The sequence below is a fragment of the Bufo bufo genome, chromosome 3 (assembly GCF_905171765.1).
Source record: "Bufo bufo chromosome 3, aBufBuf1.1, whole genome shotgun sequence".
In the NCBI taxonomy this organism is placed as follows: Eukaryota; Metazoa; Chordata; class Amphibia; order Anura; family Bufonidae; genus Bufo; species Bufo bufo.
Window position 1 is genome coordinate 569,861,942 of NC_053391.1, and position 116,318 is coordinate 569,978,259.

Genomic DNA, 116,318 nt, shown 5'->3' on the forward strand with positions numbered 1-116,318 from the left:
TTGCGCAGAAAGATAGTGGAGCAATATCAGAAAGGTGTTACCCAGCGAAAAATTGCAAAGACTTTGCATCTATCATCATCAACTGTGCATAACATCATCCGAAGATTCAGAGAATCTGGAACAATCTCTGTGCGTAAGGGTCAAGGCCGTAAAACCATACTGGATGCCCGTGATCTCCGGGCCCTTAAACGACACTGCACCACAAACAGGAATGCTACTGTGAAGGAAATCACAGAATGGGCTCAGGAATACTTCCAGAAACCATTGTCAGTGAACACAATCCACCGTGCCATCCGCCGTTGCCAGCTGAAACTCTACAGTGCAAAGAAGAAGCCATTTCTAAGCAAGATCCACAAGCTCAGGCGTTTTCACTGGGCCAGGGATCATTTAAAATGGAGTGTGGCAAAATGGAAGACTGTTCTGTGGTCAGACGAGTCACGATTCGAAGTTCTTTTTGGAAATCTGGGACGCCATGTCATCCGGACCAAAGAGGACAAGGACAACCCAAGCTGTTATCAACGCTCAGTTCAGAAGCCTGCATCTCTGATGGTATGGGGTTGCATGAGTGCGTGTGGCATGGGCAGCTTGCATGTCTGGAAAGGCACCATCAATGCAGAAAAATATATTCAGGTTCTAGAACAACATATGCTCCCATCCAGACGTCATCTCTTTCAGGGAAGACCCTGCATTTTTCAACAAGATAATGCCAGACCACATTCTGCATCAATCACAACATCATGGCTGCTTAGGAGAAGGATCCGGGTACTTAAATGGCCAGTCTGCAGTCCAGATCTTTCACCTATAGAGAACATTTGGCGCATCATAAAGAGGAAGGTGCAACAAAGAAGGCCCAAGACGATTGAACAGTTAGAGGCCTGTATTAGACAAGAATGGGAAAGCATTACTATTTCTAAACTTGAGAAACTGGTCTCCTCGGTCCCCAGACGTCTGTTGAGTGTTGTAAGAAGAAGGGGAGATGCCACACAGTGGTGAAAATGGCCTTGTCCCAACTTTTTGGGGATTTGTTGACACCATGAAATTCTGATTCAACATATTTTTCCCTTAAAATGGTACATTTTCTCAGTTTAAACTTTTGTTCCGTGATTTATGTTCTATTCTGAATAAAATATTAGAAGTTGGCACCTCCACATCATTGCATTCAGTTTTTATTCACGATTTGTATAGTGTCCCAACTTTTTTGGAATCCGGTTTGTACATATTTATATCTATAGATACGTCCACCTGACTTCCCTCTACATCGATTGTGTGAAGAACAGATGAGAGCAGAACAGAGGAGGAGGTCCTGTGAGGATCTGAGATTACATGTGGGGATGTACCGAGAATGCAGGTCAGAGATGTAAGAAGGGGACAGGTTGTGGATGGCTTTATAAGTAGTTGTAAGTATTTTAAACTGAATTCGCTGGAGTAAGGGGAGCCAGTGAAAGAATTGACAGAGGTGGAAGGCAGAGGAGAAACGAGGGTGTTGTGGTAGTCCAGGCGGGAGATGACAAGGGCATGTACTAGTATTTTAGTTGACTCGGGTGAGCGTGAGGAAGATGCGAATACGAGAGAATTGAAAATGGCAGGTGGAGGTGAGAGTTTGGATGTGTGGCTTAAAGGACCAATGTTACCCCCAGGAAGCGGGCCTGCAAGACTGGAGAATGCGTTGTGCTATTAACTGTAATGGACAGGTCAGGTAGGGGGGTTCAGTGACATGGGGTAAAGACAATGAAGTCAGTTTTCTCCATGTTGAATTTTAGGAAATGGGAGGAGAAACATGGTGGCATTCTGGATAGGAGGGAAGCAACTGTCACGACCGCTACCCCAGCAGCAGTCGTGTCGCACCAGACGGAGGGGAAGGGGGACCCTTATCTACGGATAGGAATAGTATGGCCACCCCTGACTAACCCTAAGCTGGCACCTGTCTGCCCTGATACCCTAGACAAGGTGTGAACCCGTGCGGCGAGCAGGATGCCTAAACCCTCAGTCACCCTAAAGCCTAGAGTGGGGAAAGGCCGATGGGAGCACTAGTCACCATCACTCATGTCTAGGAGAACAGCAGGGGAAGACAGCAACAAACAAACTATATCAGAGATAGACTTATCCAGTCACGAGCAGAGAAGGCGATCCCAATCACGACAGTCCACGCCGGACAAGAGCTCCACAGCAACACCATCAAATGATCTCCTTCAAAGGTCAGAATAGAACTGGAAGTAAGGACTATATCTGGCAATGACTGCAAGTGAAAGTGAAACTAATATAGTAGCTGGGAGTGGCAGACAGGACTCACCTGAGAAGGATGCCTACAAACTCCCAGTCAGGACAAAAAGGTTCACAAGGCAAAACCCAGATGACATACCCTGAACCACGGAGCAAACTCACAAGCTATCGCGAGTAGCAAGTCACTGCGACCTTCTCCTCCCAGACCTGTCTGGATCAGTCACAGTCGTGACAGTACCCCCCTTTCTACGAGGGGCCCCTGGACCCTCAAGACCAGGCCTCTCCGGATGGGAGCTATGAAAAGCCCGAATGAGTCTGTCCGCTTTTATCTCTGATGCTGGAACCCACATTCTCTCTTCGGAACCATAACCTTTCCAGTGCACCAGGTACTGAAGAGAGCGGCGAACATATCGTGAATCAACAATCTTTTCTACCTGAAACTCAAGACTGCCATCAACAACCACCGGTGGAGGCGGTAGTGGCAATGGTTCAGGAGGTTCTACATATCTCTTAAGCAGAGATCTGTGGAAGACATTATGGATCCTTAGAGTCTGAGGTAGCTCCAGACGAAAAGCCACCGGGTTAATGATCTTAATTACCCTATAAGGACCAATAAATCTCGGACCTAATTTCCACGAGGGAACCTTCAACTTGATATTTCTGGTAGACAACCGCACCAAGTCATTCACCCCAAGGTCCGGACCTTCAGAGCTCTTCCTATCAGCCGCACGTTTGTATCTACCACCAATTCTCTTCAAACTTTCTTGCACACTCTGCCACACTGAAGAAAGTGAAGACGCAAATCGTTCCTCCTCGGGAATCCCAGACGGCCCCCCCTCACTAAACGTACAAAACTGAGGATGGAAACCATACGCACCAAAAAATGGTGACTTATCGGTGGATTCTTGCCGCCGATTATTAAGGGCAAACTCGGCTAACGGTAAATAAGATGACCATTCCTCCTGATTTTCGGAAACAAAGCATCTCAAATATGTCTCTAGGTTTTGATTGGTACGTTCAGTCTGACCGTTGGACTGTGGATGGAAAGATGAAGAAAACGACAGATGAACCCCTAAACGAGAACAAAAAGCTTTCCAAAATTTAGAAACAAATTGGGTACCACGATCCGAAACAATATCGGAAGGGACCCCGTGAAGCTTCACGATGTGGTCAATAAAAACCTGAGCCAGTGTGTTAGCATTAGGCAATGCGGCAAGAGCAATAAAGTGCACCATTTTACTGAATCTGTCAACAACTACAAGGATAACAGTCTTCCCCGCTGATACTGGTAGATCCGTAATGAAATCCATTGACAGGTGCGTCCAAGGCCTGTTGGGGATGGCCAGAGGTAAAAGACGCCCTGCCGGACGAGTATGATCTACCTTAGAACGAGCACAGGTAGCACATGCAGACACAAAATTCAACACCTCCTGGCGCCATTTAGGCCACCAGAACCGACGAGACACTAAATAAGAGGTTGCCCTACTACCTGGGTGTCCTGCCAGTGTGGAGTTATGGTGTTCTTTTAGTATCTCCAGTCGTAAATTTTCTGGCACAAACAGTTTACCCGAGGGGCAGGAGGCCGGGGCGTCCCCCTGAGCTTCCAACACCCTCCCCTCCAAACCTGAGTGTAATGCAGAGACCACCACCCCCTTTTGCAAAATGGGCTCTGGTACCTCAACATCACCCCCTCCAGGAAAACTTCAAGACAATGCATCCGCCTTAGTATTTTTTGCCCCCGGGTGATAGGTTATTACAAAATTAAACCTAGTAAAAAATAACGACCACCGAGCCTGTCTAGGGGTGAGACGTTTAGCAGACTCCAGATATAATAAGTTTTTGTGATCAATAATCACCGTGACGGGATGAACCGCCCCCTCCAAAAAATGACGCCACTCCTCAAAAGCCAACTTAATAGCCAAAAGTTCCCTGTTGCCAATATCATAGTTCCTTTCTGCAGTAGACAATTTCTTCGAAAAGAAAGCACACGGACGCCATTAACCAGGGGACGGGCCCTGAGATAGTACCGCTCCCACCCCCACCTCTGATGTGTCAACCTCTACAATAAAAGGAAACGAGACATCTGGCTGTACGAGAATAGGGGCCGAGGTGAATCTATCCTTCAGAGATGCAAAGGCAGTTTTGGCTGCATGTGACCATTTGGAAAAATCGTGTCCGTCAGTGGTTTGACCACCAAGGAATAGTTTTTTATAAACTTTCTATAAAAATTGGCAAACCCCAGGAAGCGTTGCAATGCCTTCAGGTTCTCAGGCAGATCCCAGTCTATAATCGCCCGGACTTTCTCTGGATCCATGCGGAAACCTGAATCTGACAACACATACCCCAGAAATGGCAGTTCTTTTACGGCGAACACACATTTTTCTAACTTAGCAAACAATTTGTTGGCCCTTAATATCTGCAGCACTTGTCTCACATGGATCTTATGTGTATCCAGATCCGGGGAATAGACCAGGATGTCATCAAGATATATCACAACAAATCTCCCGATAAGGTGACTAAAAATATCGTTGACAAAATGTTGGAATACCGCAGGCGCATTAGTAAGACCAAATGGCATGACCAGATTTTCATAATGCCCTTCCGGAGTATTAAAAGCCGTCTTCCACTCATCCCCCTCTTTGATGCGAACCAGGTTATAGGCTCCTCTGAGATCCATTTTGGAGAACCATTTAGCACCAGCAACCTGATTAAAGAGGTCGGGAATGAGAGGAAGAGGATAGGGATCTCGGATAGTTATCCGGTTTAATTCCCGGAAATCCAGGCAAGGACGTAGGCCCCCATCTTTCTTTTTAACGAAAAACAACCCTGCAGCCACAGGTGAAGAAGAGGGTCTGATGTGTCCCTTAGCCAAACTCTCCGAAATATAATCTTTCATAGCCTTCCTCTCCGGGCCGGAAAGATTGTATAACCGGGTTTTAGGTAGTTTGGCCCCAGGTAGTAGATTAATCGGGCAATCATATGGACGATGAGGTGGTAACCCCTAACAACCCTTCTCAGAGAACACCCATAAAATCTGACAGAAAGGCAGGTAAAGATGTTACAGAGAGTGTAGAGCACCTACTACTCAAGCAGTTGTCCTTACAATGTTCACTCCACTCCACAATCTCCCCGGCCTGCCAATCCACCACTGGATTGTGAGTCACCAGCCAGGGAAGCCCCAATACCATAGGAGCCGGAAGACCGTCCAGGACATAACACAAGATATGCTCTTTATGGAGGTCCCCTACCTGCAGATGGATATTATGAATGATCTGAGTTAACTCTTTCTGAGTAAGAGGGGAGGAGTCGATGGCAAAAACAGGAATAGTTCTGCGTATCGGTTCTGGAGTAAAACCCAGAGCCTGAGCAAACCGTGAATCCACCAAGTTGACCCCCGCCCCACTGTCCAAAAAGACGGAACAGATCTCAGTCTTATTGCCCGCCTCAACGGTAGCGGACAACAAAAACTGAGACATGCGTATGGAGGAAACGAATACGCCCAGACTGTTATCCTCCGCACAATCTGGGGACTCTAGTTTTCCCGGCGGCTCCTTTGTTTGTGGTCTCTTGGGTTCTGAGGGACAAACCTTTACAAAATGACCCCCCCCCTCACAACGAAAATAAACCTCTGACCTACAGCGGAACTTAGGAGGATTCACCCGTCTAGTGGCGCCCCCTATTTGCATTGGTTCGACTGGATCATAACAAACCGATCCCTGCCCTATAGAGGCCTCCGTAAAATTTAATAGTCTCTCCCTGAGTCGTCTGTCGATTCTTATGGACAGAGACATAGCAGCCTCCAGAGACCCAGGGACCTCGTATACCGCCAGCGCGTCTTTTAATTTTTCAGACAACCCCTGGCAGAATTGACTCCTAAGGGCCGAGTTGTTCCATAACGTATCAGTAGCCTACCTACGGAATTCGGAACAATATAGTTCAGCAGACCGGTTCTCCTGCCGAAGTCCACGTAGCTTAGACTCAGCCAGTGAGACCCTGTCCGGGTCATCATATACGAGACCCAGGGCTTCAAAAAACTCCTCCACTGATCATAAGGCCAGAGAGTCTGATGGTAGGGAGAAAGCCCAAGCCTGCGGATCTCCTTGCAGGAGAGAAATTACAATACCCACCCGTTGTTCCTCACCGCCGGAGGATCTAGGGCGTAACATGAAGAACAATTTGCAAGCTTCTCTGAAGGTTACAAATTGGTCTCTCCCTCCTGAGAACCTATCAGGTAAAGCCACTTTTGGCTCAGGAGTACCTTGGTTTCCCGTAGCAACGGTGGAACCCAAGGATGGCTGCTGCTGCTGCAGCACTGTTGCTTTTAATCCTGCCACTTCAAGGGATAATCCCTGTAATTGTTTCGCCAAAACCGTAACCGGATCCATAGTGGAACAGAAAAATACAAAGCAAAACAGCAAGCAAAAAAAAAAAAAAGGAAATGTCACATTTTTTATTTTTTTTAAAAGGCCAGATATACTGTCACGACCGCTACCCCAGCAGCAGTCGTGTCGCACCAGACGGAGGGGAAGGGGGACCCTTATCTAAGGATAGGAATAGTATGGCCACCCCTGACTAACCCTAAGCTGGCACCTGTCTGCCCTGATACCCTAGACGAGGTGTGAACCCGTGCGGCGAGCAGGATGCCTAAACCCTCAGTCACCCTAAAGCCTAGAGTGGGGAAAGGCCGATGGGAGCACTAGTCACCATCACTCATGTCTAGGAGAACAGCAGGGGAAGACAGCAACAAACAAACTATATCAGAGATAGACTTATCCAGTCACGAGCAGAGAAGGCGATCCCAATCACGACAGTCCACGCCGGACAAGAGCTCCACAGCAACACCATCAAATGATCTCCTTCAAAGGTCAGAATAGAACTGGAAGTAAGGACTATATCTGGCAATGACTGCAAGTGAAAGTGAAACTAATATAGTAGCTGGGAGTGGCAGACAGGACTCACCTGAGAAGGATGCCTACAAACTCCCAGTCAGGACAAAAAGGTTCACAAGGCAAAACCCAGATGACATACCCTGAACCACGGAGCAAACTCACAAGCTATCGCGAGTAGCAAGTCGCTGCGACCTTCTCCTCCCAGACCTGTCTGGATCAGTCACAGTCATGACAGCAACATTTTGGGCCGGAGAGGTAGATTTGAGTGTCATCAGCATACAGGTGCTATTGGAAGCCATGGGACTCTACGAGCCATCCTAGGCCAAATGTATAAATTGAGAAAAGTAGGGAACCCAGGACAGAACCTTGAGGGACACCAACAGAGAGGGGACGTGACGAAGAGGTAGTATGTGAATGGGAAACGCTGAAGGTTCTGTTGGTGAGGTGCGAAGAGATCCAGGAGAGGGCTAGGTCTTTGATGCAGAGAGAAGAGAGGATTTGTAGGAGGAGAGAGTGGTCAACAGTGTCAAAGGCAGAGGAAAGGTCAAGGAGGAGGAGCACAGAGTAGTAACGTTTAGCTTTGGCAGCTTGCAGATCGTTGGTGACTTTGGTTAGGGCAGTTTCAATGCAGTGATTAGGTCTGAAGCCAGATTGCATCAGATCAAAAAGTGAGTGCGATGAAAGGTGAGAGGACAGTTCGAGGTGGACATGTTGTTCTAGGAGTTTGAATGCAAATGGGAGCAGTGAAATGGGACAATAGCTGGATAAAGAGGATGGGGCCAGGGAAAGCTTCTTGTATGGGTGTGACCGTCTCTCGTCTACATTCTTGCACCCTTTTAGATTAATTACCTTAGATTAGAGATGAGCGAATCGAAGTTGACGAAGTGGAATTCTCTCCGAATCTCAGGAAAAATTTGATTTGCATCGAATCCAAATTTCCTCATGCTTCGTGGTAACGAATCGCATTTTTTTCCTAAAATGGCTACTGCACGTGTGAGGACATGGAGCAAGGAACTCTGGGAATGTGGGATCATCCATACTGCCATGCATGCAGCCAATCAGCAGTCAGCCATCCCTGTGATGTCACAGCCCTATAAATAGCCTCAGACATCTTGGATTCTGCCATTTTCCAGTGTACTTAGTGCAGGGAGAGACGTCAGCATGCGCTAGGGACAGTGCTAGGAAAGACTTCATTGTGCTAAAAAAATCATATACAAGTTCAGGGAAAGATTATTCAAGGTGTAGGGAAAGGATAGGGAGGAATCATTCCACAGCATTTATGTAGAACAGGGTTCAGTAGGGGAGGTTACAGCCTGGGTAATAGGAATAATCCTATTACACCTTGCTGCACTGACTGGGGACCCAAATTGCAATTATACAGCTCTGTAATTCCAGCAAACCGTTCTTGTTATTGGGGTGCAAGTGCTGTCTGATACAGCCATTAACAGGGTTTATTACAATGAAATATTTCTATGTCTTATTTGCCCTTGTGCGGTGCAGTTATATGCCCTAAAGTATTTTTTGGCTTTTATTAGTGGGGAAAAAAGGGGCTTATTAGCGGTTGTGTGGTGAAGTGTGAAAATTACAGCCCTTTTTGGTGTGTATTAGTGGCACAAATTTTTTTTTATTTGCCGTTCAGCGGTGCACTTATATATTCTAAAGCCTATTGTGGAGTGTATAAGTGGAAAAAAGAAAAACATATTAGCCGTTCAGCTGTGCAGTTATATGTTCTAAAGCCTTTTGTGGAGTGTATAAGTGGAAAAAAATAAGGGCCTATTTGCCGTTCATCGGTGCAGTTATATGTTCTAAAGCCCTTTTTTGCGTGTACAGTATTAGTGTCACAAAAAAGTATTTGCCGTTGTGTGGTGAAGTGAGAAAATGACAGACTTTTTTGGGGTGTTTTAGTTTCCTATTTATTTATTTGATCTAACAGTATGTCAGACACAGAAGTGCCAGGCCCTGCACAGGGGAGAGGCAGAGGCCTAAATGTTTCTGACGCAGGCACAGGTCACAACAGAGTAAGGGGGCGTGGCAGCAGGAGTCGCAGCGAGAGGCCTGAGCTCCCGGTGTCATCTAGCGGTCGTGTCTTGACCAGCAACCCAGAGGTTCTTGAATGGTTGACTCGGTCATCCACTTTCTCCCAAGTGACATCAGACACCCCCAGCCAAGAGTCGGTGGGTTCGTCAGACACAACCCTTAGTTTGCATGGGCCAGGAGCAGGCCCTGCGCCCTCACTTGTCCTCAACCTGCCTCTGTCCTTTTCTGTTCTCTCAGCCAGAAAAGTATTATATGCTGTTGGCTCAGTCCCACTATACAGCAAGGATAAGCTACTAGAGGACAGTCAGCAGCTACTGGCCAGCCAATATGTGGAGGAGACATCCGCCGCTTCCTCCACTTGGCGGGCAAGTAGTGTTGAGAAGAGTGGTGTGGGCACTGGTGTTGGGAGCAGGGAGGCTCCTGAGCCAGAGACCATTGAGGAGGACATCAGTGACATGCAGACAGTACTCGATGATGATGATGTAGCTGATCGCACTTGGGAGCCGGGTGTCATGGTCTCTCCCGTGATAGGGGTCAGAAGAGACTGGCTGCTCGTGATGTGATCTGACAGCCTCTTTGGTTTCACTTGTTTCTTTGTTGTTGCTGTTTATAACCACACCTCTTGTCTCAAATGTAGCTTAAGTGGTCATTCCCACTCCTCTATTTAGTCTGGCCTTACCCATCATGCTATGCGGTTGATAGCTCCTTCTGGTTGTGGACGTGCTGGTGTTTGCTTCTCCTCTGAGTTCCTGCTTGTCCGCGTACTTCGGAGTTAAGTGTCTTTTCCCTATTTCTTGTTTGTTGTATTCCCCTATCTTTTTGTTTTAGCCCTGAGGGACTCTCCTTTTCCTTCAGCTGGGAAGGAACAGCTCGTATTTTGTCCTGACACTATTTTCAGGGTACTTTGGGCTCTAGGTTCCTGCATATGAAAATTCCTACCATCGAGGTCTGTTCATACTGATAGTATTCAGGGCTTAATTTAGGGATTTACTAGGTGGTGACCTTTCCCTTTTCCCTAGATTACAGGCCTAGTATCTCTTCCCTTTCCTCCTGTGTTCGGTGTGCAGTTTACCCCCCACACCGCGCTGTGACACCGGTTGAATTAAGGGCTTCATCATCATCGAGAGAAGAGGGTGGCAGCTTGCCCGTGAGGCAGTGGCGGAGCCAGCAAGTCGCTAGCGTGGACGGGAGTCAGCAGGGTGGCAGCAGCGGGAGGTCGGCAGCCAAACGTGACCGGGATAGACCACCCGTTTCGCTGGAGCCTACCTGCCCAGAAAGTAGTGGTGCACAGGTTCACAGAAGCAGCGGCAGTAGCAGTCAGTCAGTGCATAGTGTTGGGGGTAAAATCACCTACTCGGCGGTGTTGCAGTTTTTTTGTTAAGCCGCCGGAGGAGGTAAACATGGCCATATGTAGAATCTGTGGGCAGAAGGTTAAGCGTGGCCAGGGTGCCAATGTTGGAACCATGGCCCTGTGTCAACATATGCAGCATCACCATAAAGTGGCATGGGACAATTGTGGCTCCGATGTGGTGGTCCAGTCTGCCACAGCAACTGCTGCATTACCCAGTGGCATGCACACGGTTTCAGGCAGTGAAGGCTCCACCACCTCAGCCTAAGGGAGCTGTCTGCGTAACACCCCAGAGTTGTGTTATGACATGCCTCTACCCCGCTACTATCTCCTAAGAGCCTTTACCTTGTCATCTGATATGATTTTGCTCATGTCTTCACAATTGTGCATCTAAACCTATGTTAAATGTAATTGTTTCTTGTAATTTTACAGGTTTACCAGCAGGTGGCAGCAATGCATTGGTAAGGAACTAGTTTCAGTTTAGTATATCTAGGCTGGAATGGTTCATTCTAGCTTAGCTCCCCCTCTGTGGAAGTGTGGACTGTTCCCACATCCTGCAGCTTGGGTGGAGAAGAAAGTTACAGTCAGTGTAACCCACCCCCCACTAGGGGTAGGGAGTGTGTGTAGGAGATCCCCTGCATAGGGAAGACAGCAAGGATCTTGTCTCGGCTGAGACCTGATCACATACCCAAACTGAGCACCTGCAGAAGCAGAGAACCACAGACTATCTCCAGAGTTCCGAGAAGAAAGCATTCCCTGAGAATATATCTGTGAGTCAAGTCCAGAGACCTAGGAGAAGCCATTCCTCCTCAGCTAGTCTATCCCCACAAAGCAAAAGGTACAGTTCAAAGCAGAAGATTAGTTCCTGCCTCAGTTACAGAGCTAGCAAGCAGACAAATTATCCTTCAAGCTCACATTAAAGCAGAAGCATTTATTTGTACCAATGATTGCCAAAACCTGCTGGGACCAAAGACCAAAGCTGTATACTGTTTGGATACAAGTTATCTTCAGTAAAGAAAAGTTTGAGTTGCATCTAAAGGTCTGGACATCATTTCTGCTACAAAATTCCTCTATTACTACTACTATAAATTGATTGCAAATGAGCCAGGAGCCAGGAGTCCAGCCGTACCCAGGTAGGAGACACCGTTGACACAATTATCACCACCTATTGAGACATTATAGGCCATTACACCACTCTGGTATTCCTAACCTGGGACGTGCATTATAACACCTTGGGAGGGCCCTGTGATAGTACCCTGCGCATGCTGAAATTGGCGTCACGAACAAACTATAGACTATTAACCACCCATATCCTGAACCACTGCATAAGTGGCGTCAGCGTACCCATTCCTGGTCACTGCATCTGTCCTTCCCATCATATGCTGGTCCTGATGCTCCTGCTCGTCCTCCCCCTCCTCTTCGTCAGTAATTCCGTCGGCAATCAATCACCGGAGCGCTTGCTAAGAGACCACAGTATGCGTCCACTCATCCAACGGCGCAGAAGCTGAATGTGCTCCTGTCCAAGTTGCTGGTGCTGCAGTTCCTCCCTTTCCAAGTGGTGGACTCTGCACCTTTCAGAGAACTGATGTCTTGTGCCGAGCTGAGGTGGAGAGTCCCAAGCCGTCATTTCTTTGCCAAAAAGGCAGTACCAGCCCTGCACACACACATGTAGAACAGAAGGTGGGCCAGTCTTTGAGCCTGTCGGTGTCTGCCAAAGTGCATGGCAGCGCCGACATGTGGAGCTGTAACTACGGTCAGGGACAATATATGTCCTTTACGGCCCACTGTGTGAATGTGGTTCCTGCACAACCACACCAGCAACTTGGCCAGGTGATGCCGCTTCTGCCTCCATATTCTCACGCCGTTGGTCCTGCGACAATGTCCGTCTCTGCCACCTCATCCTCCACTTTGTCCTCAGCCTCCACTGCAGGGACAATTCACAGTGCCCCTCCAGTATACCACATGTGCAGGGCACGGCGGTGTCACGCTGTTCTGCACCTTGTTTGTCTGGGCGAACTGAGTCACACAGGGGAGGAACTGCTCCATGTCCTTCATCAAAAAATCGAATCCTGGCTTTCTCCGTGACAACTCAAAATCGGAACCATGGTGACCGACAACGGGAAGAACTCGGTGTCGGCGCTGCATCTGTTCAATCTGGTTGTCAAGCTGTTCCTGAATTCTTCTGAAAATGGTCAGGAAACTTTGCATGCACTTTAGAAAACTCGTACACCGCAAACCACGCCCTCCTTGATCTGGAGAGGCAGAACGGCATCTCCCAACATAGGCTACATGCACACAAACGTTGTTTGTTTCTGTGTCTGTTCCATTTTTTTTGCGGATAGGATGCGGACCCATTCATTTCAATGGGTCCGCAAAAAATGCGGACAGCACACTGTGTTCGGTCCGCATAATTATGTCCGTTCCGTAGCCCCGCAAAAAAAAATAGAACATGTCCTATTCTTGTCCGTTTTAGGCATTGTTACAATGGATCCGCAAAAAAAAAAAACGGATGGCATACGGATATCATCCTTTTTTTTTGCGGATCCACAATTTGAAGACCGCAAAACACATATGGTCGTATGTATGTAGCCATAGGCTGATATGCGACGTTTCCACCCGTTGGAATTGCACCCTCTATATGTTAGCCCGAAAATACGAACAGAGAAAGGCCATAAACGATTTCTTGATGATCCAAGCGGATAGGAGTACTCCTCTGTGTAACTTCAATGTCAGCCAGTGGCAGCTCATGCATGACACCTGCCGTTTGATCAGGCCCTTTGAGGAGGCCATGTTATTTGTCAGTCGCCAGGACTCCGAGATGAACAACACCATTCCACTGTCCTGGAACAGATGCTGGTAAATCTGGCTGGTCAGGGGACTGGAGACGTGGTGCCTAGATCTCACGGCCACATGAGCCCTGTGGGGGCTGAACTGCAGGAGGAGGGAGGACAAACTGAACTACTATAGAGACATTCTATGTAATGAGTTGGCCGCTGCCTATCTGCGCCATTGTCCATTCTCTTGCAGGTCTGACCGGGCCCTCTGCGCTCACGTTCCTCTGCCATGGCTGCTGTGGCAGGGTGGGGGATGGGGTAGGAGCAGCTCCAGCTTCATCAGCAGCAACTTGAGTCTAGAGTCGCTAATGTGCAGCTTTCTTCACCTGCCTAGTGAAGAAACTACTCACCAGCAGCAACAGCTAGACCTGGAGCAGGACCCGAACCAGCAGGTGGTGGCATACTTGGACAGTACCCTGCCACCCCATATTGAAGATCCGCTGGACTACTGGGCAGCCAAACTAGATTTGTGGCCGCAACTAGCAGAGTTTGCCCTTGAAAAGCTGTCCTGCCCGGCCAGTAGTGTGGCACCAGAGTGGATGTTTAGTGCGGCGGGGGCCATAGTTGCCCCAAGAAAAACTCGCCTGTCCGCCAAAAATGTGGAGAGACTGACCTTTGTCAAGATAAATCAGGCGTGGATCAACCAGGATTTCCACCCACCAATGACTGATGCATCAGACTAGATCATCCATGGTGCCACACCAACACTTTGACAAAAGAGACCGGTTTCTTCTGGCTACCTGCCTCAGCTACTATTCTGATGCTGCCATCCGCCTGATGCCACACATCTGATGCCAAGTGCTCCTTCTTTCACCCACCATCTTCAGCTGGTACTTGTATTGCCACCCACCTCCCCACTCTGTCGCCGGGTCACTCTGTGTTCTCCTGATGCTGCTGCCACCTCCACACTGTCACCTTGCCACTCTGTTGTCTCCTGATGCTGCTGCCACCTCCACACTATGTCACCTTGCAATTCTGTGGTCTTCTGATGCTGCTGCCACCTCCCCACCCTGTTACCGGTTCACTCTGTGGTCTCCTGATTCTGCTGTCATCCCCACACTATGTCATCTTGCCACTCATTGGTCTCCTGATACTGCTGCTGCCACCTCCACACTGTCATTGTGCCACTCTGTGGCCTCATCCTGATGCTGCTGCCGCCACCTCCACACTCTGTCATTGGGCCACTCTATGGTCTCCTCGTGCTACTTCCACCTCACCACTACGTTATAGGGCCACTGTGGATTTATTAAAAGGAAAATACCCTAGAATCCCTGAGATGGTGAAAAGGGGAATAGGGTCAGCCTGCTTCCTCAGAACCTGGAGAGGACAGATGACACACAAACAACCTAGACAGCAAACAACAAAAACAGAAACCAAACTTATCTTATCTGAGCTGGAACAGACAATCCTTCCTTCCTTGCTTCCAAGGCCAGACTGATTTCTATAACCCGCACAGAACACTGGGATTGAGTGAGATTTAAACCAATGACCCCACCCAGTGCACCTGAAGGGAGGCGGATCCAGCACGACTCCAAAACAAAACAAGAAACTAAACACATGCTGCTATTCTGGCCGACCTCCGCACATAGTCAGAGCAGGGCATGACATTTATACACTGGGCAGAAGGCAGATCTCCCTTCCCTGATCTGCGCTGCTTCAACTCTGTATTCTCCAGCTCTGCTGAGTGAGGGAGCGTCTACCAAGCGCAGGGACAGGGAGAAGTGCACACAGCCCAGGCACTGTTATCAGCTTCTGGGGAGGACCTGGCTTTAATCATTTACTTACAGTCCCTGGCTGTCAGTAATGTGACCCTGCACGCTGCGTGCTTCGTCTATCAACAGATAGACGGACCATGCCTAGCAACCCTATTTTAAGCACAGGTAAAAATAGGCAGTACAGGGAACAAAAATGTGGAATTAAGGGGTAATTGAATACACATTGAAAAGTTGAAATAGGGCCACCAAGGTGATATTAATCACCACAATCCAATACTCCAAAAAATATATAAAAATTACAACAGTTATCCTTTAAGTAAAGACAAAGTTGACCAAAAAGACTTTGCTTAGGCTAATTTCCGAGCAAAGGGCAGGGCATCCCCAAAGTTTTGGAGGAACTTTGGGGTTACTAATAAAAAAACAAGTCTTCCACAGAATTCTTCACTATCCTACAAAAAAAGACCCTGAAAAAACAGGATTTTTTTTATGCCAGGCTTACGCACTCTGCAGTTAGGGTAAAATTATCAAACTTTCTTGTTGGTTAACTTTTTTAGACTGTCTTGAGTAATTTTTTTCAGTTTCTGTCTAAATACAGATTCAGATCCAGTAATCATACAGTTGCTGCAAAAGTTCATACAGAAGGGAGCTCTGGAACCTTGTTCCTCATCACCAAAAAGGGCAAGGCATATATTCACAAATGTTTCCAGTCCGCAAACCTGGAGGGAAGTGACATTTGGTCATAGACTTAAAGGGGTTGGACAGCCAGTATATATTGATGATCTATCCCCTGATGGAGTACAGTATATTAATTAGAGGTTATACACACATTCATTGGAGGAACATACAGATTATTTTTCATATGTTTTGCAACTATTTTGTCAGATGTATTTCAGAACTAAGAGTCCCTGTACTTTCACACAATTTCATTTTATTTAATACAAAATTATGTAAATAGCAAAAGATATGCCTGCATCCTCCTGAAAAAGCTGCAAAGTCATGGCCACTAGGGGTCTCACTTCCTCAATAATTTGCAGTCCACTTCCTGTTTTCAGGCAAGATCCGTCCTTAGTAACAGAGATGACAGGAAGTGAGGGCATGACAGAGCTAGCTGAGATTCTGAGCTTGATAAAAGAACTACTTCTACACAGTCTGCTTCTGAATTCACAGGAGCCTCCTACCTTTCTGTAAGTGTGATTTCACCCACTTTATCTGTTCTGTGAGTTCTAGAGCTGGAAACAAACATAGTGGGAAGTAAGGGCAATTACATCACAGCGGTACAATACTGGCAGATTTCACAGAAGTGAGACACCCCCTGAATTTTAGAGAAATGCATCTAGCTGTGCAATTGAAGAGGCAAATAATTAGGCTGAAAAAGACATTAACCACTTCCAGACCGGGCCATTTACCCCCATCCTGACCAGGCCTAATTTTGCAAATCTGACATGTCACTTTATGTGGTAATAACTTTGTTTTCTCGTGACACATTGTACTTCATGTTAAATGGTAAATTTGAGTCAATATGTTTTACCTTTATGTATTAAAGAAAAATCCAAAAGTTAACGAAAATGTGAAAAAAATTCACTGTTTTCTAAATTTGAATCTCTCTGCTTTTAAGACAAATATTGATACCGCATAAAATATTCATTAATTAACATTCCCCATATGTCTACTATATGTTGGCATTTTTGGTAATGTAATTTTATATTTTTAGGACGCTAGAAGGTTTAGAATTTTACAAGCTATTTTTGTAATTTTTAAGAAAATTTCCAAAGTCAGCTTTAGGACCAATTCAATTCTGAAGCCAGTTTGTGTGGCTTACATAATATACCCAAGACATAAATGATCCCATTTTAGAAACTACACCCTTCAAACTATACAAAAATGGTTTTAGAAAGGTTGTTAACCCTTCAGGTATTCAACAGGAATTAAAGCAAAATAGAGGTAAAATTTTACTTTCTTTTGCAGATTTTCAATTTTATATGTTTCTTACATTTCATAAATCTGCATAATCTGTAAAAATTGTACAATGCACACAAGTATTAAAAATTCTATGAAACACCTGTTGAGTGAAGTGCTCGCTACACCCCTTAAATGATAAAGTAACAACAGTACATAGATATAACTACCACAAACACATAAAATTCTGATTCTATACTGAGACATAATATGGTACAATTAGGGTGTGACGGGCTAGGTCCAGAACACGTCAATGAGTTGGAAACAGCTTGACATTGGCATAACTGTGGATCCTAGCCATTCACACCTAGATAATAAAACCATAGATTTCAAAATCTGCATTCAGACTTGCAGGAACCAAGGACCCAAATTCAAAAATGTTCCTGGATTCTGCTCTGGAAACTCTTGACTTCAAGGTATTCTTGGGGAATTAAAAAATAGAACAACTAAAAATGCTTAAATATTACTTTATGATAACTTTTTTCCCAATTACCTTTTATTAGTTATAATGGCTCTTTATGTTTAGGGAGCAAACATTAGGAGAAATAAAATGGCAACCATCCTATTACTACACACAAAACCTGTCCTAATCACAAGGCAGGGCAATTTACTTCCCAATACTGAGCTAAAGAGCCACCTCAGCCTCCTCGCTGCTCTGTTGTCCAGGATTATAATCCTGAATACAGATGAAAGGATCTTCAGCTGAATCTCTGTAGGAATGGAGTTCAGGAGGAGACATGAAGTACAGACTGTGGTAATGTGGGGATGCGGTGTGCCACTGTAGCCAATGATTGTCCTTGGTGGGGACATTTCCCCAGGCAACACATGACCCAGCAGTGATGTTAGTATCATTTTTAGGTACAGCATGTTACTTGGACTAGTTAAAAAAAGCCAAAAGACCAGGCATCCCCTTTAAGGCCCATTAACACAGGCTGATGAATAGGTGAACGTTCCTTTCTTGCCTGATTTAATCTTTCATGCAGAGATTAAATTATTGTTGGTCAACAGCGCATAGACCTGTGTAAACAGGGATGTGCTGCCAACAATAATGAAACTGTATGAGCAAATGATCGCATTAACGACTGTTTAATCTCCTAAACTAAAGGTGATTGCTGCATGTAAATTAAGCAAAATGAGCGCCATTCAAATTGCCATATAGTTAATTGATACCCCATAGATTTTTATCAAAACCAATTACAAACCAATGTTATACAATATATCAAAATTTATGGCAGAGCATCGTTAAGGTAAAAATAGCCAGATTGGACTCTATATTACCTTAATGAAGATTAACATTTCAGTACTCAGCATATTCTTATATATGTTTATGCCACAACATGTGCTGGTTTGGGTAATGATCGACACATCAGATAATCAGATAAGACAGTAGGTAAGTAAGACACAGGCAGGTAATAAAGTTTGGTGTCCAGGCCAGCGGAATATCTTGTCCATGGGTGAACAGCAGTCAGGGCATGCTCCATGCAGTCTGTGACTAGGTTGAGTTTAGGGCTGCCGGTGCCAGTTAGAGAAGTCAAGTCCTTGGCGCCTGGATACAGAAGAAAAAAAAGTAATTAAAAAAATGAAATAATCTACAGGTTATTACACATAACACTTTAAGAGCTGCAAGAAGGAATTGTTTTCCCTAAAAAGAACATGTTGACTTACATTGATAATAGTACTGTTCTCCAAAGTAAGCTTTTAATTGTGTAGGAAGATTTGACCACAGGCGTTCTAGATTCTTCAAGTGAGGTTCTGCTGTTCCCAATGCTGTGCTAAAGGCACCCGGTTCAATTATAGAAACCGTCACTCCAAAATCTCGAAGCTCCCTTCTGCATAGAAAACAGAAAACAGAATAGTCATTTTCATTAAGATGAGGAAGATATTTAACCAATTCTTGAGAATTGTTAAGTGGATAATGTATCGTCGGAGAATAATATTAAATCTATGTTTTTATGTTATTCATTGGAGATATTTTTGTTATGCTTCTTATGTTTTTTTTATTTTATCAAAATGAAAAAATTCTTGAAATCTTGCAGTTTTCACACCAACCACAGAGGTCGCATTAGGCCAGTGCTTCTCAAATAGTGGGGCGCGCCCCCCAGGGGGGGAGCCAGGCTCCGTAAAGGGGGGCTCGTTCAGGGCCGGCCTTTGGGGTGTGCGAATTTCTTCTGTATAATGCCGGCAGGCAGGCCGGGCGGCCGGCGCGTCCCTCAGTGATGTCACGTGCCTGCGCCGCCTGCTTTATGAATGAAGCAGGCGGCGCAGACAAGTGACGTCACTGAGGGACACGCCGGCCGCCCGGCCCGCCTGCCGGCATTATACAGAAAAAATTCGGATATACGGTACTATTAGGAGTGAGGGGGGCATGTTTAATAACTTTAAACGGCGGCGGCGGGCACACGGAATCTGTGGATGGCACAGTTAAGGGGTGGGGGTCTGTGGATGGCACTGTTATGGGCTGGGGGGGCACTGTGGATGGCACTGTTATGGAGTGGGGGGTCTGTGGATGGCACATATATAACAGTGCCAGCCACAGATCCCCCTGTAACAGTGCCAGCCACAGATCCCCCCCATAAGTGTCCGTCATCCACAGATCCCCCCCATAAGTGTCCGTCATCCACAGATCCCCCCATAAGTGTCCGTCATCCACAGATCCCCCCATAAGTGTCCGTCATCCACAGATCCCCCCATAAGTGTCCGTCATCCACAGATCCCCCCATAAGTGTCCGTCATCCACAGATCCCCCCATAAGTGTCCGTCATCCACAGATCCCCCCCATAAGTGTCCGTCATCCACAGATCCCCCCATAAGTGTCCGTCATCCACAGATCCCCCCATAAGTGTCCGTCATCCACAGATCCCCCCATAAGTGTCCGTCATCCACAGATCCCCCCATAAGTGTCCGTCATCCACAGATCCCCCCATAAGTGTCCGTCATCCACAGATCCCCCCCATAAGTGTCCGTCATCCACAGATCCCCCCATAAGTGTCCGTCATCCACAGATCCCCCCATAAGTGTCCGTCATCCACAGATCCCCCCATAAGTGTCCGTCATCCACAGATCCCCCCATAAGTGTCCGTCATCCACAGATCCCCCATAAGTGTCCGTCATCCACAGATCCCCCCATAAGTGTCCGTCATCCACAGATCCCCCCATAAGTGTCCGTCATCCACAGATCCCCCCATAAGTGTCCGTAATCCACAGATCCCCCCCATAAGTGTCTGTCATCCACAGATCCCCCCCATAAGTGTCCGTCATCCACACATCCCCCCATAAGTGTCCGTCATCCACAGATCCCCCATAAGTGTCCGTCATCCACAGATCCCCCCATAAGTGTCCGTCATCCACAGATCCCCCCCATAAGTGTCCGTCATCCACAGATCCCCCCATAAGTGTCCGTCATCCACACATCCCCCCATAAGTGTCCGTCATCCACAGATCCCCCCATAAGTGTCCGTCATCCACAGATCCCCCGATAAGTGTCCGTCATCCACAGATCCCCCCCATAAGTGTCCGTCATCCACAGATCCCCCCATAAGTGTCCGTCATCCACAGATCCCCCCATAAGTGTCCGTCATCCACAGATCCCCCCATAAGTGTCCGTCATCCACAGATTCCCCCATAAGTGTGTGTCCGATCCACATTTCTTTCTTTTTTTATTCTCTTATACGTTAATAAGGATACAGTGTTATGCAGAGGTGTACTTATAGCAATTTTATAGACAAATGATACTATTTACAGTCGCGCGGGGGGGCGCGAAATGTTTTCTTCTTCCAAGGGGGGGCATGACAGAAAATAATTGAGAAGCACTGCATTAGGCTGACATTGCCTGTTCTGTAGAGCTGATCTCTCAATAGTCATCACGTGCTAGTAAGGCTACATCTGCGTTAGGCCTCATGCACACGACCATATGTATTTGGTAATCCGCAACAAACAGATCCGCAAAAATACAGATGATGTCTGTGTGCATTCCATATTTTGCAGAACGGAACAGCTGGCCCCTAATAGAACAGTACTATCCTTGTCTGTAATGCGGACAATAATAGGACATGTTCTATTTTTTTGAGGAACGGAAATGAATAGTTCTGCATAATGTCTGCAAAAAAATGGAATGGACACGGAAAGAAAATACGTTTGTGTGCATGAGGCCTTAGAAGCTCTGATCAGGGTTTCCATCAGAGTTAATAAAAAATAGCAAGGAGAAAAGTCATGTATGCAGGAGTTTTTTTCCCATAAAAAATGTTTCTCCCAAATGGCTGCCTAACAGATCATATCAATTCCTGTCAATTATGTGCCGAATCCAGTACTTCTATTATTTTCGTCTTATAACAGAGCAGAAGGGAAATAATAGTGCTAATGTGAAAGCAGCCTAATATTTCTATTATAAAGCTAAATGTAGATATCACAAGATTCACCTCCCCCTTTCTATGCACAGTGACCTCTGCAGGCCATATGATCACTATACAAATGAGCATATTAATATCTGTATAAATTGCTTATATAAATACTGTGTAAAGCAAGGTTTAATTGATTCTTTCCCGATACCTGGCAGCATTTCTACAGTACGCAGTAACTGTGTATGCGTACTAACCTTTAAGTGGGGCTAGGAGGGGCCAGGAGAGTAGAAAACACAGTTTTAGAACAGAGAGCTTAGCTCTATTGAAGACATCATCAGGGTAAGATGTCTTGCTAACATCGCCTCTCTTTTTCTCATATGGGAGTCGGCCGAGTTCCATGTTGGGCACTGGTCGATGGAGCCGGCCCATTTGTTGACGACTCTCGGTGACTGTTACTTTACTTAATCTTTGTCTTTATATATAATCTTTTATCATAGTTTAGTAGACTCTCTGCACCTTAGTTGTGTTAAGTATATGTTTTCCTGAACTTCTGATCCTACCATAATAGATATTTACCACTGTTATGTAATCGCCTTTAGAAATAAGTAGGACATGCAAGAGCTCTGAGGACACTATCACCTTAAAGCGCATCTGTCAGCATATTTGTACCTATGAAACTGGCTGACTTGTTGCATGTGCGCTTGGCAGCTGAAGGCATTTGTGTTGGTCTTGTGTTCATACGATGTGCCCGCATTGCTGAGAAAAATGAAGTTTTAATGTATACAAATGGGACTCTAGGGCCATAGCCGTTACACCTATAGGCTTTACTCTGCACCCTCTGCATTTTGATTCACAGGGCCTCGCAGTATAAACGTGATTACGCATGCCTGGCCCTGACAATCAAAATGGAGAGGGCGCTGCAGTTGCAGACAGAGCATAGCCTCTAGGTGTAATGGCATCGCCCCCATTTGCATATATTAAAGCATCATTTTTTCAGCAATGTAGGCACATCATATGAACATGGGACCAACACAGATGCCTTTAGCTGCCAAGTGTACATGCAACAAGTCAGCTAGGTTCATAGGTACAAATCTGCCCTTTAAAGAATTCTTAATTTAATCAGTCATATTGTATATTAGTGATGATCCTGCTGATTAAAACAATATTGTATGACAAAATTCCATTGCGCCATTCTGCAGAAAACAGAGTGCTGAGAGCCCCTGAGTTGCCAGTACAGATAATGGAAGTGGTAGTGACTAGGGTTGAGCGAACCCGAACTGTAAAGTTCGGGTTCGTACCGAACTTTAGGATTTTCGGACCCCGGACCCGAACCCGAACTTTTCAGTAAAAGTTCGGGTTCGGTCTTCGGCGAGTTAATGGCGCTTTTGGAAAGGCTGCAGAGCAGCCAATCAACAAGCGTTTAACTCTTGTGCCCTTAGAAGCCATCACAGCCATGCATACTAATGGCATGGCTGTACTTGGCCAGTGCAGCATGTGACCCAGCCTCTATATAAGCTGGAGTCACGTAGCGCTGCACGTCATTCTGCTCTTATTAGTGTAGGGAGAGGATGCTGCTGCTGTGAGGGAGAGAATAGGAAAGAATCAGTTATCAGAAGTGCTTGTTAACTCAGCGATCTACAGCGATTTTGTTTTGTGGGTGCAGTGCACAATTTTTTTACCCTGCTCTTAGCCCAGTGACACAGAAAAATGACTTTTATCCGTCTGTTAGATAGGTGGGCGTCGGCGGCCATTTTATGCAAGTTCAGTGCACCAGCACAGCATATGTGCATTTGTGGCAGTCAAATACAAGGTTTAAATACTGCAGTTATATTCAGGGTTTAAAAAAAACACCCTTTTTTTTGCAAGAAAATACATTTTGGGTCCTTTGCTGAATTTTTGACAGTTAAATACAAACTTTAAATACTGCAGTTATATTCTGGGTTTAAAAAAACTATATATTTTTTTTGCAATACCCTACATCTGGTGCCTATGCTGCATATGTCACAGTGAAATACAAGCTTGAAATACTGCAATTATATTCTGGGTTTTAAAAAAACACCCATTTTTTGCAAGACCCTACATCTGCGGCCTTTGCTGCATTTGTCACAGTGAAATACAAGCGTTAGATAGTGCTGGTATATTCTGGTATTTAAAAAAACACCCATTTTGGTCAAGATAATACATTCGCGGCCTTTGCTGCATTTCTGTCAGTCCAATACAAGCATTATATACCGCTGTTATATTCTGGTATTAAAAAAACACCCATTTTGGGCAAGATAATACATTTGGGACCTTTGTTGCATTTGTGACAGTCAAATGCAAAGTTTAAATACTGCAGTTATATTCTTGGTTTAAAAAAAAACACATTTTTTGCAAGACCCTACATCTGGGGACCTTGCTGCATTTGTCACAGTGAAATACAACCAGTCAATACTGCAGTTAAATTGTTGGTTGACAAATTAACATTTTTTGTGACCGTAAAGAAATTGTAAAAAATTAACAAAAGTTGTGTGAACCCAAGAAATGTTTTCTCTTTATAAAACCGACACTGCATTACTCTCAGTGAACTTAATTGTTGACTATTGGCGGTTATATTGTTGCCTGACATAAACCATCTATTAGTTTGTTGGGTGAACGCAAAGAATGAGGAGAGCGTCAAATAAGGGACGTGGCCCCGGTCGTGGTGCTGCTGGTGGAGCTCCTGTTGCAGGGAGAGGACGTAGTCGATCTGTGCCAGCTACACGCACAAGTGAAACACCTTCCTCAGGTGCGAGTAGGTGATAGAACCTTCAGCGTTATATGGTAGTGCCGAATGTGGCTCTACGAATGGTGAGGCCAGAACAAGTACAGGTGATAGTAGATTGGGTGGCTGACAGTGCCTCCAGTTCCTTCACATTGTCTCCCACCCAGTCTCCTGCTGAAAGATCAGAGTTGGCACCTGCAGCCCATGTCCATCAGTCCTTCTCCTCACCCCCTTGCAAATCAGCCAAGCAGTCTGAGCCCCAAGTCATGGAGCAGTCTCTTCCGCTTTTTGATGACTCTGCTAGCAGGGTTTCCCAGGGCCTTCCACATAGCCCTGCCCCAGAAGTGGAAGAGATTGAGTGCACCGATGCCCAACCACTTATGTTTCAGGATGGGAGGACTACCGCAGCACATCTCGGATGATGACAAAACACAGGTACCAACTGCTGTGGCTTTCTGCAGTGTGCAGACCGACAAGGAGGGAAGTGGGAAGACTGGGCGGAAGATGATGTGGAGGACGATGAGGTCCTCGACTCCACATGGAATCAAGGTCATGCGAGTGACCTGTGTAGTTCGGAGGAAGAGGCGGTGGTCGCACAGAGGCACAAGCACAGCAGAAGAGGGAGCAGGGTGCAAAAGCGGAGCGGCCGTCCCCTAGACAGTACGCCTGCTAGTGCCCACCGCACCAAGGCATCGAGCACACCAAAGCCAGCTCCAAGAAGTTCCCTGGCCTGGCAGTTCTTCAGACAATGTGCTGACGACAGGACACGAGTGGTTTGCACGCTGTGCAATCAGAGCCTGAAGCGAGGCATAAACGTTCTCAAACTGAGCACAACCTGCATGACCAGGCATCTAAGTGCAAAGTACGAGCTGCAATGGAGTAGACACCTCAAAAACCAAGAAAGGTCTCTGGCTCCTCCTGCTTCCTCTTCTGCTGCTGTCTCAGCCTCTTCATCCACCTCTAGAGTGACAGTGGCACCTGCCACCCCGCAAACAGAGGATGTGCCAGCAACGCCACCACCTGGGTCACCAAGCATCTCCACAATGTCCCAGGGAAGCGTTCAACTCTCTATCTCCCAAAAACTGGAGCAAAAGAGGAAGTACCCCCCTACCCACCAGCGATCCCTGGCCCTGAATGCCAGCATTTTAAAATTACTGGCCTTTGAAATGCTGTCATTCCGTCTTGTGGAGACGGAAAGTTTTTAAAGCCTTACGGCGGTGGCTGTCCCACAGTATGTCGTGCCCAGCCGCCACTACTTTTCCAGGCGAGCCATCCGTTCCCTGCACAACCAAGTGGGGGACAAAATCAGGTGTGCACTGCGCAACGTCATCTGTGGCAAGGTCCACCTAATTACGGATACGTGGACCAGTAAGCAGGGTCAGGGACGTTATATCTCCCTAACAGCACACTGGGTAAATGCAGTGGCAGCTGGGCCTGAGGCGGATAGCAGTTTGGTGCATGTCCTTCCACCACCGAGGATTGCAGGGCGCTTCTCTTTGCCTCCTGTTGCTTCCTCCTCCTACTCCACTTCCTCATCCTCTACCGCCTCCTCATCCGGTCAGCATAAAACCTTCACCACCAACTTCAGCACAGCCAGGGGTAAACGACAGCAGGCAGTTTTAAAACTTATCTGTTTGGGGGACAAACTCCACACCGCGCAGGAGCTGTGGACGGGCGTGGAACAACAGACCAATGAGTGGTTGGTGCAAGTGAGCCTCAAGCCCAGCCTGGTGGTGTGCGATAATGGGCAAAATCTCGTAGCAGCTCTAGCTGCCTGGCGCATGTGCTGAATTTGGTGGTGCAGAGGGTCCTTAAAAATTACCCCGATATGTCAGAGCTGCTGCAGAAAGTGCGGGCCATCTGTGCGTGCTTTCGGAGTTCTCACCCTGCTGCTGCTCGCCTGTCAGTGCTGCAGCGTAACTTCGACCTTCCCGCTCACCGCCTCATATGTGACGTGCCCACAAGGTGGAACTCCACCTTGCACATGCTGGCCAGACTGTGCGAGCAGCAGCAGACGATTGTGGAGTTTCAGCTGAAGCACGCATGGGTGAGTCGCTCTGCGGAACAGCACAACTTCACCACCAATGAGTGGGCCTTCATGGGAGACCTGTGTGACTTGTTGCGCTGTTTCGAGTACTCCACCAACATGGCCAGTGCAAATGACGCCGTTCTCAGCGTTACTATCCCACTTCTATGCCGCCTTGAAAAAACACTTTGATGATGGAAGAGGATGTGGCACAGGAGGAGGAAGAGGGATCATTTCATAGGGTTTCAGGCCAGTCATTCACAAGTGGCCCTGAGGGTGGGTTCCTGCACCCACAAACGTCAGGTACACAATGGTCCAGCCAGGGCACAGTTCTGCAGGATAATGAGGTGGAGGATGAGGAGGAGGAGATGGAGGAGGAGGAACCGTGTTCACAGCAGGGTGGCATCCAAACCAGCTCATGGCCATCACTGGTGCGTGGCTGGGGGATTACAGAGGACACAGACGACACACCTACCTCAGAGGACAGCTTGTCGTTGCCTCTGGGCAGCCTGGCACACATGAGCGATTACATGCTGCAGTGTCTCCGCAATGACCGCCGAGTTGCCCACATGCTAACTTGTGCTGATTACTGGGTGGCCACGCTGCTGGATCCCTGTTACAAGGACAACGTACCGTCCTTAATTCCGTCACTGGAGTATGATTGTAAAATGCGCGAGTACAAGCGCACGCTGGTAGATGAGCTGCTGATGGCATTCTTGCCTGACAGCGGGGGGCATAGTGGAAGCACAAGGCAAAGGCAGAGGAGGAGGAAGAGGTCGCCAACGCAGCTGGGGCACCACCAGCACCTCAGTAGGCAGGGTTAGCATGGCCGAAATGTGGAAAAGCTATGTCAGCACGCCACAACAACCAGCACCACCAGCTGATATGGAGCGTCTTAGCAGGATGCAGCATTTCAGCAACATGGTGGAGCAGTATGTGTGCACACGCCTACACGTACTGACTGATGGGTTTGCCCCCTTCAACTTCTGGGTCTCCAAATTGGGCACATGGCCTGAGCTTGCCCTTAATGCCTTGGAGGTGCTGGCCTGCCCTGCAGCCAGTGTATTGTCTGAACATGTGTTTAGCACGGCAGGGGGCCTTATCACAGACAAGCACATCCGCCTGTCCACAGCCAATGTGGACAAGCTCATGTTCATTAAAATGAACCAGGCATGGATCTTACAGGACTTGTCCGTACCTTGTGCAGAATAGACATTTATACCGGCCTTACCCAGCCATTGTTATAGTACAGCGCAATTGCTCATTGTTGTATTTTTGATATTTCCCACTCTTTGGGGGTGTACCCTAATTTAAACAAAAAAATAAAAATTGAAAAAAATAAAATAGAAACCAAAAACCAGTGTTGGCTAACTCGTCCTCCTCCACCGCCGCTTCCACCTACACCGCCTCCTCAACCTCCTACTCCATATGGACCTCCACCTCATAGATCAAGATTTTTTATTTTTTTTTTTATGTATTTTATTTTAAGTCATTTCACTAATTTGTCTGATACATTGTTGGGTTACATATTCCAAATTTTGGGCTGTGATATACCCATGCTCTACCTAGTGGACAGGTTAATACATTTCACTAATTTGTCTGTTACATTGTCGGGTGAAATTCACCAATTTTTGGCTGTGATATACCCCTGCCCTAACTAGTGGACAAGATAATACATTTCACTAATTTGTCTGTTACATTGTTGGGTGACAAATGCTCATCTTTTGTGCTAGAAAGTACATTTGGGGCCTACACTGCATTTAGCACAGTACGAATCAGGTGAGGCCAGAACAAGTACAGACTATAGTAGATTGGGGGGCTGACAGTGCCCACACTTGCTTCACACTGTCTCTCACCCAGTACCCTGCTGAAAGAACAGAGTTGGCACCTACAGCCCATGGCCATCTGTCTTTTAACTCACCCCATTGCAAATCAGGAAAGCAGTCTGAGCCCCAAGTTATGCAGCAGTCTGTTATGCTTTTTCATGACTCTGCTGGCAGGGTTTCCATGGACCATCCACATAGCCCTGCACCAGAAGTGGAAGAGATTGAGTGCACTGATGCCCAACCACTTATGTTTCAGGATGAGGACATTGGAAGACCACCGCAGCACGTCTCTGATGATGACAAAACACAGGTGCCAACTGCTGCGGCTTTCTACAGTAGGCAGACCGACAAGGAGGGCAGGGGTAAAGAGTGGGTGGAAAATGATGTGGAGGATGATGAGATACTAGACCCCACATGAAATCAAGGTCAGTGACTTGTCTAGTTCGGAGGAAGAGGCGGTGGTCGCACGGAGGCACCAGCACAGCAAAAGAGGGAGCAGGGTGCAAAACCTTCTGTTACATTCTTGGGTGACATTTTACCATTTTTGCCGTGAATAAACCCCTGCTCTGCATAGGTGACAGGGACATAAATTTCAAAAAATCGTCTTGTTACATTGTCAGGTGACATTTTACCAATTTTGCCGTATACAAACCCCTGCTCTGCATAGGTGACAGGGACCTAATTTTTGTAAAATCGTCTGTTCAATTGGTGGGTGATATGAACACAGTTTTGCCGTGAATAAACCCCTGCTCTGCATAGTTGACAGGGCCCGAAATTTTTAAAAATAGTCTGTTCCATTGGTGGGTGACATTAACCCATTTTTGCTGATTAAAAACCCCTGTTCTGCATAGGTGACAGGGACTTAAAAGGTTTCTACCACCTCATTTTGACCTAATTAGCTCTCAGACACTAGCGATCTGCTAGTGTCTGATCTACCTAACAATGCTATTCTCAGACCTGTGTGTGTATCCGTTTCACTAAAAAACGAACTTTTATTAATATGCTAATGAGCCTCTAGGTGCTATGGGGGCGTCTTTTCAGCACCTAGAGGCTCGGTCTACTCACATTGTATGCCGCTCCGCTCGTCCGTTAAGCCCGCCCATCTCCTCTTGAATGCCATCCTCCATCTGAGCCAGTGGACGAATTCTCGCGCCTGCGCCGTGCGCGTCTATATTCGGCGCAGGCGCAGTGAATGTCTGACCGCTGCCTGCACAGACATCTCGGTCATCGGTCATCGCCTGCGCCGAATACAGACGCGAACGGCGCAGGCGCGAGAATTCGTCCACTGGCTCAGATGGAGGATGGCATTCAAGAGGAGATGGGCGGGCTGAACGGACGAGCGGGGCGGCATACAATGTGAGTAGACCGAGCCTCTAGGTGCTGAAAAGACGCCCCCATAGCACCTAGAGGCTCATTAGCATATTAATAAAAGTTTGTTTTTTAGTGAAACGGATCCACACACAGGTCTGAGAATAGCATTGTTAGGTAGATCAGACACTAGCAGATCGCTAGTGTCTGAGAGCTAATTAGGTCAAAATGAGGTGGTAGAAACTCTTTAAATTTCTAAAATTCATCTTTAATTGACGCGCGCCACCTCCTTTCATTCGATCCTTCGCTTTAACAATTTGTCCCATATTTCCGCTCAATCACATTTCAGCCATCCCTTGGATGTGGTATCTCTTTCTCACGCTCCCTCTCCGGCGTAGAACCCTGATTCGCCGCTAACCGTGATCAACATGGTATGCTCAGAAAAGAACATCGAAAGTTGATAGAGAAGATATCCAATTGAATCGTGGACGTCACAGGGACGTGCGATCAGGCAGAAGTTATCTAGAGTCAACAAAGCCGCAGCAGGGCCTCTCCTGTCTAACGTTTCCAAATCCAAAATACCCCAGTGACACCCCTATAATTTTTGATTAATCATTTCAATAACAGGGCATCTTAAGAGTCCTGTATTGTTATTTATCGTCACTACCTCCCCAAGTCGGGAGTGGGAAATTGCAGCGCGTCCCCTCCTTTACTTTGAAGATTCGGCTTCAATAATTTGTCCCCACATTTTCACTCGATCACATTTAATTTCGTACATTGACCTCCTTTGGATGTGGTATCCCATTCTCACGCTCCCTCTCCGGCATGGAACCCTGATTCGCCGCTAACCGTGATCAACATGGTAGGCGCAGAAAAGAACATTGAAAGTTGATAGAGCAGATATCCAATTGTATCGTGGACATCACGGGGACGTGCTACATGGTGGAGCAGTATGTGTACAAACGTCGACACGTACTGACTGATGGGTCTTCCCCCTTCAAATTCTGGGTCTCCAAATTGGGCACATGGCCTGAGCTTGCCCTTTACGCCTTGGAGGTGCTGGCCTGCCCTGCAGCCAGTGTATTGCCTAAATGTTTGTTTAGCACAGCTGGAGGGGGTTATTACAGGTTATATTTCCCAATGTTTTGGGGTTTACCCCAATTTAAACAAAAAAATAAATTAAAATTAAAACCAAAAACCAGTGTTGGCTACCTCCTCCTCCTCCACGTCTGCTTCCACCTACACCGCCACCTCAACCTCCTACTTCATATGGACCTCATCCTCCTAGATCAAGATTATTATTTTTTATTTTTAGGTATTTTATGTTATTTAAGTAATTTCCCTATCCACATTTGTTTGCAGAGCACTTGCCATGCTCTTAACCACATTTTGATGCTATTGCAGTCCTCTAGCCGTTTCCATGACTTTTTTAGAGCCATTTTAGTGCTCCAAAGTTCGGGTCCTCATTGACTTCAATGGGGTTCGGGTTTGGGGTCAAGTTCAGGTCCCGAACTCAAACTTTTTTGTAAAGTTCAGCTGAACCCGTTAAAACCGCACATCCAGGTGTCCGCTCAACTCTAGTAGTGACCCTGATGAGGTTTTGTGCTAATGTGTACCCCCTCATGCATTGCTCCCTGGAGATCAGTGCAGTTGGAATGTAATGTATAACCATTTATTTTTACTTGTACAGTATATAACTTGTGGTGCATCCAGCAGCAGCAAATCTAAAGTGCAGTTTCTGGCACCAGTCAAAGAGGTATGATGGCAGGTTGGAGGACTGTATATTGGAACTTGTGGGTATAGGTGTCCACTGTAAAGTTCAGACTTGAGCTTTATTTAGCCTAGCACTGGTATTGGTGATGGGTGTCTGAGCCATAGTCCCTCACCTTGCAGTGGGATCTGTAATGCAGGATTTAGTTGATCACTCTGCTGTCTTTTTCCTCAAGTGCTTTCTTGAAGAAGAAAAGTGTTAGTCTCTCTGTGGAATCTTATATTGTGCCCAAGAGCAGGAGCTCTGGAGTGTGCATCTTCTCCTTTAAGTAGCTAAACTGGAACTCCTCTCCTGGCAGGATGCAGGACCAGCCTACTTCTACCAAGAGGGAGGAACAGGTGGTTAGCCTTGTTCCTGACAACCTTTGCCAATCAAACCTCTTCTGGCTGGTTCATATGGCCAAGAAAATTAAATACATAACAATACATAGCAATAAAACAATTGCAGATACCTCCAGGTCTGGGGTACTGCAAGAGTTTCATTAAATATACAAATTAGGGCTTCAGTGCACTGATGGTTGGAGAGGGGCCATAGCAAATTTAGGAAAGCAGAACAGCTGAGGTGCACAGAGGAGCTTGGTGCACTGAAGCCCAAATTTACATATAGAATTAAACTGTCAACTTTGGAATGGCGCAGTAGCTCTGGAATTAGCAGCATCAACCTTAATCAACAGTGTTGCTAGTTTACTGTGGTGGATATTGCTGACAAGCTCCTTTTAACACATAGGGAATCATTATCCAGATGTTGTTGGATGTTCTGGATTTTGGTGGCTAAATATGTGACTTTTTCCTGCTCACATAACTTTTCTCAGGTGATGAGAAAAAAGGGAGGGGGTTCGGCAGGCTGGCAGGCCCAGCTCATTTATTATTTTTCCACGCCAGTTTTTTTCATTGAAAATGTTGTATATCTACACCAGCAAGGGAGCTGTTATATATTTTTTTATTGCTAGTTAATAAAGCTAGGCATGGTATACCAGAGTTAGTCTGTCAATGATTAGTAACATAGTAACAAGCTTATAAGGCCGAAAAAAAGACATCTATCCATCCAGTTCAGCAAGTTGATCCAGAGGAAGGAAAAAAAATAACTGTGAGGTAGAAGCCAATTTTCCCCACTTAAGGGGAAAAAAATTCCTTCCCAACTCCAATCAGGGAATCAGAATAACTCCAAGGATCAACGACCCCTCTCTAGTAGCTATATCCTGTAATATTATTACACTCCATAAATACATCGAGGCCCCTCTTGAACTCTTTTAGTGAACTCACCATTACCACCTCCTCAGGCAGAGAGTGCCATAGTCTCACTGCTCTTACCATAAAGAATCCTCTTCTATGTTTGTGTACAAACCTTCTTTCCTCCAGACGTAGAGGATGTCCTCTGTACTGACTCCTGATATATTTATACATAGTTATTAGATCTCCCCTCAGTCGTCTTTTTTTCTAAAGTGAATAACCCTAATTAGACACGTTATTTGTAAAGTGGCAGGACTATGTTCTCATCAAGGGCATATATGCCTCTTTTGATACAACCCGTTATCTTATTATCCTTGGCAGCAGCTGACTGACACTGGTTTCTATAGCTTAGTTTGCTGTTCACTAAAATTCCTAGGTCTTTTTCCATGTCAGTGTTACCCAGTGTTTTACCATTTAGTATGTACGGGTGACTTGCATTATTACATTACCTTCCCATTTGCATAACCTTACATTTGTCAGTGTTAAACACCATCTGCCACTTATCTGCCTTAAACCTCCAATCTATCCAGAACCCTCTGTAACAGTATACTGTCCTCTTCCGTGTTAATTACTTTAAACAGTTTAGTGTCATGTGCAAAAAAAATTATTTTACTGTGCAAGCCTTCTACAAGATCATTAATAAATATATTGAAGAGAATAGGGCCCAATACTGACCACTGAGGTACTCCACTAGTAACAGTGACCAAATCTGAGTGTGTACTATTAATAACCACCCTCTGTTTTCTATTACTGAGCCAGTTACTTACCCACATACAGACATTTTCTCCTAGTCCAAGCATTCTTATTTTAGATACTAACCTTTTATGCGGTACAGTGTCAAATGCTTTGGAGAAGTCCAGATATACGACATCCATTGATTCGCCGCTGTCAAGTCTAGCACTTACCTCCTCACAGAAACTGATTAAATTAGTTTGACATGACCGATCCCTCATGAAGCCATGCTGATATGGCGTTATTTGCTTATTTTCATTGAGGTACTCCAAGATGGCATCTCTTAGAAAACCTTCAAACAGTTTACCCACGACAGATGTTAAACTTACCGGCCTATAGTTTCCGGGCTCTGTTTTTGGACCCTTTTTGAATATTGGCACCACATTTGCTATGCAACAATTCTGTGGAACACTCCCTGTCCGTATAGAGTCCTTAAATATCAGAAATAAGGGTCTGGCTATGACATTACTTAATTCTCCTAGGAAATGGGGGTGTATGCCATCTGGTCCTAACGATTTGTCTATTTTAATATTTTTAAGATGCCGCTGTACTTCTTCCTGGGTCAGACAGGACACTTTTATTGTCGAATTTACTTTTACATTCTGCATTTCATCTGACAGTTTGTTTTCCTCAGTGAATACAGTCGTGGCCAAAAGTTTTGAGAATGACACAAATATTAGTTTTCACAAAGTTTGCTGCTAAACTGCTTTTAGATCTTTGTTTCAGTTGTTTCTGTGATGTAGTGAAATATAATTACACGCACTTCATACGTTTCAAAGGCTTTTATCGACAATTACATGACATTTATGCCAAAGAGTCAGTATTTGCAGTGTTGGCCCTTCTTTTTCAGGACTCTAAAATTCGCCTGGGCATGCTCTCAATCAACTTCTGGGCCAATTCCTGACTGATAGCAACCCATTCTTTCATAATCATTCTTGGAGTTTGTCAGAATTAGTGGGTTTTTGTTTGTCCACCCGCCTCTTGAGGATTGACCACAAGTTCTCAATGGGATTAAGATCTGGGAGTTTCCAGGCCATGGACCCAAAATGTCAACGTTTTTGGTCCCCGAGCCACTTAGTTATCACTTTTGCCTTATGGCATGGTGCTCCATCGTGCCTGGAAAATGCATTGTTCTTCACGAAACTGTTGTTGGATTGTTGGAAGAAGTTGCTGTTGGAGGGTGTTTGGTACCATTCTTTATTCATGGCTGTGTTTTTGGGCAAAATTGTGAGTGAGCCCACTCCCTTGGATGAGAAGCAACCCCACACATGAAGGGTCTCAGGATGCTTTACTGTTGGCATGACACAGGACTGATGGTATAGCGCTCACCTTTTCTTCTCCGGACAAGCCTTTTTCCAGATGCCCCAAACAATCGGAAAGAGGCTTCATCGGAGAATATGACTTTGCCCCAGTCCTCAGCAGTCCATTCACCATACTTTCTGCAGAAGATCAATCTGTCCCTGATGTTTTTTTTAGAGAGAAGTGGCTTCTTTACTGCCCTTCTTGACACCAGGCCATCTTCCAAAAGCCTTCGCCTCACTGTGCATGCAGATGCGCTCACACCTGCCTGCTGCCATTCCTGAGCAAGCTCTGCACTGGTGGCACACCGATCCCGCAGCTGAATCCTCCTTAGAGACAATCCTGGCGCTTGCTGGACTTTCTTGGACGCCATGAGCCTTCTTAACAAGAATTAAACCTCTTTCCTTGAAGTTCTTGATGATCCTATAAATTGTTGCTTGAAGTGCAATCTTAGTAGCCACAATATCCTTGCCTGTGAAGCCATTTTTATGCAACGCAATGATGACTGCACGCGTTTCTTTGCAGGTCACCATGGTTAACAATGGAAGAACAATGATTTCAAGCATCACCCTCCTTTTAACATGTCAAGTCTGCCATTTTAACCCAATCAGCCTGACATAATGATCTCCAGCCTTGTGCTCGTCAACATTCTCACCTGAGTTAACAAGACGATTACTGAAATGATCTCAGCAGGTCCTTTAATGACAGCAATGAAATGCAGTGGAAAGTTTTTTTTGGGATTAAGTTAATTTTCATGGCAAAGAAGGACTATGCAATTCATCTGTTCACGCTTCATAACATTCTGGAGTATATGCAAATTGCTAATATAAAAACGTAAGCAGCAACTTTTCCAATTTCCAATATTTATGTAATTCTCAAAACCTTTGGCCACGACTGTACAGTGGACAAAAAAATATTTAATAGCTTTGCTTTCTCCTCATCACTCTCTGGAACTTCCCCCTCATTACTCTGTAGTGGGCCGACACCTTCAGATTTATACTTTTTACCATTTATATAATTGAAGAACATTTTAGGGTTAGTTTTGCTCTCTTTGGTAATTACTCTCTCGGTCTCTAGTTTAGCTGCTTTTATTTGTTTTTTACATATTTTATTTTTTTCCTTATAGTTTTTCAGTGCTTCCTCACTACCCTCCTGTTTTAGTGATTTAAATGCTTTCTTTTTGTAATTTATGGCTTTCTTTACAGTTCTATTTATCCACATTGTTTTTTTCTTGTTCCTTAACCTTTTTTTTAGGACTCGAACCTGTGGCCAGTCATGTCCCAGGTGGTAGCTCGACCCCTAGGCTACCGTCCTCTCCTTGGACTGTTCTCTAGCTAACTTCTAACTACCTCTCTTGTCCTTGCCTTGACCTACTGATTATTCTAATCTCTTGCACCTGCTACTTCCCTATAAAACCCAGCCCTTGAACCCAGCCCTTTGCTGGTTATTGTGCCTCCAAGCCTGTAGCAAGCTTCCTCTCTGCTCCTCCACCGCTATTGCTGATTTACCATCGTTGCCAACCCAGACCGTTTTGACCTGCATTGACTTACTGCTTACCCCGACCACGCCTCCGTCTACTCCTGCTGTTATCTCGCTGCCATCTCTGCTGCGACCCGGACTGATTGACCACGCTACTGCCTCCTGCTTCTGTGGGCCTCTGCCACTGGACTCCATACTTCCAGCTCGAGTGTCCTCAGACTCAGGTGAGCCTCGATTGACACTACTCCGTAAAAACTTTTATTCCCATAAGGTATATACCTCTCAGAATTAGATTTTAGGATGCTTTTAAAAATATCCCATTTTGTGGCTGTATTTTTAATTTTGGGACTTTGTCCAGTTAGGCCTATGGCCTCTCTAAGTTGGCTAAATGTTGCTTTTTTGAAGTTTTGTATTTTTGTTCCTCCCTGAAGAAACACTCTTGAATGACAATTGGAAAGATTATTACTTTATGGTCACCACTTGCACATCTGTTGTTCTGTCGGTCTATTGGTTAATGCTAAGTCCAGTATGGCTGTCCCTCTAGTCTGGTCCTGAACCAGTTGGGAAAGGTAATTGTCTTTGGTTATCGCCAAGAACCTGTTTCCTTATGAGATATACAGGTTTCAGTTTCCCAGTCTATATCTGGGTAGTTGAAGTCCCACTAATTAACGACCTCATTATAGATCTGCTGCCTCGTCTATTTAGTTTAGTAGCAGATTTTCTGTGGACTCCTGGGTATATTAGGTGGGTTATAATCAACTCCTATTAGTATTTTATTATTGTTTTTGCCTCCATGTATTTCTACCCACAGTGACTCCACATGTTCATGTCCCTCACTTATATCTTCTCGGACTGTGTGCTTTAGACAGGACTTTACATAAAAGGCAGACCCTTCCCCCTCTCCATTTTTGCGAACCTTTCTAAACAGACAGTAACCCTGTACATTAACTGCCTTGTCATAGCTATCATCCAGCATGTCTCAGTTATTCCCACTATGTCATAGTCTCCTCACATATCACTATTCCAGTTCACCAGTTTTATTAGTCAGGCTTCTGGCATAGTATACATAGAATTAAGAGGTTTATGTATATTTTTTACCTTCCACCTTTCCTTCTGAACTGTTCTAGTCCCTCTTCCATTCCTCCTCCAGTTTCATTACCTTGCCCCAGTCTCTATCTGCACTATCTTCCCATCCTATAACGTAATTACCCTCCCCAGTACCAAGTTTAAACACTCCTCCAACCTTCTAGCCATCTTCTCCCCAACACAGCCGCCCCTTCCCCATTGAGGTGCAGCCCGTCCCTACGATAGAGCCTTAGCCAACAGAGCATTCGGCCCAGTTCTCCAGGAACCAAAAACCCCTCCTTCCACCAGTTCTTGATCCACTTGTTAACCTCTAATCTCCAGCTGCCTTTCTTGTGTGGCTCCGTGGTACAGGTAGTATTTCGAAAACACTACCTTTACGGTCCTTGCCCTAAGCTTGTGACCTAAATCCTAAAATCGTTTTTAAGGACACTCAACTACCTCTAACTTTGTCATTGGTTCCGATATGGACCATGCTGCTGGATCTTCTCCAGCCCCTCCTAGTAATCTGTGAACCGATGCGCGATGTGTAGAACTCGAGCGCCAGAAAGACAACACACCGTTCGACGATCCCGGTCTTTGTGACAGATCGCCCTATCTGATATCCCCTAATAATTGAGTCTCGCACTACCAGCACCTGTCTGGTCTGCCCTGCTCTCCTGGTACCCTGATTACTGGAGCTGACATTCCCCTGACTGGCAGAGGACGGGTCCAGCTGCAGCAGTGCTCTCCCTGAACTGACATACCCCTCATCTCTCAACCTTGAAACTTGTTGGGGTGTGTCAGATCAGGGCTAACCTCCTCTGGCACTCTTCCCTCTACCCGATTTCTAACTGTTATCCAGCTAGCTACCTCACTTTCCTGAGCCAACATCTACCCCATAGAGTGCTTGCTCAGTAAGCAGCAAACTCTTTTCCAATATTGTCAACGCTTCTCTAACTTACTGTAGTCCCTCCTAAAGTCCTGATCTCACGTCAAGTAATCTAAAGTTACACACTTAATGCAAATACACTCTGGAACTCAAACACGTGAACACTCACAAACTCGCATTGATTGTCTGCTTGTATAAGTTCAGCTCTCAAACCCGGACTTCTTTTTTTCCTCTGGATTCAAGGGAAGATTGTCAAAAGATCTGTAATTACCTTATAATAACATCTTTCATTAATGTCCCTTTCCGCTGCTCCTTAAAAGACAGTTTGCTATGGCTTGACTGCCTCTGGCTAAGAAGACAGACAGAGGGTGGTCCTTCACACTGCATGCCTGCATTAGGCTTCAGAGTGGAGGAGGCATGTCCCTCAGTAATCCAATCTGATTGGCTGGCGGGAGCTGCTGGCTACAGCAAGTGTGTATGTAAAGTGAGTGACAGCAGTTTTGGCCTCAGAGAAACTGGCAGATGAAGCCATCTTGAGAAGGTTCTCATATTGTAAATGTTTAAACAGCCATAACTAAGGGAAAAACTCAAGGAAAACAGTGGTATGTGAAGAAACTAAAGATTGCTTAATGCATAATGCTGCTGCAGCAGAAACATATGCCAAAATTGAATTTTTTTATGAAAACATGACGGTTACACTTTAAGTCAGTTGCACAGTCTGCTAGAGGAAGCGTCAAACTTATGTAGAGGTCTGCGCCTCTACATAACCTTGATGCTTCCTCTAGCAGTGCAAAGGGACTTAAAGGGTTGTCCGGGCTTTTGGTATTTATAATCTATCTCAGGATATGTAAAAATAAAACGTATTGGCCTCACAACCCCTGTAATAGCAAAGTAATTTTTGCAGTTCTTAGAGAGACAGTAGTGTTATTTCTGTGCTCTCTTATTTCCTGTGTCAGTACATTAGATAGTTAGTTTATATATATAATACAGATAGTTAGTGGGAGATAGTCAGTGTAGGTTTGATAGTGATATAGTGTAGCTGATTCTGCTGTCCATACATACATGCTACATACATAGAGCTGTAATGTCACAAGTTCACAACAATGCATCAATCACTAATAAGTAGCCAGACCTGTTAAAATGTGAAGTTGCACGTATTGCGCCTAAATATTTGCTTCATTAGTGTCGATTTCACAATCACGAATATATTGAAGCACTCTATCTGCATATAAAGCTATTGTAATGTTCTGCAGTGCCAACCATTTTCTACAGTCTCAGTAAACTTCTAGCAGCTTGAAAAATGTAGCTATAGTGACCCATGCCTGTACATTGCCGATTTTTGGCGATCAAGAAAATAATCTCGAATTTGCGAATATATGACGAATATTCTACCAAATATTCGTGAAATATCGCAAATTTGAATATTGCCCCTGCCGCTCATCACTACCTACCGCCAAGTCTGTCAGTGGGTGCACAGTTTGTGGGACAGGTTAATCTCTCTATAAGGGTCCATTCACACATCCGTGTGTGTTTTGTGGATCCGCAAAACACGGAAACCGGCAATGTGCGTTCCACATTTTGCGGACCGCACATCGCCGGCACTAATAGAATATGCCTATTCTTGTCCGCTATTGCGGACAAGAATAGGACATGTTCTATTTTTTTCAGGATCGGAATTGCGGACCCAGAATTAGAAATGAATGGGTCCGCAATTCCATTCCGCAAAATGCTGAACGGAATTGCGGATGTGTGAATGGAGCCTTACTGTTTGCCATTTAATATTTTATTTATGCACTGCCTACACTTTTGGACAAGAAAATACATAATGGTTACCTGAGACTATCAGATAAAGCTTCAACGCCAAATTTGGATGGACAGTATCCTCCCCCAACGACAGGTAGTCTTCCACCACAGCTGGAGACATTGACAATTCTCCCCCTTGCCTTTATGATGAGAGGCAACAAGTTCACTGTCACATCAAAAAGTCCCACTAAATTTATGTTCAGCACCTTCTCAAAATCTGCTCTTGTTTGCCATGCATTAGGCCCAAACGCAAATCCAAAGCCAGCATTGTTCACAAGACCCCATAAACCTGGAAAACATTGGAGATAAATGGTTATGAATTTGCTTAATAAAACTGTTTAAAGGGGTTGTCTGGGTTCAGAGCTGAACTCAGACATATCCCCGTTTTCACCCGGGCAGGCCTTCTGATATGATGCACTCCCTTGCCCTGGCACTGTATCGCGCAGGGCAAAGCCTTTTTTGTTAAAATTTTTCACTGCTAGGCGGAGGCTTCCTCTAAGCAGTGTTCCCGGTGACATCACCGACGCTGATGGTCTGGCTTTAATGCTGCCCTAGCTGTTTTATAGGCTAGGGCATCGCTAAAGCTGGTCCATTAGTGTCGGTGACGTCACCGGGCCCACTGCTTGGAGGAAGCCTTCACCTAGCTTACCCATGGAGAGCCTGGTACGTCATCGGATCTCCAGAAAAAACCCTGGTCCTGTGCGATTCAGCGCAGGGCAAATTAGAGCATCGGAGCATAAAATGCTTTGATGCTCATGTCAGGGGGCTGCCTGGGTGAAGGAGATATGTCCGGGTTCAGAGCTGAACCCGGACAATCCCTATATAAGCCATTGACAGTTTACTGACATTCATCAGGTACATAGGACACATACAGTATATAGACAAATAATAAAAACAGCAGTGAATTCAGTATATATTACAGAAGGATATAAGGCACCGGGGCTTAAGTCCTCTGGTGTGTCCATCCACCTATATCAAAATCAGAAGAAATGGCAGACACACATTATAAATCTAATTTTAAAAATGATGACCAAACTAAAATTATTGATTAAAGGTTGAAATTTGCCACAAAGTGCACTTTTAAATAAATTCGATGTCTACATAGGCATAGGAAAATATATAAAGAAATTATGCTGTAAAAAATACTTCAGAAAAAATCCAATTATGCCACACAATCCAAGTGCATCCACTTACCAACATGTGGATGCAAAATTAAAATCCAAAATGTACCCAAAACAGGAAATCGGGAAGGAGGTATTAGCCTTTAAAGGGGCAGTGGATGCTGAGATAAGAAAATTGAAAGTTCAAGGGAGAAAAAATTGTAATCTAACTAATGAATAAATTCAAGCTTTTCAAGATCTCCAGCAGAACCAACAAATAACTATTTGCCCCGCCGATAAGGGCGGAGCTATAGTTATTCTTGATACTGCAAAATATGAGAAGGAATGTCTGAGAAAATTGGCAGATAAGAATTCTTATCAAAAATTAGAAGGATACCCATTGGAAACCTATGACACACAATTGAAACATATGTGTGATGATGCAAAATATAAATATATCATGAATAAAAATGAGTATGATTATTTAATGGGTACCCAAAAAAAGTTACCTGTTTTTTACTGCATTCCCAAGGTGCACAAAGACCCCATAGATTTGCAGGTCGACCAATAGTTTCTGGCATCGGTTTGTTAACATGTCATTTATCTCATTATTTGGATCAAGTTTTGCAACCCTATGTTAAAGAAATTCCATCCTATTTAAAAAAAGTCACAACTATGGTGGTTAACATTTTTGAAGATCTAACATACCAACCAGAGTGGATTATGGCTACATTTGATGTAAGTGCCTTGTACACATGTATAGACCATAATCTTGGATTGCGAGCGATATCGAAGATCTTGACCCAAAAGAATGATTTAAAAATAAAACAGATACAATTTACTAGATAGTATACAGTATGTTTTGACTCATAGCTATTTTTATTTTAAATCCAATTATTATTTTCAAACAACCGGTACGGCTATGGGCACCAGATTCACCACCAGTTACGCTGACCTGATTATGGCGGCGTGAGAGCAGGAAGCAATAACACCGAAGCTGGGGTTGAGTCTGGTGCTCTGGCGACGATACATTGACGATGTCGTCTTAATATGAAAGGATATACAAGAGGAACTGATTAAGTTCATTGAGGATTTGAACAGAAATTAAGTAAATTTAAAATTTACATCAAATATAACACAACCAATTGAAAAAGACACACATATACAATTATAACACAAATATTTTATTGAATAATAAATATAACAACAGACCATAGACAATGATAAAATGAGTAGCAGCAGTGCAGACAAGCGCTGCGATAAGCAGTTCAGCCGCCTGACTCTGGGTAAATGAGTCCAAAAACCCAAAAGAGCAATAGGGAAACAGTGTATGCTGCACTAAGCAGGCAATATAAACCCTACCCCCAATACACGTACAAGCCTCCAACCCCCACAGATAAACATACAACAACTGCAAAATAGGAGCCAGAAACAAGGGTGAAGTAACAGCACCTATAGCTAGCCCATAAGCAGTATGGAGGGACAACAATAGTAGTAATAAACGTGGAATAAGAAAAAATTATACTATAACATATTACCTAGAGTTGATAGGAGGCACAGATGGAACAAACCCAGGTCTGGCAGAGAGCGCACCCCGACGCACGTTTCACTCCTCCGCTTATTCAGGGGGCGTATACATTAGCACCTGCTACCACCCTACATATAGCCTGGATGATTGATAATCAGGTGTAATGCACCTGACAAATAGCCAATAATACTGCAGCACAGAGAACTGACATGAAACAAACCAATCGTTGCTGACTGCATCATCAAACAGAGACAGCGCAGTGTCAGCATCACCGGTCACATGACCAGCCATAGTAAGACCAGGAAGTGGGAGAGAAAAAAAAAAAAAAAACTTTATACGAATGATCGAAATTAAGAACAAACGCATGCGGATGTTACCCAGTCACGCGAGAAGTCTGCAGCCGAGCTCAGCCACACGTCACCGCCTCAAGTCAGATGCAGAAAAACTCATGCAAGACCGGAACCATAGAAATCTAAATTTTATCGCGATCACATGATCGCATATAACTTCCTGTCGCACCATGGCAACTGTATGCAAATTTTATCGCGATCACATGATCGCATACCACTTCCTGTCGCACCATGGCAACTGGATGCAAATGCAAAAGCCATCTCGCATGAACAGAGCCACCGGAACTTAGGTAAAAAGCGATCACATGATCGCATCTTACTCACTGTGTTACCGGTAAGCCTGCGCTCACCCAGGACAAAAAAGCCTGTTTATACAGATCAAGTCCTGTGCTGCACTAAATATTTAAAACATGGAGCAGCTTTAGACAGACATGGCATTTCAGCAACAGACCACCCCAATAAAATAAGGGACTCCTGCACATAGTGTCATCATACAAAACTTATCAGGAGGCACCTCCAAAAGAAGTTATACCTATAGGGCGAATATAGGATGTCTGCAAAGCAAAAAATAGTACACTGCTCAAAAAAATAAAGGGAACACTTAAACAACACAATGTAACTCCAAGTCAATCACACTTCTGTGAAATCAAACTGTCCACTTAGGAAGCAACACTGAGTGACAATCAATTTCACATGCTGTTGTGCAAATGGGATAGACAACAGGTGGAAATTATAGGCAATTAGCAAGACACCCCCAATAAAGGAGTGGTTCTGCAGGTGGTGACAACAGACCACTTCTCAGTTCCTATGCTTCCTGGCTGATGTTTTGGTCACTTTTGAATGCTGGCGGTGCTTTCACTCTAGTGGTAGCATGAGACTGAGTCTACAACCCACACAAGTGGCTCAGGTAGTGCAGCTTATCCAGGATGGCCCATCAATGCGAGCTGTGGCAAGAAGGCTTGCTGTGTCTGTCAGCGTAGTGTCCAGAGCATGGAGGCACTACCAGGAGACAGGCCAGTACATCAGGAGACGTGGAGGAGGCCAACAACCCAGCAGCAGGACCGCTACCTCCGCCTTTGTGCAAGGAGGAACAGGAGGAGCACTGACAGAGCCCTGCAAAATGACATCCAGCAGGCCACAAATGTGCATGTGTCTGCTCAAATGGTCAGAAACAGACTCCATGAGGGTCATATGAGGGCCCGACGTCCACAGGTGGGGGTTGTGCTTACAGTCCAACACCGTGCAGGACGTTTGGCATTTGCCAGAGAACACCAAGATTGGCAAATTCGCCACTGGCGCCCTGTACTCTTCACAGATGAAAGCAGGTTCACACTGAGCACATGTGACAGACGTGACAGAGTCTGGAGACGCCGTGGAGAACGTTCTGCTACCTCAACATCCTCCAGCATGACCGGTTTGGCATTGGGTCAGTAATGGTGTGGGGTGGCATTTCTTTGGAGGGCCGCACAGCCCTCCATGTGCTCACCAGAGGTAGCCTGACTGCCATTAGGTACCGAGATGAGATCCTCAGACCCCTTGTGAGACTGGTGCGGTTGGCCCTGGGTTCCTCCTAATGCAAGACAATGCTAAACCTCATGTGGCTGGAGTGTGTCAGCAGTTCCTGCAAGACGAAGGCATTGGTTCTATGGACTGGCCCGCCCATTCCCCAGACCTGAATCCAATTGAGCATATCTGGGACATCATGTCTCGCTCTATCCACCAACGTCACGTTGCACCAAAGACTGTCCAGGAGTTGGCAGATGCTTTAGTCCAGGTCTGGGAGGAGATCCCTCAGGAGACCGTCCGCCACCTCATCAGGAGCATGCACAGGCGTTGTAGGGAGGTCATACAGGCACGTGGAGGCCACACACACTACTGAGCCTCATTTTGACTTGTTTTAAGGACATTACATCAAAGTTGGATCAGCCTGTAGTGTGTTTTTCCACTTTAATTTTGAGTGTGACTCCAAATCCAGACCTCCATGGGTTGAAAAATTTGATTTCCATTTTTTTATTTTTGTGTGATTTTGTTGTCAGTACATTCAACTATGTAAATAACTAAGTATTTCAGAAGAATATTTAATTAATTCAGATCTAGGATGTGTTATTTTTGTGTTCCCTTTATTTTTTAGCAGTGTATATAAAATCTATGCAAAATGTGCTAAATAGATGCCTACAAACTATATATACATATAATTAAATATAAAATGTGACATGAGTACTGATTACAGTCGTGCTATGCAAGCTCACACCATACATAGCAGGACCAAATCCTCTATAATAGTAATGAAACAAGTGTATAAAATGATGTATAAATATAAATAAGGTGCAACATTATGCGCTATACTCATTCCACATCCATAGAGGGTACCAAGCATGGCCCTCCATAGTATTTCTAGTAAAACACAATACATGTGAGCATATATTAAAGAACAAGTAGAAGAAAGTACTTACTATATTCATAAAAGTACTTATATAATGCATGTAATAACAAGTGCTGCGTGGTGCCAAAAAAGAAAAAACAATACACAATAGACGAAATTGTGATGGTGCGGTGCAGTGCGGTGCAGTGCAGTGCAAGTGAAACATGCAAGTGACATGCAGTGATTTAAAATTTCTAAACTTAAATGACTATATGATGGATAATACAGAACATCCTAAGTTTCACCCATATAACAATTCAATAAAATATAAGCTTAGTGCATACGCCGGACTACATATCCAAAGGCTACCCCCCAAAATGAATAAAACCATCAATCAAATATAAAAATATATCAGATGGCACTCTCTTCTTTGTGTTCGCATGATTGTCAACCCGATCCAGATTTTAAATATAGAATGGCCAAATGATCCAAGGCACATGTAAGATCCGCAGGTACCAAATCCCATATTTGTAATCCTATTAAAAATACAGAAACAACAATGTTAGCATAAAATGACAGTTAAAAACACATAGCGTGTGACTGGTTTGGAGCCCGGGCCATAGGCAACAATGTGATATCAGTGCACCGACGGCAACAGAGAAGGAACACACTCCACAACAAGACAGATATTAAAGGAATGGGGCAAAACGGTTGCCCTCATTCAAACCAAAAGGTGCCACTTCGTGTATCTATGAGAACCCGGTCGATACCTCTGACCCGTAATAGAGACCCATCTGATTCATGTTTTTCCTTGAAGTGTCTTGCCAAGGTCTTCAACTGTGTCTCATCTTCCTCATCTTTAGCTGCTATAATGGATAGCACATGTTCTCTGACTCTTCTCCTCAGTTGTCGGGATGTCATCCCCACATAAATCAAATTACATGGGCAAATGGCCCAGTATATAACCCCCATTGTCATGCAATTAATGGAATGTGTAATCCTGAAGGTTTTGTTATTAGCAGAATTGTGGAACTGTGTTGCTCTCTCCATGTTAGCACAGGCAACACACTTACCACAAGGCTTGCTCTCCCACGGGGTCCCCTTTGTCCCAAAGAGGCCCACCTCTTTGCGGGTATAGTGGCTGCGGACCAGCCGGTCACGCAAATTTTTAGCCCTCCTAAAAGTGATCGAAGGGTATGGGGTAATGGCCCCCTGTAGTTGTGGGTCCTGTAATAGAATATCCCAATATTTTGTTAGGGCATTATTTACCTCCTTCCACTTGTTGTTATATCCTGTGATGAATCTCAGTTGTTGTGAGTCTTCCCGCGTACTTTTCTTGTGTAAGAGATCTCTTCTCCTTGATGATCTGGCCCTCCAATAGGCCTTTTCAATACAACGCCTGCCATAGCCTCTCTGCTCAAACCTTTCCCTCGGGTCCCTTGCCTGGACCTCGAACATCTCATCGGAGGAACAAACCCTGCGAACTCGCAGGAATTGTCCGACTGGAATACTTTTAATTAGGTTGCTTGGGTGTGACGAATCTGCATGCAGGAGAGCATTTACTGATGTTTCTTTTCTAAACAGATTGGTCGTGATCCATCCACCCGCATCCACCTGAAACAGCACATCCAGAAACTCAACATTTGTACGAGCAATCTTGTAGGTAAGCTTGATATTTCTGTCATTATCATTGAGCAAACCAATGAAATGTACGTGTATTGGGGGTAGGGTTTATATTGCCTGCTTAGTGCAGCATACACTGTTTCCCTATTCCTCTTTTGGATTTTTGGACTCATTTACCCAGAGTCAGGCGGCTGAACTGCTTATCGCAGCGCTTGTCTGCACTGCTGCTACTCATTTTATCATTGTCTATGGTCTGTTATATTCATTACTCAATAAAATATTTGTGTTATAATTGTATATGTGTGTCTTTTTCAATTGGTTGTGTTATAACATTTCGGCACACATAATCTCATCCTTTGGATGATTTAATAGGTGGTACTTACATCAAATATAAGTAAAGATGCTATACAATTCCTAGACCTCAATATAGAGGTCAGGGATTCAAAATTTGTGTGCAGTACTCATTAGTGGTGAGCGTCAGGAGCTATATTCGAATTTGCGATATTTCACAAATATTTTGTAAAAAATTCGTCATATATTGGAGAATTCAAGATTATTTTTCTGAATGCGAAAAATCGGCAATGTAAAAATCGTGTAATGCGAATTTGTAATGCAAAATACAGGCGTGGGTCACTTTGGCTACTTTTTTCAAGCTGCTAGAAGTTTCATGAGTTTCTCCTGAGACTGGAGAAAATGGTTGGCATGGCAGAACATTACAATAGCTTTATATGCAGATAGAGTCAAGTGCTCCAATATATTCGCAATTGTGCTAATCGGCGGTAATTAGAATATTTTTTCGCACTACGTGCAACTTCACATTTTAGCAGGTCTGACTACCGATTACTGATTGGTGCACTAAGTATTGTTGTGAACTTGACATTGCTTCCTTCTCATTGGCCCACAAGCAAGAAGCAGAGAGGAATTTTGTGTTCACATGGAAAAAAATGCAGAATATTCAATATAACGAATATTAAACACTATATTCAAAATATTCGCGAATTCTCGAAGTGGCGATATCCACGATAAAAATTCACTATTCGAATATTCCCGCTCAACACTAGTACTCATCACAAAGAGGTTGCAAAACACAGTTTCATACTCAGAACTAGTTGCCATCTGCCCCGTTGGCTCCTTAATGTACTCTTCAGCCAATTTAGAAGGTTAAAAAGAAATTGTACCGAAAAAGATCAGTTTGAAAAGAGGCGGAGTCCATGAAAAAACTGTTTTTGGAGAAAGAATATCCATTAGAACTAATTGATAGTTCGTTAAATCAGGTGAGGAACCTGGATAGATGGGCATTCTTTCAAACGAGAGAGAAAAGCAATAAAGAGAATTCATCTAAACTAGTACTACCATTCAATAGAGAACATAAAAAAAAAATTCTATGATTCTAAATAAACACTGGCATTTGTTGCTAGAAAGAAAACTATTGGCACCTACCCTCCCAAAAAGACCTCCAATAACATATACAAGAGCGCCCAATTTGGGTATACAAGTAGCTCCTACAATAAAAAGATAAAGATAAATCTATAGCCACACCTTGGGAAGAACTCAAGGGTTTTTACAGGTGTGGTTCTTGCAATAACTGCAAACAAACTATATTGATAGAAAAACGACTATTATAAAATCAAAAGTAAATACATTTAAATGGGAAATAAAATAAACTTTACTAGTAATACGGTGGCGGTAATCTATATAGTGTAATATGAATATATATATAGTGGAAAGTCCGTGCTCCAAACAGTACATTGGACGTACAGGGAGAAAGTTAAAAGCTAGAATATCAGAACACATAAATAATATTAAGAAAGGATATGAAAAACATTCATTGTCATATCACTTTTAACTGTATCACAATAGTAATCCCATAGGTTTGAGATAAGCAGCACTTCAGACAGTCAAAAAGGATTGGAGAGGAGGAGATTTTACAGCCAAAATGTCAAGAAATGAATCTAAGATGATTTAGAGTTTGGATCAATGGCACCTTGGGGATTGAAATCTAAAATGGAAATATTTGTTTTTCTATAAGGGACCGGTGGTAGTTTTTCATGACATGTCAGCATTTGGTTTGATATCAATACGTCGGCATGTCCTGCATTTTCCACCAGCCCCAAGAGATCATCCATTATCCCCCCTTTTTCGATACATTGTGCACATAGATATTGATTTATACATATGGTTTTATTTTGTAGTATTTATTTTTTATTTTTTTGCATTATTGCATTTTTATATTTGTGTGTTTTTTTTAGACATCATATTGTATAGTGCGCGCTTAAAGAAGCGGTAGTATGTATTATTATATGGAATAAGATAGATATAATATATTGAATAAGTGCAATAACAGACTCTATTATCATGTAGAAAACGCAGAGTCTGAATTCTTACATGAAATTATCAACAAAGTCCAGTCCCGGTTTGAAATAAAGATACCGGTATAGTATAATTCAGTCTATGTTTTTTTAATGAACATGATGGTATAAAAATTGACTATGTCCCTCATTTACATTATATACCACTGAGGAAGTGACCATGTAGGTCTCGAAAACGCGTCTGGTTAGACAGAAAAAACTTCGTTCCACAAGCAACTTCCATAAGACTGAACAGAAACGGGTCTGAACAGTGGGGTATCTAATTGGAAGATCAACGCACACAGCCACGAGTCTTACTCGGCGTTCCTGGATCCTTATCCCGCATGTGCTGAAAATCAATGTGCCCGCACCAGCGCAGGGATACAGATGCCAGCAGCTGTAAAAGTCACAACAGCACGTACTGTATGTATAAACTACCCAGCCAACAACTAACAACTACAGCATAACTAGACTTGGGTAATCAGCAATTGTACAGTCGTGGCCAAAAGTTTTGAGAATGACACAAATATTAGTTTTCACAAAGTTTGCTGCTAAACTGCTTTTAGATCTTTGTTTCAGTTGTTTCTGTGATGTAGTGAAATATAATTACACGCACTTCATACGTTTCAAAGGCTTTTATCGACAATTACATGACATTTATGCAGAGTCAGTATTTGCAGTGTTGGCCCTTCTTTTTCAGGACCTCTGCAATTCGACTGGGCATGATCTCAATCAACTTCTGGGCCAATTCCTGACTGATAGCAACCCATTCTTTCATAATCACTTCTTGGAGTTTGTCAGAATTAGTGGGTTTTTGTTTGTCCACCCGCCTCTTGAGGATTTACCACAAGTTCTCAATGGGATTAAGATCTGGGGAGTTTCCAGGCCATGGACCCAAAATGTCAACGTTTTGGTCCCCGAGCCACTTAGTTATCACTTTTGCCTTATGGCACGGTGCTCCATCGTGCTGGAAAATGCATTGTTCTTCACCAAACTGTTGTTGGATTGTTGGAAGAAGTTGCTGTTGGAGGGTATTTTGGTACCATTTTTTATTCATGGCTGTGTTTTGGGGCAAAATTGTGAGTGAGCCCACTCCCTTGGATGAGAAGCAACCCCACACATGAATGGTCTCAGGATGCTTTACTGTTGGCATGACACAGGACTGATGGTAGCGCTCACCTTTTCTTCTCCGGACAAGGCTTTTTCCAGATGCCCCAAACAATCGGAAAGAGGCTTCATCGGAGAATATGACTTTGCCCCAGTCCTCAGCATTCCATTCACCATACTTTCTGCAGAAGATCAATCTGTCCCTGATGTTTTTTTTGGAGAGAAGTGGCTTCTTTGCTGCCCTTCTTGACACCAGGCCATCTTCCAAAAGTCTTCGCCTCACTGTGCGTGCAGATGCGCTCACACCTGCCTGCTGCCATTCCTGAGCAAGCTCTGCACTGGTGGCACTCCGATCCCACAGCTGAATCCTCTTTAGGAGACGATCCTGGCGCTTGCTGGACTTTCTTTGACGCCCTGAAGCCTTCTTAACAAGAATTGAACCTCTTTCCTTGAAGTTCTTGATGATCCTATAAATTGTTGATTGAGGTGCAATCTTAGTAGCTACAATATCCTTGCCTGTGAAGCCATTTTTATGCAATGCAATGATGGCTGCACGCGTTTCTTTGCAGGTCACCATGGTTAACAATGGAAGAACAATGATTTCAAGCATCACCCTCCTTTTAACATGTCAAGTCTGCCATTTTAACCCAATCAGCCTGAAATAATGATCTCCAGCCATGTGCTCGTCAACATTCTCACCTAAGTTAAAAAGACGATTACTGAAATGATCTCAGCAGGTCCTTTAATGACAGCAATGAAATGTAGTGGAAAGTTTTTTTTGGGATTAAGTTAATTTTCATGGCAAAGAAGGACTATGCAATTCATCTGATCACTCTTCATAACATTCTGGAGTATATGCAAATTGCTATTATAAAAACTTAAGCAGCAACTTTTCCAATTTCCAATATTTATGTATTTCTGAAAACTTTTCGCCACGACTGTACATACTATTATATCAGCGGTGCGTTATATACAATCATTGGAGCCCTGTTCACACTAATTTGTCCAACTGACATTGATCAGATAAAAGGACAGTACGGAACATTGTATTTTATACAATAATGCAACAGCTCCGCACTATTAAGGATAGAGGGACTGGACAGTGATTTATTAATTGGGTTATATTTTATTTATCCCTGTGGTTTATTTTTATTAAAGTAATGTTTTTAAAGAAGCATATTAAGCTAAAGTGGTTTAGCACGCCAAGCAATACGTTGGAGAGCGCTCTCATTTATTGCGTATTAAAATTATAAGAATGGCCTGCACTAGATATATAAAAAGGTGCATATGTTTATCATTCAGGCAGGATAAGGGCTTGTTCACAGGACCATATGTATTTTGCGGTCCGCAAAAAACGTATCCGCAAAAAATACGGGTGACGTCCATGTGCATTCCGTATTTTGCGGAATGGAACAGCTGGCCCCTAATTGAACAATACTATCCTAGTACTATAAAAAATTTTTGCGGAACAAAAATACGGACATACGGAAATGGAATGCACACGGAGTACCTTCCCTTTTTTTGGCGTGAATGAATGGTTCCGTATACGGTTCGCCAAAAAAACTGAACGACATTGAAAGAAAATACGTTCGTGAGCATGAACCCTATGTCTTAAAGAGGTTAGCCCACTAGCAACATTGTATGATTTATGGGACACCCACTAGAGATGAGCAAACCTATTGAGGTTCAGTTCAGGATCACGGAATTTTCCAAAAAGTTCAGGTCACACCGAATAGATTCAGATAGCCCTGATAATTGGTATATAGCCCTCTCTAGTATCCTAGGAATCAGAATTCTTTGGAAAAAATGTTCTCTTTTTGTTCATTTTTTTCATTTTTTTCATGAATTTTTGCTTTTTCTACTCCCCTCCCCAAGTTCTTAAACACAATGACAGCAATAGTACAAATGATGTCTGAGTGACACTGACATACATAGCTGTGGGTAAACACATGTTCGATGGTGTTAGCAAACAGCATGTTTACAAAGATACCATGCAGTCACATGTGTTATGCTTTTTCATATTCCAAAGCTTCCAAAAATTGTCCATTATCAGAGGCAGATGGTGTTTAACCCCTTATGGACCGGACTTATTTTCACCTTAAGGACCAGGCCATTTTTTTGCAAATCTGACCAGTGTCACTTTATGTGTTAATAACTTTAAAATCCTTTTACTTATCCGGGCCATTCTGAGATAGTTTTTTTCGACACATATTGTACTTCATGACACTGGTAAAATGGAGTAAAAAAAATATATTTTTTATTTATAAAGAAAAAAATACCAAATTTACCAAAAATTGGGAAAAATTTGCAAATTTCCAAGTTTTAATTTCTCTACTTCTATAATACATAGTAATACCTCCAAAAATAGTTATTACTTTACATTCCCCATATGTCTACTTCATGTTTGTATTATTTTGGGAATGCCAGTTTATTTTTTGGGGATGTTACAAGGCTTAGAAGTTTAGAAGCAAATCTTGAAATGTTTCCGAAATTTTCAAAAAAACAATTTTTAAGGACCTGTTCAGGTCTGTAATCACTTTGTGAGGCTTACATAATAGAAACCACCCAAAAATGACCCAATTCTAGAAACTACACCCCTCAAGGTATTCAAAACTGATTTTACGTTGTCGTTAACCCTTTAGGTGTTCCACAAGAGTTAATGGAAATGGAGATAAAATTTCAGAATTTCGATTTTTTGGGGGGAAAATTTTCCATTTTAATCCATTTTTTCCAGTAACAAAGCAAGGGTTAACAGCCAAAGAAAACTCAATATTTATTGCCCTGATTCTGTCGTTTGCAGAAACACCCCATATGTGGTCGTAAACTACTGTACGGGCACACGGTAGGGCATAGAGGGAAAGGAGCGCCGTGTGATTTCTGGAAGGCAGATTTTGCTGGACTGGTTTATTTATACAATGTCCCATTTGAAGCCCCCCTGATGCACCCCTAGAGTAGAAACTCCATAAAAGCGACCCCATTTGGAAACTATGGGATAAGGTGGCAGTTTTGTTGGGACTATTTTTAGGGTACATTTGATTTTTTGCTCTATATTACATTTTTGTGAGGCAAGGTTACCAAAAATAGAAATTCTGAAATGTCATCTCCATTTGCCATAAACTGTTGAGGAACACCTAAAGGGTTAATAAAGTTTGTAAAATCTGTTTTGAATACCTTGAGGGGTGTAGTTTCTTAGATGTGGTCACTTTTATGGAGTTTCTACTCTAGGGGTGCATCAGGGGTTCTTCAAAAAAAAAAAAAAAAGCCATCAAAACCTGCCTTCCAGAAACCATACGGCATTCCTTTCTTCTGCGCCATGCCGTCTGGTCATACAGCAGTTTACAACCACATATGGGGTGTTTCTGTAAACTGCAGAATCAGGGTAATAAATATTAGGTTTTGTTTGGCTGTTAATCCTTGCTTTGTTACTGGAAAAAACTGATAAAAATGGAAAATTTGCCAAAAATAGCTGTTTTGGCACAGTTTTTATTTTATTTTTTTGACCGTGTTCATCTGAGGGGTTAGGTCATGGGGTATATTTATAGAGCAGATTCTTACGGACGCGGCGATACCTAATATGTCTACTTTTTTATTTATTTTAGTTTTACAAAATAATATTTAAAAAAAATTAAAAAATTATTAGTTTTAGTGTCAAGTCTGAGAACCATAGTTTTTTTTCGATTGTCAGTGGCTAAATGGAATTAAAATTGGGGAAGGGGATTATAAATTTAGTACTCCATGGAAGTGTGGTTCTCCCTGAAGCAACCCTCAATGCAGAGGCCCAGATCGGGGCACGTGTCACACTGAGTGGTGGTGTCCTTCCGTATCACCCTCCTGTGACACACTCTGCACTTTTTTGGGGACCGTCCCTTCTTTCCAGTATGGTGGACCACACCTGGAAAGTGTTGGCCAGGGACGATCCGGGACGCCTCCAGTTCCCGAGGTACTCCGGCCTTCTCTTTCCCGGTCAGAAAAGATCAGGGCCTTGAGGACTGCCTCATAGAACTGGAGGAATTTCCCTGTGTTACCAGCGCTCCGGGACAGAAACATACATAGAAACATAGAATGTATCGGCAGATAAGAACCATTTGGCCCATCTAGTCTGCCCAATATACTTAATACTATGAATAGCCCCTGGCCCTATCTCCAGCAGCCTCCAGCAGTGAACACCTCATCCAGGAAGTAGTATAAACCACAAAGTGAGGTAGTATGGGAGGGAATATAAAGGGAGACAATTAGTCTAAATAGGTGACACCTGGGAGAAGGAAAGGAGATGACAAAGTGAAACCAAAACAAAGAACGTCATGCAAGAGGTAGAGAAAAACGTCTGCCAGACCTTCTCACAGAACTGGCGGTGACAGGAGCCCTCTCGCACCTATATAAAATAAAGAAATAAAGAAATAAAACCATCAACATAGCACTGATGGGATCTACATCTAGGACTTGTTTATTAGTAGCTACACAATAGAAACGCCCCTGCTGTGTTACACACCTAATCCAAAATTCTTTCCCCCCCTCTCCTTACTCCCCCCCCACAGTTGTTTTGGCGCCAAAGACACTACCTGACAAGCATATACAGTTGGAAGAAAAAGTATGTGAACCCTTAGGAATTATATGGATTTCTGCACAAATTGGTCATAAAATGTGATCTGATCTTCATCTAAGTCACAACAATAGACAATCACAGTCTGCTTAAACTAATAACACACAAAGAATTAAATGTTACCATGTTTTTATTGAACACACCATGTAAACATTCACAGTGCAGGTGGAAAAAGTATGTGAACCCTTGGATTTAATAACTGGTTGAACCTCCTTTGGCAGCAATAACTTTAACCAAACATTTCCTGTAGTTGCAGATCAGACGTGTACAACGGTCATGAGTAATTCTTGACAATTCCTCTTTACAGAACTGTTTCAGTTCAGCAATATTGTTGGGATGTCTGGTGTGAATCGCTTTCTTGAGGTCATGCCACAGCATCTCAATCGGGTTGAGGTCAGGACTCTGACTGGGCCACTCCAGAAGGCGTATATTTTCTTCTGTTTAAGCCATTCTGTTGTTGATTTACTTCTATGCTTTGGGCCGTTGTCTTGTTGCAACATCCATCTTCTGTTGAACTTCAGCTGATGGATAAATGGCCTTAAAGGGCTTCTGTCACCCCACTAAAGTCATATTTTTTTTTGGGCTAGTTAAATTCCTTATACTGCGATATATGAATATATAATGCTCTTACTCACTTTCCTTCAGCAGTTTCTTCAAAAAACAGACTTTTATAATATGTAAATGAGCTCTCTACCAGCAAGTAGGGCGGCTACTTGCTGGTAGCAGCCGCATCCTCCTTTCATAAATGACGCCCCCTCCTCATGTTGATTGACAGGGCCAGCGAACGTGCTCGCAGCCCTGTCTGCGTTCAAAATCTGGCGCCTGCGCCGTACCTGTCTTCAGTCGGCGTAGGTGCACTGAGAGGAGGACGCTCGCTCGGCCGCTCCTTCCTCAGTGCGCCTGCGCCAGGTGTAGATGTGACGTCAATGGCGCAGGCGCATTGAGGATGGAGCGGCCGAGCTAGCGTCCTCCTCTCAGTGCGCCTTTGCCGACTGAAGACAGGTACGGCGCAGGCACCAGATTCTGAACGCAGACAGGGCCAGCCAGAGGACGAGCACGTTCGCTGGCCCTGTCAATCAACATGAGGAGGGGGCGTCATTATGAAAGGAGGATGCGGCTGCTACCAGCAAGTAGCCTCCCTACTTGCTGGTAGAGAGCTCATTTACATATTATAAAAGTCTGTTTTTTGAAGAAACTGCTGAAGGAAAGTGAGTAAGAGCATTATAAGGAATTTAACTAGCCAAAAAAAGTCTTGATAAACTTGGGAATTCATTTTTTCTTCGATAATAGCAATCCATCCAGGCCCTGACGCAGCAAAGCAGCCCCAAACCATGATGAGCACACCACCATACTTCACAGTTGGGATGAGATTTTGATGTTGGTGTGCTGTACTTCTTTTTCTCCACACATAGTGTTGTGTGTTTCTTCCAAACAACTCAACTTTGGTTTCATCTGTCGACAGAATAGTACTGCTGTGGAACAGCCAGGTGCTCTTGTGCAAACTGTAAACGTGCAGCAATGTTTTTTTGGACAGCAGTGGCTTCCTCTGTGGTATCCTCCCATGAAATCCATTCTTGTTTAGTGTTTTACATATCGTAGATTCGCTAACAGGGATGTTAGCATATGCCAGAGACTTTTGTAAGTGTTTAGCTGACACTCTAGGATTCTTCTTCACCTCATTGAGCAGTCAGCGCTGTGCTCTTGCAGTCATCTTTACAGGATGGCCACTCCTATAGAGAGTAGCAGCAGTGCTGAACTTTCTCCATTTATAGACAATTTGTCTTATCGTGGACTGATGAACAGCAAGGCTTTTGGAGATACTTTTATAACCCTTTCCAGCTTTATGCAAGTCAACAATTCTTAATTGTAGGTCTTCTGAGAGCTCTTTTGTGCGAGGCATCATTCACATCAGGCAATGCTTCTTGTGAAAAGCAAACCCAGAACTGGTGTGTGTTTTTTTATAGGGCAGGGCAGCTGTAACCAACACCTCCACTCTCATCTCATTGATTGGACTCCAGTTGGCTGACACCTCTCTCCAATTAGCTCTTGGAGATGTCATTAGTCTAGGGGTTCACATACTTTTTCCACCTGCACTGTGAATGTTTACATGGTGTGTTCAATAAAAACATGGTAACATTTATTTCTTTGTGTGTTATTAGTTTAAGCAGACTGTGGATTGTCTATTGTTGTGACTTAGATGAAGATCAGATCACATTTTATGACCAATTTGTGCAGAAATCCATATAATTCCAAAGGGCTCACATACTTTTTCTTGCAACTGTATATATGTTCTTTTTGTTTTAAACTTGTTTTATTGTCCTGATGAAGCGGGTAATTCATCCCTGAAACGCGTAGACATATTAAAGCCATTTTAACTACACGCTTCATCTATATGGTATCCTTGGCAGCGCCTGTAGAAAAGGTTCATCTGTTTTTATCCGGCACAAGTTTTACTTCCACTCCAGCACCCGTACGTATTTGGGAGCAGGCAGGAACCCAGGCTGCAGCCAAGCACCTGTTCGCTGGTCGGGATATACACCAGCAAGAGCCTATACAGCTGTTGTGACTATCTCACAACAACCTCTGGTAAGCGAATTTTATACTCCTATGCATCAATATTGTCAGCAGTACCACACATGAGGCGCTGTCCTCTCTCTCTTTTTTTGATGTTTTAACACTGACAGAGGACAACTTGGTCTGTTTTGGTGTCACCATGCCACTTTTAGCATTGAAAACCCTCTCCAAGATTACACTGGAGGCTGGGCAAGAAGGAAGACTTTGAAGAAGACATACTGTGTCAGTTTGGGCCACTTCTCCAGTATTCATGCCCAGAAATCGATGGGTTCAGGGAGCAGAGTGTGCACTAGAGACAGGCCAGAGTGTAGGTAGACCTGAACCTTGGCACTGAGACAAAAGCTCTTGGCCTTCTGATTGGCCTCAGCCTGTCATGGCACATGAAAAAACGGCACCATCATGTTGAGGAGACTGAACTGGCTGCTGCTGCTGTGGCTTTTGCTGCTTGTGGCGGCAGGAGGGGAGTTGACTCTATGGGCGGTGGAGAGGGCCTCCCTTTTAGACACAGGCAGGTGTCTGCATGCCAAAATCTGCGGCAGGCTGAGTACACAGTGTTTCCTTGTTATAACGTAATTTGTCCTCCAATTTTTCTTTGATAGTGAAGGACTAAAAGCATGGCTATCCAGTAATCATCAGACTACTTGATGTCAACAATGCACCTGTCAATGGGTAAGAACGTGAGTCTACAGGTCGCCATTCTGGCCAGTGTGCCCAAGGAGCCAGTTCTTTCCAACTCCATCCCCCCACTGAGACAATTGGGTGTCGTGGCTAGTGTCAATGTCATCACCTCTTCTTCCTCCAGTGGCAGCACTTCCTCTTCCATGTGAGTTTCTCATTGTAGGTCCCCAACAGCTACAGGGCGGACAGCAAAGTGTGTTAACAGTTTTTCTTTCTCCTCCGTTGCCACCTGCATGAGCTTCTCCTCTAAAATACATATGAGGAGGATGAGGGACAGCTGCAGCATGAACAGAATGAGCTGCTCCCTACTGAGGTGGTCTGGTGCACTAAACAATCTGAAAGGGACAGTTTCCTGGAAATTGTGAGCACCTAGCTCACAGGCTAGTGTAGTTTAAAAAAAAAAAAAAACATTCAGGGAGCAGGTTTAGGGCAGCCAGGATGTTGTGGCTGTTGTCGCTGACCACGTTGCTCAGTTGGAATCAGCGGGGTGACAGCCAGTGGGATGTTTGCTGCTTGATATACTTTAGAAGCTACTTGTGACTGTGCTGTGTGACCACTTTCGCCCAGGCCGATCAACTCTAACACTGCATGACAAAGCTTGACTTAACACGTGCTAGCAAGAGGGGAAGCAATTCTGTGCTCTGATGCTGTTGGGGATGGTAGAGTGTCCACAGAGGAGGAGGCAGATAAGTATCTGCTGTGGAAGCCAGACCAATGAAATCGGGGAGATAAGGGGGGGCTGAAAGGACTTGGCCATGTTGCTGACCCAATGTTGTTGTTCATTGACCCAGTGGGTGTGCCCACCTTGTGGTTAAAAAATGCCATATGGGAGTTGCTTGCACAGAGATAAAAGCAGCCGAGCCTGGCTTTGCTCTGGCACGTTTTTTGCCTAACCCACCCACAGTGTGGTTGGCACCAACAGATCCCGAAGTACCAGACAAGAAAAAAAAAAAGCAGTACAGTCACAAAGATGTAATGGGTGCAATACCTCAGAGCAACAGGCACATGATCCACTTTAAGATCCAAAATTAAAAGAATAAGGCAGCACTCCAATTAACAGTGAATAGGGTGTAGGACCTGGTTTATTCCTCAGCAACATTTCAGCCCAGAACAATGAGGCCTTTGTCAAATCCCAAAGCAGACATGGCTCTGGTTGTTCTTTTGAAGGTATGTCACCTCTGGGCTTTTTTGCTGCCACCACCAGACTTTTCCACTGATGTTGTTTCTTCCACAGTACCCCTATCTGGCTTTCAGGTCCTGTCCAGCACACAATCATCATCAGAGGCCTCACCCTCCCTTTTATCAGACTGTGAGATATCATGGTGGGCTACTTGGCCCCCCTCCCCTTCTCTACATTTGACCCAACTGCCACTGTCGCTGCCCCCACCACCAATGTGATGGCTACGGGTGCCACTATTACCACCATCATCAACATAGCTATGCATGGAGTCCTCAGCCCAAACAGTGACTGCTCTTACACAAGTCATCAACAAGGAGACTCTCTTGACTATCTGCATTGCTATGCTACTTTCAATGCAGGGAGGCAGAGGGAAGCTATTCTAATGTACAGTATATAGGGACAGTTATAGCATATTACTGTCTGTATATATGGTTGAACAGCTTCCCCCTGTCTCCCTGCATTGCCAGTAGCGAGCACTTACTACTCACTCAGGCATCACTCCTGGTGGCTGGTTCATTACACAGCGTGCCCGGAGTACAGGAGAAAAGCTCACTGACAGCGTTGGCCATGCTGATCAGTAACCTGGACCTAAATGTATAAATATATATTTCATTTATAGTTATGACTGTACTGTCCCCAGTGAGGAAGCAGTGAGGACAGACGCCCAGCACCTCCCATACCAGTCTATCTTCCTAGCCAGCACAGGACTATGCTGTCAGGAAGATGGGTGTGCCTGAGCAAAGCTCAATTGAGAGAAAGCTGCTAAGAGACACTTCTGCCAAAGTTTCCTACTATAAATAACTGATTTACCCAAGTAAAGTATATTAGAAAAATGGCACCCCTACACATTACCCCCTTTCAAAAAAAAAAAAAAAAAAAATGGCAGTTACACTTTTAAACTATGTATACTGAGGGCACAGGGGGCCATTATTCATGCTAGGGACACCAAGTGGGACATTCTTTATACTTAGCCGGTACAAAGGAGGCCATTTTTATACTGGGGAGCACTATGGGGGGACATTATGTATACTTAGGGCTCTACAGGGGTTAAGATTAAAAGAAAGCCAATTAGATGCATCCTTTTAAATGGCAGTTTTTAATGGCCATTTAAAACATATGCAAAATGTCCATTAAAAATAAACAGACAGACAGAAAATGGATGCACATGGATGCAAAATGGCCATGTGAATGTAGTCTAATACAGCACTTGGTAGAGCTCTCCGCATTTTTTTTCCGGTTCATATTGATTCTGACAAAGAAACCTCCACATTTCTATATGAAATTAGTGGCATTCTAATATAAAGTATATTTATTCAAATATTTTTCTTTTTTGCTACTCACCGTGATTTCCGACAATACTAGCAATCCACTTGGCAGCTGAGCTGACACTCTCACTGTCTGCAACATCTAGAATTACTGTTTGTAGTCGACTTGATGCCTCTTTCTTCAGGTTCTCAGCCCCTTTCTCTGTTAGACATGACGCCAGCACTTTCATCCCACGTTTGTCCAGTTGCTTCGCCAGCACATTTCCAAATCCAGTGTCGCATCCAGTGATGAAGACATATTTATCTGTGAGATTTTCTAGGATCTGACTCTGTCTGTACCATCTATACAGGAGAATAAGAGCTAACACCACCAGCAGGGGGAGCCACATGACAGGACCTTACCTCAGCCTAGGAAAAAATGCAAGTAAGATGACTAATAATATCATAAATATTATTTTACATATCGATGTGTCAGCCATTACAAATGTATACTTCTTTCCAGATACAAGGTTACAGTGGAAACATGTAGTCTTACAAGAAAGATACTAACATTTAAAAATAACCATTATTTGAATAGGTGCTGTTAAAGGAGTTTTCCATGCCCTTTACAGATTCTAGGTAATACGTACTTTGCATTATTCTCTGGAAGAAAAATTGTTTAGTATTTACCTGTCCCTCGCTTCGCCCATGCTGCCATCTCAGCTACACCCTGACAGGCTGTGGGCTTTCTGTTATGCAGCTGAACAGGAAGAAAAGGGCACACATCCAGTCAGAGTGAAGTAGAAATGGTGGCATCAGCAGTGCAGAGGATGGGTAAGGGCAGCATCCTGTATAGAAATCTCATTATACTGCAAAAGAAAGTGCAAACAATACATTTTTGTGTAATGTATACTTATGTCGTATTTTCTGTATGTATATAGTAATCACAGGCCATCATCTTAGCCACCACTAGATGTGGATCTATAAAAGAGAAGGAAGAACATTCTAGAGCCAGTCTATTCCAATGAGAGAGTCTGTTATAGTCTAGCCTAGCGTAGTGCTAGGAGAAGGAAGCACAAAAACAGTGAGGAACAAAAGTATTTGAACACCCTGCGGTTTTGCAAGTTCTCCCACGTAGAAATCATGGAGGGGTTTGAAATTCACATTGTAGGTGCATTCCCACTCTGAGAGACAGAATAAAAAAAAAAATATCAAGAAATCACATTCTATGATTTTTAAAGAATTTATTTGTCTTGCACTGCTGAACATAAGTATTTGAACACCTGAGAAACAGCAAGAATTCTGGCTCTCAAAGACCTGTTACTGTGCCTTTAAAAGGTCCTCTACTCCACTTATTAATCTAACTTAGTAGCACCTGTCTGAGCTCTTTAAAGACCCCTGTCCACCCCAAAGTCAGTCAGATGCCAACTACTACCATGTGCAAGACAAAAAAGAGCTGTCAAAAGACACCAGAGACAAAATTGTGGACCTCCACAAGGCTGGAAAGGGCTATGGGGCAATTGCCAAGCAACTTGGTGAAAATACAGTGCTGCCCATAATTATTCATACCCCTGACAAATTTTGACTTGGTTACTTTTATTCAACCAGCAAGTAATTTTTTGACGGGAAATGACATAAGAGTCTCCCAAAAGATAAGAAGACGATGTACAAGAGGCATTATTGTGGAAAAAAAAACATTTCTCAGCTGTTATTTACATTTGAGCAAAAAGTGCCCAGTCCAAAATTATTCATACCCTTCTCAATAATCAATAGAAAAGCCTTTATTGGCTATTACAGCAATCAAACGCTTCCTATAATTGCAGACCAGCTTTTTGCATGTATCCACAGGTATTTTTGCCCATTCATCTTTAGCAATGAGCTCCAAATCTTTCAGGTTGGAGGATCGTCTTGCCATCACCCTGATCTTTAGCTCCCTCCACAGATTCTCAATTGGATTCAAGTCTGGACTTTGGCTGGGCCACTCCAAAACGTTAATGTTGTTGTCTGCTAACCATTTCTTCACCACTTTTGCTGTGTGTTTTGGGTCATTGTCATGCTGAAATGTCCACTGGTGCCAAGGCCAAGTTTCTCGGCAGACTGCCTGATGTTGTCGTTGAGAATCCTCATGTATTGCTTTTTTTTCATGGTGCCGTTTACTGTGATTAGGTTCCCTGGTTCATTGGCTGAAAAACACCCCCAAAGCATTAGGTTCCCACCACCATGTTTGACAGTGGGGATGGTGTTTTTTGGTTTGAAGGTTTCTCTTTTTTACGCCAAATGAAGGAAACATCATTGTGACCAAACAATTCGATTTTTGTTTCATCTGATCATAACACAGAAGACCAGAAGTTTTCTTCTTTGTCCAGATGAGCTTTTGCAAAGGCCAAGCGAGCTTTTGTGTGTCTTATCTGGAGAAGTGGAACCCAGCAGTGTGCAGTGTCCGTTGGATTGTCTGCCTTGAGACATTGCCACCAGCAGAGCCCAGATTCACCAGGATGGCCTTGGTGGTGATCCTTGGATCCTTTTCACCTCTCTATTTATCCTCCTGGCCAGCACAGGTGTCACTTTTGGCTTCCAACCACATCCTCTGAGATTTCCCACAGTGCAGAACATCTTTTATTTTTTGCTCAAATGTAAATAAAAGCTGAGAAATATTTTTTTCCACAATAATGCCTCTTGTACATCGTCTTATTATCTTTTGGGAGACACCTATGTCATTTCCCGTCAAAAAATTACTTGCTGATTGAATTAAAGTAACTAAGTCAAAATTTGCCAGGGGTATGAATAATTATGGGCAGCACTGTAGATAAACTGTTGGAGCAATTGTTAGAAAATAGAAGAGGCTAAAGACGACTGTCAGTCTCTCTCGGACTGAGGCTCCATGCAAGATCTCACCTCGTGGGGTATCACTGATGATAAGAAAGGTGAGGAATCAGCCCAGAACTACAAGGGAGGAGCTGGTCAATGACATGAAGAAAGCTGGGACCACAGTTTCAAAGGTCACTGTCGGTAGAACACTACGCTGTCATGGTTTCAAATCATGCATTGCACGGAAGGTTCCCCTGCTCAAGTCATCACATGTCCAGGCCCGTCTGAAGTTTGCCAATGAGCATATGGATGATCCAGAGGAGGCATGGGAGAAAGTCATGTGGTCAGATGAGACCAAAGTAGAACTTCTTGGTCTAAACTTCACTCGTCATGTTTGGAGGAAAAAGAAGGATGAGTTGCATCCCAAGAACATCATCGCTACTGTGAAGCATGGGGGTGGTAACATCATGCTTTGGAGGTGCTTTTCTGTGAAGGGGACAGAGACTGCACTGTATTATGGAGAGGATGAATGGGGCCATTTATTGTGAGATTTTGAGCAACAACCTCCTTCCCTCAGTCAGAGCATTGAAGATGGGTCATGGCTGGGTCTTCCAATATGACAACGACCCGAAGCACACAGCCAGGATAACCAAGGAGTGGCTCCGTAAGAAGCATATCAAGGTTCTGGAGTGGCCTAGCCAGTCTCCAGAACTAAATCCAATAGAACACCTTTGGAGGGAGCTGAAACTCTGTGTTGATCAGCAATAACCCCGAAACCTGACAGATCTAGAGGAGATCTGTGTAGAGGAGTGGGCCAAAATCCCTGTATCAGTGTGTGCAAACCTGGTCAAGAACTACAGGAAACGTTTGACCTCTGTAATTGCAAACAAAGGCTTCTGTACCAAATATTAACACTGATTTTCTCAGGTGTTCAAATACTTATGTTCAGCAGTGCAAGACAAATAAATTCTTTAAAAATCATACAATGTGATCTCCTGAATTATATATATATTTTTTTGTTCTGGCTCTCAGAGTGGGAATGCACCTACAATGTGAATTTCAGACCCCTCCATGATTTCTAAAGTGGGCAAAATTGCAGGCTGTTCAAATACTTCTGTTCCTCACTGTATGTAGCTGACAGGCCAGGTCAAAATGTTCTGGCTCTATCCTGGATAGTATCAGGTCCAAGATGACAAAAAAAGAGAAAAGTGTAGCAGCACAACAAAAATTGTATATTGTTCCTTACTGTGGTGGTGCCCGCTGTGTCAGAAGCCAGTCTTAAGCTTCCCCAACTCCAGATGCAATTGTAAAAGAAACTGCAGCACTCTCCAGCCTTGGTCTTTCAAACTTTATTCACCAATTCAATGTGACGTTTCGATCTGTGTGATCTTTCTCAAGCAATTTAACAATGTGAAATAAAACTGGATACATATACCCTACTAAACGGGTCACATGACCCAATCAATTATGTTAATAAACAATTTACAAAAAAGTGTGTGCCACCCCTTTCAGGGTTCGCCCTATTATAGGTTTAGCTTAGCATGTATTATCAATCATCACATATTGTGCATAAAAAATAAAGAATATATGACTCTATCAACTCACTGCGGTGCATAATGTAGACCAGGGGAAAGCATCACTCAGGTGGACCAAACTCTATCGGCATGTATAGCCGATTGCCTTGCTTCCCTCGGCGTTCCTCTATGTCAAATGCGCCTGCGCACCTCTTCCATGACGTCAGCCATGTGCGTCTGCATAGTATGCTCCACCGGTGCCATGGAAACCAAACGCCTTCCATCCACACCACCACTAGCGTACAGTGCGCGTTTGCGCCCAACGCACGTAGTGATAGGATCCGGCGTCGGGCCTCCCGTCATCGTGCAGCGCCCTTACAGCTGGCGTCATTGTAACCATGTACACAGTCCTCTTCTGAACAAAACCTATATACGGTAAAGGCTCCTATATATTCATATATATCCTGCCCACCGTCAGGAGCAAATCAGTCTGTAATCATTGGTACAAGGGGTTGTTGGAACATCGATGTTCAAGAATAAAAATTTAAAATGAATTGAAAATGAACGCCAATTGCTAAACATACTAGGTGTCCACTACTCGTCCACATCTTAAGGTTAGAGTACCTAGTCGGATTAAATTGAGTTTAACCTCATGATAAATTATTTGGGGCTCATACACTCATGTTTATAGGGCGGCACTTTCCAACTCAGATCATAAGGGATAAATATCACCTCTGTTCTAGAGTGGACCAGTACCATCTCCAATCAAGCAATTGTGATGATCACAATGGTGACAAGTCTCCCTCCATTATGATATCGGGTCGACGTGCACACCCTTGGACCACCCCATTAAATTCTAGGAGGGTGTACCTTCCAACCAAGAGGGACGCCCTTCCTTAGTGACAAACACTTCATTCCTGTTCTGTCAGGTGGTAAGTATCTCCGTCTCCGGGTATACCTCTATGTCCCAACATTCCCAGGTCATCTCATTCAATACAACCCCCTCCTCTATGAACACATAGACCATATAGCTGCTCAATACCGGCTGTGTAGCTCAATTACCCATATGTGGAGCAAGCAATGGAAACCATATATTATAATCCAATGTTTCATGAACAGACCCAAGACTTGCTCCCCCCGTGGGATGAACATACAAAATAGGCCCAAAACGTTATTTTACAGAATAGGCTACCATTCAATTGTTTATGTTCAGTCTCCTCAGTCCGCTTCCCCAGGTCTCATCTGCATACGCAGTTATCTGTAAAAGGTGAAAAAAATAATAATAAAAAATGCTTATAAATAATCTCAGCCTATCAGGTTGGGTACAATCTTAATAATAAAAAAAAACAATACTTAGAGTATAGTATTAATTAAACAAGTGAGGTGAAGACTAAACTTCGTACTGTCAATAGAGTGACCCAATCTTAAACTCCCTGTTGAGGCCCTTAGGTTCGAGTGTTTGTAACTCGTAGATCCACCTCAACTTCATCCTTTTTAATAATTTTTCCCTGTCACCCCCTCTTCTTTGGGGTGGAACTCCATCTATAATTCGGAAGCGTAGTTGCGAGATGTTGTGCTTAAATTTTAGGAAATGTTCTGGAACTGGTAGTTCAGTCTTGGAACTGTCGGCCTCCCTTACACCTGAAAGTAGTTTACGTATATCATATCGGTGTTGGTTCACTCTCTTTCTAAACTCTTGGGTTGTTTCTCCCACATAAAAGAGCCCACATGGACACTGGAGCACATAAATCACGTACTCCGATCTACATGTGTAGTAGTTCCTGATCTGGTAGGTTTTCCCTATCCTGGGATATGCAAAGGAGCTTCCCTTTAAAATCCCATTACAGTTGCAACAACCCAAGCAGGGAAAACAACCCTTTCTCTGTATTTTTGATGAACTGAGCTGTTTGGTATCCACATTCACTAGCTTATCACCTACATTACGTGGCCATCTGTATGACATAAGGGGAGTGGTACGAAATGCCTCAATGTCAGGGAATGACTCAGTGAGAATGTGCCAACTGTTCTTGAGGACATGTGATATCTGTTTATTGAGTATTGTGTGAGTCGACACAAAAGGAACCCTCTTGTTCTCCTCTCGTTGTTCCTTATACTTCAAAAGATCTTCCCTTTTAAATTGATTAACCCTCCGCTTATGCCTCTGTACCATGGGCCTTGGGTAACCTCTCTCATAGAACCTGTTGCACATCTCACTGAGCCTCACCTCCAGTCTCTCTTCATCTGTTACTATTCTTTTTACCCTAAGTAGTTGGCTATAGGGCAGTGACTCTTTCATAAATCCTGGATGGTCACTCTGGAATAGCAGCATGTTGTTCCTGTCTGTGGGTTTTACAAACAAATCAGTTTGAAGTTTACCTCCTATACAGTATACTGTCGTGTCCAGGAACTGCAGGCTAGTTTGGGAGTACACGGCCGTAAACTGTAATTCTGCATGTACTGAATCTATATACCCCTGGAACTCCAGTAAACTTTCAAGAGTTCCAGTCCAGACAAAAAATATGTCTATATACCTCATCCAGCCCTTTACAGAAGTAAAGTGGCTGGATGGGTATATAGAACACTCCTCAAATTTGTTCATATAAAGATTTGCATAAGTTGGGGCCACATTGGACCCCATTGCGGTCCCCCGCTGCTGTACATAGTAGGTGTCCTCAAAGAGGAAATAGTTACACGTGAGGACGATCTCCAACAAGGAAAGAACAAACCTAGCAATCTCCGGTCTGATCTCACCGTTGGAGAGAGTCCATTCAACTGAATCCAATCCTTTGATGTGGTCAATACTCGTATAGAGACTGACCACATCAAAGGAAACAAGATATTGCCTTTCCTCTACCTGCAATGTTTGCAATTTCTTGAGGAAGTCAGTTGTGTCTTTTACATAGGACCTAGTTGACATGGCATAGTCTCTGAGATATCTATCGAAAAAAATAGCTGCTGGTGAAAAAATTGATCCAATCCCAGAGACTATGAGACGCCCAGGTGGATCAAGCAAATTTTTATGAATTTTAGGCAATGAGTACAGTAATGGTGTCACCGGTTTATCTACCAATAGATATTCATGTAGCTTATCGTCAATTAAATGAGACGCATAAGCATCATCTATTAGTAATTTCAATCTAATAGCGAATTTGGGGTCCACATCCAATGCTCGATATACTGCACTATCCCCCAATTGCCGTTGTATCTCCGCTATGTATTTGTCGGTGTCCATAATTACCGTAGCTCCTTCTTTATCAGCTTTTTTTATTGTGATCTCTTTTCTACTACTAAGCTCTCTCAGTGCTCTTTTTTCTCCCTGACTCAAATTATTGTTGTTACCATGTCTATTGCTGTTGGTCTATGTATGTGTTCACTGCATCTTTTATGACAGGTGGTTTAAAATCACTATGCAAGTGTAAACCCGTCTCCTTTAAACACAACATATCAGTATTTGCAATATCCTGTTTAGCCATCATAGTGGTCGTCTTAGGGGTTTCTTTAAAGAAAACCTGTAATTTAATGCGCCTATAAAACTTTTGCAGATCTATCTCATAATTGAACCAGTCTATATCTGAATAAGGACAAAATGATAACCCCTTTTCCAACAGTGAAATTTCCTCATTAGATAAAACATGATGAAATTTCACTGTTGAAAAAGGGGTTATCATTTTGTCCTTATTCAGATATAGACTGGTTCAATTATGAGATAGATCTGCAAAAGTTTTATAGGCGCATTAAATTACAGATTTTCTTTAAATTGATTAACTCTCTCCAAAGGTGAGATCAGACCGGAGATTGATAGGTTTGTTCTTTCCTTGTTGGAGATTGTCCTCACGTGTAACTATTTCCTCTTTGAGGACACCTACTATGTACAGCAGCGGGGGACCGCAATGGGGTCCAATGTGGCCCCAACTTATGCAAATCTTTATATGAACAAATTTGAGGAGTGTTCTATATACCCATCCAGCCACTTTACTTCTGTGAAGGGCTGGATGAGGTATATAGACATATTTTTTGTCTGGACTGGAACACTTGAAAGTTTACTGGAGTTCCAGGGGTATATAAATTCAGTACATGCGGAATTACAGTTTACGGCCGTGTACTCCCAAACTAGCCTGCAGTTCCTGGACATGACAGTATACTGTATAGGAGGTAAACTTCAAACTGATTTGTTTGTAAAACCCACAGACAGGAACAACATGCTGCTATTCCAGAGTGACCATCCAGGATTTATGAAAGAGTCACTGCCCTATAGCCAACTACTTAGGGTAAAAAGAATAGTAACAGATGAAGAGAGACTGGAGGTGAGGCTCAGTGAGATGTGCAACAGGTTCTATGAGAGAGGTTACCCAAGGCCCATGGTACAGAGGCATAAGCGGAGGGTTAATCAATTTAAAAGGGAAGATCTTTTGAAGTATAAGGAACAACGAGAGGAGAACAAGAGCGTTCCTTTTGTGTCGACTCACACAATACTCAGTAAACAGATATCACATGTCCTCAAGAACAGTTGGCACATTCTCACTGAGTCATTCCAATGATATTGAGGCATTTCGTACCACTCCCCTTATGTCATACAGATGGCCACGTAATGTAGGTGATAAGCTAGTGAATGCGGATCCCAAACAGCTCAGTTCACCAAAAATACAGAGAAAGGGTTGTTTTCCCTGCTTGGGTTGTTGCAACTGTAATGGGATTTTAAAGGGAAGCTCCTTTGCATATCCCAGGACAGGGAAAACCTACCAGATCAGGAACTACTACACATGTAGATCGGAGTACGTGATTTATGTGCTCCAGTGTCCATGTGGACTCTTTTATGTGGGAGAAACAACCCAAGAGTTTAGAAAGAGAGTGAACCAACACCGATATGATATACGTAAACTACTTTCAGGTGTAAGGGAGGCCAACAGTTCCAAGACTGAACTACCAGTTCCAGAACATTTCCTAAAATTTAAGCACAACATCTCGCAACTACGCTTCCGAATTATAGATGGAGTTCCACCCCAAAGAAGAGGGGGTGACAGGGAAAAATTATTAAAAAGGATGTTGAGTTGAGGTGGATCTACGAGTTACAAACACTCAAACCTAAAGGCCTCAACAGGGAGTTTAAGATTGGGTCACTCTATTGACTGTACGAAGTTTAGTCTTCACCTCACTTGTTTAATTAATACTATACTATAAGTATTGGATTTTTTTAAATTAAGGTTGTACCCAACCTGATAGGCTGAGATTATTTATAAGCATTTTTAATTATTATTTTTTTTCACATTTTCTCTGTCTGCTTTTACAGATATCTGCATATGCAGATGAGACCTGGGGAAGCGGACTGAGGAGACTGAACATAAACAATTGAATGGTAGCCTATTCTGTAAAATAACGTTTTGGGCCTATTTTGTATGTTCATCCCACGGGGGGAGCAAGTCTTGGGTCTGTTCATGAAACATTGGATTATAATATATGGTTTCCATTGCTTGCTCCACATATGGGTAATTGAGCTACACAGCCGGTATTGAGCAGCCATATGGTCTATGTGTTCATAGAGGAGGGGGTTGTATTGAATGAGATGACCTGGGAATGTTGGGACATAGAGGTATACCCGGAGACGGAGATACTTACCACCTGACAGAACAGGAATGAAGTGTTTGTCACTAAGGAAGGGCGTCCCTCTTGGTTGGAAGGTACGCCCTCCTAGAATTTAATGGGGTGGTCCAAGGGTGTGCACGTCGACCCGATATCACAATGGAGGGAGACTTGTCACCATTGTGATCATCACAATTGCTTGATTGGAGATGGTACTTGTCCACTCTAGAACAGAGGTGATATTTATCTTTTATGATCTAAGTTGGAAAGTGCCGCCCTATAAACATGAGTGTATGAGCCCCAAATAATTTATCATGAGGCTAAACTCAATTTAATCCGACTAGGTACTCTAACCTTAAGATGTGGACGAGTAGTGGACACCTAGTATGTTTAGCAATTTGCGTTCATTTTCAATTTCTATTCTTGAACATCGATGTTCCAACAACCCCTTGTACCAATGATTACAGACTGATTTGCTCCTGACGGTGGGCAGGATATATATGAATATATAGGAGCCTTTACCGTATATAGGTTTTGTTCAGAAGAGGACTGTGTACATGGTTACAATGACACCAGCTGTAAGGGCGCTGCACGATGACGGGAGGCCCGACGCCGGATCCTATCACTACGTGCGTTGGGCGCACATGAGCACTGTACGCTAGTGGTGGTGTGGATGGAAGGCGTTTGGTTTCCATGGCACCGGAGGAGCATACTATGCAGATGCACATGGCTGACGTCATGGAAGTGGTGCGCAGGCGCATTTGACATAGAGGAACGCCGAGGGAAGCGAGGCAATCGGCTATACATGCCGATAGAGTTTGGTCCACCTGAGTGATGCTTTCCCCTGGTCTACATTATGCACCGCAGTGAGTTGATAGAGTCATATATTCTTTATTTTTTATGCACAATATGTGATAATTGATAATACATGCTAAGCTAATCCTATAATAGGGCGAACCCTGAAAGGGGTGGTACACACTTTTTTGTAAATTGTTTATTAACATAATTGATTGGGTCATGTGACCCGTTTAGTAGGGTATATGTATCCGGTTTTATTTCACATTGTTAAATTGCTTGAGAAAGATCACACAGATCGAAACGTCGCATTGAATTGGTGAATAAAGTTTGAAAGACCAAGGCTGGAGAGTGCTGCAGTTTCTTTTACAATTGCATCTGGAGTTGGGGAAGCTTAAGACTGGCTTCTGACACAGCGGGCACTACCACAGTAAGGAACAATATACAATTTTTGTTGTGCTGCTACACTTTTCTCTTTTTTTGTCATCTTGGACCTGGTACTATCCAGGATAGAGCCAGAACATTTTGAGAAAGCAGACCAGATGCAAGAGAGGTGTAGAGAAAAACCTGTAGAGGTGGCCAGTTTTAAAAAAGAACGACTCTACTGCATCCTTTTTCAGGAGAAGTCTGCAGTGCATGAGCACACACCACACAGTTTATCCCACCTGTGTATACCTTCACATCCCAAGGTGGAAGAGTGTTTTACCAACCTGTACAAATAATGTAGCAGAAGTGTATGCCTGCCACATAGGGGAATGCCCTAGTTGTTTGCAAGATATTGCTTAAAGCAATGTATTACACCCCACATCTTGATGCTAAGATACAAGTCAGTTTGCAAAGTGCAGCGTAAGAAAGATTGCTTCAACTATTTTAAAGTCAATTTTTGGTCTATGATTATCTGTGCAACTGTAAAACTGGAACATCTGAGGATACTACACTACTGTTTAACATCAGCTGGTCCATTACGAGTAAGACCTGTCCTAAATTGTCTAAACCTTATTGATAGAATTGATGCTCTGTCTTCGCATTTCCTATTCTCACTCACGGCTTACTAGATATTGGACTTAAACGGACTGTGCCTTATCAAAAATAAAAAAATAACTTATTTAAATTTACTTAAAACATAGTGTAGTGATGCTAAAATGTAGCTGAATAAGGGTTAGGTAGCCAGGTCTCTTATTTCCACTTGAGGCGTGGGTCAGTGTAGCGAGCTGCTCCCCTGAATCACTACAGCCTACAGTCTCTAGTCTCGGGTAGGGGAAGAGTCTAGTGGCTGTATGTCGGAGCACTCACCCTGAAAAGAGCGACCCCCAGCCTCAGGATACCTCGGGCCTGGTCTAAATTATACCCTTCCTATATTAAGATCTGCTGAGTTGTTTCTACTAGATACTTCAACGCGTTTCGCCTTGGATAACGGGCTCCTCAGGGGCGGATCAGGCAAAACTTACCTCATCACGATCTCGCTCCCTGCTCCTGCCTCTAGGCGGACGTGACGCACGGGGGGCGGGTCCGTTACTATGGGGACCTTCCAACGCGTCCCCGGTCGTCACTCCCCCTCCCACTGTCAGATTTGCTGCTGCAATGATCAGCAGCGCGATCTGACACTTACTGAGCACAGAGGGGCATTTCTTTTATCACTACTGCACTCATCTGCAGAGCGATCTGGCATTAAGGGAGTGTAGGGAGAAGTGTTTCTAATCACTGTTACATAGATCAGTGAGGCATTGTTATAATCTGTGGGTATACGGAGACATAGCTATTGTCAGTCACAGCATTATATCCTTTCACTAAAACGTGGACATTTCACATATTAGTCCCATACACAAAACTATCGCTTGTATAGAATTGTGTGATCTATATAAAGTATACAGTCATCTTGATCACTATCTTGATGTTCATATTTAGACAGCATTAACATTCCCATTCTGGGTGCTATGTAATCAGATCTTACACATGGGGTATTGTATCCAGCGTAGTTCATACATGTAGTATTGGGAAACAGTCTTCAGTATTAGTTTAATTCACACTAGTTATGTTCCAGGGTCCTCGGGATTGCCATTTAAGCATACATATGCACCCCTAAATTAGATTATAAAACTGGCTTAACAGAAAGGGTCTCATTTAATCCTTCGGGTGCGACTGCGATTGATTGCATTTCAAAGATCCATCTTGCTTCCTTTCTCAGGATCCTATTATACCAGTCCCCTCCTCCTCTCCGCATTTGCGGAATGTGTTCAATTCCAATAAACTTAATGCTGTTCGTATTTCCTCCATGTATTGTGTTCATATATCTTGCCACAGATGTATCTTTTTTGTTCATGATGTCATTGTAGTGATCTCTAATACGTCATCTCAGTTCCCTTTTCGTTTTTCCAATGAAGTCTAATGGACAGCTACATTGTGCTAGATAGATCACATCTGTTGTCTGACAATTAATAAAATCCTTTATTTTATATACCATGCCTGTTTTTGAACATGTGAATTCTTTTGCTATCCTCACTTGGCTACATGCTACACATTTTCCGCACTTGAACATGCCCACTGGGCAACGTGTGAGCCAACCTCCTTCTTTTACTGGGGCCTGGAAATGGCTATGAACCAGTCTATCCCTCAGACTGCGCCCTCGTCTATATGTAATCTGTGGACGGGGTCCAATAGCATCCCGAAGATCCGGGTCGTCATATAATATGTCCCAGTGTTTTGTTATTATCTGTCTAACGCATTCATGTGAATTGTCAAACATTCCCATAATTATTTTCACTTGTTTTTGTGTGTTCTCAAGTTTTTTCGGGACTAATAGTGTTTCTCTTTTGGACGCACCCATCTGGGTATCCTCTTTCTCTGAACCTTGCCCTCAAGTCGTTTGCTTGTTTTTAAAAAATTAGTCATGTTTGAACAATTGCATCGTATTCTCATATATTGTCCTCTCGGAATCCCTTTGCGTAGCGGGTAGGGGTGTGCACTCTCCCATTTTAACAGACTATTTGTTGCTGTTGTTTTGCAGAATATGGTAGTGCTAATTGAATTATTCTGTCCTCTTTCTATTTGCACATCAAGAAATGGGAGAGTGTTGGAGTCGCATGTGGAAGTGAATCTTAGGCCTAATTCGTTCTCATTGACGGTCTCAACAAAGTTATTGAAGGAATCCTTGGTTCCCCTCCATAGCACAAAAAAAATAATCAATAAATCTCAGCCAAAGGCCGATGTTATCATGCCAATGGCTGAGATCATCTGACCAGATATAATTTGCTTCCCACCAGCCCAGGGGTAAATTTGCATATGCCGGTGCACATGGGCTCCCCATTGCGGTACCCCTGAGCTGGTGGTAGTGTCGTTCATTGAAGATGAAAAAGTTGCGTGTCAGGTTGAACTCCAGGAGGTCCTGAATTGTCTGCATCTAAAAAATTTTTGTAAAGAAGCCATTCTGTCACACACCTGTTTCATCATTGCTTCTTTCATTACATTTACACTGCAATGTGTTGGCATCATGACAACAGGGACCCTGCCACACAATGTAAAGCCATCAACACCAAGGTCACCTCGACCACCATCACGCAAGAGGATCTCAAGAACCAGAGTGTGCCCTTCCCATCACTTCGGAACCATACAACTACTACTAAACCCATCAGGCCACCTACACTCACGCATGCCCCTGTGGCTCAGTCGCTGCCCAAGTACTGTATAATGGTAAACACAGCTGAGCAGGAAGAGAAGGGCACACATCTAGTTGGGACCCAGGAAGAAAAGCCCACAGCCTGTGTGAGTGCAGCAGAGACAGTGACATTGGAAGAGTGAGGGACGGGTAATTACTGCAAAATAATAAACTCAGCTGAACAGAAAGAGAAGGTCAGACATTCGTCTAGTACCTGGGCAGAAAAGCCCTCAGCCTGTGTGAGTGCAGCACAAATAACAGCATTGGCGGATTAAGGGAAGGGTAAGTACCATATTTTTCGATCTGTAAGATGCACTAGACCATACGACGAACCTAAGTTTTTGAGGATGAAAATGAGAATATTTTTCATCAGACTCCCCAATGTTAATCAGACCTCAGATCAGAACCACAACGTTAATCAGACCTCAGTCTCATGTGGCCTCCTATAATCTTCATCAGACCTCAGATCAGACAAAAAAAAATATACACTGCTCAAAAAAATAAAGGGAACACTTAAACAACACAATGTAACTCCAAGTCAATCACACTTCTGTGAAATCAAACTGTCCACTTAGGAAGCAACACTGAGTGACAATCAATTTCACATGCTGTTGTGCAAATGGGATAGACAACAGGTGGAAATTATAGGCAATTAGCAAGACACCCCCAATAAAGGAGTGGTTCTGCAGGTGGTGATCACAGACCACTTCTCAGTTCCTATGCTTCCTGGCTGATGTTTTGGTCACTTTTGAATGCTGGCGGTGCTTTCACTCTAGTGGTAGCATGAGACGGAGTCTACAACTCACACAAGTGGCTCAGGTAGTGCAGCTTATCCAGGATGACACATCAATGCGAGCTGTGGCAAGAAGGTTTGCTGTGTCTGTCAGCGTAGTGTCCAGAGCATGGAGGCGCTACCAGGAGACAGGCCAGTACATCAGGAGACGTGGAGGAGGCCGTAGGAGGGCAACAACCCAGCAGCAAGACCGCAACCTCCGCCTTTGTGCAATAAGGAACAGGAGGAGCACTGCCAGAGCCCTGCAAAATGACTTCCAGCAGGCCACAAATGTGCATGTGTCTGCTCAAACGGTCAGAAACAGACTCCATGAGGGTGATATGAGGGCCCGACGTCCACAGGTGGGGGTTGTGCTTACAGCCCAACACCGTGCAGGACGTTTGGCATTTGCTAGAGAACACCAAGATTGACAAATTCACCACTGGCGCCCTGTGCTCTTCACAGATGAAAGCAGGTTCACACTTAGCACATGTGACAGACGTGACAGAGTCTGGAGACGCTGTGGAGAACGTTCTGCTGCCTGCAACATCCTCCAGCATGACCGGTTTGGCATTGGGTCAGTAATGGTGTGGAGTGGCATTTCTTTGGAGGGCCGCACAGCCCTCCATGTGCTCGCCAGAGGTAGCCTGACTGCCATTAGGTACCGAGATGAGATCCTCAGACCCCTTGTGAGATCATATGCTTGTGCGGTTGGCCCTGGGTTCCTCCTAATGCAAGACAATGCTAGACCTCATGTGGCTGGAGTGTGTCAGCAGTTCCTGCAAGACGAAGGCATTGATGCTATGGACTGGCCCGCCCGTTCCCCAGACCTGAATCCAATTGAGTACATCTGGGACATCATGTCTCACTCTATCCACCAACAGACTGTTGCACCACAGACTGTCCAGGAGTTGGCAGATGCTTAGTCCAGGTCTGGGAGGAGATCCCTCAGGAGACCGTCCGCCACCTCATCAGGAGCATTCACAGGCATTGTAGGAAGGTCATACAGGCACGTGGAGGCCACACACACTACTGAGCCTCATTTTGACTTGTTTTAAGGACATTACATCAAAGTTGGATCAGCCTGTAGTATGTTTTTCCACTTTAATTTTGAGTGTGACTCCAAATCCAGACCTCCATGGGTTGAAAAATTTGATTTCCATTTTTAATTTTTGTGTGATTTTGTTGTCAGCACATTCAACTATGTAAAGAACAAAGTATTTCAGAAGAATATTTAATTAACTCAGATCTAGGATGTGTTATTTTTGTGTTCCCTTTATTTTTTTGAGCAGTGTATATAAAACTTACCTCTCCTGCTCCTGCTCCAGACAGTGCTGCCACTTGGGAGATCCATCAGCTCTTAGGCCTGGGCTACACTGAATTTTTGTAGCGTGACTCATTGATTTTAACAGTTTAACTACAGCTGTAGTCCAAATGAACACATTTAGTTTAATTTAATCTTGTGGACTGCAGCTGTCAGTAAATAGTTAAAACCAATCAGTTGCGCTACAAAAAGTCGCAGTGTAGCCCAGGCCTTAATGCAGCGCTGCACTGTGACCGGATATCGCACAGCGTCAGGTCATAATGTGCACTGTATCCTGATTCTGTATGCTGTCAGGACACAATGCGGCGCCTGGGGGAAGATCAGGGCTCAAAGGTAATACGAGGGCAAGTAGCACACTAACTCCTCGCTTTATAAGACGTGCTAACATTTTCCCTACTCTTTGGGGGGGGGGGGGGGAGTGCATCTTATAGAGTGAAAATACGATAATAACTAGTGTTGAGCGAGCATGCTCGGCCAAATTGCTGTTCGGCTTGAGCATCTCTATGCTCGGCACATGGCGGTATTCGGCTGAGTACAACATGTGCTTGAGCGCCATGCTCGAGTCTCCTCCCCACACGTTTCGCGGCTGCTATGCAGCCAATAAACTTGCAGGTAAGTACTGCCCTCACTGTAATGCCAGTAACCATGTTGGCTACTGGCATTACAGTGATTGGCTGGCCAGAACACGTCATCGGGTGCTATATATAGCACCCGATGACGCATGTTGGGCTCATTTGTAGTCAGGGAGAGCTGCGCTTCGGAAGGGACAGAGAGTCTATGGAGTGTGATAGCAATCTATTTAGCAGAAAAACGTTTCAAAGACCCAAAAGTCCTTTTAAGGACTATTGTGTGTCGTGGCAGGCTGGCAATATTTTATAGCTACAGTACCATTTTTTTTTCACAGCATTTTCTGTACTTTTTCAATAGAAGGTGTCTTCAGTGACTTGTGACATCTTTCCAATACCTTCTGTGTGTCAGGGCCAGAGAGAGGAGAAATAAAAGTGAAAATTACTATATTTTTTCCTTCATTTTCAATACTTTTTCTATAGAGGGTGTCTGCAGTGGACTTGTGACATCTGTCCAATACCTTCTGTGAGGAAAAATATAAGTGAAATTTATTTTCCTTTTTCCATACACTGTGCTTGCTGTGAACTGTGACATCCGTGACACATTTTGTGTTTCAAGCGTGCATATAACATTTAATATGAAGAAGGCGAGTATTAAGGGACAGGGAAGTGGCCGTGATGCTTATGGTTCACGCAGAGGCCGTGGCACTGGGCGCGTTGAACCTGTGCCTGCTGCCAGAGCACAAGAAAAACAATCAACGATACCTAGTTTCATGTCCCAGTTTGCAGGGCAGCACAGGACAACGCTCGCAAAGTCAGCCTAGTGCGACCAGGTGGTCAGTTGGATTGCAGCAGATAATGCTTCCAGTCGGTTAAGCACCACTCTGTCTTCCACCAAGTCCAGTCTCAGTAGCCAGGAGTCTGGTCAACACAATAGTCACCCTGATCCTCCTTCCTCCCACCATATACAGTCTGGCCAAACAAGTGATCCCACAATCAGATATTCCGAGGACCTCTTTTCATCGCCATTACTTGATTTGGCCCTCTCGCCAAGCACGCTTGAAGAGGGACATGAGATCTTGTGCCCTGATTCCCAACCTCTTGAGCATCCACAGTCACAAGAAGATGACGGTGGGGAACGGCAATTAGTGTTTAATGAGGTGGATGATGATGAGACACAATTGTCAATGAGTCAACCGCAATTACTGTCTCAAGTGGTTGATGAAGAGGAGGAGACACAGTTGTCAATCACTGAGGTTGTGGTTAGGTCAACAAATCAAGAGGATGACTAGAGTGAGGAAGTGGAAGAGGAGGTGGTAGACGATGAGGTCACTGACCCAACCTGGGAAGGTTGAAAGCCGAGCAAGGACAGCAATACAGAGGGGGAAGGATCTTCAGCACCACAACAGGCTGGAAGAGGCAGTGGGGTGGCAAAAGGGAGAAGGCGGGCCACACCAAAACAGGCCCACAACTGTTCCATGGAGCACCCCTTTGTGTAAATCTCCCTTGCCAAGGGGTAGGTGTTCCGCAGTATGGCGCTTTTTTGACGAAAGTGCGAACAACAAAAGAATAGTAGTTTGCAACCTGTGCCACACCAAAATGAGCCGGGGCGTGAACACTAGCAACCTCACCACTAGTGAGGAGTAGTGTTGATCACGAATATTCGAATTTTTATCGCGAATATAGGTAATTCGATAATTTGCCAATATTTAGAATATAGTGATATATATTCGTAATTTCGAATATTCGAGAACTTTTTAATTGCAAATTTTTGGAATGCTAATTTTTATTGCAAATTTTTCAATTGCCGAGTAAAAAACAGGATTCCTCCCTGCTTCTTGATTGTGGGCCAATGACTCATTCTCCAATTGACTTCCATTATACTCGGGTGCTCGGTAGAGCACCCGAGCATCCCGATGTGTTCGGCCAGAGCACCCGAGCACTTTGATGTTCGATCAACACTAGTAATAACTAAATGAGCTTCCCTCCACAGACAAGTACAAAAGATGGATTACCTAAAATGCCCTGAGAACCCAATTAAATATTATACAATTATTGCCATCTTCTATCATGGCTTGTGTCCATGATTTCTACATTGGCAGTCTTGCAGCTCACTGAATATTGCTACACGGTTTACATTTCCTGTATAATTAACAAACTGTGGCTTTGGCACAGGCTGATAGTACAAAGGTTAATCCAAGTTATTGATATAATTCAATGTAAATACAGTGCAACAAAGTAATCTAGCTAGATGTTGACATCACAGGGCTCTAATTCCAGGTATAAAACATTCATAAACTGAAGGGCTTTTGAAATCTCAGCATTTTGGTATGGCCATAATTTTTCAACTTTTCATTTGCCGTGGCTGTATGAACTTTGTATGCAGGAAAAAGTGCATAATTTGTGTTGCTATTTTGAGGGTACGTACAGTATAATTTTATTTTGAGGTGGTATTTGGGTTATTTTTAAAAAACTGTTCCAGTTTCACACTGAAAAACGACTTCATTCTTTAGGTTATTATAGTCATGTGGATTAATATGTGTCATTTTGGTTTGTTTTAATGTAATGTATGCACAATAAAATGTATTTTATACTAAATAATGAAATTTTTGTGGACTTTTTTGTCAATTTTTATTACATTTTTAATGGCAATAAAGTTTTTTTTTTTCAGGAAATCTTCACTATTTACTTATAGCCTCTAGCATGTATGACCTAATGACAGACTTGCAATTACCTTCTCCTTTCCACTCTGGTCTTGTTCCCAGGCTCCTGTTCAGCCATCTTCCGGTTTAAAGGTAATAGTGTCCCATGAAAGGCCATTAAAAATAATGCCTATTGAAATATAATGTCCCCCAGGAACCTCCTAAAAAGTAATAATGCCCCATGTTGCTCATTAATAACTATTCATGCCTTATGTCCCCTAAATAAATAATAATTCTCCTCATGCTCAGCAGACAACTGGCACCAATAATAAAAAATAAAAAAATCTTGCACTAACCTCCGATTTGATCTTGCAACAACCTGGGGCTACCACCTACCCTGCTCCTCTGGTACCTTTGCTTCTGAATGGTGTACTTACATTCTCCAATTACTCTGTCTTTTGAGGGTCCTTCTCAATTTCTTTTTTTACTTTTGTCTTCTTGTTAGGGTTTCATAAAGTAAAGTACAGTTATAGCTGACTGCTCCCATTGCTTTTCCACTAAACAGCCTCTGTTTTGATGACACGTGTTACAGGACTTTCAGGGCTCATTCAATGTCTCGCTAGTATTCTCCATTGGAAGAGTGAAGGTTGCCATAACTGTGTAGGGGGTCATGCAATTTTCCCTGTAGGAGTGTGCACACATACTGCTCCACCATGTTGGTGAAATGCTGCCTCCTGCTAATACGTTCCATATCAGCTGGTGGTGCTGGTTGTTGTGGCATGCTGACAAAGCTTTTCCACATTTCGGCCATGCTAACCCTGCGTTCTGAGGTGCTGGCGGTGCCCCAACTGCGTTGGAGACCACTTCCTCTGCCTTCGCCTTCTGCTTCCACTGTGCCCCTGCTGGCAGGTGGGAATGCCACCACCAGCGCGTCTACCAGCGTGCGCTTGTACTCGCGCATCTTATGATCACGCTCCAGTGAGGGAATTAAGGACGGTAAGTTGTCCTTGTTACGGAGATCCAGCAGCGTGGCCACCTAGTAATCAGCACAAGTTAGAATGTGGGCAACTCGGCTGTCGTTGTGGAGACACTGCAGCATGTAATCGCTCATGTGTGCCAGACTGCCCAGAGGCAACGAAAAGCTGTCCTCTGTGGGAGGTGTATCGTATGTGTCCTCTGTATCCCCCCAGCCACGCACCAGTGATGGCCATGAGCTGGTCTGGGTGACACCCTGCTGTGAACATGGTTCCTCCTCCTCCATCTCCTCCTCCTCATCCCCCACCTCATCATCCTCCAGAACTGTGCCCTGGCTAGACAATTGTGTACCTGCGTTTGTGGGTGCAGGAACCCACCCTCGAGCCAATTGTTAATGACTGGCCGGAAAACCCTACGAAATGGATCCCTCTTCTCCTCCTCCTCCATCATCGCCAGGAGCTTTTTTTTCAAGGACCCATAGAGGTGGGATAGTAATGCTGAGAATGGCGTTATCGGCACTGGCCATGTTGGTGGAGTACTCGAAACAGCGCAACAAGGAACACAGGTCTCGCATGGAGGCCCACTCATTGGTGGTGAAGTGGTGCTGTTCAGCCGAGCGACTCACCTGTGCGTGCTGCAGCTGAAACTCCACTATCACCTGCTGCCGCTCGCACAGTCTGGCCAGCATGTGCAAGGTGAGGTTCCACCTTGTGGGCACTTCGCATATGAGGCGGTGAGCGGGAAGGCCGAAGTTACGCTGCAGCACTAACAGGCGAGCAGCAGCAGGGTGAGAACGCCGAAAGCGCGCACAGACGGCCCGCACTTTATGCAGCAGCTCTGACATATCGGGGTAATTTTAAAGGAATCTCTGCGCCACCAAATTCAGCACATGCGCCAGGCAAGTGATGTGCATCAAACCGGCTAGTCCCAGAGCTGCTACGAGATTTCGCCCATTATCGCTCACCACCAGGCCGGGCTTGAGACTCACTGGCACCAACCACTCATCGGTCTGTTGTTCAAGGCCCGTCCAAAGCTCCTGCACAGTGTGTGGTTTGTCCCCCAAACAGATAAGTTTTAAAACAGCCTGCTGTCGTTTACCCCTGGCTGTGCTGAAGTTGGTGGTGAAGGTGTTACGCTGACCGGATGAGGAGCCGGTAGAGGATGAGGAAGAAGCAACAGGAGGCAAACTGAAGCACCCTGCAATCCTCGGTGGTGGAAGGACATGCGCCAAACTGCTATCCCCCTCAGGCACAGCCACCACTGCATTTACCCGGTGTGCTGTTATGGAGATATAACGTCCCTGACCGTGCTTACTGGTCCACGTATCCGTAGTGAGGTGCACCTTGCCACAGATGGCGTTGCACAGTGCATACCTCATTTTGTCCCCCACTTGGTTGTGCAGGAAAGGGATGGCTCATCTGGAAAAGTAGTGGCAGCTGGGCACGACGTACTGTGGGACAGCCACCGCCATAAGGCCTTTAAAACTATCCGTCTCCACCAGACAGAATGACAGCATTTTAAAAGCCAGTAATTTTGAAATGCTGGCATTCAGGGCTAGTGATCGCTGGTGGGTAGGGGGGTACTTCCTCTCCAGTGTTTGGGAGATGGAGAGCTTAACGCTTCCGTGGGACATTGTGGGGATGCTTGGTGACCCCAGGTGGTGGTGTTGCTGGCAGATCCTTTGTTTGCAGGGTGGCAGGTGGCACTGTCACTCTAGAGGTGGATGAAGAGGCCGAGACTGCAGCAGAAGAGGAAGCAGAAGGAGCCAGAGACCTTTCTTGGTTTTTGAGGTGTCTACTCCACTGCAGCTCGTGCTTAGCACTTAAATGCCTGGTCATGCAGGTTGTGCTCAGGTTGAGAACTTTTATGCCTCGCTTCAGGCTCTGATTGCACATCGTGCAAACCACTCGTGTCTTGTCGTCAGCACATTGTCTGAAGCACTGCCACGCCAGGGAACTCCTTGGAGCTGGCTTTGGTGTGCTCGGTCCCTTGCTGTGGTGGGCAGTAGCAGGCGTACTGTCTAGGGGACGGCCGCTCCACTTTTGCACCCTGCTCCTTCTTCTGCTGTGCTGGTGGCTCTGTGCAACCACCTCTTCCTCCGAACTACATAGGTCACTCGCATGACCTTGATTCCATGTGGGGTCGAGGACCTCATCGTCCTCCACATCATCTTCCACCCAGTCTTCACCCCTGCCCTCCTTGTTGGTCTGCACACTTTCGAAAGCCCCAGCAGTTGGCACCTGTGTTTTGTCATCATCCGAGACGTGCTGCGATGGTCCTCCCATGTACTCATCTTAAAAGATAAGTGGTTGGGCATCGGTGCACTCAATCTCTTCCACTTCTGGGGCAGGGATAGGTGGATGGCCCTTGTAACCCTGCTAACAGAGTCATCAAAAAGCAGAAGAGTCTGCTGCATGACCTGGGGCTCAGACTGCTTGGCTGCAGGTGCCAACTCTGATCTTTCAGCAGGAAACTGGGTGGGAGACAATGTCAAGGAACTGGAGGCACTGTCAGCAACCCAATCTACTATCGCCTGTACTTGTTCAGGCCTCACTATTCGTAGAGCCACATTATGCCCGATTAAATACCGCTGCAGGTTCTGTCGCCTACTCGCACCTGAGGAAGGGGTTTGTGTGTGTAGCTGGCACAGATCGACCACGTCCTCTCCCTGCAACAGGAGCTCCACCAGCAGCACCACGACCTGGGCCACGTCCCTTATTTGACGCTCTCCTCATTTTTTAAATTTAGGATCTTGCCCTAAATGTATGTTTAGTTAATAGCAGAATAGAATGACAGTATGTAAAGGTTGTATCTCACCCGTACAGATGCAGACTAGGCCGCAATTTAAGTTTTTTTTCCCAAAAAGGGTGTTTTATTAATAGAATAATATAACCACATTATCTAAAGTGTGTATCTCACAGGTACAGATCCAGACTAGGCCGCAATTTAAGTTTTTGGCCCAAAATGGCTGTTTTTCAAACAACAGAATATAACCACAGTATCTAAAGTGTGTATCTCACAATGACATATGCAGCAAAGGCTGCAAAATTAAGTTTTTGGTCCAAAATGGGTGTTTGTTTAATAACAGAATATGACAGCAGTATATAACCCTTGAATTTCACACGTGCTGATGCTGCAAGGGCTGTAAAATTATGTATTTTGCCAAAAAAGGTGTTTTTGAAAATGACGGCTGTATTTCTAGCTTAAATTGTACACTGACTAATCCTGCAAAGGCACCAGATGTTGGATATTGCCAAAAATTTGAGTTTTTTCAAAGCCAGAAAATTATTACATTTTTTTAAAACTTGTTTTTAACAATCACAGATGCAGGAAGGGCTGCAATATTAAGTATTTTGCAAAAAAAGGTTGTTTTTTTAATAACAGAATATGACAGCTGTATAGAACGCTTCAATTCCACACGTGCAGGTGCATCAAGGGTTGTGAAATAGTGTATTTTGCCCAAAAAAGGGCGTTTGTAAAAACCCAGAAAATTATGGCTATATTTCTAGCTTAAATTGCACACTGACTAATCCTGCAAATGCACCAGATGTTGTATATTGCCAAAAAAAGGGTGTTTTTTTAAAACCAGATTATTAGTGCAGTATTTCAAGCTTGGATTTGAATGTCAAAAGCTCAGATGCAGTGCTGGTGCAGTGAGCTTGCATAAAATGGCTGCCGTCGCCCGCCTAACTAACAGACGGATAAAAGTTATTTTTCTCTGTTACTGGGCTCAGGGCAGGGTAAAAAGATTGTGCACTGCACCCACACAACTAAATCTATGTAGATCGCTCAGTTCAATTGGAGTTCTGATCACAGATTCTGTCCTATTCTCTCCCTCACAGCAGCAGCATCCTCTCCCTACACTAAGCACAGCAGAGTGACGTGCAGCGCTACGTGACTCCAGTCTATATAGAGGCTGGGTCACATGCTGCACTGGCCAATCACAGTCATGCCATTATTAGGCATGGCTGTGATAGCTTCTAAGGTCACACAGTTAAACGCTTGTTGATTGGCTGCTTTCTGGTACAGAAAGGAGAGTTACCTGCATTTACTATCAATGCTGGAATATACTGTACATAGATTTAGTTGTGTGGGTGCAGAATCTTTTTACCCTGCCCTGAGCCCAGTGACAGAGAAAAATAACTTTTATCCGTCTGTTAGTTAGGTGGGTGGCCATTTTATGCAAGCTCAGTGCACCAGCACTGCATCTGTGCTTGAAATACTGCAATAATAATCTGGTTTAAAAAAAGATTTTACAGCCCTTGCTGCATCTGCACGTGTGAAATTCAAGCGTTATATACAGCTTTCATATTCTGCTATTAATAAAACACCCTTTTAGGGCAAGATCCTAAATTTAAGAAATATGAGGAAAGCGTCAAATAAGGGATGTGGCCAAGGTCGTGGTGCTGCTAGTGGAGCTCCTGTTGCAGGGAGAGGACGTTATCGATCTGTGCCAGCTACACGCACAAGTGAAACCCCTTCCTCAGGTGCGAGTAGGCGACAAACCTGCAGCGGTATTTGGTTGGGCCTAATGCGGCTCTATGAATGGTGAGGCCAGAACAAGTACAGGTGATAGTAGATTGGGTTGCTGACAGTGCCTCCAGTTCCTTCACATTGTCTCCCACCCAGTCTCCTGCTGAAAGATCAGAGTTAGCACCTGCAGCCGATGTCCATCAGTCTTTCACCTCACCCCCTTGGAAATCAGCCAAGCAGTCTGAGCCCCAAGTCATGCAGCAGTCTCCTCTGCTTTTTGATGACTCTGTTAGCAGGGTTTCCCAGGGCCATCCACCTAGCCCTGCCCCAGAAGTGGAAGAGATTGAGTGCACCGATGCCCAACCACTTATGTTTCAAGATGAGTACATGGGAGGACCATCGCAGCTCGTCTCGGATGCTGACAAAACACAGGTGCCAACTGCTGGGGCTTTCGAAAGTGTGAAGACTGACAAGGAGGGCAGTGGTGAAGACTGGGTGGAAAATGATGTTGAGGACGATGAGGTCCTCGACCCACATGGAATAAAGGTCATGCGAGTGACCTGTGTAGTTCAGAGGAAGAGGTGGTGGTCGCCAGGGGCTGGCTGGGCTGGGGGGCAGGGAGGCAATTGCCCCCCAGGCGCCCTAAAAAAATTTTTTTCATTTTTTATTCTTCAGGGCCGCACCGCCGATCACCACAGGCGGCGCGGCCCTGGATGTAATTGCGGCCGTGCTGTGTGCTGTGGGGCAGGGGAGGGAGAGGCGTGGGGGAGCTGGCACTATGGGGGAGGGAGCTGGCACTATGGGGGGGGGGGAGCTGGCACTATTGGAGGAGCTGGCACTATGGGGGCATTTCTTACTGGCACATTATGGGGGGGCACCATGGGGGAGAGGAGCACTATGGGGGCTCTAAAGGGGCTTTTTTTAATTATTGGCACATTCTGGGGGGCACTATAGGAGAGAGCAGCACTATGGGGCATCTGGTGTTACTATAGGGGCATTATTTGCGGGCACTATGGGGAAGTGGGGGCTCTAAAGGTGCCTTTTGTATTGGAACATTATGGGGGGCACTATGGCATTTGGTGGCACTAAGGGGGCATTTTTTACTGGCACATTATGGGAGGCACTATAGGGGAGAGCAGCACTATGGGGCATTATTTGGGGGCACTATGGGGGAGTGGAGCACTATTGGGGCATATGGTGGCACTAAGAAGGGGCATTTTTTTACTGGCATATTATGGGGGACACTATGGGGAAGGGGGAGAGGAGCAGTATGAGGGCATTTACTGGGGCACTATATACGGGTATTTTATACTGGCATACATTATGGGGACATTAGCTCAACTGCGGGCACTAAGCGGGGGTATTTCATGTACTGTCATATTATAGTTAAAATTAGTACTACTAGGGGGTAGTATGGGGAGCTTTACTACTACTGGGGGGCTATGAGGAACATGATTACTAGTGCACTATAAGGGCATTTTTACTACTAAGTGTGCTCTGGCAGAGAATTATTTCTATTGGTGGGATTTTGGGGAGCACTGTTACTTTGGGGGCACCCTGGCATAGTATCAGCTTAGCACAATTATTTTTGGGGGACATTATCTTTATACTATTAGTGTCTGGGCGCAGTTATTTTTTATAGAGCACTGTGTGCAAATAATTGTTTAAGGTGGCCCTATCTGTGTGGTAGTAGTATTCCCAGGGGTACTGTTTCTGCAGTATAGTATTGGGGGCATAGCAGGTACAGTATTGGGGGCACTATCTGTGTGGTAGTAGTATTTCAAGGGGGACTGTTTCTGCAGTATAGTATTGGGGGTGGCAGGAAAGGCTGTTCAGAAGATGTGAAGATGATGGAAATGTTGGAAACTAATGTCTGTTTCTCAATCTCTGCAGAGACGGGAGATGGAAGAAAAATCATCATGGCGGTCTGGTCTGAATGGAGAAGATGAGGAAAGAGAACGTCTACATCAAAGGTGACATCACTGGATGTATGAGGTATGTGGTGCTATGTAGGAGAGGAGATGCTCCGGCTCCTCCTCCTGCCATTTGCAGAAGGAGGATTCAGAGCTGGGTGAGGACGACGAAAGGGGGCAGCAGGCCACGGGCAAGTGGCAGATGGTGGGGGGAAACCACAAGCGTTGAGCAGGATCAGGGGAGGGAGGAGCTCCCTGGCTGTAGCTTGTTATATAAGCAGGCAATGCAGCCAGGACATACCCTCCCCTCTCGGTATGATGTGTAGACAGGCCTCAACTATAGAATGTCAGCTGTACAGTGTGTGTTGGGAGTGGCCTATTATATGTAGGAGGGGCTTTTAATAATGGGCGGGGCTAAAATGGGCCACTTGACTGGGTTTGCCCCCCAGGACTAAGGCTGCCAGCCCTCCCCTGGTGGTCGCACAGAGCCACCAGCACAGCAGAAGAGGGAGCAGGGTGCAAAAGCGGAGCGGCCATCCTCTAGACAGTATGCCTGCTACTGCCCACCGCAGCAAGGGACCGAGCACACCAAAGCCAGCTCCAAGGAATTCCCTGGCATGGCAGTTCTTCAGACAATCTGCTGATGACAGGACACGAGTGGTTTGCACGCTGTGCAATCAGAGCCTGAAGCGAGGCATAAATGTCAACCTGAGCACAACCTGCATGACCAGGCATTTAAGTGCAAAGCACAAGCTGCAGTGGAGTAGACGCCTCAAAAACCAAGAACGGTCTCTGGCTCCTCCTGCTTCCTCTTCTGCTGCAGTCTCGGGCTCCTCATCCACCTCTGGAGTGACAGTGCCACCTGCCACCCCGCAAACAGAGGATCTGCCAGCAACACCACCATCTGGGTCACCAAGCATCTCCACAATGTCCCACGGAAGCGTTCAGCTCTCCATCTCCCAAACACTGGAGCGGAAGAGGAAGTACCCCCCTACCCACCAGTGATCCCTGGCCCTGAATGCCTGCATTTCCCTGAATGCTCAACCCTATTAATGCCAGGGAGACCCATAGTATCTGGGATTAGGGGTTTGTGTGAGACTATCTGCCGCTTTGTGGATTTTTATCTACAGAGAGGTGTAGAGACCTTACCCTCCTTTGTGTGTGACACCACCGATGTCCTTAAGAGACTCAGTGGGATGCATTTGGACAGTGATATGCTCTTGGTCACGTGCGACATTGAGTCCCTGTATACGTCTATCTGCCACAACCACGGACGTCGCAATTCTTTTTGGAAACAACTAATTTGGATAGAGATTTAATTGATTTGGTCATAACATTATTAGAATTCGCATTGAAACATAATGCGTTCACGTTTAAAGATCGCTATTTCCTACAGCTCCGGGGAACGGCTATGGGGGCGACTTGTGCGCCTTCATATGCTAATCTGTTCCTGGGGCTGTGGGAAAGAGAGATAGTCATGAATTTGGAGGGTCACAACGCCGTGGTCGAGTATATAGATGACGTTTTGTTTATCTGGCAGGGCTCAACGTCGCACTTGGAGGGGTTTCTACACGATCTCAACTTGAATGATCAGAACATCAAACTTACGTGGATTTATAGCAGGGATTATGTAGAGTTCTTAGACCTTGTGATCACTGTGGAGAATGAGGGCTTCCTGGGTTTTGATATACATAGGAAACCCACTGCCACCAACTCATTGTTACTCTCCTCTTCCTCACATCACCCACAGGTCTCTCATGCTATACCCATTGGCCAATTCTGTAGGGCTAGGCGGATATGTTCCAGTGAGGCCAGTTTTGAGTCAGAGGATCTATCGAGAAGATTCCTGGAGAGGGGTTATAGTAAGAAAGTGATTAGGAAGGGATATATTAGGGCTAAGAACTCTTCCAGGGATAACTTATTAAATCACTCTCCCCGTAAAAAAGAAAGAGATCATGGTTTCCCTAGATTCATTACCAACTTTAATGCTCAATTGAGACAATTGCAGGATATTCTCCAAAGACACTGGCAGGCCCTTCGAACTGACAAGGACCTAAAGAAAGTTATCTCTGAGAGACCACTGGTCACTTGTAGAGATGTCCCGAACAATTCGCCGGCGAACAGTTCCCGGCGAACATAGCTTGTCCGCGTTCGCTGCGGCGGGTGAACATATGCAATGTTCGGTCCGCCCTCTATACATCATCATTGAGCAAACTTTGACCCTGTACCTCACAGTCAGCAGACACATTCCAGCCAATCAGCATACCCTCCCTCCCAGACCCTCCCACCTCCTATCAAAAAGCAAGGACAGCATCCATCTTAGATTCATTCTGAAGCTGCAGTGTCACAAATTTGACTAAGTTGTAATCGCAATGCGATTAATACAGGTTATATTAATCGCATTGCGAATTCAACTTAGAGCTGGGTTCCTAATGGTTGTATTGCTAGAATATAACGAAAATTGAGAATATAGGGCTATATTCGTTATATTCGTCAATTCTAGCAATAAAACCATTAGGAACTTAGCTCTAAGTTGAATTCGCAATGCGATTAATGCAGGTTATATTAATCGCATTGCGAATTCAACTTACCACACTCTGCGTCAACTACGTAATTTTCCATGGGAGTTTTGCCATGGATCCCCCTCCGGCATGCCACAGTCCAGGTGTTAGTCCCCTTGAAACAACTTTTCCATCACTATTGTGGCCAGAAAGAGTCCCTGTGGGTTTTAAAATTTGCCTGTCTATTGAAGTCTATGGCTGTTCGCGAACATTCGCAGAAGTTTGCGTTCGCGAACAGAAAATTTTATGTTCGTGACATCTCTAGTCACTTGGAAGAGAGCAAAAAATCTTAAGAATATGGTGACCAGGAGCCACTATGTGGCCCCAAAAAAAGGTGGTCTCTTTGGGGATAAGGGTCCACAGTGGGGATTTTTCCCATGTGGTGACTGCACTGCATGTCAGTATATGGCGAGAACGGACAAGTTTACTAACACAAGTAGGGAGAAGGAGTACAAAATTGTACATCATATTTCCTGCAAAACAGAGGCAGTGGTTTATCATGCTGAATGCCCTTGTGGTCTGATCTACATTGGGATGACCACAAGGGCACTCAAGACAAGAGATTTGGAGCATATTCATGATATTAAGGCGGCCGCTGAGATCACTGAATATGACAAACTCAAAAAACTGAAACCAGTGGCAAAACACTTTAGGGAAGCCCATAACTGTAATCCTAGAGGCATCTCCTTTAAAAGGATAGACTGTGTACGACTGGGGATTAGGGGGGGCAACATAAAACGTTGTCTCCTCCAAAAAGAAACTAAATGGAAGGTTCTGCTCAACACTGACTCCTCACGGATTGAATGAGGCATTGAGTTTCAAATCCTTTATTTAGTTAAGTTTCTATGCCGATTTTTTTCAGCGATTTTAACTGTTTCTTTTACTTATACAGTTTTCTGTGTGGCCATATTATGTGATGACTGGAGAGTTGTGAGGAGAGAGATGATCCATATACATTGTGAACATGGAGACGGACTACCATGGAAATATTAGGATGGACCTTTATATTTATGATTTGTATCTGATACACTTTGTGACCATTATGTATCTGTGGGCCTATTGTCACTGTTATGCACTTGGCATCCTAATTACACTATGGGTATTGTACAGCTGGTGTGATTTATGATGTTAGGGCAATGCTGCCCCAGTCACACTGGCTATACAATTTTTTTCACTTAAGGAGAATTATTTTTGTATTTTTGTTGCTAATTATTCTCTATGCACGTAGCACTTTATATGGGAGGATATATACTGCCGATCTAGGCGGGTTGACAGCATGATCACGTTGTTTTTGTTAATTCGGTTATGCTTTGCACCAAAATTATGAATTATGACACTTTCACTATGATATTATTAAAAAGATTGTCTGTACTAGATCTTTATGTATTAAGTAATTAGTCACTTCTGTTTGTTATGGGAAATTTCTTTTTTGCATTTTCTTTTTTACTATATTGGGGCCTGAGGATAGTAGGATATAATCATGATATGTGTGATTATATAGTGTATATTATGTATTTTTCATGCCACTTGTGCTCTTATGATCATGTATGGTATCTATTCATAATACTTTTTGTATCACGATTATATTAATATGATATCATGTCTCTTGGCCAAATTATGTGATATTCATAGTGCCGAATGATATGTTAAAAGAATTGTGATATTATGTACTTACTCTCTTTTAATAGTATTTATGCTTAGATGTATTCAGGTCCGCAATAACCGCGATGTTGTATATCCATTCTCTGCTAATGGTATTTATGCCTAAATGTATTCAGCTCTCCATTTACACCCTCTGAACAATTGATATCTCCTATGTAGATTCCCCATATAGGGCTCCCCAGTGTGAAGGACTGTGGCTAATATATTAGATATAGTTCGGATACCTCTGTGATCCGATATAGGCTGATACAGCGCTGTGATGCGCTGTGCGCCGAGTCACGTGGGGACACCGCTACGTCTCCTTGGGAGGCGGGCTGGAGCGCATACCTTGCGTTCCACCCCTCCTCCTGACGAGTGCGGCGTCGCCATGATGTACTCGGCGTGCATCATCATGCATGGAGCGCTCGATAGTAAGTATCAGCTGTTATAATTACCTATCACGATCATATGCCCTGGAGCTACATGGTGGATACAAATAGTGGGTTATGGTCACACTCTAACTTACCGCCTGACAAAGCTGAGGCGAAACGCATGTCGAGGTTCCTAGCCTGTCCCGTGCCTGCTGCCTTTACCCTCCATCATGTCTCATGGTATGCCTTAATTTTCTATCTGTTGTCCATAGATGAGCTCCCTCATATCCTTTATAATAAGGCTTGGTGTGTGTGGTCTCACTTATGTGAGGGCTCTACATATATTTTTATTTTTTACCTTTGCATTGCTAGACTCTAGTGGCTGAGATCCATCTGGCGGCTATGCACCAGAGTGACGATCACATTTACTAACATTAGAATAGTCATATTTTATGTGCTATTGTATTGTGAATCACCCTGCTGCATATTATTGGTATACTTAAAATGTGTTCCATCTGTTGGCGGGTAGCAGAGACACTGGCCAGTGGACTGCGGCATCCGGTTTTTCTGCTGACTCTTCATATTCTTTTCTTGTTATCTCTAATATTTTAATAATCATGATATGTTTATTATAATTAAATAAAGTATATATTTTTAGAATACATTGGGCATTCATTTGTTGTTTGTTTAACATTATAGGTTTATATGGTTGTCTCTTCCCTGCCCTAAACTACGGTTTTAGAGTGAGGCTTTTTTGTTTGTTCTATTTCAAAATTACTGGCCTTTGAACAGCTGTCATTCCGTCTGGTGGAGATGGATAGTTTTAAAGGCCTTATGGTGGTGGCTGTCCCACAGTATGTCGTGCCCAGCTGCCACTACTTTTTCAGGCGAGCCATCCCTTCCCTGCACAACCAAGTGGGGGACAAAAATCAGGTGTGCACTGCGCAACGCCATCTGTGCCAAGGTCCAGCTCACTACGGATACGTGGACCAGAAAGCACGGTCAGGGACATTATATCTTCCTAACAGCACACTGGGTAAATGCAGTAGTGGCTGGGCCTGAGGCGGATAGCAGTTTGGCGCATGTCCTTCCACCACCGAGGATTGCAGGGCGCTCCAGTTTGCCTCCTGTTGCTTCCTACTCAGCTTCCTCATCCTCTACCAGCTCCTCATTCGGTCAGCGTAACACCTTCACCACCAACTTCAGCACAGCCAGGTGTAAACGACAGCAGGCAGTTTTAAAACGTATCTGTTTGGGGGACAAACCCCACACCGCACAGGATCTATGGACGGGCCTTGAACAACAGGCCGATGAGTGGTTGGTGCCAGTGAGCCTCAAGCCCGGCCTGGTGATATGCAATAATGGGCGAAATCTCGTAGCAGCTCTGGGACTAGCCGGTTTGAAGCACATCCCTTGCCTGGCGCATGTGCTGAATTTGGTGGTGCAGAGATTCCTTAAAAATTACCCCGATATGTCAGAGCTGCTGCATAAAGTGCGGGCTATCTGTGAGCGCTTTTGGCGTTCTCACCCTGCTGGTGCTCGCCTGTCAGCGCTGCAGCGTAACTTCGGCCTTCCCGCTCACCGCCTCATATGCGACATGCCCACAAGGTGGAACTCCACCTTGCCCACCCAGCAGCAGCAGGCGATAGTGGAGTTTCAGCTGCAGCACGCACGGGTGAGTCGCTCTGCGGAACAGCTCCACTTCACCACCAATGACTGGTCCTCCATGCGAGACCTGTGTTCCTTGTTGCGCTGTTTTGAGTACTCCACCAACATGGCCAGTGCCGATAACGCCATTCTCAGCGTTACTATCCCACTTCTATGCCTCCTTGAAAAAATGCTGCTGGCGATGATGGAAGAGGATGTGGCACAGGAGGAGGAGGAGGAAGAGGTATCATTTCTTAGGGTTTCCGGCCAGTCATTCACAAGTGGCTCCGAGGGTGGGTTCCTGCACCCACAAACGCCAGGTACACAATTGTCTAGCCAGGGCACAGTTCTGGAGGATAACGAGGTGGAGGATGAGGAGGAGATGGAGGAGGAGGAGGAACCTTGTGGCACACATAAGCGATTACATGCTGCAGTGTCTCCACAACGACCGCCAAGTTGCCCACATTCTAACTTGTGCTGATTACTGAGTGGCCACACTGCTGGATCCAAGATACAAGGACAACGTACCGTCCTTAATTCCGTAACTGAAGCGTGATCGTAAGATGCGCAAGTGCAAGCGCGCGCTGGTAGACGCTCTGCTGGTTGCATTTCCACCTGACAGCGGGGGCACAGTGGAAGCAAAAGGCGAAGGCAGAGGATGAGGAAGAGGTCGCCAACGCAGCTGGGGCACTGCCAGCACCTCAGAAGGCAGGGTTAGCATGGCCGAAATGTGGAAAAGCTTTGTCAGCACGCCACAACAACCAGCACCACCAGTTGATATGGAACGTCTTAGCAGGAGGCAGCATTTCAGCAACATAGTGGAGCAGTATGTGTGCACACACCTACACGCACTGAATGACGGGTCTGCCCCCTTCCACTTCTGGGTCTCCAAATTGGGCACATGGCCTGAGCTTGCCCTTTACTCCTTGGAGGTGCTGGCCTGCCCTGCAGCCAGTATATTATCTGAACGTGTGTTTAGCAGTGATGGCCAGTTCGCCCGCGAACACATGCGGGCTGCCATCTTAACTCACAAGTCCGGCGATGCACAGGCAAATCCTTACCTGTGCCTGTCCGCGAGCCGGTCTGAAACAAATGCGGTCACCGGGAGCAGGCAGTTCCGAGAACAGCAGCCGGGGGCCTTCATTGCGTTGTTCTCGGAACTGCCTGCTCCCGGTGACCGCATTGGTTTCAGACCGGCTCCCGGCATAGGCACAGGCAAGGACTTGCCTGTGCATCGCCGGAATTGTGAGTTAAGATGGCAGCCTGCATGTGTTCGCGGGCGAACACGGCGAACTGGCCATCACTGGTGTTTAGCACGTCAGGGGGCGTTATCAAAAACAAGCGCAGCCGCCTGTCCACAACCAATGTGGACAAGCTCACGTAAATTAAAATAAACCAGGCATGGATCCCACAGGACTTGTCCGTACCTTGTACAAAATAGACATGTATACCGGCCTTAACCAGCCATTGTTATACTACAGCGCAATTGCTCATTCTTTTATTTTAGATATTTCACACTCTTTGAGGTGTGTATCCTAATTAAAAAATTACAATAACAATTTTAACCAAAAACCAGTGTTGGCTACCTCATCCTCCTCCACCGCTGCTTCCACCTACACCGCTACGTCCACCGCCTCCTCAAACTCCTACTCCATATGGACCTCCACCTCATAAATCAAGTATTTATTATTTTATTTTGTCATTTCACAAATTTTTCTTTTACATTTTCGGGTGACATTTTACAATTTTTGCTGTGAATAAACCCCTGCTCTGCATAGGTGACAGGGACTGAAATTTTTTCAAATAATCTGTTCCATTGGTGGGTGACATTAACCCATTTTTGGCGATGAAAAACTCCTACTCTGCATAGGTGACAGGGACTTAAATGTCTAAAATTCGTCTTTAATTGGCCCTTTCCTTCGATCCTTCTGCTTTAAAGGGCTTCTGTCAGCCCACTAAACCGTTTTTTTTTTTGTTTACTAATAATCCCTATACTGCGAGCTCTGCATACATAAGTTAAATAATCATTTTGGTTCAGTAGAATTTGATAAAAAGCTATTTTTAAAATATGCAAATTACCTTGCTACCAGCAAGTAGGGCGGCTACTTGCTGGTAGCAGCCGCATCCTCCGATCCTAATGACGCCCCCTCCGCATTGTGATTGACAGGGCCAGGGAACGGAATCCTTCTCTGCTGGCCCTGCCTGTTAGCATTTAAAATCTGGCGCCTGCGCCGCGGCCGTACCTATCTTCAATCTGCGCAGGCGCACTGAGAGGCGGCCACTCGCTCGGTCGCTCCATCCTCAATGCGTCGGCGCCGATGACGTCAGATCTACACCCGGCGCAGGCGCATTGAGGAGCGAGCGGCCGCCTCTCAGTGCGCCTGTGCAGATTGAAGATAGGTACGGCCGCGGCGCAGGCGCCAGATTTTAAATGCTAACAGGCAGGGCCAGCAGAGAAGGATTCCGTTCCCTGGCCCTGTCAATCACAATGCGGAGGGGGCGTCATTAGGATCGGAGGATGCGGCTGCTACCAGCAAGTAGCCGCCCTACTTGCTGGTAGCAAGGTAATTTGCATATTTTAAAAATAGCTTTTTATCAAATTCTACTGAACCAAAATGATTATTTAACTTATGTATGCAGAGCTCGCAGTGTAGGGATTATTAGTAAACAAAAAAAAAAAAAACGGATTAGTGGGCTGACAGAAGCCCTTTAATAACTTTTCCCATATTTCCGCTCGATCAAAATTAAATTTCATCCATTTATCTCCCTTGGATGTGGTCTCTCTTTCTCACGCTCCCTCTCCGGCGTGGAACCATGATTCGCCGATAACCATGATCAACATGGTAGGCTCAGAAAAGAACATTGAAAGTTGATAGAGAAGAAATCCAAATGGATCGTGGACATCATGGGGACGTGCGACATGGTGGAGCAGTATGTGTGCACATGCCTACACGAACTGACTGATGGGTCTGCCCCCTTCAACTTCTGGGTCTCCAAATTGGGCACATGGCCTGAGCTTGCCCTTTACGCCTTGGAGGTGCTGGCCTTGTATTGTCTGAACGTGTGTTTAGCACCACTGGAGGGGGTTATCACAGGTTATATTTCCCAATGCTTTGGGGTGTACCCTAATTAAAAAAAATATAAATAAATTTAAAACCAAAAACCAGTGTTGGCTACCTCCTCCTCCACCTACACAGCCACATCCACCGCCTCCTCAACCTCCTACTCCATATGGACCTCGTCCTCCTAGATCAAGATTATATTTTTTTATTTTTACGTATTTTATTTAAAGTAATTTCCCTATCCACATTTGTTTGCAGAGCACTTGCCATGCTCTTAACCACATTTTGATGCCATTTGCAGCCCTCTAGCTCTTTCCATGACATTTTTACAGCCATTTTAGTGCTCAAAAGTTCGGGTCCCCATTGACTTCAATGGGGTCCGGGGTCAAGTTCGGGTTCCGAACTCTAACTTTTTTGTGAAGTTCGGCCAAACCCGTCGAACCCCAACATCCAGGTGTCCGCTCAACATATATATATATAAGAAACGTATGTCAGCACCAATTCTCAAAATAAACAAGGGGTGCTATGTCCAGGGAATTCACTGCTTACCCTCAGATATAGACGGAAAAGGACAGCACATCCAATAGTACAAAAAATAAATTTATTGGGCCACAGTGGCACAGTGAGGCGACGTTTCGGCTCAAAATACAGAGCCTTTCTCAAGCATCAAACACAAGTGAAATGCATAATATAAATAGGTGTACATAATTAAGGGGTGAAGTAATCAATAATTACAATCAATGAAAAAAGTCAATATATGAATCAATATACAGTGATTACAGAAATGACAACACATAGAACAAAAAAAATTTGTGATACATGATTCTGTATATAATTTACAAAAATACAATATAATATAACATAATCAAAATACAGATATAAGTGGCACCAATGTGAATCAGCTGCTTTATATATATTTAATGACATTAGTTAAAAACAGGAGGAGCTAAAGATAAAGATGGTGACATACCATACAGAATCAGCGTGTTCCCACATACCGGCAATGGCCACAGTTGGCGTCTAACTCAATAGAGTGCGCAGGCGTCAAGGTGCGTCCCGGCAAAATCACGTCAAGCTACGTCTAAACTGGGCGTCTCACGTCATAACTCACGCAGCGGGATCGATCCTGTCTATCACTCTCCAGTGTGCATGCTCACAACGCTAAGAGTACAGGCACGCCATATTCAATACTGGAAAGGTTGCCCATAGTTACTTAATATATATAATATATGGCTTACAGGGGGCAACACAAGGAAACCATACATCCCTGTCAAGGGAGCATAGCATCCATACATTGGGCGTGCAATATGAGCCTGACCGGCACCCCCGTGTCGATCGTGCATACAAGTGCCGCCCCAATTACGTCTCCTGATAGTGCCACAAATAGGGTTCTCCTAATAACTATAAGGTATATATTATTATTATATCAATGCATACGGGATCTGTCGAAACGCAACTTGAGCCAAAGCGTAGTCTAATCTAAATACAACTATAGAATGGAAAAAGGTAGACGTGGGACACGGTGTTTCCTAATATGGCAGGACAGCATCATCATTATATTGCTCCTCTTCTTATATTTTGTCCAATCATCTACAATAAAAGATGAAAAAATTAGAGAAAGAATTGAAAATGTAGGTTAGATCTTATATAAACATTTGTGTTTAATTAGTAATACCTACAACAGGATAAAAAGCAGAGTAACAAATGATACATGGCAATCTAGGGCAAACCACCTCTTATATACAAACCCCTAAATTATAGTCCACATTAAGACCATTAGGTCTCAAAGTATTGAGCGTATGTATCCAAAATAGCTCTTTCCTTTTTAATAACAGGTTTCTATTCCCTCCGCGTCTGGGCAGAGGAATGTGATCAATGATCCAACATTTTAATTGATGTTCTGTATGGTTCATCTCCACAAAATTTTTAGGCATGGGTAGGTCCCGACGTTTTTTTCTAATAGTGGAGCAGTGATTGTTTAATCGAGTTTTTAAATCGGTGGATGTCTCACCTACATATAATAATTTGCAGGGGCAACTTAAAACATAGATCACAAAATTTGAATCGCAAGTGAGATAAAAAGAGATAGAATATCTCACATTGGTCATCGGATGTATGAAGGTTTTGCCCCTGCAAATATGTTTGCAATTGACACAGCTAAGACATGGAAAGCATCCCGTGCTCCGCTGTGTCAATGTTCTCTGTATCAAACCAGGGCCAGGGCCAATGTCCGCACGCACTAATTGATCTCGTAAATTTCTAGATCTCTTATAGGAAAACAGAGGAGGGGATCTAAATTCAGGCACTTGACTAAGACAACCTCCTAGAATACCCCAATGTTTGTTAATAATACGATTAATTATACGGCTGTGTTTCGTATATTTCGTAATAAAGGGGATCCTATTGTGAGGACCCTTCTTCTCCCTTCTCAACAGTGTGTCGCTTCTATCCAAATGTTGGACCCGTCGGGATCTACCCATCCCTAAACATTTTGTGGAGATGAACCATACAGAACATCAATTAAAATGTTGGCTCATTGATCACATTCCTCTGCCCAGACGTGGAGGGAATAGAAACCTGTTATTAAAAAGGAAAGAGCTATTTTGGATACATATGCTCAATACTTTGAGACCTAATGGTCTTAATGTGGACTATAATTTAGGGGTTTGTATATAAGAGGTGGTTTGCCCTAGATTGCCATGTATCATTTGTTACTCTGCTTTTTATCCTGTTGTAGGTATTACTAATTAAACACAAATGTTTATATAAGATCTAACCTACATTTTCAATTTTTTCTCTAATTTTTTCATCTTTTATTGTAGATGATTGGATAAAATATAAGAAGAGGAGCAATATAATGATGATGCTGTCCTGCCATATTAGGAAACACCGTGTCCCACGTCTACCTTTTTCCATTCTATAGTTGTATTTAGATTAGACTGCGCTTTGGCTCAGGTTGCGTTTCGACAGATCCCGTATGCATTGATATAATAATAATATATACCTTATAGTTATTAGGAGAACCCTATTTGTGGCACTATCAGGAGACGTAATTGGGGCGGCACTTGTATGCACGATCGACACGGGGGTGCCGGTCGGGCTCATATTGCACGCCCAATGTATGGATGCTATGCTCCCTTGACAGGGATGTATGGTTTCCTTGTGTTGCCCCCTGTAAGCCATATATTATATATATTAAGTAACTATGGGCAACCTTTCCAGTATTGAATATGGCGTGCCTGTACTCTTAGCGTTGTGAGCATGCACACTGGAGAGTGATAGACAGGATCGATCCCGCTGCGTGAGTTATGACGTTAGACGCCCAGTTTAGACGTAGCTTGACGTGATTTTGCCGGGACGCACCTTGACGCCTGCGCACTCTATTGAGTTAGACGCCAACTGTCGCCATTGCCGGTATGTGGGAACATGCTGACTCTGTATGGTATGTCACCATCTTTATCTTTAGCTCCTCCTTTTTTTAACTAATGTCATTAAATATATATAAAGCAGCTGATTCACATTGGTGCCACTTATATCTGTATTTTGATTATGTTATATTATATTGTATTTTTGTAAATTATATACACAATCATGTATCACAAAAAATTTTTGTTCTATGTGTTGTCATTTCTGTAATCACTGTATATTGATTCATATATTGACTTTTTTCATTGATTGTAATTATTGATTACTTCACCCCTTAATTATGTACACCTATTTATATTATGCATTTCACTTGTGTTTGATGCTTGAGAAAGGCTCTGTATTTTGAGCCGAAACGTCGCCTCACTGTGCCACTGTGGCCCAATAAATAAATTTTTAGTACTATTGGATGTGCTGTCCTTTTCCATATATATATATATATATATATATAAAAGAATAAACACACCGCAGCACATCCATATGGTGAAAAATTGTGGGATCCTTTATTCACCCAAGCAGCGACGTTTCGGTCCGCTTGCTGGGACCATTTTCAAGCAATACATCAAATCCAATTGTGAGTATTTATATAGTCATGTCAAATTAACATCCATGTCAAATTAACATCCAATTTGACATGACTATATAAATACTCACAATTGGATTTGATGTATTGCTTGAAAATGGTCCCAGCAAGCGGACCGAAACGTCGCTGCTTGGGTGAATAAAGGATCCCACAATTTTTCACCATATGGATGTGCTGCGGTGTGTTTATTCTTCTGGTTATTTGACATTGTGGTCAAGTGTCGACACCGCTGGCACCCTACGCTTGCTACAAGGAGTGCTGCCCTGAACTTTCATCTATATCTATATATATATATATATATATATATATATACACACACACCATATTTTTTGCTTTATAAGATGCACCTGATGATAAGAAGCAACTAGGTTTTTGTGGAGGAAAATAAGAGCAAAAAATTTTTTGAACCAAAAGGTGTGCTTTTGGTGAGTTTTGAACTAAATTCTTTCTTATTAAGTGCAAATTTTCAATAGAAAAAAGGAAAATTGACTGCAGCCTCTTTGAGACACTGCCCTGTACAGGTTCATGAGACAGAGCTAAATCTAAGTATCTGACACCCCAGACTTACTGTCACAAGTGTCGATATGAATTTGATTGCACAGAAAGTAAGCACACAAAGTAATAAAATACATAAAAGAGAGATCAGGTAAATAAATGGATTAGACATTTTTTAAACAATGCAGCCCCAGGCTAAGACATGACATGAGCCTCCCAAGTGCAGTCATATACAAATACGTGCGGTAAAGACCCCTGAAGACAATGAAGAACTCACTGTTCTGTGCTCACAGCCCTCACAACCTGCTGCAGACGACCAGCACTTATCATCTGCCAGCCCAGCTGCAGACAAGGACTCTCAGGACAAAAGTCACATGCTAGGACCTGCTATTAAAGCCTAGTAGATGAAAGGTAACAGCAGGGTAGGAGCCAATGGCCGTGCCATCTGCAGAGAGTCACCCCATATGCAGAGGGTGGCATCCCTGACACAATGGCACGAATACTGGTGATAAGAACGAAAGGGCAACTAACATAAGACAGACATTCATTCACATCCCTAGCTTTCTGCTGGCAGAGAATGTTAACCCTTTCCGAGCACTGAAGATGTCAGCTGTCCTAAAGGAAGGAGAGTTCACATAGTGACTTTTAAAGCAGCAGGCAGGCCGTAACGTCACTCACTCAGTCACGCTCCTGCTCCGCCAACATCTTTAATGAAGTGGGAGGCTCATGACTGAGTGAGTGTACGCTGCCCACCGCTTTGATAGTGAGTACTACTACAGACGATTACGCTAGTTTAACAAACCAGAGCCACTGATTGAGCATTAAATAAACAGACTTTACATGTAAAGACTGCTGTGAGCAGGGCCCGGTGTAATGGAGTGCAGTGACTGCATCGGGCCCTGCCGCAAGTGCAACAGCAGTTGCCAGCCTCCAGCCCCTCCTCCCACACCGCGTGATAGAGGTTTACTGTAACTGATACATCGCAGGCCGCGATGTGCAACATAGCAGCCGTGGATGTATCAGTGTCAGACATTTAAAATTGCATGTCTTATAAAGCGAAAAAAAGGGTAAGTAAATCCATTCATCCTTGATTTATGGCGTGCAATTATGGCCTGATACTACAGTTTCTATGGTGCTTAAGTTCTATCATACATAAATATCCGTTAATATTTAATTGTGGAATTGGTGTGAAATTGCGTCCTGATACCAAACATTTTAAGGTGCTCAAGTTCTATTATACATAAGTATATCCATTAATCCCCAATTGTATAATTGGGGTGAAATCGCAGTCTGATACTAAAAGTTTTGGGGTGCTTTTTTTTTTTTTTATATATAGAAGTACATCCATTCACCCTTGATTCTGGGGTGAAATTGCTGCCTCATACTACACATTTAAGGGTGCTCAAGTTCTCCTATATAAATACATCCATCCATTCTTGTTTTGGGGGTGAAATTGCGACCTGACACTACTGCTCTTTTACCCGTACAGTTACTGTTACAGTACAGTATATCCAACAGACAGGTGACGGGCCCTTCTAAGGGAACGGGCAATGGCCAAAATGTTTCTGAATCTGGCAAAAGTAGCAGCAGAAGAAGGGGGGGGAGGTAGCAGCAGTCACAGCGATAGGCCAGAGCTGCGAGTGTCATCCAGTGGTCGTGTTTTGACCAGCAACCCAGCTGTCCTTGCAGGGGCGTAGCTAGAAATGCATGGGCCCCATAGCAAAAAAATGCATGGCCCCCCCCCCCTCTGTGCCATCCACAGATCCCCCTCCCCTAAATAGTGCCATCCACAGATCCCCCTCCCCTAAATAGTGCCATCCACAGATCCCTCTCCCCTAAATAGTGCCATCCACAGATCCCCCCTCCCCTAAATAGTGCCATACACAGATCCCCCCTCCCCAAAATAGTGCCATCCACAGATCCCTCTCCCCTAAATAGTGCCATTCACAGATCCCCCTCCCCTAAATAGTGCCATCCACAGATCCCTCTCCCCTAAATAGTGCCATCCACAGATCCCCCGTCCCCTAAATAGTGCCATCCACAGATCCCCCTCCCCTAAATAGTGCCATCCACAGATCCCTCTCCCCTAAATAGTGCCATCCACAGATCCCCCTCCCCTAAATAGTGCCATACACAGATCCCCCCTCCCCTAAATAGTGCCATCCACAGATCCCTCTCCCCTAAATAGTGCCATCCACAGATCCCCCTCCCCTAAATAGTGCCATCCACAGATCCCTTTCCCCTAAATAGTGCCATCCACAGATCCCCCCTCCCCTAAATAGTGCCATACACAGATCCCCCCTCCCCAAAATAGTGCCATCCACAGATCCCTCTCCCCTAAATAGTGCCATCCACAGATCCCCCTCCCCTAAATAGTGCCATCCACAGATCCCTCTCCCCTAAATAGTGCCATCCACAGATCCCCCGTCCCCTAAATAGTGCCATCCACAGATCCCCCTCCCCTAAATAGTGCCATCCACAGATCCCTCTCCCCTAAATAGTGCCATCCACAGATCCCCCCTCCCCTAAATAGTGCCATACACAGATCCCCCTCCCCTAAATAGTGCCATCCACAGATCCCTCTCCCCTAAATAGTGCCATCCACAGATCCCCCTCCCCTAAATAGTGCCATACACAGATCCCCCTCCCCTAAATAGTGCCATCAACAGATCCCCCCTCCCCTAAATAGTGCCATCCACAGATCCCCCTCCCCTAAATAGTGCCATCCACAGATCCCTCTCCCCTAAATAGTGCCATCCACAGATCCCTCTCCCCTAAATAGTGCCATCCACAGATCCCCCTCCCCTAAATAGTGCCATCCACAGATCCCCCTCCCCTAAATAGTGCCATCCACAGATCCCCCTCCCCTAAATAGTGCCATCCACAGATCCCCCTCCCCTAAATAGTGCCATCCACAGATCCCCCTCCCCTAAATAGTGCCATCCACAGATCCCCCCTCCCCTAAATAGTGCCATCCACAGATCCCCCCTCCCCTAAATAGTGCCATCCACAGATCCCCCCTGCCATCCACAGATCCCCCCCCCCCCCTAAATAGTGCCATCCACAGATCCCTCTTCCCTAAATAGTGCCATCCACAGATACCTCTCCCCTAAATAGTGCCATCCACAGATCCCCCTCCCCTAAATAGTGACATACACAGATCCCCCTCCCCTAAATAGTGCCATCCACAGATCCCCCCTGCCATCCACAGATCCCCCCTCCCCTAAATAGTGCCTTCCACAGATCCCTCTTCCCTAAATAGTGCCATCCACAGATCCCTCTCCCCTAAATAGTGCCATCCACAGATCCCCCTCCCCTAAATAGTGACATACACAGATCCCCCTCCCCTAAACAGTGCCATCCACAGTATCAGGTGCCTCTCCCCCCTCCCCCATGTGCCAGTATCAGGTGCCAGTATCATATAAGGGGTTAATTATAGTGCGTCCGACGGCACGGCGGGGCGCAGGCGCAGAAGATTGGGCATGAACGATGCCCGGAGGATTGAATTGCGCAGGATCGGGACTGGGGAGAGTTCTAGCCCCGCCCAGCGAAGTGAATAATGATGAGCTGGGCGGGGCTACAAACGGCAGTTGGGAAGGCTGGCTGGGCGCATTTTCACATGAAACGCCGCCCCTTGGGTAGATTGCTGACCGCAGATGCAGGTTATAAAACTTTATATTTTGCTCTTTATAAGGTGGACAGGGGGGATAGTTATATGCTTTTAAAAGACTCTATAAGACCTGTAATGTGATATATCTAACTATATATGCTGATTTCGCCTGTCAGTGTCCCTTTAACTAACTTGAAAATAAACTGTCGGCCCCGAAGCAGCTGCTTCCCCGGTACTTACGCCACCTCCTGGCTGCCTGTGTGTAGTGTCTGTGTGTGTTAAAAAAATAAAAAATTTGAATGCGGTCGGACGGGCCCCCTAGTGGCGTAGGGCCCCATAGCCACTGCTATGGTTGCTATGGCGATCCCTACGCCACTGTGTCCTTGAATGGTTGACTCGGTCTTCAACTTAATCTCAAATAACATTAGACACCCCAGTCAGGAGTTGGTTTGTTCCTCTGATGTCACGCTTAATTGGCATGGCCCATAAATAAGCTCTGTGCCCCCACCTGTCCTGAACCTGCCTCTTTCCATTTCTATTCCTTCTGCTCGAGCAGTATTGTATGCCTTTGGTTTGGCTCCACTTTTCAATGAGGATGAGCTTCTAGAGGTCTGTCAGTCTTCAGTTACTGACCATCCAAGATGTGGAGGAGAGATCCTCTGCTTCCTCTGGTAAGCAGGCAAGTAGCGACGATGAGAGTTGCGTGGGAGCTGGTGTTGCAAGCGGTCAGGAATGTGGCCCTGAGGCTGGCGAGTGTGACATGAAGACAGTAACCAACCTGATGTGGCCGATCGCAAGTGGGAGCCGGGTAAAGAGGGAGCTTCATCATCATCAGGAGAAAAGAGGGTGGCAGCTTACTCGCGAGGCAGCGGCTGAGCCAGCAGGGTGGTAGCGTGGTCGTAAGTCAGCAGGGTGGCAGCAGTGTGAGGTCAGGAGCCAAAACATCTGCTACGCAGGAGCCTACCTTTCCAGAAAGAACTAGCGGTGCACAGGTTCACGGAGGCATCGGCAGCAGGCAGTCAGCACGGAGCGGTGGGGGGAAAATGCCATACTCGGTGGTGTGGGAATTTTTCATCAAGCCGCTGGAGTACGTCTGTATAGCCATTTGTAGAATCTGTGGGCAGACGGTGAAGTGTGGCCAGGGTGCCAATGTTGGCACCACAGCCCTGCATCAACACATGCAGCATCACCATGAAGTGGTCTGGGAAAACCATGGAGCTAATGTAGTGGTACAGACTAACGCAGCAACCGCTGCATCACCCAATGGCCCGCACCTCTTCTCCTGCAGTCAAAGCTCCACGACCTCAGCAGAAGGGAGCTGTGTTTCCTTCCCATCATGTACTGGTCCGTTTCACCAGCAAGCGATGCGATTACAAAGGACAATAGGCATGCACTCATCCAACAGCACAGAAGATGAACGTGCTCCTGTTTGAGTTGCTGGTACTACAGTCCCTCCCCTTCCATGTGGTGGAACTCTGCACCTTTCAGAGAACCGATGGCTTGTGCCAAGCCAAGTCCAAAGCCATCATTACTTCTCCAAAAAGGCTGTACCAGCCCTGCACATAAATGTTGAACACAAGGTGGGCTAGTCCTTATGCCTGTCGCTGTCTGCTAAAGTTCACAGCAGCGCCGATGTGTGGAGCTGTAACTACGGTCAATGACAATATATGTCCTTTAGAGCCCACTGGGTAAATGTGGTTCTTGCCCAGCCACATCAGCAACTTGGCCAGGTGACGGCACTGCTGCCTCAACGTTCGAGCTGCGAGTCCTGCGCAAATGTCCTCCTCTGCCTCCTCATTCTCCTCCTTGTCCTCAGCCTCTACTGCAGGCATAATTCGTAGAGCTACTCTAGCATACCACCTGTGCAGAGCACAGCAGTGTCACGCTGTTCTGCACCTGGTTTGCCTAGGCGAACGGAGTCACACCAGGGAGGAACTGCTCCGCATCCTTCAAGAGGAAATCGTGTTGGTGCTGCGTCAGGGAGGGCTGACCCATGCGCCTTACATGGTGTATGTCTTTAATCGGGTTGTAAAGCAGTTCCTGAAGTCTTCCACCCAACTGCAAGACATCCTGAAAATGGCTAGGAAACTGTGCATGCACTTCAGCCACTCTTACACTGCAAAGCACGCCCTCCTTGAGCTTCAAAGACAGAATAGCGTTTCCCATCATCAATGTTTCCACCCGTTGGAACTCCACCTTCACATGTTGCACCGACTATATGAGCAGAGGAAGGCCGTAAACGATATCATGATGATTCAGGTGGACAGGAGCAATCCCTTGCGCAACTTTGATGTTAACCAGAGTCACTTCATGCATGACACCTGCCGTTTGCTTGAGGAGGCCACTTTATTTGTCAGTCACCAGGACTACAGGATGAAGATCATCATTCCACTCCTTCATGTCCTGGAGCAGATAGTAATAAATCTGTCTCACCAGGGGACAGGAGACATGGCGCCTACATCTCACGGCAACCTGAGCCCTGTGGGGACTGAATTGGAGGAGGAGAAGGAAGAGGAGGACATTCACAACAAGCAATGTATAAATAAATGGGTGTTTTTTTCTGCACAAGTGACAGGAGAGGAGCAGGAGGAGCTATTGGGTGAGGATGAAGACCAGGGGAATGACCCTGACACAACATGGCAGTATGCAGTGGAAATGGAGGTAGGAAGTCTATCAGAGTCCCTTGTGCAAATGGCCAGATGTATGTTGAGTTGATTGCGTAGTGACAGCTGTATTATCACCATTCGGCAGAGGGATGACTACTGGCTCTCCAAAATGGATGTCTTTTTTTCCACCCACTGACAGGGAGGATAAACTGAACTACCATCGAGAAATCCTATGTAGTAAGTTGACCGTTGCCTATGTGCGCTATCGCCCATCCTCGCGAAGGTCTGATCGGGGGGGCCCTCTGTGCTCAAGTTCCACTGCCATGGCTGCTGTGGGGCAGGAGCAGCACCAGCTCCATCGGCAGCAACTTAAGTCTAGAGTCTCTAATGAGCACTTTTTTTTCACCTGCCTACTGAAGAAACTACCCACCAGCAGCAGCAAGACATGGAGCAGAATCTAAACCAGCAGGTGGTGGAATACTTGGACCCTGCCACCCTATATCCAAGATTTCCTGGACTACCGGGCAGCCAAACTTGATTTGTGGCCGCAACTGGGCGAGTTTGTCATGCCCAGCCAGTAGTATCGTATTAGAGAGGGTGTATAGTGCAGCGGGGGGCATAGTTACATAGTTACCCCAAGGAGAACTCACTTTTCACCCAAAATGTGTAGAGACTGACCTTTGTGAATCAGTCGTGGATTAGCAAGGATTTCCACACGCCAGTGCCCATTCTGGGTGCCACACCCAAACTTTGTGAAAAGACACCCATTTCTTCTAGCCATCTGCTTCAGCCACTATTCTGATGCTGCCACCCGCCTGATGGCACACTTCTGCTTCCTGTGCTGCAATGTTCTCCTACTGCCACCCACCATCTTGTGCTGCTACTGCCATTGCCCCCCACCCTCACAACTCTGAGACAGACCACTATGTTGACTCCTCATGCATTTGCCACCCTCACCACTCTGACTGGGCCATTGTGTTGACTGGAAAAATGATAAACACAATGGATCCTGTCTTTGGAGCATCCGTAAGGCCTGTATCACGAGGTCCCTATTTTGCATCAAGATATGCTCGTGATTTGGAAGCCAAAAGCAAGAGTGGGTACAAAACACAGAAGACATGCAAACTTTCCAATTACGTGTCAACTCTGTTTTGGATCCACTCCTGTTTTTTGTTTTTTTGGCTTTAACAATACTAATGGATTACTGACCAAATGCTGACCATGTGAAGGCAGATGCTGAAAAGACAGGATCCATTTTTTGGTGGCTGTTCTTACGACTGATTAGAAGAAGGGAAAAATAAACAGTGACGTTAAGGCTACTTTCACACCTGCGTTCAGGTGTCCGCTCGTGAGCTCCGTTTGAAGGGGCTCACGGGCGGCCCTGAACGCAGACGTCCGGCCCTAATGCATTCTCAGTGGAGGCGGATCTACTGAGAATGCATCCGCCTGCCAGCGTTCAGCCTCCGCTCCGCTCAGTGAGCGGACACCTGAACGCTGCTTGCAGCGTTCGGGTGTCCGCCTGGCCGTGCGGAGGCGAGCGGATCCGTCCAGACTTATAATGGAAGTCAATGGGGATGGATCCGCTTGAAGATGACACCATATGGCTCAATCTTCAAGCGGATCCGTCCCCCATTGACTTTAAAAGTAAAGTCTGAACGGATCCGCTCAGGCTACTTTCACACTTAGAAATTTTTCTAAGTTATAATGCAGACGGATCCGTTCTGAACGGATGCAAACGTCTGCATTATAGAAGCGGATCCGTCTGATGAAACATCAGACGGACCCGCTCCGAACGCTAGTGTGAAAGTAGCATATACTTATGTAACACATACTTACTGCGGACACCCTCTCCACTCTGTCAGGGGGACACTACTTGCATCAGCGTGTAATAGAACAGGTGCTGTAGAAATCTATGTGGAATCAGCTGACGGTGTAAAATGAGCTCTTTCACACTATACAGTCAGTCCATAAATATTGGGACATCGACACAATTCTAACATTTTTGGCTCTATACACCACCACAATGGATTTGAAATGAAACAAACTAGATGTGCCTTAACTGCAGACTGCAGCCTTAATTTGAGGGTATTTACATCCAAATCAGGTGAATGGTGTAGGAATTACAACAGTTTGCATATGTGCCTCACACTTGTTAAGGCACCAAAAGTAATGGGACATAATAATAATCATAAATCAAACTTTAACTTTTTAATACTTGGTTGCAAATCCTTTGCAGTCAATTACAGCCTGAAGTCTGGAACACATAGACATCACCAGATGCTGGGTTTCATCCCTGGTGATGCTCTGCCAGGCCTCTACTGCAACTGTCTTTAGTACCTGCTTGTTCTTGGGGGGATTTTCCCTTCAGTTTTGTCTTCAGCAAGTGAAATGCATGCTCAATCGGATTCAGGTCAGATGATTGACTTGGCCATTGCATAACATTCCACTTCTTTCCCTGAAAAAACTCTTTGGTTGCTTTTGCAGTATGCTTTGGGTCATTGTCCATCTGCACTGTGAAGCGCTGTCCAATGAGTTCTGAAGCATTTGGCTGAATAGGAGCAGGTAATATTGCCCGAAACACTTCATAATTCATCCTGCTGCTTTTGTCAGCAGTCACATCATCAATAAATACAAGAGAACCAGTGCCATTGGCAGCCATACATGCCCACGCCATGACACTACCACAACCATGCTTCACTGATGAGGTGGTATGCTTAGGATCATGAGCAGTTCCTTTCCTTCTCCATACTCTTCTCTTCCCATCACTCTGGTATAAGATGATCTTGGTCTCATCTGTCCATAGGATGTTGTTCCAGAACTGTGAAGGCCTTTTTAGATGTCGTTTGGCAAACTCTAATCTGGCCTTCCTGTTTTTGAGGCTCACCAATGGTTTGCATCTTGTGGTGAACCCTCTGTATTCACTCTGGTGAAGTCTTCTCTTGATTGTTGACTTTGACACACATACACCTACCTCCTGGAGAGTGTTCTTTATCTGGCCAACTGTTGTAAAGGGTGTTTTCTTCACCAGGGAAAGAATTCTTCGGTCATCCACCACAGTTGTTTTCCGTGGTCTTTTGGTGTTGCTGAGCTCACCGGTGCGTTCTTTCTTTTTAAGAATGTTACAAACAGTTGTTTTGGCTACGCCTAATGTTTTTGCTATCTCTCTGATGGGTTTGTTTTGTTTTTTCAGCCTAATGATGGCTTGCTTCACTGATAGTGACAGCTCTTTGGATCTCATCTTGAGAGTTGACAGCAACAGATTCCAAATGCAAATAGCATACTTGAAATGAACTCTGGACCTTTTATCTATTTTAATTGGGATAATGAGGGAATAACACACACCTGGTCATGGAACAGCTGAGAAGCCAATTGTCCAATTACTTTTGGTGCCTTAACAAGTGGGAGGCACATATGCAAACTGTTGTAATTCCTACACCGTTCACTTGATTTGGATGTAAATACTCTCAAATTAAAGCTGACAGTCTGCAGTTAAAGAACATTTAGTTTGTTTCATTTGAAATCCATTGTGGTGGTGTATAGAGCCAAAAATTTTACAATTGTGTTGATGTCCCAATATTTATGGACCTGACTGTAGTACAATTCTGGCAAGAAAAAACTAAATAATTTTGCACAGCTCATCCTAAATTTTCATAGTTCAGACACTCCTGTAATATGAAGAAAAAGGCAGCACAGATGAATCCCTTGGATCTGAGGTCATGAGAGACTTCAGTAACAAATTTCAATAGGTCCAGTGACTCCAGTGCCTTGAAAATTAAAATAAAATATAACTTTTATGTACAGGAATAAAAAAAAACTTCATGGTGTCCTCAGTTCTTCCTTCTCCATCATCATCAAATGTAATACTCATAAGACTGCTATATGCCTTATATAGCTTTGTCCAAGAGTGATAATCTCTACCATATGCATCTCATGGTCCTTCTGTCTGGATGTATGTTGTTGTTGTTGTTGGTCCAATCGTTTTCGATGAGGACCTTGACATCTGATAGATCTTCAGCCATTAGTGATGTATCCTTAGATGGCTAATAAGGCCTATGTTAGTATTAAATGTTTTGTTACATACTGAACAGACAAATATGGATGTTTTTGGGTCGAGATGTCAAGAAGACTTGCGCGTGAATTGGATTTAAGTGAGGGAGAGGTGCGCAGAGTCAGCCTCACTCTCTCTTCCCAGATTACATCTTGCTCCAATGGCAGGACAGATGTCGAGACAGTTGGAAATGGGCTGGGCACAGTGGTTGACCAGGGCATCTTTCGTGTCTTGCCGTGCTCTTAGCGTACCACATCGCTTGCAGATACTGCCTTCATAAACGTTGGTCCTATTTAGTAGCTCTCAGCAGCTCACTCTGCCAGACTCTGTCTTTACATGCTCGGGATAGACAAATCCCTCTGTTACTCAAGGTCAATGCCATAAAGGCTACTTTCAACCTGGTTTAGCCAGCCTGTTGAAGCTGTTGGCCGGGATGTGGTCGCTGCGCATGTTACAGCTACTAGGAGCCACAGGCGAGAGCTGAGTGTCAGGTGGGGACCAAAGCTGTAGGAGCTGCCCTGAAAAGAGCACGACATACCCTCCACCAGAGGTACTACCCCTCCCTAGACACACTGGATGTATATAGATATATACATCAGCATGATGCTTAACCCTTTACAATCTATACCATTTAAATCAATACATTATCACATCATGTTTAACAGTACTGTATATACACCATTATACCTAGAATACATGTATACATCATTGCAGTGTTCCCTGTCAAACCTGTAAAAAAAACTGTCTAAAACACAAGGCGCAACAAAATGCATTTAATTTGTAGCAAAATTGAGGCGCAGAGTCAACAGTGAATCTGGGCCACAATATAAAGTGCACATTTTTGTCGAAAACACAGAGTTAGATTAATGGCATTGTCCCAGTTATTTCCAAATTTCCCCCATGCCAATAAATGCTATAAGCTAATAGTGATAAGCGGCAGGGGCAATATTCAAATTCGCGATATTTCGCAAATATTTTGTAGAATATTAGTCGAATATTCGCAAATTCGAATATTCGTTATATTCTTTTTTTTACTAGAAAATCAGCAAGGTAATGATTGTGTAATATGCGAATATTACGCGATCAATACAGGCGTGGGTCAAAAACGAATATATAGAACTATAGAATATAGTGGTATATATTAGTTTTTCGAATATTCGTAATTTTTTCTATCTGAACAGGATTCCTCCCTGCTTCTTGCTTGTGGGCCAATGAGTCATTGTCACAAAAGCAATTTAAGCAGGAAGGAATCAAGACTTCAGATGGAAAAAAAATTCTATATAGTGCTATACACTCACCTAAAGAATTATTAGGAACACCTGTTCTATTTCTCATTAATGCAATTATCTAGTCAACCAATCACATGGCAGTTGCTTCAATGCATTTAGGGGGGTGGTCCTGGTCAAGACAATCTCCTGAACTCCAAACTGAATGTCAGAATGGGAAAGAAAGGTGATTTAAGCAATTTTGAGCGTGGCATGGTTGTTGGTGCCAGACGGGCCGGTCTGAATATTTCACAATCTGCTCAGTTACTGGGATTTTCACGCACAACCATTTCTAGGGTTTACAAAGAATGGTGTGAAAAGGGAAAAACATCCAGTATGCGGCAGTCCTGTGGGCAAAAATGCCTTGTGGATGCTAGAGGTCAGAGGAGAATGGGCCGACTGATTCAAGCTGATAGAAGAGCAGCGTTGACTGAAATAACCACTCATTACAATCGAGGTATGCAGCAAAGCATTTGTGAAGCCACAACACGCACAACCTTGAGGTGGATGGGCTACAACAGCAGAAGACCCCACCGGGTACCACTCATCTCCACTACAAATAGGAAAAAGAGGCTAAAATTTGCCCGAGCTCACCAAAATTGGACTGTTGAAGACTGTAAAAATGTTGCCTGGTCTGATGAGTCTCGATTTCTGTTGAGACATTCAAATGTCCGAATTTGGTGTAAACAGAATGAGAACATGTATCCATCCTCTGATGGCTACTTCCAGCAGGATAATGCACCATGTCACAAAGCTCAAATCATTTCAAATTGGTTTCTTGAACATGACAATGAGTTCACTGTACTAAAATGGCCCCCACAGTCACCAGATCTCAACCCAATAGAGCATTTTTGGGATGTGGTGGAACGGGAGCTTCGTGCCCTGGATGTGCATCCCTCAAATCTCCATCAACTGCAAGATGCTATCCTATCAATATGGGCCAACATTTCTAAAGAATACTATCAGCACCTTGTTGAATCAATGCCACGTAGAATTAAGGCAGTTCTGAAGGCAAAAGGGGGTCCAACACCGTATTAGTATGGTGTTCCTAATAATTCTTTAGGTTAGTGTATATTATTTTTATTTTTTTTATATTCGTCATTTTTTTCCATCTGAAGTCATGATTCCTCCCTGCTTAAGTTGCTTGTGGGCCAATGACTCATTGGCCCACAAGCAAGAAGCAGGGAGGAATCATGTGTTCAGATGGAAAAAATGACGAATATTCGAAAAACGAATATATAGCACTATATTCTAAATATTCGCAAATTCTCGAAGTTGCGATATTAGAGATAAAAATTCGCTTATCGAATATTCGCGCTCAACACTATAATATAATCATCCTATTCTCACTTGTTTCTCGATTATCATTCACAGTACCACAACTTTGATCCTCTTCCCATTTTATGCATTAAAGGGTGCAGCAGTGAAATTGTGGTGCATTGATTGGCTGCAGCAGTCACATGCAAATACCTCTAGGTCACGGCTATAGCCTTGTGTTCAAACCCTGAGAAAAGACTGGAAAATGGTGTTGGAGAAACAGGTGAGTATAGGACATCAGGATCTGAGTAATTAAGTGTCCATGATCAGAGTTATCTCCCATCATTTACACTACTTTTTTTTGGCTCCAGCTCAGCTCCTGAGCCAGCAATATATTAAAACTCCCAATAACCGCATGTACAGCGGATGTAGCTAAGCGATTAAAGTTTGCAATTACATATGGTCTCCATCTCTCCAATGCCTTAATTCATCCTTCATACTCTTGCCTTTGGACTCCCCAACATAGTCCATCTGCCAATTTACTAATGGTCCTTTTACATGGAATGACAACCATGAATTAATATTTGTGCATTTGTTTGTTCCCTTTATTATACCAATTACAGATAATCGAAGTTTAAAAAAAATTTGATTCAGACGTTTCACTGAATTTTTCAAAAAATTTGCTTAGTCCAGAATTAATTATTTACGAACCGCGTTAAATCAGCTATATCTCTGGCCTGCAGGGAGAGTGTATGTCGGTGTGCATCACTGTGCATTGCAGAAGCATGTATAACTAGTCCAACAGCTAATATGCGTCAATATGACAGGCAGGTCTCATAGTATATGGATGTGCGCATCGTCAGGCTAATTGAATTGCTTATCTAAAAAACAATGTGGACACCACAATAACACTAGAACTAGACAGGTTATTCACCCCAATTTAAGAATCAAGGCCTAATAGAATTGTTTATCTATTAAACAAGGTGGATACCCCAATAACAGTAAAATTACACAGCTTATCAACCCCAATTTGAGAATCAAGGCCTAATATAATTGCTTATCTATTAAACAAGGAGGGCACTGTTTAATTAGACAGCTTTGTGCCCTATACAGGGATTGATGCAAACTGCGCTGTCTATGGATCTCTTCAGTTTCAGATTACAGTCGCTGCAGTCTCCCTACAGTGTATGAAAACTCTCCCTACAATCTCCCTACACTGTCCCTGCTGTCTCCCTATCCAATATTCCACAATTAAAAGCTTTTAGAAACAATGTCCATAGCGCTTGTCACGTCTTTCCTTATGCTCAGCTCACAGTGAAATGGCGGAGACCGAACGGGATGAGGCTTTTAAATGGCTATGACATCACAGGGGCTGGCTAGCTGCTGATTGGCTGTCTGCACGGAATTATGGATTATCTTGTGTTCCTGGGCTTCTTTCTTTCACTTTGTAACACCTGTAGCTGCGATTTTAGGGGAAAAATATGATTTGTTACCACGAAGCAATTAGAAATTCAGATTAGGCTACATGCACACGAATGTATTTAGTTTCCGTGTCCGTTCCGTTTTTTTTTTGCGGATAGGATGCGGACCCATTCATTTCACACAGTGTGCTGTACGCATCAGTATGTCCGCTCGGTAGCCCCGCAAAAAAAAATAGATCCTGTCCCGTCCTATTCTTTTCGGTTTTAGGCATTGTTACAATGGATCCGCCCAAAAAAATGGATGGCATACGGATGTCATCCATTTTTATTTTTTTTGCGGACCGCAAAACACATACGGTCATGTGCATGTAACCTTAGTTGCAAATACAATTTTTCTTAAACTTCGGAATGATTTCCACTTCAGACGCTTAACACTAATAGCAATGGCTAAACATTCTGCTAGTAACCCAACAAACAAGCAAACAGGAGGTGCTGGTGGCATGTGAGGTAAATAGGGGAGGTGCTGAGAAATAAAAACTTCATAGGACCAGTGATTGCATTAACAATTGTTTTTCCCCATACTAATGACAATTCCCAAATGCTGTTGAAGGATTCTCCAGTTCTTTAAATGAAGGCATCTATCATAAATTAATCTCCAATGACAATCTAATATGCATGTGGGCAATTCCAAGGCCCCACCCCATGTCTTCTGATGTAGGAAGCAAAGTTTGGCAAGTTATATGATGGAGGCCCCTGGGCAATTGTTCATTATACCTCCCTACAATTTTACCTTGCTTGTAAAACAAGACACACTAACGAATAACACCATACTGTATGCTAATCATGCCACACCTTGTTATTCTTTATTGCTTTCTCAGAAACGTGGGAGGTAGGTTTGATACACAGCTCCCTGCTCCTGAGAACAGTGCATGAATGTAGACTCACAACAGGGTACACAGTACAAAGTAGCACCCAGTGCCACTTTTAACCTATAGCACCCATTGAGATACATAAAAATCATAAGTGTACATGAAAGTTCTTTAAGACAGTGATCCCCAACCACCGGTCCGCGAACCAGGACTGGGCCCTGGATGATTGTTTGCCGGGCCTCGGCAAT

The 116,318-nt window shown here is 44.5% G+C and overlaps 1 protein-coding gene across 1 annotated transcript; it reads right to left on the reverse strand.

The window, feature by feature from the left end:
- Positions 1-17,116: 17,116 nt before the first annotated feature.
- LOC120996036 (retinol dehydrogenase 7-like) lies at positions 17,117-101,419 on the reverse strand. Its single transcript, XM_040425698.1, has 5 exons — positions 101,272-101,419; positions 60,298-60,629; positions 39,537-39,795; positions 18,665-18,828; positions 17,117-18,545 (listed from the first exon to the last, which is right to left on the reverse strand). Exons 2-5 carry the CDS (start codon positions 60,608-60,610, stop codon positions 18,325-18,327), a joined length of 957 nt encoding a protein of 318 aa, XP_040281632.1. The 5' UTR covers positions 60,611-60,629; positions 101,272-101,419; the 3' UTR covers positions 17,117-18,324.
- Positions 101,420-116,318: the final 14,899 nt, after the last annotated feature.

Excerpts from the sequence above, each read along its gene's own strand:
- LOC120996036 (XM_040425698.1), bottom strand. The coding sequence starts at position 60,610 with ATGTGGCTCCCCCTGCTGGTGGTGTTAGCTCTTATTCTCCTGTATAGA. Across the intron at positions 18,829-39,536 it reads GCTTTATCTGATAGTCTCAG|AAGGGAGCTTCGAGATTTTG; the intron begins GTAACCATTATG and ends TTTTCTATGCAG. Across the intron at positions 18,546-18,664 it reads AGAACAGTACTATTATCAAT|GCGCCAAGGACTTGACTTCT; the intron begins GTAAGTCAACAT and ends TTCTGTATCCAG.